This window comes from Eleutherodactylus coqui, chromosome 9, assembly GCF_035609145.1.
Source record: "Eleutherodactylus coqui strain aEleCoq1 chromosome 9, aEleCoq1.hap1, whole genome shotgun sequence".
Lineage (NCBI taxonomy): Eukaryota > Metazoa > Chordata > Amphibia > Anura > Eleutherodactylidae > Eleutherodactylus > Eleutherodactylus coqui.
The window spans coordinates 107,798,073-107,942,251 of record NC_089845.1 but is presented as its reverse complement, the minus strand read 5'-3'; the positions used below and the strand labels follow the sequence as shown (position 1 = coordinate 107,942,251).

The 144,179-nt window shown below is 44.3% G+C and overlaps 1 protein-coding gene across 1 annotated transcript; it reads right to left on the bottom strand.

Annotated features, from left to right (window-relative positions):
* Window positions 1–27,740: 27,740 nt before the first annotated feature.
* On the bottom strand, window positions 27,741–126,923 carry CA8 (carbonic anhydrase 8). Its single transcript, XM_066578293.1, has 8 exons — window positions 126,688–126,923; window positions 110,843–111,034; window positions 78,266–78,390; window positions 50,673–50,768; window positions 48,409–48,471; window positions 46,894–46,942; window positions 44,728–44,840; window positions 27,741–28,831 (listed from the first exon to the last, which is right to left on the bottom strand). The coding sequence occupies exons 1-8, from the start codon at window positions 126,761–126,763 to the stop codon at window positions 28,697–28,699; spliced, it is 849 nt and encodes a 282-aa protein (XP_066434390.1). The 5' UTR covers window positions 126,764–126,923; the 3' UTR covers window positions 27,741–28,696.
* Between the last annotated feature and the right edge of the window lie 17,256 nt (window positions 126,924–144,179).

The following is a 144,179-nucleotide window of genomic DNA, read 5'->3' as shown; positions in this document are numbered from 1 at the left end:
CTGACGGTCTTCATGCCCATAGGAAGCAACATGGCAGTAGTCATGCAATTTATCCATGTGATCACTTCCTCAGCTGTCCTCAAAATCGTGTGGACGGCTTCCATTGCAGTCAATTGAAGCCGTCCGTCTCATGATACTTCCGCTGTGAGCACAATGGAAGTACCATGAGAATCTGCGCCACCGCTCCTGGGTGCCAGCGCATCATACTCGCGGCAGATCCGAAGAGGTGAGTATAGGGTCTATGGGGGGCGCCGGGTCTGTTTCCGCTGATATATTTCGCAGGCGGAAATTCACCCGGCCGTGGCAATGAGTCCTTAATTAAGCACTTTACAACTTTTGCATTTGGACATTGTATGGTTTTTGTATTGAATTTAGAGACATGCAGCAGATTATCTTTACAAGTTATTATTACAAACCTTATAAAGTGAGCGCATGGGGTTCTCCCTCAACATAAAGAAAACAAAGGTAATGACTAGAGATGAGCGAACGCGTTCGTCCGAGCTTGATATTCGTGCGAATATTAGGGTGTTCGGGATGTTCGTTATTCGTAACGAACACCATGCGGTGTTCTGGTTACTTTCACTTCCTTCCCTGAGACGTTAGCGCGCTTTTCTGGCCAATTGAAAGACAGGGAAGGCATTACAACTTCCCCCTGCAACGTTTAAGCCCTATACCACCCCCCTGCTGTGAGTGGCTGGCGAGATCAGGTGTTCGCCTAATATAAAAGTCGGCCCCTCCCGCGGCTCGCCTCAGATGCGGTGTGAGTTAGATGAGGGACAGTGCTGTTTATACCGGAGCTGCTGTAGGGAAAGAATTGGTAGTTAGTGTAGGCTTCAAGACCCCCCAAAGGTCCTTATTAGGGCCACTGATAGCTGTGTGTTGGCTGCTGTTAGCAGTGGCATTTTTTTTTCTCAAAATCGGCTCTGCAGAGCGTTGCACCTGGCATTAGGGACAGAAGTGCTGCATAGGCAGGGAGAGTGTTAGGAGTGAGTGTAGCCTTCAAGAACCTCAACGGTCCTTTCTAGGGCCATATTTATCCGTGTGCAGTACTGTTCAGGCTGCTGTTAGCTGTGCTGCATTTTTTTTGGGCTTCTCAAAATCGCCTCTGCAGAGCATTCCACCCTCCATTGATACTGCAGGGAAAGAATTGTATAGGCAGGGCCACAACACAGTTATTATTCATAGAATATACGCAGTGCTGCCTTTTGGTGGAAAAACAAGTGGAAACAAATCTATTTGTCCAGCCTCTGTCCGTCCTTACGGGCGGTGGACACGTGTGAGCTGCGTGAAAAACATTGCTAAATCATACGCACCCAGCTACGCTTTACTGCTGGCTTCGCCATTTGCTTTCCTTAATTGGGAAAAAAAATACCTGCTCTGCCAGAGTTATAATAACTCTGCTACCCTCACGTTCTGTGACACATAAGCAGGGACACAGCACAGTTATTAAACTTCTCATGTTCATTGAATATACGCAGTGCTGCCTTTTGGTGGGAAAAAACTGAAAACAAATCTATTTGTCCAGCCTCTGTCCGTCCTAAGGGCTGTGGACACGTGTGAGCTGCGTGAAAAACATTGCTAAATCATACGCACCCAGCTACGCTTTACTGCTGGCTTCGCCATTTGCTTTCCTTAATTGGGAAAAAAATACCTGCTCTGCCAGAGTTATAATAACTCTGCTACCCTCACGTTCTGTGACACATAAGCAGGGACACAGCACAGTTATTAAACTTCTCATGTTCATTGAATATACGCAGTGCTGCCTTTTGGTGGAAAAAAACTGAAAACAAATCTATTTGTCCAGCCTCTGTCCGTCCTAACGCCTGTGGACACGTGTGAGCTGCGTGAAAAACATTGCTAAATCATACGCACCCAGCTACGCTTTACTGCTGGCTTCGCCATTTGCTTTCCTTAATTGGGAAAAAAATACCTGCTCTGCCAGAGTTATAATAACTCTGCTACCCTCACGTTCTGTGACACATAAGCAGGGACACAGCACAGTTATTAAACTTCTCATGTTCATTGAATATACGCAGTGCTGCCTTTTGGTGGAAAAAAACTGAAAACAAATCTATTTGTCCAGCCTCTGTCCGTCCTAACGCCTGTGGACACGTGTGAGCTGCGGGAAAAACATTGCTAAATCATACGCACCCAGCTACGCTTTACTGCTGGCTTCGCCATTTGCTTTCCTTAATTGGGAAAAAAAATACCTGCTCTGCCAGAGTTATAATAACTCTGCTACCCTCACGTTCTGTGACACATTAGCAGGGACACAGCACAGTTATTAAACTTAGATTATTCATTCACTAGAGGCAGTGGGGCCTTTCGTTTTCCAAAAAGGGAAAAAATTATATTTGGCCTGCAGTCTTGCGCCAATTTATTTCCTGCCTGTGAAATCAAATCACTGGTAATACAGCATGCTGAGGGGTAGGGGTAGGCCTAGAGGACGTGGACGCGGCCGAGGACGCGGAGGGCCAAGTCAGGGTGTGGGCACAGGCCGAGCTCCTGATCCCGGTGTGTCGCAGCCGACTGCTGCGCGATTAGGAGAGAGGCACGTTTCTGGCGTCCCCACATTCATCGCCCAATTAATGGGTCCACGCGGGAGATGGTTATTAGAAAATGAGCAGTGTGAGCAGGTCCTGTCCTGGATGGCAGAAAGTGCTTCGAGCAACCTATCGTCAACACGCAGTTCTGCGCCGTCCACTGCTGCAAATCCGAATCCTCTGTCTGCTGCTCCTCCTTCCTCCCAGCCTCCTCACTCCACTACAATGACACCTGCTCAGGAGCGGGAACACTCCCAGGAACTGTTCTCGGGCCCCTGCTCAGATTGGGCAGCAGCGGTTCCTCTCCCACCAGAGGAGTTTATAGTCACTGATGCCCAACCATTCGAAAGTTCCCGGGGTCCGGGGGATGAGGCTGGGGACTTCCGCCAACTGTCTCAAGAACTTTCTGTGGGTGAGGAGGACGATGACGATCAGACACAGTTGTCTTGCAGTGAGGTAGTAGTAAGGGCAGTAAGTCCGAGGGAGCAGCGCACAGAGGATTCGGAGGAAGAGCAGCAGGACGATGAGGTGACTGACCCCACCTGGTGTGCAACGCTTACTCAGGAGGACAGGTCTTCAGAGGGGGAGTCAAGGGCATCAGCAGGGCAGGTTGCAAGAGGCAGTGCGGTGGCCAGGGGTAGAGGCAGGGCCAGACCGAATAATCCACCAAGTGTTTCCCAAAGCGCCCCCTCGCGCCATGCCACCCTGCAGAGGCCGAGGTGATCTAAGGTCTGGCAGTTTTTCACAGAGACGCCTGACGACCGACGAACAGTGGTGTGCAACCTTTGTTGCGCAAAGCACAGCCGGGGAGCCAACACCAACAGCCTCACCACCACCACCATGCGCAGGCATATGATGGCCAAGCACCCCACAAGGTGGGACGAAGGCCGTTCAGCGCCTCCGGTTTGCACCCCTGCCTCTCCCCCTGTGCCCCAACCTGCCACTGAGATGCAACCCCCCTCTCAGGACACAGGCACGACCGTCTCATGGCCTGCACCCACACCCTCACCTCCGCTGTCCTCGGCCCCATCCACCAATGTCTCGCACCGCACAGTCCAGCCGTCGCTAGCGCAACTGCTGGAGCGCAAGCGCAAGTACGCCGCCACGCACCCGCACGCTCAAACGTTAACCGTCCGCATCGCAAAATTCATCAGCCTGGAGATGCTGCCGTATAGGGTTGTGGAAACGGAGTCCTTCAAAAGTATCATGGAGGCGGCGGCCCCGCGCTACTCAGTTCCCAGTCGCCACTACTTTTCCCGATGTGCCGTCCCAGCCCTGCACGACCACGTCTCCCGCAACATTGTACGCGCCCTCACCAACGCGGTTACTGCCACGGTCCACTTAACTACGGACACGTGGACAAGCACAGGCGGGCAGGGCCACTACATCTCCCTGACGGCACATTGGGTGAATTTAGTGGAGGCTGGGACAGAGTCAGAGCCTGGGACCGCTCACGTCCTACCCACCCCCAGAATTGCGGGCCCCAGCTCGGTGCTGGTATCTGCGGAGGTGTATGCTTCCTCCACTAAAGCACCCTCCTCCTCCTCCTCCTCCTCCTCCTCCTCTGTCTCGCAATCAAGATGTGTTAGCAGCAGCATGTCGCCAGCAGTCGGTGTCGCGCGGTGTGGCAGCACAGCGGTGGGCAAGCGTCAGCAGGCCGTGCTGAAACTACTCAGCTTAGGCGATAAGAGGCACACGGCCCACGAACTGCTGCAGGGTCTGACAGAGCAGACCGACCGCTGGCTTGCGCCGCTGAGCCTCCAACCGGGCATGGTCGTGTGTGACAACGGCCGTAACCTGGTGGCGGCTCTGCAGCTCGGCAGCCTCACGCACGTGCCATGCCTGGCCCACGTCTTTAATTTGGTGGTTCAGCGCTTTCTGAAAAGCTACCCACGCTTGTCAGACCTGCTCGTAAAGGCGCGCCGGCTCTGCGCACATTTCCGCAAGTCCCACACGGACGCTGCCACCCTGCGCACCCTGCAACATCACTTTAAGCTGCCAGTGCACCGACTGCTGTGCGACGTGCCCACACGGTGGAACTCTACGCTCCACATGTTGGCCAGGCTCTATGAACAACGGAGAGCTATAGTCGAATACCAACTCCAACATGGGCGGCGCAGTGGGAGTCAGCCTCCTCAATTCCTTTCAGAAGAGTGGGCCTGGTTGGCAGACATCTGCCATGTCCTTGGTAATTTTGAGGAGTCTACCCAGGTGGTGAGCGGCGATGCTACAATCATTAGCGTCACCATTCCTCTGCTATGCATCTTGAGAAATTCCCTGCAAACCATAAAGGCAGCTGCTTTGCGCTCGGAAACGGGGGCGGGGGAAGACAGTATGCCGCTGGATAGTCAGGGCACCCTCCTGTCTATTTCTCAGCGCGTACAGGAGGAGGAGGAGGAGCATGAGGAGGATGAGGAGGAGGGGGAAGAGACAGCTTGGGCCGCTGCTGACGGTACACCGGCTGATTGCCTGTCATCCTTTCAGCGTGTATGGCCTGAGGAGGAGGAGGAGGAGGAGGAGGAGGAGGATCCTGAAAGTGATCTTCCTAGTGAGGACAGCCATGTGTTGCGTACAGGTACCCTGGCACACATGGCTGACTTCATGTTAGGATACCTTTCTCGTGACCCTCGCGTTGCACGCATTCTGGCCACGACGGATTACTGGGTGTACACACTGCTCGATCCACGGTATAAGGAGAACCTGCCCACTCTGATTCCCGAAGAGGAAAGGGGTTCGAGAGTGTTGCTATACCACAGGACCCTTGCGGACAAGCTGATGGTAAAATTCCCAGCCGACAGCGCTAGTGGCAGAAGGCGCAGTACCGAGGGCAAGGTAGCAGGGGATGTGCGTAGATCGAGCAGCATGTACATCCCAGGCAGTGCAACAGTCTTTAAGGGCCTGGCCAGCTTTATGGCTCCCCACCAAGACTGTGTCACCGCTCCCCAGTCACGGCTGAGTCGGCGGGAGCACTGTAAAAGGATGGTGAGGGAGTACGTAGCGGATCGCACGACCATCCTTGGTGACGCCTCTGCCCCCTACAACTACTGGGTGTCGAAGCTGGACACGTGGCCTGAACTAGCCCTGTATGCCCTGGAGGTGCTTGCTTGTCCTGCGGCTAGCGTCTTGTCGGAAAGGGTGTTTAGTGCGGCTGGGGGAATCATCACAGATAAGCGTAGCCGCTTGTCAACCGACAGTGCCGACAGGCTAACACTCATCAAGATGAACAAAGGCTGGATTTCCCCAGACTTCTGTTCTCCACCAGCGGACAGCAGCGATACGTAAGCAATACGTAGGCTGCACCCGCGGATGGAAGCTACGTTCTCTCTCACCATCCAAAACGGGGACATTTCTGCTTCATCAATCTGTGTCTAATATTCCTCCTCCTCCTCCTGCTCCTCCTCCTGAAACCTCACGTAATCACGCTGAACGGGCAATTTTTCTTAGGGCCACAAGGCTCAGTCAAATAATTTTTCTGAACAATTTTTATAAGTTTCAATGCGCTTAAAAGCATTGGAACTTTAACTTGAACCAATTTTTCGTTACACTGGGCTGCCTCCAGGCCTAGTTACCACTTAAGCCACATTAACCAAAGCGATTAATGGGTTTCACCTGCCCTCTTGGCTGGCCATGGCCAATTTTTTGGATGTACATTAGTACTGTTGATACAGCAATTTTTGTGGGCCCTCGCCTACAGTGTAATCAAATGAATTTTTAGCCCACCTGCATTACAGCTGACGTTACCTCAGCTGTGTTGGGCAATGCAATGGGATATTTTTATGTACCGCCGGTGGGTTCCAGGGAGCCACCCATGCTGTAGGTGCACACGGAGTTTTTAATACATCTGTACACTTCTAAAGAACCCCAGTCTGACTGGGGCATGCAGTGTGGGCCGAAGCCCACCTGTATTACGCACGACATTACTACCTCAGCTGTGTTGGGCAATGCAATGGGATATTTCTGTGTACCGCCGCTGGCTTCCTGGCACCCACCCAGGCAGTGGGTCCACAGGGAGTTTAACCTACATGTGTCCACTTGTAAAGAACCCCAGTCTGACTGGGGCATGCAGTGTGGGCCGAAGCCCACCTGTATTACGCACGACATTACTACCTCAGCTGTGTTGGGCAATGCAATGGGATATTTTTATGTACCGCCGGTGGGTTCCAGGGAGCCACCCATGCTGTAGGTGCACACGGAGTTTTTAATACATCTGTACACTTCTAAAGAACCCCAGTCTGACTGGGGCATGCAGTGTGGGCCGAAGCCCACCTGTATTACGCACGACATTACTACCTCAGCTGTGTTGGGCAATGCAATGGGATATTTCTGTGTACCGCCGCTGGCTTCCTGGCACCCACCCAGGCAGTGGGTCCACAGGGAATTATAAATGCATCTGTTTCCACTTATAAAGAAACCCAGTCTGACTGGGGCATGCAGTGTGGGCCGAAACCCACCTGCATTAACCCTTTCCAGTCCACTGTGTGACCTGTGAAGACATTAGGGTTTTAAGGCTGTACAGCTCCGTTGTTGGTAGACGTCCGTCGGGGTTCTCTTACTGTATATTGCCAGCCTCTCTGCTGTCGGAGCCTATCCTACGTGTCAGCTCATGCAGTACTGGCTTTAGCCAGCATATAGCGCCGTTGTATAACGGCAGAAAAAGAGTAAGCCCCCTAGGAAAACCATATACAAATTGGATTGGAAAGGGTTAAGCACAACATTACTACCTCAGCTGTGTTGGGCAATGCAATGGGATATTTCTATGTACCGCCGGTGGCTTCCTGGCACCCACCCATGCTGTAGGTGCACACGGAGTTTTTACTACATCTGTACACTTCTAAAGAACCCCAGTCTGACTGGGGCATGCAGTGTGGGCCGAAGCCCACCTGCATTAAGCACGACATTACTACCTCAGCTGTGTTGGGCAATGCAATGGGATATTTCTGTGTACCGCCGGTGGGTTCCAGGGAGCCACCCATGCTGTGGGTCGACAGGGACTTCACAATAGGGAGTTGTACCTGCCTGTGTCTATGAATTAAAAAGCCCGGTCTGACTGGGGCATGCAGACACCTTGACAGAATGAATAGTGTGTGGCACATAGGTTCCCCATTGCTATGCCCACGTGTGCAGCTCCTGATGGCGGTGGCACAGGATTCTATTTCTCATTGCTTCTGTACAGCATTGTGGGCTATCGCTCCGCCACTTTTAAAGAGGGTCGCTGCCTAGCCGTGCCAACCTCTGCAGTGTGTGCCTGCGGTCCCTCGTCATGGCAGACGCACTTCTAAATAGACATGAGCGTGGTGTGGCATGAGGGCAGCTGAAGGCTGCCCAGGGACACTTTGGTGTGCGCTGTGGGGGGGAGGGGGGGCGGTTGGTCAGCATGTAACCCAGGAGAAGTGTCAGTGGAGTGTCATGCAGGCAGTGATTGTGCTTTGTTGGAGGTAGTGTGGTGCTTAGCAAAGGTATGCCATGCTAATGAGGGCTTTTCAGAAGTAAAAGTTGTTGGGAGGGGGGGGGGCCCACTCTTGCCGGTATTGTGGCTTAATAGTGGGACCTGTGAACTTGAGATGCAGCCCAACATGTAGCCCCTCGCCTGCCCTATCCGTCACTGTGTCATTCCCATCACTTTCCTGAATTGCCCAGATTTTCACACATGAAAACCTTAGCGAGCATCGGCGAAATACAAAAATGTTCTGGTCGCCCATTGACTTCAATGGGGTTCGTTGTTCGAAACGAACCCTCGAGCATCACGGGAAGTTCGTTACGAATAACGAACACCCGAACATTTTGGTGTTCGCTCATCTCTAGTAATGACATAAAAATCGACAATGAGGAAATTGAAGCAGTTAAAGATTTCCTCTTCCTCAGATCCAAGATTGACAGCAATAGAGAATCAGGACCAGAAATCAAAAGAATAATTGCACTTGGCCACAGTGCAATGCAAGGAATGACAAGGGTGTAGAAGAGTAAAGATATTAGCAATTGATGCTTTCATACTATGGTGCTGGAGAAAAATGCTGCGTATACCGTGGTCGGCAATGACCACCAACAAAGAACAGGCTGGTTGGGCGCAATCAAGGTGGATACCAACATGCACATGGAAAAACTGAAAAAAGCAGTCAAGGATAGGAAAGCATGCAGAAGGATAATCCATAAAGTGCCAGAAAGCCAGCCTTGACTAAACAGATAATTATCATTACAAGCCTTGTTTTCTATATGCCATGAATCTGTTAATTTATGGAACACAAGCTGTAGGCTTGTTATAAACCAATCTTTTGCCTGTTGATAGACTTACAAGGAAGTTTACTTGTAGCAAGTGAATCTAATAAGGACTGTGTTTTTTGAAATAGCGGTTCATGCAATTTCCTAACTAGCATTGAACAGACCAAAATAGTGTAACCCTGTTTTGGGTCAGACACAGTTTAAATTAAACTTTGTTACATTTGTATGCAATATATTATAAAAGAGTTGACATTTGTGTCTAATGAAGTCATATTACAAAGAACTATATTACCATTGCTGTATTTAGAAAATATAAACCTAAGGATACTTTTATGCAGACACCAACAACTGTTATCTTTGTTGCTATAATAGTAAGAAGAATGTTAACAGATTAATGGATTCTGTCTGTACAAGGGTTCAATATAACAGGAAAAGATAAACTCCTGCACAGCGTGAATTTCCTCTTGGGACTAAAAAATTGTATTTAAGAAATCTAAATGTTTAAATAAAGATAACATTTTTATTATGCTCTATGTTTTCTTTTTAAGGTCAGCAAACATAAGGGTTCAAAAAGATCAGTGGACCATTATATCTCAGATTAAAGGCCATATTAGGGCCATGTTGCTATTTATGCGCATGAGGCCTCGAAAGTGTTGCACTGAAAAATATAGTTAACTAAAATATAACAATCATGTGAACCAAATCAATGTATAAACCTGAGGCTTCGTTCATCAAAGGAACTTCCCATACACTGAAGTACTCATAGACTTCATTGGTCAAATGTGTAACAAAAGAGGGTCCATCTGTAATATGGTTGCTCCATTAGGGATTTGTATACTTTTGCCTCAACTGAATTTCATCATTTCTTCTAACCTACAAAGTGTAGAAGAGAGGGCAGAGGACTGATGTAACGCATGACGTGAGGATCAGAATACACAGGGTTTGTTTGCAGTCTGTAGGGATGGACATACAGTGGGGAAAAAGTATTTAGTCAGATACCAATTGTACAAGTTCTCCCACTTAAAAAGATGAGAGAGGCCTGTAATTGACATCATAGGTGGACCTCAACTATGAGAGACAACATGAGAAAAAACATTCAGAAAATCGCATTGTCTGATTTTTAACGAATTTGTTTGCAAATTATGGTGGAAAATATTTGATCAATAACAAAATTTCATCTTAATACTTTGTTATATATCCTTTATTGGCAATGACAGAGGTCAAACGTTTTCTGTAAGTCCTCACAAGGTTGGCACACACTTTGGGGCTGTCGCTGGGCAACACGGACTTTCAACTCCCTCCAAAGGTTTTCTATAGAGTTGAGATCTGGAGACAGGCTAGGCCACTCCAGGACCTTGAAATGCTTCTTACGAAGCCACTCCTTCGTTGCCCTGGTGGTGTGCTTGGGATCGTTGTCATGCTGAAAGACCCAGCAATTAGAGATGAGCGAACGTACTCGTCCGAGCTTGATGCTCGGGCGAATATTAGGGTGTTCGGGATGCTCGTTACTCTTAACGAGCACCACGCGGTGTTCGGGTTACTTTCACTTTCATCTCTGAGACGTTAGCGCGCTTTTCTGGCCAATTGAAAGACAGGGAAGGCATTACAACTTCCCCCTGTGACGTTCAAGCCCTATACCACCCCCCTGCTGTGAGTGGCTGGCGAGATCAGATGTCACCCGAGTATAAAAATCGGCCCCTCCCGCGGCTCGCCTCAGATGCGTTGTGAGTTAGCTGAGGGAAAGTGCTGTTGTGTTGGAGCTGCTGTAGGGAGAGTGTTAGGAGTGAGTGTAGGCTTCAAGAACCCCAACGGTCCTTCTTAGGGCCACATCTATCCGTGTGCAGTAGTGTGGAGGCTGCTGTTAGGAGTGTTGCACATTTTTTTTTTTTTTTTCAAAATCGGCTGTGCAGAGCATTGCGCCCTGCAGTAATACTACAGGGACAGAAGTGGTGGTTAGGCAGGGAGAGTGTTAGGAGTGAGTGTAGGCTTCAAGAACCCCAACGGTCCTTCTTAGGGCCACATTTAACCGTGTGCAGTACTGTGCAGGCTGCTGTTAGCAGTGTTGCTTTTTTTTTTTTTTCAAAATTGGCTGTGCAGAGCATTGCGCCCTGCAGTAATACTACAGGGACAGAATTGTGTAGGCAGGGCCAGAAGACATATATTATTGATTGAATATAGTCAGTGGGCCTTTTCTTTAAAAAAAAAGGGAAACATTCTATTTGGCCTGCCTCCGACAGTCCTCAGCGTTCTGGGTACGTGTGTGGTGGGTGGAGAACGTAAAGAAATCATATGCAGCCAGCTACGTTTAACAGCAGGCTTGCGCCAATTTATTTCCTGCCTGGGAAAAATCACCGCTCTGCTGCACTTTATATAACACTGCAGTTCTGTGGAACACATTTCTTATCTGATTGAATATAGTCAGTGGGCCTTTTCTTTAAAAAAAAAGGGAAACATTCTATTTGGCCTGCCTCAGACAGTCCTCAGCGTTCTGGGTACGTGTGTGGTGGGTGGAGAACGTAAAGAAATCATACGCAGCCAGCTACGTTTAACAGCAGGCTTGCGCCAATTTATTTCCTGCCTGGGAAAAATCACCGCTCTGCTGCACTTCATTTAACACTGCAGTTCTGTGGAACACATTTCTTATCTGATTGAATATAGTCAGTGGGCCTTCCCTTTAAAAAAAAAAGGGAAACATTCTATTTGGCCTGCCTCTGACAGTCCTCAGCGTTCTGGGTACGTGTGTGGTGGGTGGAGAACGTAAAGAAATCATACGCAGCCAGCTACGTTTAACAGCAGGCTTGCGCCAATTTATTTCCTGCCTGGGAAAAATCACCGCTCTGCTGCACTTCATTTAACACTGCAGTTCTGTGGAACACATTTCTTATCTGATTGAATATAGTCAGTGGGCCTTTTCTTTAAAAAAAAAAGGGAAACATTCTATTTGGCCTGCCTCTGACAGTCCTCAGCGTTCTGGGTACGTGTGTGGTGGGTGGAGAACGTAAAGAAATCATACGCAGCCAGCTACGTTTAACAGCAGGCTTGCGCCAATTTATTTCCTGCCTGGGAAATCAAATCACTGGTAATACAGCATGCTGAGGGGTAGGGGTAGGCCTAGAGGACGTGGACGCGGCCGAGGACGCGGAGGGCCAAGTGAGGGTGTGGGCACAGGCCGAACTCCTGATCCAGGTGTATCGCAGCCGACTGCTGCGCGATTACGAGAGAGGCACGTTTCTGGCGTCCCCACATTCATCGCACAATTAATGGGTCCACGCGGGAGACCTTTATTAGAAAATGAGCAGTGTGAGCAGGTCCTGTCGTGGATGGCAGAAAGTGCTTCGAGCAACCTATCGTCCACCCACAGTTCTGCGCCGTCCACTGCTGCAAATCCGAATCCTCTGTCTGCTGCTCCTCCTTCCTCCCAGCCTCCTCACTCCACTACAATGACACATGCTCAGGAGCGGGAAGACTCCCAGGAACTGTTCTCGGGCCCCTGCTCAGATTGGGCAGCGGTGGTTCCTCTCCCACCAGAGGAGTTTATCGTCACTGATGCCCAACCATTGGAAAGTTCCCGGGGTCCGAGGGATGAGGCTGGGGACTTCCGGCAACTGTCTCAAGACCTTTCAGTGGATGAGGAGGACGATGACGATGAGACACAGTTGTCTATCACTGAGGTAGTAGTAAGGGCAGTAAGTCCGAGGGAGGAGCACACAGAGGATTCTGAGGAAGAGCAGCAGGACGATGAGGTGACTGACCCCACCTGGTTTGCAACGCCTACTCAGGACAGGTCTTCAGAGGGAGAGGCAAGGGCAGCAGCAGGGCAGGTTGCAAGAGGCAGTGCGGTGGCCAGGGGTAGAGGCAGGGCCAGACCGAATAATCCACCAACTGTTTCCCAAAGCGCACCCTCGCGCCATGCCACCCTGCAGAGGCCAAGGTGCTCTAAGGTCTGGTAGTTTTTCACAGAGACGCCTGACGACCGACGAACAGTGGTGTGCAACCTTTGCCGCGCCAGGATCAGCCGGGGAGCCACCACCAACAGCCTCACCACCACCAACATGCGCAGACATATGATGGCCAAGCACCCCACAAGGTGGGACGAAGGCCGTTCACCGCCTCCGGTTTGCACCGCTGCCTCTCCCCCTGTGCCCCAACCTGCCACTGAGATCCAACCCCGCTCTGAGGACACAGGCACTACCGTCTCCTGGCCTGCACCCACACCCTCACCTCCGCTGTCCTCGGCCCAATCCACCAATTTCTCCCGCCACGCACCCGCACGCTCAAGCGTTAACCGTCCACATAGCCAAATTTATCAGCCTTGAGATGCTGCCGTATAGGGTTGTGGAAACGGAGTCCTTCAAAAGTATGATGGCGGTGGCGGCCCCGCGCTACTCAGTTCCCAGTCGCCACTACTTTTCCCGATGTGCCGTCCCAGCCCTGCACGACCACGTCTCCCGCAACATTGTACGCGCCCTCACCAACGCGGTTACTGCCAAGGTCCACTTAACAACGGACACGTGGACAAGCACAGGCGGGCAGGGCCACTACATCTCCCTGACGGCACATTGGGTGAATTTAGTGGAGGCTGGGACAGAGTCAGAGCCTGGGACCGCTCACGTACTACCCACCCCCAGAATTGCGGGCCCCAGCTCGGTTGTGGTATCTGCGGCGGTGTATGCTTCCTCCACTAAAGCACCTTCCTCCTCCTCCTCCTCCAATGCAACCTCTGTCTCGCAATCAAGATGTGTCAGCAGCAGCAGCGCGTCGCCAGCAGTCAGTGTCGCGCGTCGTGGCAGCACAGCGGTGGGCAAGCGTCAGCAGGCCGTGCTGAAACTACTCAGCTTAGGAGATAAGAGGCACACGGCCCACGAACTGCTGCAGGGTCTGACAGAGCAGGCCGACCGCTGGCTTGCGCCGCTGAGCCTCCAACCGGGCATGGTCGTGTGTGTCAACGGCCGTAACCTGGTGGTGGCTCTGCAGCTCGGCAGCCTCACGCACGTGCCATGCCTGGCCCACGTCCTTAATTTGGTGGTTCAGCGCTTTCTGAAAAGCTACCCACGCTTGTCAGACCTGCTCGTAAAGGTGCGCCGACTCTGCGCACATTTCCGCAAGTCCCACACGGACGCTGCCACCCTGCGGACCCTGCAACATCGGTTTAATCTGCCAGTGCACCGACTGCTGTGCGACGTGCCCACACAGTGGAACTCTACGCTCCACATGTTGGCCAGGCTCTATGAGCAGCGTAGAGCTATAGTGGAATACCAACTCCAACATGGGCGGCGCAGTGGGAGTCAGCCTCCTCAATTATTTTCAGAAGAGTGGGCCTGGTTGGCAGACATCTGCCAGGTCCTTCGAAACTTTGAGCAGTCTACCCAGGTGGTGAGCGGCGATGCTGCAATCATTAGCGTCACCATTCCTCTGCTATGCATCTTGAGAAGTTCCCTGCAAAGCATAAAGGCAGACGCTTTGCGCTCGGAAACAGAGCCGGGGGAAGACAGTATGTCGCTGGATAGTCAGAGCACCCTCCTGTCTATATCTCAGCGCGTTCAGGAGAAGGAGGAGGAGCATGAGGAGGATGAGGAGGAGGGGGAAGAGACAGCTTGGCCCACTGCTGACGGTACCTATGCTGCTTGCCTGTCATCCTTTCAGCGTGTATGGCCTGAGGAGGATGAGGAGGAGGAGGAGGAGGAGGAGGAGGAGGATCCTGAAAGTGATCTTCCTAGTGAAGACAGCCATGTGTTGCGTAAAGGTACCCTGGCACACATGGCTGACTTCATGATAGGATGCCTTTCTCGTGACCCTTGCGTTACACGCATTCTGGCCACTACGGATTACTGGGTGTACACACTGCTCGACCCACGGTATAAGGAGAACCTTTCCACTCTCATTCCCGAAGAGGAAAGGGGTTCGAGAGTGTTGCTATACCACAGGACCCTGGCGGACAAGCTGATGGTAAAATTCCCATCCGACAGCGCTAGTGGCAGAAGGCGCAGTTCCGAGGGCCAGGTAGCAGGGGAGGTGCGGAGATCGAGCAGCATGTACAGCACAGGCAGTGCAACAGTCTTTAAGGCCCTGGACAGCTTTATGGCTCCCCAGCAAGACTGTGTCACCGCTCCCCAGTCAAGGTTGAGTCGGCGGGAGCACTGTTAAAGGATGGTGAGGGAGTACGTAGCCGATCGCACGACCGTCCTCCCTGACGCCTCTGCTACCTACAACTACTGGGTGTCGAAGCTGGACACGTGGCCTGAACTCGCGCTGTATGCCCTGGAGGTGCTTGCTTGTCCTGCGGCTAGCGTCTTGTCAGAGAGGGTGTTTAGTGCGGCTGGGGGAATCATCACAGATAAGCGTACCCGCCTGTCAACCGACAGTGCCGACAGGCTTACACTCATAAAGATGAACAAAGCCTGGATTTCCCCAGACTTTTCTTCTCCACCAGCGGACAGCAGCGATACCTAAACAATACGTAGGCTGCACCCGCGGATGGAAGCATCGTTCTCTCTCACCATCCAAAACGGGGACATTTCTGCTTCATCAATCTGTGTATAATATTCCTCCTCCTCCTCCTGCTCCTCCTCCTGAAACTTCACGTAATCACGCCGAACGGGCAATTTTTCTTAGGGCCACAAGGCTCACTCATATAATTTTTCTAAACAATTTTTATACGTTTTAATGCTCTTAAAAGCGTTGAAACTTTAACTTGAACCAATTTTTCGTTAAACTGGGCTGCCTCCAGGCCTATTTACCACTTAAGCCACATTAACCAAAGCGATTAATGGGTTTCACCTGCCATCTTGGTTGGGCATGGCCAATTTTTTCTGAGGTACATTACTACTGTTGGTACACCAATTTTTTTGGGCCCTCACCTACAGTGTAATCATAGTAATTTCTATGTTCTTCGCCTGCACTCATGGTACAGAGAGGGGTGTGGGGTTGGCCTACACTTTAGCTACATAAATGTAACTGGGGCCTTGTCTATACTGCAGCTATTGAAATGTGAAAGAGACTGTTATCTCCCTAAACTGCTGCAATGGGAATGTTACTGGGGCCTGTCTTGAGTGCTACTATTACTGAAATGGAACTAAGACTGCGCTCCCCCTATACTGCTGCTAGTGATATGTTAGTGGGGCCTGTCCCTAATGCTACCGCTGAAATGTTAATAATTGTGGGCTCTGCCTATACCGCTGCTAATGGTATGTCACTGGGGTGTGGAAACAGAGGCTTCACAAAGACATGATGGCGGCGAGGCCATTTCCCACCAACGCTGTTACTGTTAAGCTGCATATAACCACGGACACGTGTAGAGGACACATAGTGCCTCCAAAACATCCCCCTCCTCCTCCAACAATGAAAACATTCTTGGCAAATACCTTTGCATTGGTCCGTCTGGTGGCAGTCCAAGAATTTCACCTTTAACGACACAACAAGAGAGCACCACCACAATCCCCCCGCCACGGCCCACTGAATCCTGGCCACATTCCAAAAACCAACTACATAAAACCGCGCTACCAGGTCCGCAGTCACCACCACATTACCACCAACGAGGTTACTGTTAAGGTACATATTACCAGTCAGACTGGGGCATGCAGTGTGGGCCGAAGCCCACCTGTATTAAGCACGACATTACTACCTCAGCTGTGTTGGGCAATGCAATGGGATATTTTTATGTACCGCCGGTGGGTTCCAGGGAGCCACCCATGCTGTGGGTCCACAGGGAATTATAAATGCATCTGTTTCCACTTCTAAAGAACCCCAGTCTGACTGGGGCATGCAGTGTGGGCCGAAGCCCACCTGCATTAAGCACGACATTACTACCTCAGCTGTGTTGGGCAATGCAATGGGATATTTTTATGTACCGCCGGTGGGTTCCAGGGAGCCACCCATGCTGTGGGTCCACAGGGAATTATAAAAGCATCTGTTTCCACTTCTAAAGAACCCCAGTCTGACTGGGGCATGCAGTGTGGGCCGAAGTCCACCTGTATTAAGCACGACATTACTACCTCAGCTGTGTTGGGCAATGCAATGGGATATTTTTATGTACCGCCGGTGGGTTCCAGGGAGCCACCCATGCTGTGGGTCCACAGGGAATTATAAATGCATCTGTATCCACTTCTAAAGAACCCCAGTCTGACTGGGGCATGCAGTGTGGGCCGAAGCCCACCTGCATTAAGCACGACATTACTACCTCAGCTGTGTTGGGCAATGCAATGGGATATTTTTATGTACCGCCGGTGGCTTCCTGGCACCCACCCATGCTGTGGGTCCACAGGGAATTATAAATGCATCTGTTTCCACTTCTAAAGAACCCCAGTCTGACTGGGGCATGCAGTGTGGGCCGAAGCCCACCTGCATTAAGCACGACATTACTACCTCAGCTGTGTTGGGCAATGCAATGGGATATTTTTATGTACCGCCGGTGGGTTCCAGGGAGCCACCCATGCTGTGGGTCCACAGGGAATTATAAATGCATCTGTTTCCACTTCTAAAGAACCCCAGTCTGACTGGGGCATGCAGTGTGGGCCGAAGCCCACCTGCATTAAGCACGACATTACTACCTCAGCTGTGTTGGGCAATGCAATGGGATATTTTTATGTACCGCCGGTGGGTTCCAGGGAGCCACCCATGCTGTGGGTCCACAGGGAATTATAAATGCATCTGTTTCCACTTCTAAAGAACCCCAGTCAGACTGGGGCATGCAGTGCGGGCCGAAGCCCACCTGCATTAAGCACGACATTACTACCTCAGCTGTGTTGGGCAATGCAATGGGATATTTTTATGTACCGCCGGTGGCTTCCTGGCACCCACCCATGCTGTGGGTCCACAGGGAATTATAAATGCATCTGTTTCCACTTCTAAAGAACCCCAGTCAGACTGGGGCATGCAGTGTGGGCCGAAGTCCACCTGCATTAAGCACGACATTACTACCTCAGCTGTGTTGGGCAATGCAATGGGATATTTTTATGTACCGCCGGTGGCTTCCTGGCAGCCACCCATGCTGTGGGTCCACAGGGAATTATAAATGCATCTGTTTCCACTTCTAAAGAACCCCAGTCTGACTGGGGCATGCAGTGTGGGCCGAAGCCCACCTGCATTAAGCACGACATTACTACCTCAGCTGTGTTGGGCAATGCAATGGGATATTTTTATGTACCGCCGGTGGGTTCCAGGGAGCCACCCATGCTGTCGGTCCACAGGGACTTCACAATAGGGAGTTGTACCTGCCTGTGTCTATGAATTAAAAACCGCGGTCTGACTGGGGCATGCAGACACCTTGACAGAATGAATAGTGTGTGGCACATAGGTTCCCCATTGCTATGCCCACGTGTGCAGCTCCTGATGGCGGTGGCACAGGATTATATTTCTCATTGCTTCTGTACAGCATTGTGGGCTATCGCCCTGCCCCTTTTAAAGAGGGTCGCTGCCTAGCCGTGCCAACCCTCTGCAGTGTGTGCCTGCGGTTCCTCCTCATGGCAGACGCACTTATAAATAGACATGAGGGTGGTGTGGCATGAGGGCAGCTGAAGGCTGCGCAGGGACACTTTGGTGTGCGCTGTGGACACTGGGTCGTGCGGGGGGGGGTTGGGCAGCATGTAACCCAGGAGAAGTGGCAGCGGAGTGTCATGCAGGCAGTGATTGTGCTTTGTTGGAGGTAGTGTGGTGCTTAGCTAAGGTATGCATTGCTAATGAGGGCTTTTCAGAAGTAAAAGTTGTTGGGAGGGGGGGGCCCACTCTTGCCAGTATTGTGGCTTAATAGTGGGACCTGTGAACTTGAGATGCAGCCCAACATGTAGCCCCTCGCCTGCCCTATCCGTTGCTGTGTCGTTCCCATCACTTTCTTGAATTGCCCAGATTTTCACACATGAAAACCTTAGCGAGCATCGGCGAAATACAAAAATGCTCGGGTCGCCCATTGACTTCAATGGGGTTCGTTATTCGAAACGAACCCCCGAGCATCGCGATAATTTCGTCCCGAGTAACGAGCACCCGAGCATTTTGGTGCTCGCTCATCTCTACCAGCAATGTTTCATCTTCATTGCCCTTGCTGATGGAAGGAGGTTTGCATTCAAAATCTCACGATACATGGCCCCAATTGGTACAATTGGTATCTGACCAAATACTTTTTTTCCCCATTGTACATAGATTTGTATACAAGTTGTAGACACAAAACAGAATATTTTTTTCTGACAATATTTATTATTACTTATTATTAAATATTATTAATTAGTAAAGATGAGCGAACACCAAAATGTTCGGGTTCGCGTTATTCGAAACGAACTTCCCGCGATGTTCGGGTGTTCGTTTCGAATAACGAACCCCATTGAAGTCAATGGGCGACCGGAACATTTTTGTATTTCGCCGATGCTCGCTAAGGTTTTCATGTGTGAAAATCTTGGCAATTCAAGAAAATGATGGGAACGACACAGCAACGGATAGGGACGATGTTAGCCCATTGAATTCAGTGGAGCCGTCAATACAGCCGACTCCACTGAATGCAATGGGCTGCCGGCGATCGCGGGATGAATTGTCGGAAAGGGGTTAAATATATAAGCCCTTCCCTGCAATTCATCCAGAAATGTGTAAAAATAAAAAATATATATATACTCACCTGGTGCCCGCAGACGGAGTTCAGCGCGGCAGGCTGCAGTTCTCCTGAACTGCTCTGAACAGCTGTGAGTAGTATTCAGCAGCCGGGGATTTAAAATCCCCGCCTGCTGAATAAGATGCCTCTGAATGGTCACAGCCTGACCAATCAGAGGCCAGCCCTCACTCACACCCATTCATGAATTCAGCCTGCCGCGCTGAACTCCGTCTGCGGGCACCAGGTGAGTATATATATATTTTTTATTTTTACACATTTCTGGATGAATTGCAGGGAAGGGCTTATATATTTAACCCCTTTCCGACAATTCATCCCGCGATCGCCGGCAGCCCATTGCATTCAGTGGAGTCGGCTGTATTGCCGGTTCCATTGAATTCAATGGGCAAACATCGTTCTTCTCTGTCACAGCTGTTACAGCTGTGGCAGAGAAGAACGATTTGTCTTCTATATGTTCTCAATGGGGTTGGCGCTGCTGCCGCCGGCCCCATTGAGCGCATATAGAAAAGATTTCTCAGGGAAGAAAGTTAAAGTAACCCGAACATCCGAACATCGTGTGGTGTTCGTTACGAATAACGAACATCCCGAACACCCTAATATTCGCCCGAGCATCAAGCTCGGACGAGTACGTTCGCTCATCTCTATTAATTAGTCATAATGAGTAAAGTGGTCTTTTTGAGGAGCAAAAACAAAAGTATCACTGGTCATACTCTCTTTTTTGTAATGTAAACATCTAAATAGATTTCATTTTTGTGCTGAGTTTCTAAATCCCAGACAGTTTTACTATTCAGCATCTCACGGTATTTTCCTGTAGTGTCTGGAAAAATACAAAGCACAACCTAGAAATTTTTATTCTTTGTACAGTATGTTCTTAGATGTGAAGTAAACATTGTGTATTAGGGGTATATTGGAGGGTTATATTGTTAAATATTGTTATATTTAAAAGCACATACAGTCTGCTTATGGGATTCAGTCTTCATTGCTTTGCACAGGTGATTAATTAGGGAGGGGTTACCCAATCAAGGTGTGATAAATTGCATTTGTGGAATTTCCTGTTGCTCTGGTAATGGGAGACTCAATTATTAGGTGAACAGAATGGGCAATCTGCTACAAGGAGTGGAATCATCACACAGTATGGCACTTGAGTTCGACACATCGTGGATTGAGTTGACAGATTACTGGGAGGGGTTGGTGAGGATCCAGTGGTCAAGGTGCACATTGGCACCAATGATAAAGTTAGAAATAGGTGATGGGTCCGTAAGAACGATTTTAGGGAACTAGGATCCGAAAATATAACCACTGATAGGCTGGGACCTTCAGATGACCCATACTCTCCGTTATAAATTTCTTCTCAGATAAATACAGTATCAAGCCTGAGTGCTGCAATGTCTGATTGGTGTATACTGGACACAGCATGAAGGACAAATGGCTGGTGGAATCTAGTAATTGACATCTCTTTGTCACTTGATAACTTTGTTAACATCACAACAAAGGGTTTCCTTGCTGGTCCCAGAAAGAGCACATGACCTCAAAGCCCCCCTCTAGTGCAGGTGTGAAGGGAGGGAGAATAGTGCTGAGCTCTTCTTGGCAGATAATACACTTCCATCTGGTAGGTCAACTCAACTTTCCCCAGACAAGAAAGGTGGTAAATTGATACAGACAGATTGGTGACAATTTACATTACATCACAGTCAGCTTTGAGTTTGACAGATAAACCCACCAATTTATATCAATTGGCACAAAAAGAAAATTTTATTGATGTATAGCGGTTGCAACATCTTACTGAGAAAAATTACCCCTTTTTCACACATGCACAAGACCTACACTCACATAGACTTGTTATTCACTGAAAATCTGTTGCTTCAACATGTAGTTACTTCTAAAACTGGTATAACTACTTGGTCCAATCACGTGCCAGTCTCTCTGATTATTTCTGAAGTTTATAATCATCCCCTACAATTCATTAGAAACTGAAAAACTACTTTTTACATTCTTCTAAATACTTGACCAAAACATCTTCATTACTCCTTGATTTTTTCATAACAACTGCTAGCCTGAAATACAGCCATCCACATTATGGTGTGTTCATGAAGTTTATATTAAATACACTGCTGCAAATATTTCATCATGTGTCAAAAGTCCGTAAGTGACGTAACTAGTTTTAGCCTTTAACCTCTTAATGACGCGGCCCTTTTTTTTTTTTTTGATTTTCTTTTTTCTCTCCCCTCTTTAAAAAATCGTAACTCCTAGAGATGAGCAAGCACCCAAATGCTCGGGTCCGCGTTATTCGAGTCGAGCTTTTTGTAAAATTCGAGAGCTCTACTACGAACCCCATTGACTACAATGGGAGACTCGAGCATCTTGTATGTGGGACGCCGAATGCCGAGCTTTTTTTTCTTGGTTCGTGTTCTCGTTCTCTCTCTCTCTCTCTCTCTCATCAAACGCGGCAGAGTATGTTCGCTCAACTCTAGTAACTTCTTTATTTATCCATAAATGTAGCTGTATGAGGGCTTGTATTTTTCGGGACGAGTTGTATTTTTCCATGGTGCTATTTAATGTACCATATAATGTACTAAAAAAGTTTTAAAAAATTCTAAGTGGAGTAGAATGAAAAAAATTTTTACTGCTCTTATTTTTACTTTTTTTTTTAGTTCCCACAGGGAACAACAACTTGTGATGCCTTGATTGCTCCTGTAGTATGATCTAATGCCTTTGCATTACATCATACAGCAATCGAGCAGGAAGTCTTTCAAGCCACCCCACAGGGATGGCTTGATAGGCATTTTGCCAAGACAGTTCTGGGGCCTTTCAGAAGGCCACCAGCTGCCATGACACCCACATGGCTCCCTGCAGGGAGCCATATGGGAACCCCAAACTTTGTTTGGGAGATTTAAATGCCACTGTCAGAATTGACAGCAGCATTTAAAGGGTTAATAGCTCCACTCAACTGTGCGGCTAAGTGGAACTGTTGCCAGCAGGTGTCAGTTGTAATAAACAGCACTGTATGAAGGGAGGTCACCCCACGAACTCCCTTCATACATATCCTAACCCCACAGGACGTAAACATACGCCCTATAGTGGGAAGGAGTTGAAACCAGTAAATCCTTTGCGCGTTTGTGTTCCAGCGGTCATCATTTTTTTAATCAATGTAGTTGTATGACACCTTGTATTTTGAAGGACGAGTTCTAGTTTTCATAAGAACTAATTTCAGATACATGTACTGTGTTGAATAACATTTTTTTTATTTTTTTTGCTGGGGCAATATAAAAGAAAAGCTATTTCACCATTGGTTTTTGGGATTTATGTTTACAGCATTTACCATGTGGTATAAATATTATGTAAACTCTATTCTATGGGTCATTACAGTTATGAAAACACCACATTTATAAAGGTTTTATTATGTTTTACTACTGTTGCATAATATAAACACTATTTTTTCACAAAAATACTTTTTTTACATCGCCACATTTCAAGACCAGAGCATTTTTATCAACAGAGCTTTATGAGGGCTTTTTTTTGTGGGACGACTTGTAGTTTCATTATTGTTAGGTTGTGCTCCTGGGACTTATAGTTCTATGGGTTTATGGGAGCACACTTCCATAGGTGTGGGATGTTTGAGTTGGCTGGGTGTGGAGTTCTTCAGCCAGCCAATCACCACCAGTCTGCTGCATATAAATTCCAGTCTCTCTAGCTAGGGGGTGCTGGTTTCCTCAGTTCCCTCGCAGTACCCTTGTGTTTGCATCCATGCAGGTTTGTGTAGGTGTGAACGGCGACATGTTCTGTGTGTCTGTACAGGCGGCCAGACATGATTTGTGAACAATTCTGTTCAGTGTGTATTGGTGAGAACAGCGACATTTGTGTGTCTGTGCAGCTGACCGAACTTGAGATGAACAGTGCTCTGCCCTTATGCAAAAATTACTAGGCAGGGCTTCTAGATCTCTCTCAGCGCTTTAAAGTTATAGGTAGGAGCTAGAACTCTCTGTAAGCTAGGGAGTTTGGATAATTGACTCACACTTAGCAAGTGACTAGGACTCTTGGGAAGAGGGGTTGAACCTTGAAGTGTGCGGATACCTCTTCCGATAGAGAGTCTGGGTGGAACTACTAATTAGTGAGTCTTGTTCAATATGAGATGCAACACTCAGTCGAACTATGGTTAATCATAACTGTTCTGACGAAGAGTGTCTGCATATGAGGTGCGTGAAATTAGTCCAGTAGCATCCAAATTGAGACTAACCAATAATAAAAGCTAGCACCCATATGCTTGACAACATTGCCTGAACAACCTTTGATTGCCTACGAAATGAATTTAGCACTCAGACACAACATCAGTGAAACTGGGTCTCAGCATATGTTTGAGGGGAAGTGTCAATCCTCCCCTTCTCCTTATGTAGGTCAATAGCTTCCTGATGAACTACTAAGTAGGGAAATGCGTCGAACCACAGAGCAAAAATTAGTACATCACATAGACAAAAAACTACTACCAAAAACTAGTACATCGTACTACATGGTACATCAAACCATAGACCAAAAACTAGTACTAGTACATCATAAAGTAAAACAATTTAACCTATATCTTTAGAATGGGAAACTAGTGTTAGCACATATATGATAATGTGCTAAGTCACTTATTGAAGGCTATTATAGGAATCTCCCATTAACAGTCTTGGGGCATCAGACCACCTCTGTTACTCATATTGACAAATAGGATAGTCTAATTGTAGACTCTGACCCCTAAAATAGAACCTTTATATAGGTGTCTTAAATGTTGTCTGTGTCTTAGTTGAGTATATGTGTGTCCATCTGGGCGGCCTGCGCCTGTTCTCCTTTGCATATGGGAGCAAGGTGCACACGAGCTAAGTTTGTGCCCTGCTTTTAATAATTAGAAGTTTATTAATTTTACTATATGTCTATGCAGTGAAGGGTGTTCCGTGTGGTATGCATTCCATTTTGTGTTGGTGTGAACTGTGTCCTGTTCTGCTTGGATCGTTTTCCATCTAGGGCAAGTCAGGTCCATAGGTTCGAACATGGGGCCATCCCTATTGGGACGATCGCCCCGCTTGCAGGCAGAATTCATGAAGTAAGTTGTCTTGTGAGAGTAGGGACCCACAAGACAACAATGACCCTTGTTGCGGGCTCATGGTCTTAAGTATATTGGCCAAACTGTACTGCCACATGTTAGCACTAATGTCACTTTATAGGCACAAAAGAAAACAACTACTAATGCAGACTTGTTTATTGTTTATTCATCATATGAAAAGATTCATATTGGAAAAGATTCTATTGTTATTAGAATGGTGTATGAGGTACATCAAATAGACAATGAGAGTTGTATATGATACTTGGTAACAAATAAGAACTATGTCATTGAATTTATTGTCATAATACCAACAGTAGTATATGGAATATACTTGTATACCAAATCCATTAAGTGCTTTAAAAAAAAGTTTAAAAAAGTATATTGGCCAAAATATGAACAAAAACCTCGTATGTACTATAGCGATTCAATCTGTCTATGCATGCAGGTGGACAGGTGAAGTAAATAGTCTTGTTCAGTGTGTATTGGAGAATAGCAACATGTTCTGTATGTCTGTGCAGGTGGCCACACATGTGAGATGCCAGTCCTGTTCCGTGTTGTATGCTTGGGTGGTGTTTTGGATGTTTGGTGCGTGTTGGTTTATGCCCGACCATGAGTCCTGTCCAAGTTCACGTAAGAACTAGACGTAACAGGATGCACCATGTCAAGCGGCAGGAGACGTGAAAATTATGATTGGCATTAGTTTTTATTGGCATTATTTTAGGTATATTCAGAACATTGATTATTTTTAATTTCTTTTTGGGGGGAAACAAGGCTAACTGAAATATTTGCTATTTTGGCATTTTCCTTTTTTAAATGGAATTTACTGTGCTTAATAGATAATGTACTATTATATAGTATGGGTTGTAATGGATGTGGCAATACATATATGTGTGGAGAACATGAAGATATGTCACCACTTCCCTGGGCGTCTGCTTGTCCACTCTCCCTCTCTGTTTGACATACTGACCAAAAAGTGACATCTGTAAATTCAACATTCTCGACCAGGCTTCAAAGGGCTATAGCTCCGGTTCAGTAACCAACATGCTTTTGGTGTCATTTTAAAGCTAGAAAACACTGAAATAACCGGGGCTACAGCCATTTGAATTAGAACAAGTTCTATTTGTCCAAAATGGAAATGTCCTTTTCTTGCAGATCAAAGAAAGTTCATACTAAACTGTAGGGGTGTGCTGAAACTAGGTGTGCCATACTATAGTTGGAGAATAAAAAAACCCAAAAAACACAATTATGATTTTGGACACATCCAATTTAGTCATTTAGATTACCCAAATTATTACCATATAAGCATCCAACATAAATGTAGAAGAAATGTCACACTTAGAAACCATATAAATAGCATTTATTTATGAGAAATGTCTAAACAGAGAAGTCAGTTTTTATTTTAAGAAATATACTATAAATGGAAACATTCTATGTAGTAGTTTGGGGAAATTAATCAAAAGTTACACTAACAAATAAACACAAACACACTGGTAAGACACTATATCATAAATATATTAAACAAAAAGAAACGCTCAGATATGTGAAAACATTAACATAAACTGTCCAGTATGAATAATTAACCCCTTAGTGACCACCAATACGCCTTTTTAGGCTATCACTAATGGGCTTTAAACCTGCACATACATTTTTTTAAGGTGATGGCTTAGCTGACTACTAATAGTCAGGCTCCTGCTCTAACAGCCAGGAGTGCAGATATCTCAGATCCTGGTAGTTTAACCCCTTACATGCCACAGTAAATATCAACTGCAGCATGTAAACAAATGAAAGGGGGAGGGGGCTCTTTTTGTCATCCATCAGTACCCCACAGTGCAATTGCAAAGTTCTCATGGCAGCCAGAAGCCTGAAAAAGACCTCCATGTCTGCCATGTAACTTAGCCTATTAGGCCACGCCTCCCGTAGGGCCTAATAACTGTTGTTGTGGGCCTAGTAGAATGCACTACATAAGTAATGCAGTATACTATCCTAGTGATCGAACGATTATGCATTCAAGTCCCCTTGAGGGACTAAAATAGTGTCAGAATGTTTCAATAAAATTTAATTTAAAGGAAAAAAATCCAATTAAAAATACACATTTTTTCCCCACAAGAACCCTTTTTAAACAGATGAAATACAAAAAAAGGCAACTTTAAAACCAAGACAAATAGGTATTACCACATTTGTAATAACCCAAACAATGAACATTTTTTGTTATTTTTCTCACATGATGAACGCTGTAAAAAGTAATGTCAGAATTGGTATTTTTCTTTTTTTCGCCTCCTAAAAAAAATAAAAAATCAATCCAAAAGTCTTATGAATCTTAAAATAGTAGCATTAAATACTACAACTAGAGATGAGCGAGCCTACTAGGTAAGGCAGTTACTTGAGCGAGCATCTCTCTTCTCGAGTAACTGCTTTGTGATCCGAGCAGGCTCAGGTGGGCTGCGGAGGTGAGCAGGGGGGGGGGGGGGATCTCTCTCTCTCTCCCCCCGGCTCCGCTCCGCCCTCTGCCCTGCACAGCTCACCTGAGCCTGCTCGGATCACTAAGCAGTTACTCGAGAAGAGCGATGCTCGCTCAAGTAACTGCCTTACCGAGTAGGCTTGCTCATCTCTAACTACAACTCTTCCCACAAAAAACAAGATCTCATATAGCTCCGTTGCCTAAAAAATAAAAATATTTTGGGTCTTAGGATGCGATGATGCAGATTCAATAGTTTTTCTTTAAAAACACATTTTATTATGCTAAGTAGTAAAAAATAAAGAAAATCTATATAAACTTGTTATCACAGTAACTTGCACTGATTCGAATAAGGCAGTTATGTTATTTTTACAGAATAGTAAACACTGTAAAAAGAAAACCTGAAAACAGTGGTGGAATTCCTGGACATTTTTATTATCTGACCTCAATCCGCCCTCCAAAAAATGTAATAAAAAAGTTATACATTACATTGTATGTACCCCCGAGTGATGTCATTAAAATGTACAACTCACCCCCACCCACCCACCCCCAAAAACCCTCATATGACTATCTCAACGAGTTATGGCTCTTACAATGCGACAATGAAAATCACTCGGTCCTTAAGGCACAAAATAGGCTGGTCACTAAGGGGTTAAAAACGTACCCAAGATAAAAAAAGACATAATTAGTTATAGCAGAAATTAAGAAATATCTGTATTCACAACTAGTCTGCAGGTTTTGCCAAAATACTGTACGGTATGCTGCCCATGCATCATGGGAGGTCATATATCACAGGTCATAGACATGTTTTCATTTTTTCCAGTTCAAACATTGTAATAATCATGTCAAGAATTACAAATGTTGCATTGTTTATGGCCATCTTGTTTTATTTCTTTGGAGAGACCATGGTATACTATGGATATACCAAAAAAATATCATAAAACAAATTTCTTTGATTAATTGAACTGCTTTTTACAAAAGTCTTCAAGGATTTTTTTAGATTTATGCAGCCCCTTTCCATGAATACAGTTAGGGCACATGGATATCACAGTGAAGAGAGCCAACCTACAGGAATAGCTCTCGTTTTGGTGAATTTCTGGTTCGGTTTAAGCTAATTCAGACAGAACCAATCTTTTTGGAAAAGTTCAGCGAACCAGCTGAACTGAACTTTTCAAAAGTTCGCTCATCACTACAGGTTACCAAGAAAGGGGTGGAGAATCGGTCCAGGGATTATGGGAAGTAAAATGGAAATACCAGGCCCTTCTTTCCTGGGGGTCAAAACCCAGCACAGTCATTCAGGGCGCATTGAGCCCCCTTGCTTCTATCTTTGCTACTACTTTTACCGATGTACCATATCCCCTAGTACTATGCATAATTACACCATTTTCCTGTTGATTTATATTCTGTAATATTCTGACAGACTACACCTTTTAAATTTATATAAAATAGGATATGGAACAACAGAAAATGAAGAATCCTGGCCTTATACATTCAATTCGAATACAACATTTCTCTTTCTCCACTACTGAGTTTAATCTATACAGAGTTGAACATTAGCCTGAATATATTACTGTTACTCAGTATTTGTTACAGTTACTAGTTCTAGAATATGAAATTATAAGAATCATCTGTTTTGCTTTGTTCAATGATCTTCAACCTGTGGAAAATACAACTCCTAGCATGCTCTACCAGTCTGGGGCTGAAAAATGTATTTTCCCAACAGCTTGAAAGTCACAGGTTAGAGACCACTGGTTGTCGAAATCTTAATTAACATCAATGTTGATGAGCCCACTTGTAAATAAATAATCCAGCATTGTTTACTGAAAGGCCGCTCGTATAATCCTGTCACTAAGAGGTTGGGTTGGTCTAAAGTTATCCGCCAATATTCCATCACTTTCATCCTCAAGATCTACTCCTTTTATATGCATCCTCAGTCGCCTGAATTCTTCAATCTGCAAAGGAAACAAACCATATCTTAAATTAACTATAGAAATAATTACCAATAGTCTAATAGTTTCCTGAAAGCTCATAATAGAAAATTATTCGGAGGACTTACCATCCTATACTATGCTGAAAATACTACATACAATCCATGTTAGTAAAAAAAAATAATAGGTTATTTGTGCACTAACCACCAGAAAAGTGATTAACAAACCCAATGCCATTGGTAGAACATATAATAACAGATACTACCATAAGCTCATCGAAGAATACTCTATTTCTCCAAGGGGCCACTCTGACCCAGATCTCTGACAAATGTGTGATGTTAATCTGTAACATGTTCCATAAAATGAGGTCAAGATGTTGGATGCACATTTCATGCATGCCCAACATGATTCAGTAGTCTAATTATTTTTTTATTTGTAATATCTATTTCTTTCTACCTCACTAGCAGTAGGTACCTGTCCATTGTGTATAAGACTTTTTTGTTAAAAAGGTTTCTTTGAAAATAAACTGAACAAAGGGTGCCTTAATGTTAAAACCACTGACAATCAGCTGAAATCTGTGGGGGAAACTAGAAGTAAGTTTTCAATTTCCCTTCAGCGCCTCCATAGGGGAAATGAAGAATTACACAGTTCCCCTTGAAATCTCTGGGTGTTGGGTTCAGAATAAGAGATGCTCTCTGTAGCCCTTTTGTTAGCTTTGACTAATAAATGAAGATCGTGAATTGATGACCCAAATTTGTCAGAATTCCTTTAAGCAGTAATTGATTATAGGTTTTCTGAACAGATAAATACAACAATACTACTAGTGAATGACCGGCTAAAGTATGTTTATCTACATATACAGTACAATTTGTGTTTTGAGCCCTTCTATCAAATACAATATTACCAAAACACCATAATGAAGTTCTAAGATTAAAACTATAACACATCTTATGATATTTTTTAAGTCCTAATTGTCATTCTGCAACATCTAAGTGGCCATAGTGATACCTTACTGTTTATTTGCAGTAGTAAAGACAGCATTCTCTTACCATAGGTTGTTTTCCTCTACATTTTTAGATAAATTCTTTGAAGAGTTCAGTAACGTGTTATCTCTGCAGTTTTGTCAAGTTTGACATTTTAGCATCAAACATGGTAACATTTCCCTGTGATCTAAGGGAATAAATAATGTCTACAGACAGTTTGCTCCAGGTTCAATTTATAATGGAAAAACAACTTTACCAATTACAGTATGCAACCAACATTTATCAAATCGCATACAAATGCAGCATCCTCTGTAGCTTAGGGCCACTCTAGAAGAACCATATGTCTCGTTAACTGTGATAGGAGTATTTATTTCTTCATTATAGAAATCTTGGTTGTCATTCCGTACAGACATGATATTCTTTTAATAATTGTGACTGTGGAGTTGGTGATACTTGCCATACAGAGTCAAAGTTATGCAACCCAGTCCTATTGCATACATTGCTTTACACATTGAAGGCTCGGTGTGTTCTCCTTTTTTGAATTGGAAAAAACGCTTTTTTGATAGTTTCTAGGTGTTGGTATATAAATAGAAATACAATTTACACTTCCTGTTTGTCAACAACATGTAATGCACCTAAATAACCGGTAGAGAAACGAGTGCATAAAACCCAATTATAGAAAAATAGAAATAATTGCTTTACTGAATCCACAGTAGAATCACATAAAATGATAAAAACAGAGATAAAATCCTGCAGAAAGAATGGCAAACAGCATCTCAAATATATCAAATAAACCAGTGAGTCATGTATTAAAATACCCCCCAGCGCAGTAGATACTTGTGCTGAGGGCTCAGTCAGGCATGCATTTTTTCATGCATGTATAGGTGCATGAAAAAAAACGCAGAACGCATGTAAAAAAAAAAAAAGTGACCAAAGCTTCAGACGTGTTTTTTTATTCGCACTTGTTGTGCGGTCACACGATTGTAAAATGTGAAAACATTTAGTGTGTGCCCATTGAAAGCAATGGGAGAGGATCGCTATCCCCTGCTGTAGCTGTGACAGCTGCAGGAGTGGATTTCTTGGATGTCACACCCCTTTCGGCTGTGATTGGTCAAAGCGCTCAGCCAATCAGAGTCAGCGCTTCCTGGAGGTGTTTTTTTTAAATTCCCCAGCCAGAAGAAAAAGAAGAAGACGAGTGCCAGGGACTCGGGAAAAACACGTGCCAGAGCCAGACAGTGCTTATAAGTCATGTACTTTTCTTTTTTTTCCCTGCTGTTAGGGCTTATTTAAGGGATTTGACAGTAGGATTTCCAAAAAAGGCGCAATTGCATTTTTCTCCCATTTCACGCCACTTTCAAATGTTTTAAAGATTTTCAGTACATAATACAGTATATTAAACGGTACCATTGAAAAGAACAACTTGTCCCACAAAAAATAAGTCCTCAGACATATATGTCAATGGAAAAACAATAAAAGTTATATTTTTTAAAGTGGGGTAGAAAAAACAAAAAATGGCTTGAAGGGGTTAAGAAACTGTAATATGATTTTTCAGTGAAGATGAAAAGCTACGTTCTTTCTGGAGAGACATTTTATCCTTGCTATTAAAAAATAACTAATATTTAGTAATAATCAAGCTGAAAATAATTATGTGTAAGTGCAAAAAGCTAAATTACAAAGTTAATGCAAAAAATGCTAACAGGCTTCGGCCTTATTCACACGACCGTATATTCATCACCTTTTAGTGGCGTAAAAAAATATATAAAAATCTCGACCATGTGAAGCATTGGATTCCAATGTATTCATTCACATGAACAACTTTTAGGCACATAAAAAAATAGCACATTGGTGACTGTTTTTGATTTTATACGCTGCATCAAAAAATAGGTCTTTCCCTATCTTTTACCAAGATACACAAGAAGCTCCCATAGACTTCTATAAAAGTGGAAAAAAAGAGTGGGAGTTTACCTGCATCCAACGCTGGGAAAAGAGGACAGCTGGCTCTATTTAAGCATTAGCAGTCATTCCGAGGATTTCTGCCGATCGAGAGATTTCCGCACTGCAGCGTAGTTCTTTGCCAATACGCAGCAGCCACTCGTGTGAATGGCAGAAACTATGTGGCTAAAGATCAGGAATCGATTGCGTCCGTTACGTCCGCTCGACACACTAAAGCGCCATGCCTCGGTGCCGACGCAGCATTGTGTACATCTAAAAGCACAAACACTCACAGTGTTTGTAAGGACCAATTGCACCTCTCCAGGCAAGATGGAAGGACCCCTGTCCCTTACTAATTAGGGAAATTGGGGAACCCCTGCCTTAAAGCGGGGTAATCGTCCGGATGAGATCGGCCCCACTGTCTTCATCTGGGACCTAGCTATCCCTGATTAGGAGCCTGGAGAAGATGCACTAAACACACGTAGGACAAGCCACTGTTCACACACACTGAACAGAACAGGACTGCACGTAGAGCACATGTCTGGCCACCTGCACAGACATACCACACACGTCACTGTTCATGCCAACATACCAGGTTACACATACCACACAGAACAGGACTGCACGTAGAGCACATGTCTGGCCACCTGCACAGACATACCACACACGTCACTGTTCATGCCAACATACCAGGTTACACATACCACACAGAACAGGACTGCACGTAGAGCACATGTCTGGCCACCTGCACAGACATAACATACGCCGCTGTTTCTCACCAACATACAACAAATAGTGCATACAACAGGATCCCCACCCAGAGCTCACATGCATACAAATGGTAAACCATAGCCAGTCCAAATGTCCTCACACCAGGGGCTTAGAGAGTCAGCCAGTATGCTGACATAGTGAACAGTGTCAGCCATCACCCAACTGACACATACATAGTATATCAGATGTTGGGAGGCCCCACCTGCCCTGGGGTAGGGAGAAACCTGCGGGCTGCATGCACCTGTGTGGTCACCGTACCACATACTACACAATGCACGCACTCCAGAACGCAAGGAGGGGAGGGACAGCAGGTGCCCAAACCATCTTCAGGGAAGGAGAGAGGGGCACTATGGATAAGCATGCACCACACCAGCTTTGAGTGGGATTCACACAGAGTAGAACAATAAAGCACTAAAATGACCAGCAATCTCTCACAAGAGTTTGCTGGTATTTATCTGCTGCAGATCAGGGGGATTGGCTGGTGGAGAATACACCACCCAACCAGCTCAATTAACCCCTACCTGTAAAGGAGGGGAACAAGGAAACCTGTAAAACTATAGGGCCGAGAAACACAACCTTAACAGCGACAGTTGTTCCTTCAACTATACACGCCATAAAATCGCATGAACGTTAAAACACATAGAGTCGTGTGAAATAGGCCTTAACAATACTTAATCTATATAATAAGTAAAGGAAGAAAAGAAGTCTAGATTAGTGTACCCCCCCCCCCCCCCCCCCCCCCGTTGCACATTTTAGCTTGGCTAGTCTTTATCTGGGGGCTCAACGTCAAGGTGTACACTGGGGTTGTTTTAATACAAGACTACAAGACCCCTTTAATAATTTCAGATATTTTAGGATGCTGTCCATTTTGATTTCTGCAGGATTTCATTTCTGTTGTGTTTTTTATGATTCTATTGTATATTCTATAAATTAAAATTAAAATTTTCAATATTTTGTCATTTTCATCTTTTTTTAATTGGTTATTTATAGTGTTTGTGCAGCCTTTTTTGTTACATAGTTGACCTTTATGAATTGATTTCTGTCTAGCTATTAATATAGCCATAGATGTAATGTACATAGTTGGTTCATTGAATATTAGCTGTAATACTGTATATGCATGATTTGCCACTAATTCTCTAACTTCCCAGTGTCGTACAAAATTTGAAAATTGGCATGACCTTAGTTTAGGTCCAAAATAGGAAAATTAAAGGGGTTGCAATTTGATTATTCAATTCTAAGTGCAAAAATAAGTTAAGTGACCCCCTATGTAATGTAACTAATAACACACATCTGTACCACATAAACGTGAACGTTTCCATGAGCACACAAGCACCACGCTCAGCACGGACACAGGGTGACATTCACGACTACTGCCGTTGACAATACTATGCACTGTAGAACAGTGCGCACCACAACAGGAGTACATAAACCAGTATGTATAGTCTGTGCAACACAAAAGTACAACGCTCGGCACGGCGTCAAACAACATACACACTGCGGGAAATAAACGCATGCCATGCTAAGCTGAACAGTAGCACCACTCTAGGGAGATAGAAGCCTGGCCCTAACCTAGCACGGATGTGAAAGGTCCTTGCCTAGAAGCGGAGTAATTGCCTCTATAGAGGCGGCTCCACGGTCTTCTTCTTGGGCCCTGAATGTCGCTAAAGAGGCCCCTGGAGAGATGAACCAAACAGCAAAGCAATATAGAAAATGAGGACAGAAATAAAACTAAAAAGGAAACCGCAACAACTTATCTGGTAGTAGCAATACAGCTAACACAGAGGAGCTCCACTCTACATTACTCCTCAATGGAGCTGAATAAACAGCATTAGGCAAGGGAGGGGTGTGAATATAAAGCTACTCCTCACCTGACGACTGACAAAGTAATTAGAGAACCACAACTTCTACCTACTTCTCAGGCCACACTAATCCAGCATGCATCCATGCAGCAAAGAGAGACAGCCTAACAAGGCAACAGGTCTTGGCCTGTGCTGAGGCCACCAAAGCACGACGCTGAAGCGACCAACAAAGCTGTGACACTATTCTTTATGTTCTAAATAGGAAAAGAAAAGGGGTCGCAACATCAATATTTAATTCTATGGGTGAAAAACTGTGTGAAAATCCATGATACATGAGATAGTTCTTTTCTCAGAAACCATAAAGTCCAGGAAAATGATTTGTATACTGAGGAGAATCTACCTCGTTTCTTTGTATACTGAGGAGACTCTAATGCTCCTCTATGTGTATATACACTGAGGAGAATCTAACTGACCTCTGTGTGCATATACTAAAGGGCTGTAAAGTACATAAGGAAGCTGTCATGGACTGCAGGGATGGAGCATGCCTTTGAGGCTAAGAAGGGGCTGCAATATCCAGACTGGGGGTAAATTTGAATAAAAAGGGGCATTTACTTTAATCCTAAAGGTCCATTTACACAGGACAAATGATGGGCAAACGATGCCCGACTCTCGTCCCTGAGGTTCATCGCTCCCATGCTCCTGCACAGGAGCTAGTAGAGCTGTCTCACTCGCGGAGCGGCCATCTGGGGGGCTGGGCAGTACAGGAGATTTCTCTCCTCCCCCACCCCTCTCCATTGCGATAACACAGCGGCTGTTCACTACTCTACAGCCGATGTTTAAACTGAATGATGAGCGATGAGCTCATCGTCCATCGTTTATGCTTCATCGCTCATCATTCAGTTTAAACATCAGACGCTCAGTAGTGAACGACCGCTGTGTTATCTCAATGGAGAGGGGCGGGGGAGCGAGAGGAGAGAAATCTCCTGCACTGCCCAGCCCCCCCTGCTGGCTGCTCCATAAACGACCCAGCACCAGTAGCTCCCAGTGTGACAGCACGGGAGCGCGGACACACAGGGATGAGTGTCAGGCATCGTTTGTCCAACATTCGTCCCATGTAAATGGACCTTAAAAAGTGAGGAGGGGTGGCACATTTGCAGATGGACATCAGTACATGCAGTCTGAGGAAAATCTAACAATCCTCTATGTGTATACATATTTTTTTCCTTGGTTGCTCTGAAGAAACACGACTTCATAAAATTTTCCGGGCAAACAGGTAAACACCTTTACCAAATCAACTCGAGCAAAGCTGGGTATATCAGCTATTACTACAAATAAGTGAAAAATGTAGATTATATTTCTTGTAAAATATATGCAATGCAAATATATACTGTTACATTGACATATGTGAAAAATACAAGTAAATGTGTATCCTTGAATACCTTATTCAATAAGATCAATTTCCTTGCTCTAGATGGCAAATTAATTGAATGCGTTACTACACGTGTGTTGTGCTCATCCATGGGTGGTAAACAGTTAACTGATAAGATTCAACTTCTGAGGCTTTTTGCATTTCTATTTGTTATTAAATACAATGTGATTACAATCGAGGTATGGATTGTTTGACATTGGTTTTAAAATAGTTTTATTGTCACTATTCAGCTACTGTATGAGTAAGAGGCACAATCGACTCAAAAAGCATCAGAAGTTAGGTGTTGTGCCAACTTTTAAAGATGTGAAATAAATTTCTAGATTTTGTGCCTGTGGAGTGCTGGGCTTCACATTCATCTATGTGGTGTTAAAGATAATAACCAAGACCTGTCTTAGTTTTCCTTTACGATGCTGCCTGTATAGTAACCTAATATTTAGAATAAGTAGAGAAACAGAAGGCCAGCATATGGGCCTGTAGTTAGAAATTTCAACACATATTTGAGTTTTATCAAGCAAAAGATATTAAACCGCAAAGATAGAAAGCACATACTCTTCATGCCCCCTATTATAAGGTGGCCTCAATGGGAGACTTTGTCTACAAGACTTGCTAATCAGGAATAACATTACAACTTTCTGCTATTTTGCATTTTAGATTTATTGTCCCTGAACTAGGTCCAGGAAGGGAATCAATGAAGTCATTGTTTTTAATAGTTATGTAATATGCTGCCCGTGTTTAATCTCAATATACCATGTACATTCTTCTTCTGACAATCTTGTTTTGTTTTTTTTATTTCAAATCCCATTTATTCAAACTTTTGGGGTAGCAATGACAAAATCCTACTTGTTATACAACAGTTCTGTATCTAGTATACAGAGATGAGAGGAATATCATGGACATATAAGATCTAGAACATAATTTGATCCTCTGTATATATCAATGGTAGTTTTTATGGATTTCTAATTTTAGTTGATAAAGTGTAAATCAAAATGGTAAGAACATCATCAGATTATATTGCCATAGTGAAATATACTGCACATAGTAAAATATGTCCTAATTTGTACTTTTGACTATCTCTATCTCTAAGTGCTCGTTCGCACGAGTGCTGTTTTCATGCACTATAGCCACGAGATGGCCTGAACGGGCTACTTTAAGCAACTTGAAGGTGCCCGTTCACATGATCCGAGGTGCGTGCTGCGTGCTTTCAAACCTATGGAAAGCACGCAGCAAAGATAGGACAGTTCTAGAGATGAGCGTGTATACTCGCTAAGGCACATTACTCGGGCGAGTAGTGCCTTAGCCGAGTATCTCCCCGCTCGTCTCTAAAGATTCAGGGGCCGGCGGCGGTGACAGGTGAGTTGCGGCGGGGAGCAGGGGGGAGCGTGGGGGAGAGAGGGAGGGAGAGATCTCTCCTCCGTTCCTCCCCACTCTCCCCCGCCGCTCCCCACCCCTCAGCGGCCCCCAAATCTTTAGAGACGAGCGGGGAGATACTCGGCTAAGGCACTACTCGCTCTAGTAATGTGCCTTAGCGAGTATACTCGCTCATCTCTAGATAGTTCCTATCTTTGCGCATACTATGGAACCGATATGCAAGTTTGCACACGTACGTCCTATCTTTTACAGATGTGAGCATATTGCACTTCTAGAATTCCTTTGTGTGAACGCTTCTACAGGAAACCATTGGTTCCATATAGATGCAATCTTTTCACGCGTCGCTAATGCGCGAGGAACGCACTCATTAGAACGAATCCTAAGGCTGGGTTCACATGGGGTGGATTTGCTGCTTTTTTCTGTGCTGACTTTCTGTCCTTTTTCCATGTGTATTTTAATATTATTCTATTTAATAAAATGTAAAATTCTTTTCATTGAGGTTTTAGCATAGTGATCTCTTTTTTTGGTCTAATGCGTGTTTTAAACGCATTTTCTACATGGAATTTTCACAACAGAAATGAGCATGTGAAATAAGCTGCAGATTTTGTGTTTTGCATTGAGGCCCAGTCTCTACAAACGCTGCGGAAGCGCTGTCAAAATTGATATACTGCGGATCATAAATCCGTACTGCAACAGCATTTCCGCACAGCGTATATGCGTAGATTTTGTGCAATGTGGGAACCACATTTCGTGAAACCACATTAACCCCTTAGTGACCCAGCCTGTTTGTGACTTATTAACTAAGACAAATTTTGGAAATCTGATGTGTCACTTTAACATAGAATAACTCTGTTAAGGTTTTGCATATCCAAGTGATTCTGACATTGTTTTTTCGCCACATATTGTACTTCATTTAGGTGGTAAAAAGAGACTGATAGAATTTGTGTATATTTATTTAAAGCGCAAAATTTTGGAACATTGTGAAAAAAATTATCATTTTTTTCACATTTTCAATTGCAATATCTTAAATATGTGCAAACATACTGTACGAAGTTTTGATAAGATATATATTTCCACCTGCTTACTTTATTCTGGACGCACCTTTGAAAAACTTTAGGAGATGTATAAATTTAACATTAATAATCAACATTTTGAGAAACACTTTGTTTTCCTACACCAAGCCAAGATTGCAAAGGCTCATAGGTGTCAGAGTGATAGATACCCCCACAAATGTCCCTATTTTAAAAACTACACCCCTTAATATATTTACTGAGGGGGGTCATGAGTATTTTGACACCAGCATTTTTTTCAGGAGTTAATGAAATGTAGAGAAAATTTAAATTTTCATATTTTTGCAAATATGTTATTTTGAAGTCAATTTTTATTTCTATAGTGCACATAAGAATGAGCATTTACACCCCAAAATGGATCCCCCTGTTTGTCCTGTGTTCAGAAACATACCCATTGTGGCCCTAATATTATGTCTCTATGCACAAAATCAAAGGAGCAAGCAGCCGGTGGCTTCCAGAACAGAAATTTTGCTTGAAGGTGTATTAGGCCCCATTGCCCAATTGTAAAGCCCTTGAGCGACCAAAACGTTGGAGAACCCCCATAAATGACCCCCTTTTGAAAAATAGACCCCTTAACGAATTCATTTAGATGTGTACTGTGTATTTCGACCCCACAGTTTTTGAATGAATTTAAGCAAAGCAGAAGGAAAAAATTATGATTTTCCTTTTTTTTTTTTGCAATTGCGTCAAAATAAAAGGTTTTTTTTGTACAGCATACACATGAATGAAGACTTTCACCCCAAAATGGATACCCTTGTTTGTACCGTGTTCAGAAACATACCTATTGTAACTCCAATTTACTTATAGGACACATGGCTAGGCCTATTATGGAGGGAACACCCATTGGATTTCAGGGCACAACTGAATAAATTCCAGGCCCCATTGCACACTTGGATCCCAGCTGTGAGCCCAGCCGTAGTGCTGCATACAGCCGCGTAATGTACTGTACATAACTGCGTACTCCCACAGACAGTCATGCGCAGTATACCTTTTTTTGTTTGTTTTTACCGCGTTGTCAGTTAGCGATGACACGGGTATCCACAGCCCATACACAATGTTGTTGCATATGAGCTGCAGGTATATCCACGACCATAGAGTCGAATGGGCTCCATGTGGTGGATATCCGCGGTTAAGTAGAACATGCTGTGTTCTGTTTTCTGTGAGTGGATTACGCAATTCTGGCCTGCTAATGTGATTGGAATTGTGTAGTCGAACGCATTTGATTAATCCACGTATTACCAAATAAAACGCTTGCAGAATCCGCAATTCCAGTTTGCTTTTGTGAGACCAGCCTAACGTACATCGCTACCTTTTTACCACGTGACCAGGAACCACTCAACGAGGTCCCTGATCACTGCTCCAGGCTCTCGGCTGCTCAGAAGTAAAGAGATTTTAAATTTCCCTGGCCCTCCCCGGCTCCTGCGCATGTGTCTGGTATTTTGCCGGCGGTTGCATGCGCAGAAGCCGGGGAAGGTCTGTGTAGGAGGATCGCACTGGTGTTCAAATGCAGAGGCCTCCGGTAAGAAGTTTCATCTCCTCTCACCGATCGCATCAGTGAGGGGAGATTCAACTTCAACTTCTTTTTAACTTTTACATGATTGCTATTATTGATTGGATAACGGTGATCACATGGCCAAGAACCACATACCATGGTGTGCCGTGACATCTTCAGGCTCTCAACCACCTTTGGTAGCCAGGAGCAGGGAGATTTTAAATTTCCCAAGCAATCCTCGACTTTTGCGCATGCATCTGCCATGTTGCAGATGGGCGCATGCGCAGAAGCCAGGGTAAGGTGCCTGGATAAAGATCCCATCAGGGGACAAATCCATGGACCTTAGGTATGTAATTTCATCTCCCCTCATGGATATGATCCATAAGCGGAGATGAAACGTTAACTTTTTTTTTTTTTTACACTTTTTAACTTTACATGATCTCCGTTATCCAATGGATAAGGCAATCATATGACCGGGAACCGCATACAGCAGTCCCTGGTGACATCTCCCTGCACTCGGCTATCTTTGACAGACCGGTACAGGGAGATTTTAAATTTGCCAGGCTTTCAGAGCTTCTGCAGAAGCGTACCATATCGGCGCATGTGCAGAAGCATGCGGCAGGTCCAGATCGTCGCGGGACATCATGGAGGATAGAGGTGAGTAGTTTCAGTTCCCCTCATGGATCTGATCAGTAAGGGGAGCTGAAACTTGAACTTTAACTTTTTTTTTTAAAGTCACCAGCCAGCAGATTACAAATTTCATAGGCTCCCTGGCCTTCTGCGCATGACGTAATACGTCTGGCATGCGTGCACAGAAGGCAGCCACAGGTCCTTCCTGGACCAGATTACCGCAAGATGTCGTGGAGGACAGGGGTGAGTACTCTCAGCTTCCCTCGTGGATCCAATCTGTAAGGGGAGCTGAAACTTTAACTTTTTTTTACTTTCTATTTACTTTTATGCGATTGGCATTATCCATTGGATAATTCTGATCATGTGACCGGGGATTGAATATCCTGGACCCCCATGACAGCTCTAGGTAGTCGGCTACCTCCAGCAGCTGACAGCATGGAGCTGTCATGGTCTCATCCCACGTGGCTTTAATCCCCAGAGCAAGCATGTTTTTACAGCCCTCGGGATTAAAGCCCATTAAAGCAGGATGTAAAAACACTATGGGGTGGTCACTAAGGGGTTAAACTTGGCTTACACTGTAAATGCTGCAGATTTTCCGTGCAGCGGGTCCGTGCAGAAGAAAAGCGGCAAGTCCGCCCTGTTAGAACCCATCCTAAGTGTGGCTTCACACGAGCATGTTTTTGTGCGTACATAGGTGCATACATAAATGTGCACCCATGTACGTGCAAAAACACACGTGAATGCAGGTCTGTGCATTGTTTTCAATGGAGCCGTGGCTGCTGCCAGTGGCTCCATTGAAAACAATGGTCTGCCGGCACCCCTGCATTGTTTTTCAGGGAAGGGCTTTACATATAAGCCCTTCGCTGAAAAACAAAAATTTTAGTGTAAAAAGAATAAAATAAATAAACTTACCCTCCGCCGCTGCCGTGTCCCCCGCAGGGATGAAGAACCCATCTGCCGCGTGCGGCAGATGTTTCCTTCATCCCCGCTAGTAAAAAGAATTCCCTGCTGCTACATCTGCCACATCTGTGAATCATGTGTGACAGCTGCGATAGAGAATTGAAGAATTCCTCTGCTGCATCTGTCACAGATGTGGCAGATGTAGCAGCAGGGAATTCTTTTTACTAGCGGGGATAAAGGTAACATCTGCCACATGCGGCAGATGTGCTCTTCATCCCCGCGGGGGACACTGCAGCAGCGGAGGGTAAGTTTATTTTTTTACATTAAACTTTTGTTTTTCAGGGAAGGGCTTATATGTAAAGCCCTTCCCTGAAAAACAATGCAGAGGTGCCAGCAAACCATTGTTTTCAATGAAGCCGCCGGCAGCAGCCGCGGCTTCATTGAAAACAATGCGTGCATTTCCTATGGTGCACGCATGTCCTATCTTTGCAGGCACACGCCTGTAAAGCACGGGCATGTGCACACACCATAGGGAATGCATTGGGGCTAATAGACACATGTTTTTGTGTGTGCGTATGCAATCCCTAGACTTATGAAAAGAAGCAATTTAAAAAAAAAAACTTTTCAGATGCTTTTCTCTATAAATCTTCTCAATAAAACTTCAAAAATGGCTGTAAACATGCCAAAATACACAAAAATATACTATTTACACTATATACTATATAGCACTACCAAAATAACACTTTAAACAGTTGTTAGTGATTTTTACATAAAAGACCAAACAAAGACCAGTACTGGTGTATTATGTCTCCACCAGAATAATGGGTGGAGACTTGGTTTGCCAGCCCTGAGTTGAAGGCTCTTCTTCTCCTCCTCTGGAGAAGGAAAAGGAGGAGAAAGAAGAAAGGAGAAGCAGCATGGTGGTTATTAGTGTTGCTTTTCAACACTGGAGTCCAAAGTTCGAATCTGACTAAGGGCGCCCACCCACTGGCGATTTTTTTCCCTGCGAAATTCGCAGCATTTTTTTCTCTGCAGGGGTCTATGGGACTTGTAATGTTAAAATCGCGATCGCGCAAAATCGCGATTTCGCGGTAAATTGCGATTTTGCGCGATCGCGATTTTAACATTACAAGTCCCATAGACCACTGCAGAGAAAAAAATGCTGCGAATTTCGCAGGGAAAAAAATCGCCAGTGGGTGGGCGCCCTAAGGATGACATCTGCCTGTGGTTTGTATACTCTCTTTAGGTTTCTTCTTGTTATTCCCTTTTTCCAGTTCATAGTAGAGTAAAGAAGCATGGTAGGTTAGTGCTTAGCACTGTGCCTTGAAGTGCTGGAGTCCTAGATTTTAATCTGACCAAAGACAACATCTCCTTGGAGTTTGTATGCTCTGTTTGTGTTTTTTTCTTCTTTTTATTCTCCTCCTCCTCCAGTGATGGATGAAGTATGGTGGTTCAGTGGTTAGCAGCATTGTTTTGCAGTGGAGTCCTAGGTTCAAATCTGATTAAGGACAATACTTGCATGGAGTTTTTCAACTCAATGCAGATGTTGTCCTTGGACAAATTTGAACTATGGATCCAGGCACTGCGAGGCAACAGTGCTGACCACTAAGTGACACTCAATGAAGAATTACCACCATCCTCACCCTCTTAGACAGTGTTCCATACATGATTTAGGGGTTTTTATGCTTCGGCCAAAACAAAACACCTGAGGTTTGGGTTCTTAATAAACTTTAAGTAAACTTTAACTCATATTCAATGTTCTACAGGTTCAGTTCACTCATCTCTAGTGAATACATGTGGTAAATAAACTGAAGAAGCTATTTACAAAGAAGTCTGCTTGCTGTTGCCTTTTTTACACTTCGGACAATGGATATGGTCGAATCCGATCTTGGATGCTGTGCTGTATACAGCTCTTTACTTTGCACATGTATTATATGGACACTGACCTCTGGGGGTATAAGCAGTGTGGCAACAGTGATCAGTTTACTGTATGGCCAGAGAATCCTTGAAACAAAAGGCATTGTCCAAATTGGACACCTTTAATTACCATGTTTCAAATCATGACTAGCCCAGAAGGAACCACTATATCAGCCATAGAAGGGCTAATAAGACCAATAGGCACCATATTTAATATACAACATTCAGTTTAAATCAACACATATGCAAAATTCAGTAGATGCAACAAATGGTGCTGATCTATAGGGCATCTAATAGAAGAAATAAATGTATTTATTCTCTATTTCTTATACTGCGTTACCATATATTCTCATTACTCACATCAGTCTCTGTCCCAAATGGCTGAAATTATAATTTCTTATCTCATCTACAATGGAGTTAATTTGCCTACCAGTATGTTTTGGTGCGTGGGAGGAAACCAGGTAAAACACCAGTAGAAATATAAACTCCATGTAGAAATTCTATTGCATTGGATTCAAAGTTAGTGCTGGAAGGCAATAGTGCTGCTAACCACTGAACCACTGTGCTATGTATACCTAAAGGCCCATTTACAAACGATGCCCGACACTCGTCCCTGCACACACTCGCTCCTATGCTGTTACACAGGAGCAAGTATCGCTGGCTCTGACAGAGTGGCCAGCAGGAGGCCAGGGCAGCTGGAGGAGATTTCACTCCTTGCTCTACCCTGCCCCCCTCCATTTACTTTACAAATCAGCTGTTCAGTACTGAATGGCTGCTATTTACACTGAACGATCATTGTTCAGCTCATTGTCAATCGTTTATGCAACATAAATGATGGACGATGAGCTGAACGATCAGGATTCAGTGTAAATAACAGCCGTTCAGTACTGAATGGCCGCTATTTTAAATGAATGGAGAGGGGCGGAGGAGTGCGAGGAGAGAAATCTCTTCCAGCCGCCCTGCTGTGAGCCAATGATACTCGCTCCTGTGCAGCAGCATGGGAGTGAGTATGTGCGGTGACGAGAGTCAGGCATCATTTACCCGACATTTGTACTGTGTAAATGGGGCTCAACAGATGTTCTTAATCAAAAGGATCGTCTCCTGGCCACACAAACCCTTGAAGTTGCAACCATCAATTCTGGCCTGGTTCTGACATTGGGTCATGAAGTATGCTCTCTCTTTATGCCTGTCATGTCATCAAGGGGGCTGGCTGTTTGGGTCACTTTAATAACAGAACTAACCCTCTTCTTGGCTGCAGCCAATGCAGAAACACAGAAGGAGTCACCTTAGTTATTACAATGAGCCAAACAGTGAGGGTCTTTTCACGTGAGGGGCGAAGAGAGAGGGAGGCCATACGACATAGCCCATATCAGAATCCGTCCAAAAGTCAAGGTTCTGAAACCGCAGGTCCATGTAAGTACTTAGACTCTGGATTTTAAAGATCAGAAATGTTCCAAATCTAAAACATATTCAAGAATAAGGGACATGTAGAAGGGTGAAAATAGTTTTTAAAGAACATGAGCTTATGGGTAAAAAAAAAAATCACTCCACCTAAACATGTAAGTTTTATTTAGAATAATGTGAAATTCTGTAGCCATATTTGAAGATGTAAAAAGGAAAAATACTCACTTGAGTTTGAGACACTGTTAAAGGATATCGAAACAAAATCCATGTAACGCCTTCACTACATGGTGGCATTGTGAGGGAGCCTTCATACACCCAGTAATCACGGAGCAAGGGATCTGGTTTAAAAATAAAAGGTAAACTAGTAAAAACTATTGTACACCAAAAGTAAGATAATACATTTTTGATTATTTCTCTAGCTACATTTATGTCAGATGTAAAAGAAGATAAAGGAATAGCCATAGCTTACTACAGCATTAATATAGTGTGCATACACTATTTACATAGGCCCTTTTGACTAAGTCTTTGCTCTATCCATAGCGACTGCAGCTGACGGGTTTATCCTAATTGCTGGACAGCTATAAGACTTCCAATTCTACCGGCAGCAACTCCATCCATTGCAACTTCCTGCATTGGTTTCACCAACATTACCGAGAAAATCAATTAAGCCCTATTTATACTTGCGTATTTTGGTCAGTTTTTTGCTTGTGTATTTGAAAAGCAAAACTAGAAATTGGTCAAATACGCGGTAGACATACATTTTCCATTAAACCTTCACACCATTAAGTCCTGAGGCCAGGAGGATACTAAGAGCTGAACCGTAGTCATGGAAAAAAGGGGTCCAAGAAGTGAAATTTCTGATACATTCTAACTTTCTTTGGTATGCAAATGTGGGATATTACAATGTCTCTGCAGCACCACCTATTGGAAAACTGCTTCCCTATAAGTCAATGTCTGGCCTTCCAATAGGCCTTGTAACATGACTAGGGATGCAAGTCAAAACCAAAGTCCTCTTCTGAAGGAAAAGGTAACCACATACAGGCAAGCTGCTTCAGGATTTTTGACCCTTTTCAATGTACAATAGGTTTCTGGCTGGCTGGGTGTCAGGGGCCTGTGACTCGTGTAACTGAAATCAAATTCAATATCTAAGTGGACATCATTAGCAAGTCCTTTATATGCAAGCTGACAACATCTGTCAGGTCTGTAAACCTTGTAGATAGGTTCATCTTTCAGCCAGAACTTAAACAAATCTGTCATTTTAGAACAACTGCTTTCTTCTCCAGAGTTGGTCTCAGAAAGGGGGAATCACTGGATGACCTGGGAACCCAGAGCTTGTCTCTCTGAACCCCAACTTAGTGCCAGTATAATATGGGTATTTGTAGACTGTATCATTGTATTATTTGGACATTACACTGAATGCACAGAACACCACATTGATAGCCATGACATTTTGTCCACTACTCATGCCCAAAATGTGGTAAACTTGTACAAAGAAACGTAAATTTCGGACGCCTCTGCCCTGTGCCGGTCACTGCACTGCCTGCTCGTTAAATACAGAATTCAATTTAAACTCACTACCTTCATCCATATAGCCCTCCACAGCGCAGCGCCACCCTACATTGCCTCCCTCATCTCAATCCATCACTCAGGCCAGGCTCTCCGCTCTGCGAAAAAAACCCAGACTGAGCGCCCCTTTAATTCGAACCTCTCATTCCCGCCTCCAAGACTTCTCCAGACCAGCACCAGTCCTCTGGAACGCACTACCAAAGGCTATCCGCGCAATCCAGAACTCACAAAACTTCAGGCGTGCCCTAAAAACGTACCTCTTCAGGGTGGCATATCACATCCCCTAAACCAAACCCCTCTGTACTCCGCCTGATAACATGCTCCCTGACCTACTGACTGCAATCCCTGCTAGCTACCATCAACTGCCCTTGCAGTCATACCGATTCAGCCGGCACACTGCTGAACGTCTGACCATTGTTTATGTGTATACCAATCCTCACTCTTCACCTCGCCATAGTGTGCACATCTCCAGCCATTTTACCTTCTGTATCACCCCATTACTTGTAGTATGTAAGCTCGTTGGAGCAGGACCCTCACCCCTATTGTTTCCATCAATTGATTACTATGTAACCGTGGTTCTGTAATGTTTGTACTTTTGTCTTTCTGTATCCCCCCTGTCTATGTAAGCGCTGCGGAATATGTTGGCGCTATACAAATAAAAGATTATGATTCTTATTACATTTGCACTCATTTGTAGTAAGGACAAACTGCATTTGCTAAAGATGGTATAGAAATATTTAATATTGTCACATGATTTTACTATTTAAAAAAGAAATTGAACTCAGAGCTTTTCAAATAATGTCTCAGTTCATAGTTCAGGCTTACCCGGTAATAATGTGTTGGGATTAAAACATGGTATTGTTTTCGATTTTCCCTGTAAATGAAATGAAATGAAACAAAGTTTGAAATTGAACAAAAGTTGTGGACATTGAGCAATCACCATTACATTCCGCAGTCCTTGGACTGAAGGACGTTTTCATAATCTACTAATTATACTGTTTGTAGTCTTCTTTATCTATTAAACTTGAAAGATAGCAAGGACAAATTATTCATCTGCTTTATTACACGGGTAGAGAATGAAAATGTCTGTAATTTTTTTTTCCATCAAATTTCTTGTACTTCTGTAAAAAAAATTCTTACCATTAAATGCTATATATTTCATAAAATAGTTAACCCCTTAAGTACACCGCTCTTTCTTTTTCATTTTCGGTTTCTCCTCCCCACTTTTGAAAAATCATAACTCCTTTATTTATCCATCCACCCAGCTGCCTGATGGCTTGTTCTTTGCATTATGAGTTGTATTTTCAATTAGACTATTTACTGTGCCATATTATATACAGATAAACTTTTTAAAAAGTGGAGTGAAGTGGAAAAAAAAAAGTTACATTCCACCATCTTTAAGCAAGTTTTGTTTCTATGGTATACACAATACAAGAAAAATGATTAACTTAATTCTATGGATGAGTAAGATTACTACGATACCACACACATAGTTGTTTTTTTTTTTTAATGAATGAATGAATAGCTAAGCGCTGGCTGTAATTGGCTGAGCGCTCGGCCAATCAGCACAGCCCTTTCAGAAAGTGAGGATTTTTAAATGCCCGCCTGCTGAAAGTGCTGGACAGCAGTGCAGGGGAGCCAGTCGGAGGACGCGTTTGAGCGGCAGAGAGGTGAATATATTTGTTTTTTGGTTTTTTATCCAGCTAATGATGATTTTCAGGGAAGGGCTTATATTTCAAGCCCTTTCCCAAAAATCATACTACGGGGGCTGCCACGAACCACTGCTTTCAATGGGGTTGGCAGCAGCGCCGACCCAATTGAAAGCAATGGGATAGCATGCTGCACTTCTGCCACAGCTGTCACAGCTGTGACAGCTGTGGCGGAAGTCCGCGGTATTCTCCCTATGTTTTCAATGGGGCTAGCGCTGCTGCCGCTGGCCCCATTCAAAACACTGGTGATATTCCAGCGTTTTTCTTGCGCTGCGAGCAAGTTTTTTCACTTGCTCTCACAGCGTAAGAGAGAATAAAACGCCAGTGGGTGTCCACCCTCAGAGGAACTGGTAATGCAACCAGGATGTCTGCCTTCTTAACCTTTTACTACTGGGATACTAAAACAAGCATTTTATGTTGTATTTAGATAGAAGAGAGATGAAAATATGTGATATGTAGCCTGTCAGAAAGTTTATATAAGTAAATGGTTTCAAGACAAGGTCAACTACTGTATGTTGTCAAGGAAGACAATGGTATAATTCTAGCACACATGATGAATACATGTTAAACTGTATCTCTTCTGTCTTGTTTGGATGAGACATATTTTCGAGCTTGTCAAACAAAGACTTACTTTATACTGGATATCCTCAAGAATGTCTGTTATGGCATTCAGGCCTATGTGCTCTTTTCCTATCTAAAACACAAAGACACAAAAGAGAAACAATGATTAAAACAGCTGTTATGCAACATAGATATGTCATCAGCATTAATAGCAAAAGATTAGCGTTTTAGGGCTTTTTTCCTTGATATTTTTTAATACTTCATTATGCCAGTCTGTATGGATACATTCATTCTATTAACACTTTAAGTGCCACATCACCTGAAAGTGGATGACAGGTATGTTTCCACAGGCGCCCTGTTACCCATAAAAGGGTGACAGTTTCCTTTACTCTAATTGGAAATATTTATTAGGTATATATATAATATATCAGATAAAATCCATAAAATATCTTCTTTTTAGTGCACTTGATATATATTTAAAACATAATCATTAAAAATAAAATTTATTTTGAACGATAATCTTTGAAGGAATCTATGCATAGTTGTGGCTTGGATGGGCATGTAGGACAAAACATTAGGCTTTTTTTTAATTAAGAGTTCTGTACTTTCTTTAGGTTCATCAATTTCTAAATCCAAGTCCCTTTCTTCTGAATTGGATGAATCTGATATAATTCGATTTTCCTTCTTTTTATTTTCATTTCACTTTCACTACTAATTCTTTCAAAGACTTGTGTCTCACTTTCACTTGCATTACTTAGGATTACACTTTGCTTTTTTTTTAACAATCTGCTTTTGAAAAATATCTATGTCAATAGCTTGTACTAAAATTTAGATAATAAGCATACGGGGGCAGGCTGGCATGGGCCCCCCGGATCGGGCCAGTAGATGTTTAGGGCCGCCTGACTTGTGTTGCGGTTGTTGCTGCTTTTTACTGCTGTCATTTCCCTTTGTGATGACTGCAATGATAAAGTAATTGCAAGCATCACACAGGGGCCATGACAGACACAGAGGTGGAAGGCATGGAAAGAAGGGGGTTAGATCTTCAGTGGTAATCCACAACACGAATAGATACAGTATGCTGCAAATTTACAACACATATCAATTTCTGTGCAGACTACACACATTTTTTCTGCAGATTGTGGATGACATTTGTTAAAATCTCATCTGCTTTGCTACCACTGTGAACGGGGTGGGGGTACAAAATGCCTTGGGGATTGTTCACAAGATCTATTATATTGAATGGAGTCTGTTGGGCACTCTTTGTCTGCAGCATATGCGGATTCCACTGAGCTTAATTGCCGGACTGTATTATGTGATGACAGGTTAACAGGGTTTGCTGAGTAACATTTATTTTTAAATTATGCTGGCCATATCTAAAAATATATATATTGTGAATGGCCTACATTTTTTTTTAAAGAAATGTACTAAAAAAACCTCTAAGAGCCCTTTTATATGGGCCGACCTGGTGAACGCAGATGCCCAACGGGTCTTCCCAGCGATAATTGTTCACGTGCTTTTACACAGGAACAAGCATCACTCAGTGAATGGAGGTGGAGCAGGCCAGGGATCGTTCTAGCCACCTGCTTCCATTCACAATAAACAGGCAGTCGTTTATAATTGAATGACTGCCTGATTACACAGGCCGATCCATCGTTCAGTATTCTGTATGGACAAACAGAACGATGAAGGAGAAGTGAGGCCCTGTTGGAGTCTCCACCAATGTATACGGACAGGAGAACTATGCTGCTGCAGGAGCTAGATGCCTTGCTCCTTAAGCTACTAATTGGTACTAATGCCAATTAGTAGCTTATTAAAGTGTGTGAGCCACTGGGAGCTATATTTAGAGAACAGCGGGTGGTCTGTTCTCTGAATACATTCCCTTTGTTCTGCTGAGGGGCTGACAGCTAAGACAATGTTATCAGCGCTCCCCGCAGAGAACACAGCATGAAGTCCTTGTTATCAGCTCTTCTGACGAACGATGGATTTTATGCCGAACATACAATCATCGTTTGGCAAACAAGTAAAAGATGGGCACATTTACATACATTTTATCGCTCAAAAGGTGTCTTTTAAGTGAATTTTGAGCAATAATTGTTGTATGTAAAAGGGCCTTTACTCTGTTGTTTACTCAGAAATCCTGGCAGGTTGACTTTAAAAAGATGATCCAATCCAAATGACTTGTGCATGTTCTTGTAAAATTTGGAGGGTAGAAAGTTTGCAGTTCAGTGTCAATGACAAATAAGTTGTTAGTAAAAAAAGGCAACACAATACAAAGGACAAAAAAGTCTGTACTAATTCAATTTAAATAGCTAAAAGGAAAGAAAACATGATTACCTGTACAAATAAGGAAATTATAGCAATCCCATGTACTTGCCCTAAGGCTTCCTTTATATTCCGGTATAAGGTAGAGTTCCAATGGATAAGGTGAAGCTGAGGATAAACAGAAAATATTTAGTGCATCTCGGTGCTGTCATGTTAGAACTAAAGTCATATTTTTACAAAGAAAGTTTGGTGATCACTGAAGGTGCAGATGCAGCAAATGTTAACTTAACATTTAAAGTGTTATAATAACTACAATGTACTACAATGTTGTAAATCAAGGTATCATGATATGCCGGTCATGTTAAGAATTGCTGCATTTGTAAGTTGTAAATGCTTAAGGATATTTGCACACTGAAGAATCCAAAGCGGATTTTTCCACATGGATTCTGCCTTTAAAAACCTTGGTAGAAATCTGAGGCTAAGCTGCAAATGTCTGCTGTGTATTTTGCCGCAGATCCACATGTGGATTTAGCCAGGCAAGTGTGCAATTTCTGATGCAATTTTGCACATATACATTTGAAGTGATATTTCACTTCTTCATGTGGATCTGTGTAAAATCACATTGGAAAGTCTACATACAAGTTTCGCCCATTCGCAATGTGCTAAATCTATGTGCAGATCTATGGCAAAATATGCAACAGATATTCATTGCAGAAATTCATGGCTTGGCTGCAGTTTTTAGAATCGGAAACTGCATGGAAAAATCTCAGGTGGATTTCACTGTGTGAACATACCCTAATGCAGTTTTCAAGGATTCTTAAAAAAGGACCTGATTTTTTTTATGAAACAGCCCCTGTTGTGGTTGTTCTGGGATTGCTGCCTTGCTGATAGTCTGGTTCTGGTGGATGTGTTTCTACATCTTCTGGCTCAGTGGGTGTGGTATTAGGTGTGGCATGCTTAGTCCCACCTGTGGGTAATTACTAGGGCTATTCAGCCCGGCCTGATACTGAGCTGAACTGCTGTTGATTTTCAGTCTTTGTCTTGCTGGGCTAGTAGTTACAGCTTGTACTGGATTGCTCAGTTACCTGCTGCATCTCAAGCTAAGTACTGCACTTGTTTTCATTTCTAGTTTTGGTTTCCTTGTGTTATTTCCCTTTCCCACATCAGGTCAACTAGGGGCTGAGGCACTTGGTCAGGGCCATCCTTATCAGGATGATCGTCCTGCTTTCAGGCAGGGCCCTTCCATGTGTTTGGTTATATAGGGACAGTGTTTCCTATATTTTGGTTCTATTCTTGTTTTGTCATTTGTTGATTTGCATTTGTGGGAGATCTGCGGGTGACAGATCCAGTGTGTCCTGGTTAGACGTAAAGGCCCCACTCTTTTTCACAGACTGTGTATGGTATTACATTTTGGTATTTCCAAAAGCATACAAAAGTATGACAAAGTATTTGAAAAAATGTGTTGCAAAATATAAGTGTATAGACTAAATCTGACACCAAAAAGGTATGTTTTTTGCCTTTCATCATTATTTAATAATTAATATTAAGTCATTAACTAGTCATTCCATGTAAAATAATATACCCTAAAACACACACTGTAATAGCTTATGTTTGTATAGTCGTACTACCATCACATTACAAATTATGTCAGATATACATTTTTGTATCATAAACAACAATGTAATGCTTTACACTACTGTCTACACAACATAAAATGTATCCTTGACATATCACACAAATTAGCAGTATTAGGCTTTGGTTTAAATCAATCAAAAAATGATATTTTCCTATTAGCCATGTACACTCTATGCATCCTATGTAATTAAGCTAATGAACATGATAACTTTCTGTCACTCATAGGGTTAAAGGGGTTGTCCCGCGCCGAAACGGGTTTTTTTTTTTTTCAACCCCCCCCCCGTTCGGCGCGAGACAACCCCGATGCAGGGAAGTAAAGGAAGTTTACCGGAGCGCTTACCTTAATCCCCGCGCTCCGGTGACTTCAATACTTACCGCTGAAGATGGCCGCCGGGATCCTCTGTCTTCGTGGACCGCAGCTCTTCTGTGCGGTCCACTGCCGATTCCAGCCTCCTGATTGGCTGGAATCGGCACGTGACGGGGCGGAGCTACACGGAGCCGCTCTCTGGCACGAGCGGCTCCATAGAAGATTACAGAAGACCCGGACTGCGCAAGCGCGGCTAATTTGGCCATCGGAGGCCGAAAATTAGTCGGGCTCCATGGGAACGAGGACGCTAGCAACGGAGCAGGTAAGTATAAAACTTTTTATAACTTCTGTATGGCTCATAATTAATGCACAATGTATATTACAAAGTGCATTATTATGGCCATACAGAAGTGTATAGACCCACTTGCTGCCTCGGGACAACCCCTTTAAGTTTTTTCCCTTACAGGCTGTCAGCAGAAAAATATATAATTGTGCACTGTAATTATGATGATGTCTTTAATGCTTTGGGTATGCATCCTGTGTGGATATTAGGCCACATGTACGAATGCACTGTAAGATATTATATAACATGCCCCTGGCCATGCAATACGGAGATTGCTTACAGCACCTAGTGGCTATAGTTAAAATGAAAGAGGTAGAATAGCATTTGCCACTAAGGCACACCCACCTAGGGATGAAGTATGAGGAGGACTGAGACTGCAGAAGAATTGGGCATGCTGTAATGTCAGGGGAGTAAACCTGGAAATTGCAACTGGTAAGAAACCAGGTCCTGTGAAAAGCGATAGAGCAGATGAGCCATACGTAAAAGGTCTCCTGCGAGTGCTTATGAACCACTGCCCAGAGAATGATTGGGTGATCTACAAAGGACTTCTTGTAAGTGTGACCTGAGCTGTACTGCCCAAGCAGTTTGCCACCCTGAGAATGCCCATGGGTTTACTGAAAGAGTGTGTACTATAGGGAGTGTACTGAGGCCTGCTGGTGTGAGACAAGCTGTACAGACGATCAAAGAAAGCTAGTCCTGCTATGTGGAGAATCTTCTGACATACCTTTAAGGTCGCTTTCACACAGCCAAGAAAACTGTGCAAAATTTGTGTCTTGCAAGACGCACAAATTTTGCATAAATATGAGCCCTATTCTTTCGAATGGGGTTATATACACAAGCGATTTTTAATTTTTTTTTTCTTTTTCACCTTTCTTTTTTTTCCGCATCGTGGGAAAAAAATTGTGGCATGTCCTATCTTGGGGCGTTCCCTTGGACTGCCTCACCTATTGTTTTCAAGGCATGTGAGGTGCATGAAAGTGTGACGCAAGGTTTCCCATTGAAAATGGAAAACAATGGGAAACACTTGCCAGAGGATTGCTATTTCCTGACATGATGGTAGGCATTTTTGACACAAACTCCTCGCATCCAAGGGTACATCACACATTCCCGAGCGTGATATTGGGACGAGTTTCACAGCTTGATATCACGCTCGCCTGTGTGAAATTAGCCTAATGGAGAGACTGTACATTGAGGTAAAAGCACACCAAACTGAACTGTAGTAGAGACTTGTTATCATTGCTATTGGTAACCACTGGATGGAGTAGTGTTTTATAGACTGTGCTGTTGCATACTTACATGTTATTGCCTTTGTAAACATGTGCTGCAACGTGCGACAAGCGGGTAGAGGCCTGCACTCCCTGAGTGGTTTCTAAGAGGTTGCTGAGGAGCTGTATCATGCTGGTGATGAGTGCAGTGTCATCTGTGTAATCTTGCGCACAGGGGAAGGTATACAACAGGATCTGGACGACTAATGGAATTATGTAAACGTGATAGCAGTGCCTAATTTAAATGTTCTTCGTAGCGAAATAAGACTAACACGTATGCAACTAAACTGCAGGCACACCATTTACTTTTGGAAAGTGGCAGTCTTCTGGAATATTAAAACTGTAAAACTTGCATATACACAGTTTAATACCTGATACATGGATGAACAAGCCCTTAGGAGGCAGCACCTGAGATAAGGGGGAGCTATAGAGAGACACTGACGATGACTGACAAAATAAAACCACAATTTGCCATTCCTGACACATGAGCCAAAGTTCCCCAGTACTCACTCAATTAGTCCTATGAAGAGTCTCTGCTGTCTAAAGCTTGTGTCGGCTGTTTGATAGAAATCAGAGCTAGAAGGTTGGCGTAAACGGACTTCAGGTTTTGAAAAAAACAGCAGACTTTTCTCTCAGCATAGTGGGAGATTGATTAACTACACACAGAATTTCTGAAGATGTCATTAAACGTCTCCAGTTACAGGGCAGAGGAGAAGCCCATGGCTTCACATGGCTGCAAAACAATTCTCCTCCTCCTATCTCTGTCTCTTCACTCTCTGACTGAACTCCCTTCTGCCTCGTCACACTGTTATATTTTTTTTAACTGCGCCATAGAGAGAAAGACAGGAAGTCCCCCCCCCCTCCTTCCACTCAGGGATCTTATTTCAGATTGGCTGCAATTAGTTCTGCCCCTCGACCAGTCATGTGACTTGGGTCGCGTGCTCCATGACATCATCCCAGGTCTTTTGTCCAGGTCCTTAATCCATTATTTTACAGTGAAATTACTAAGTTACATTACTATTCAGCTCCCTATCCTGACTCCATATTCTTATTAAACAAAACCCAGCATAACTACCCTTTGTTAAATGAACTGGTAGTTTGGACAGTTGCTCTTGACTTGCAGGTAAAGTACTTTTATTCTGTAATATCACATTTCCAGGTCACTACAGCGAAACTATCAAGTATTCTTCATCTGTAAAGAAGTATAACCACCAAGCTCTTTGCTTCCGTAAGATCTATAACCATTAAGCCCATTGCCTTCATTTAGAGACCGTAACCACCACACCCAGTGCCACATAGTGAGGAAACTACCTTTTTTTATTAACCCTGCTATTTCTGTGGCATTGTCTGTGCCATCTTTAAGTGGAGTCCGTGTCACACACACTGGCCTTAAACCTGGAAAGACTAACAACCTTGCATATAGTTGCATAACTTGAAAACATTTTGACTGTAATGACACAATCTGTTTTTTATTGGGTTTTGATGCAATATTTGCAAGAGTGAATAGAAAAAAGCTGATACTTCACGTTTTAGTATCCACTTCTGTTTAGCTAAAAAAAAATTACATGTGTGAATCTGACCTTTTTATAAAATACTGATTATCACTGAACTAAGCAGTTTCGGATAAAACTCTTGGCTACCTTTAGTAGCCAGCAGCAAGGAGATTTTAAATTTTCTTCTGCGCTTTCTTCAGCTTCTGCGCTTGCGTCCGCCAAGAATCCCTTCAGGGGACATCATCGCAGGCCTTAGATAAGTGATTTCACTTCCCCTCATGGTTTGGATCCATGACGGGAGGTGAAACTTTAGCTTTTTTTTACTTTTACATCATCGCCGTTATCCACGTGACCAATAACCACATACTGCGGCCCCCCGTGAGGTCTACAGGCTCTCAGCTACATTTAGTAGCCAGATGGGGTGAGATTTTAAATTTCCCTTAGCAATCTGCAGCTTCTGCACATGCTTCCACCATGTTGGCGATGGACATGTGTGCAGAAGCCAGGGTAAGGTCCGCGGATAAATCCGGGGGCCTTAAGTACCTAATTTCATCTCCCCTCATGAATATGATCCATGAGGGTAGATTAAACCAACCTTTTTTTTTCTTTTTTTTTGCACTTTTTAAAACTTTTTTTTTACTTTTACATGATTACTGTTACCCATTGGATAGCAGCGATCATGTGACCCGGAACCCCATACAGCGGCTCCTGGTGATAGCTCAGTGCTCTTGGCTAATCATACTAGCCGGGAGCAGGGAGTTTTTAAATTTCCCGCCCTATGCGCATGCGTGTGACGTAATGACGTCTGACATGCATGCACAGACGCCGGCATCAGGTCCTGCAGGACCAGAACTTCAGGGGACATCACGGAGGGTGGGGGTGAGTATTCTCAGGTCCCCTTACGGATCCAATCCATAAGGGGAGCTGAAACTTTAACTTTTTTTTTACTGTCTATTGACTTTAATGCGATCGCCAGTATCCAGTGGATACCGACGAACGTGTGACCAGGAGGGTGTCCCACCACCCAGGATGACAGCTCCAGAATCTCGGCTACCTCCAGTAACCAGAAGCATGGAGCTGTCACGTCCACAGTCTGCAGGGTTTTAAGCCCTAGAAGAAGCATGTTTTTACATCCTCGGAGGTTAAAGCCCAGCAAGTCAGGACGTAAAAACACTATTGGGTGGTCACTAAGGGGTTAAGGGGACGATTGATGACAAATAAACATTCGCTTGAAAATTTCCAAATATCAAGGACTACTTTCTTGATAAAAAGATATTTGTGAATGGCACAGGACACATTTCTAACACTAGGACAAGTGATATTCTTTGTTTTAAAATATCCCAAAGTTAAAGTTAAAAAAATCCCTTGGAACAGAACCACTGAACCAGAATATGCATATTTGTTTTTCAGCAGCCAATTTTTTTCTATTTTCTCAGTAATCTCTTTCATGGGGAGGAATACATCACATTATATGAATCACAAAAACAAACAATCATTTAGTTATGTATTCAGGATTTTTAATGCATCCTACACATTGTGAAATTAGTATAGCATCCGGGCACATGACAGCAAACTCTTCATCTAGATTCACTTCTTGATTTATCTTTTGCCAGTTAAAACACAAGTATTCTCACCTAAGCCAAGATTTTCCTTTCAGTGTTTGTTTTGCAGGCATAAATGTTACGCTTGTCACAAAGATGGCCTTGCTAAATAATGTAATATAATACTATGTGGTATATTACATATCAGATGTGGGAAGAGAGGATTGCATTTTGATCAAATACGCAGAGCTTTAATGATTTAGAAGAAAAGTGAAGGTTTACTGTGATGATCATGATTGGTGTGGGTCCATGAGGCAAGCAGTCACATGGGGTACTGGTATCTTCCCAAGAAACGAAGTCTCTTACAGATGCTCTTTTCTCTCTTTGTAACTAAAGTTCCTTTTAAATGTGCAGACAATCTGCCTTTGCTAATGACCATTGATGAACAATGAGCATGTTGGTCAGCGCTTGTTCCCTCCATAAACATGGATAGATTATATGCTGCATGTGTGTGACCCATCGTTAACAGTCATTCTTCCTCATACAATTGCCAAAGGCTGGATTAACAATAGTGAAAATGGAGCACCGACTCCAGGCCCCACATTCCCCTATGTTCAGGGGAGCCCCCAACTGCCTGTTCTTCTTCATGAAGAATTGTTTCTCACTGGTTTGACAGATCTGGTTGGAAGCAGTTAGGCCCAATGGTGTTTTAAAAAGAAACTCAAAAAATGCTGGTATATGTTAGATCCACTGTTAAAGACTAACTTCCCTTTCCCTGATTCTGACAGACGTGGGCATCATCCTGCTCCTCTTGTAACCTGAGCTTATACTTCCCTTCTTCCAGCACTTCTATAATTAATTGCTCCAGGGTTCCCAGCTCAGCTGCAGGGCCATTGCCAATCACCGCCCTATATAGCTGACCTTTCTTTCAGTGCTTCAGTGTTGCTGTGAGTTCTGCTCTCTAACTTCCTGCTTAGTCCCTGTTTCTGCAGTTTCTGTTAGCATCCAGTGTCCTGCGCTTTGTTGTTTACCCATTCTTGCATCCTCTTGCCTGTAGCCTTTAACTGTTCCTCTGTGTTATCCTTGTAAGCCTGTTTCTCCCTCTGTTTCTTTACTCCTCCCAGTCCTGTTTTGTCTTTTGTTGTATAGGTGTCCTGTCCTGTCGGTGTCAGCTAATGCCTAGAGAAAGACTGTGGGTTCATCCTTATCAGGACGTTAGGCCTGCTTATAGGCAGGGTCTTCCTTTTCCTTCACACTAGCTCAGGGCAAGGTATCTTCCCTAGTTCTCTTTCCCGGACTGGGTTTCAGCCATCTGGTATCTTACCTCTGTACACCAGAGGGACAGCTGTCAGCCTTGCTGGACTGGGCCATCGCCTACTTTGTAGGTTGACACAGTGGATCCACGTCCACAGACCTTACAGTATACTCCCCTTCCTGTAAAGCGTTCCCATGCTGCTCCTGACTTATGGTCTTCCTTTCTTCCAGGTGCAGCATGGTCACGTGATGCGCGCCATTACTGGCACTAGCCTATCCACCAGGGATAGGCTATTGCTGGGCATGTGACTGCAGAAACATATAAGTTTTAGATCATTTAAAAAGGTTGTCTTTGTAAGAGTGGCTCCTGTTCTGGCAAACCAGACACGTCCATGCTTTACATTCATTCAAATAGCCGGCATCTAATGCTAGGTTTCCACAGCAGCGACTGTTGCACAAATGTGTAGATGACTGATCACTGGGGAGAGAACAGCTGCATTCACAGTGATCTGATGCTTTTTTTGTAGAAGGAACTGTCTTCTTGAGACATGTCCATGAAGTTTCAGATCTGAAATTTTTAGGAAATCAGATGTGGAGTTGGGTATCATGTGCCTGTACTTTTGGATCTAGAAGAGAGGTAAATGCTTTAAGGGGAACTAGTCACCAGGTTCATGATGTCCAAACTACAGACAAAGTGAAGTTAGGGCAGACACCCACATTGCAAGCATGTGTATTTAATTCTGAAACACTGCAAAGTGGGGAATATTCTGTCCTGTATGAGACAGAGAATTCACTGCGAGTGGGGCTTGAAGTTCTATAGCAGCCTCTCCCACCTAGATTACAGAGACTGACAGGTCTCTCCCTATACACAAACAGGGAAAGACATGTCAATCAAGATAATCAAGTGAGGGAGAGGTCAACTGGGACTCCAGGTTCCATTCTGAGCAGATTTCCAGAGTATGTTTTTTGAGAAACTCTGTAATATTTCACAATAAAACACACATACTTGCAATATGGTTGTCTGTTCCAAGTTCATGTTGCCTATTGTTTGGGCAGCATGACCTGGGTGAAAGGTTCCATTTAGAGTGATTTCACACGGGACAGAATATTCCACTGGACTCTGTGAATCCACATGTTAGACATGCAAATTTTGGTGCAGAGTTTTCCACACTGCAGAATAGCCAGTAGATTGCAAAAAGGTTAGATTCCTTTAGCAATAATGGAAATCAGCATGACCTGGATAGGACACGAGATAGGAGTTTAGATATACTGCATATTTTATTTTATCAGTAAAATGTACAATTGTAATAGCGTTTAGGTCTCATGCAAAAAGTATGTGTAGGACTGGAAAAAATGAACATAGAATTATTCATAGCTAAGAACTGTATTCAGACTTGCCACTGTTGTTACATAGACAAGTTAGCAAGCTCTGAAAGTCCAAAGAAGAAGTTACATAGTTTATTTTACGGAAACAAGTGTGGACTCACTGGACCAACCAACTGGTTTGGCTTTGGGCTACTCCCGGTGTGGCTAGCAGCGGACACCTGGTAGTCCGATGGAAAATCTAGCCCTTTGCTAGTAAGGGAGACGAGGTTATCCCTGCCTATAAGTGGGGTAGGCGTCCTGATAAGAACAGCCCCACTGTCTTCCTCTCAGGCCTGACTATCCCTAATGGGACACAAGAGAGAAGTGCAGGACTGACAGCAGACACACATATAAAGATATGATTATGGCTAGGAGCTCTATTCTGGGTGACTGAGACAGGATCACACCAGGATAACATGCAAAGTCAGGGAGCAGCAAATATACAAAATACAGGTAAGACACAAATGTCAGACAGAAGGCAATGCTAAAGACAGAGCCAAACTCAAAAACAGGGAAGAAGCAAGGGCAGGATAAACAGAAGTACAGAGACAAACTGTCAGGACAGTGTCCGGGATATGGGGGTCCCTGAGATATCCCGCAACCCCTGTCCCTGCCTACTTGCCCCCCTGGGCTAACCCCCAGGGCGACAACTGGGCGACGGTCCCTACCCTCACTAGGGAAGCGGGACACGGGAGACAAACAGACACTGAGACAAACAACGGTAGAATGGTCAGACAATCCGGGTAGGCAACAAGAGGGTACGCAGTACAGAGGGGTCAGGCAAAAACGTAGTCAAGTCCAAAAGCAGGTGTCAGAAAAGCCGAGGTCACAAGAGCAGTCAGGATAAACGCGGGTGCAGCTGGAGAACCAAACTAACACTGGCAACGCCTGACAGGAAAACACACATATTTAAATGCTGTCAGTGCTCCCGCCCCAGAAGCTGATTGGGGCGGGGAGCCTGACAGCAGCAGGGCTAATCAGGGAGGTGCTGGGGGCACGCCCCCAGTCTTGCAGCACAGACCGTTACTAGGGAAGCCAGCCTGGTAGTCAAGTGACTAGAAGCACCAGCTGCCTCCCTAGCAACCCGGCGGCGACCAGTCTTACAGCGGCCCGGGGAGATCACCAGAACCGGGGCTCCCCTACGCCGCACTCCTGTAGCCCGGGTGGCAGGACCGGTGGTGCGGGCACGGCGGCCCCGAGAGTTACAGGTTCTGACAGTACCCCCCCTTCTACGGGGGGACACCGGACCCCCATGGCCCGGTGCGGGCTTAAGCGGGAAAGCCCTGTGGAATGACTGGACTAGGCGTGGCGCATGAACGTCCCTGGCAGGGACCCACGTCCTATCCTCAGGGCCAAATCCTCTCCAGTGGACCAGGTACTGCAGCCCACCTCTAACCCGTCGGGCATCCACAAGCCTTTCTACTTCATACTCCAGTTCCCCCTGTACCAGAGAGGGAGGAGGCGGGTTCTGGGTGGGGAGAACTGGAGTCACATACTTCTTAAGCAAGTTCTTGTGAAAAACCTTGTGGACCTTCCAGGGGTCAGGAAGTGCCAACTTATATGACACCGGGTTGATAACCTGAGAAACCGTAAATGGGCCAATGAACCGGGGAGCAAGTTTCAGGGAGGGAACCTTAAGTCTCAGATTCTTGGATGATAATAAAACCTGCTCCCCGACCACAAAAGGTGCAGAGATAGTACGTCTTTTATTTGCGTATTTACGCAGTTTCTCTTGGGAACCCTGAAGGTTCTTACGAACCTGGGCCCAAACTGTGCACAGTTCTTCAGCGGATATGTCAGCGGCCGGATTGTTCGAGACAAAAGGAGTGGAAAGCGAGAACCGGGGATGAAACCCATAGTTACAAAAAAAAGGTGATAGTTGGGTCGACGAGTTACCATGGTTGTTAATAGCAAATTCGGCGAGAGGTAAGTAGTTGGCCCACTGATACTGGTTATCAGAGACAAACAGTCGCAGATACTGGATAAGTTCTTGATTCATCCGTTCCGTTTGTCCGTTACTCTCGGGATGGAAAGCGGAGGAAAAGGACAAATTAACGTTTAGATTTTTACAGAAGGCTCGCCAGAAGCGAGCGACGAACTGAACCCCTCTATCTGACACAATATCCTCGGGGATCCCATGTAACCGAACAATCTCCTTGATGAACATCTCAGACAAAAGTTTGGCGTTAGGCAACTTGCCAAGCGGAACAAAATGAGACATTTTAGAGAAACGGTCAACTATTACCCAAATGACCGTATTCCCCAGCGAGGATGGCAGATCAGTAATAAAATCCATGGACAAATGGGACCATGGCCTGGACGGAATGGGCAAGGGCAGAAGAGGCCCCTCAGGACGTCTCCTGAGATTCTTCCCCCTTGCGCAAACCGGGCACGCGGACACAAATACCCGTACATCCTTGGCCATGTGCGGCCACCAATAGAGTCTGGCCGCTAACTCCAGAGTACCCCTGATGCCGGGGTGTCCAGCTAGGACTGAAGCATGTGTCTCCTCTAACACTTTCAATCTCAGTGACAACGGGACAAATAATTTACCTTCCGGAAGGGCTTCAGGAGCAGATTGTTGAGCGGCGTGAATGAGAGGTGAAAGGTCGGAGGAGACAGCAGCGAGGACCACCCCAGGGGAGAGAATGTTCTCAGGCTCCGGCTCGGAAGGTTCCGGAGAACCAAAACTCCTAGACAGGGCATCAGCCTTGACATTCTTAGAACCGGGTCTATAGGTAACAATAAAATTGAACCGAGAGAAAAACAAGGCCCAGCGGGCTTGCCGAGCATTTAACCTCTTAGCGGAATCTAGATAGGTGAGGTTTTTATGGTCTGTGAGTACCGTGATCTGGTGATGGGCTCCTTCCAAAAAATGCCTCCACTCTTCGAAAGCCCACTTAATCGCCAGCAATTCCCGGTTGCCTATATCATAGTTCCGTTCGGTGGAAGAAAACTTCCTAGAAAAATAGGCACACGGTCTAAGGTTGGTGAGAGTGGAGGGACCTTGGGACAGTACCGCTCCCACACCAAACTCAGAGGCATCTACCTCCACCACAAAAGGGCTGGACAGATCCGGTTGTACTAGGACAGGTGCAGAAGAGAACGCCGCCTTTAGGGTATCGAAGGCCCTCAGAGCCTCAGAAGACCAGGTCCTCACATCTGCCCCCTTTCTGGTGAGGTCCGTTAGAGGTTTAGCCACCACGGAGAAGTCTTTAATGAATTTGCGATAGTAGTTGGCGAAGCCGAGGAAGCGTTGAAGGGCTTTCAACGACCCTGGCTGGGCCCACTCCGTGATGGCCTTCACCTTTTCAGGATCCATCTGGAAGTCGCATGGCGTGATGATATACCCCAAAAATGATATCTTTTGTACCCCGAAAACACATTTCTCGAGTTTAGCAAACAGCTTGTTATGTCTGAGTCGAGCTAGCACAGTCTGAACGTGAGTATGGTGACTCGGCAAGTCGGAGGAAAAAATCAAAATGTCGTCTAGATATACAACCACGAACACCCCCATGATATCCTGAAACACTGAGTTCATGTACCCCTGAAAAATGGCGGGGGCGTTACACAATCCAAAAGGCATAACTAGGTATTCAAAATGCCCGAGGGGCGTATTGAAGGCGGTTTTCCACTCATCCCCTTCCCGAATGCGGATGAGGTTGTATGCTCCCCTGAGATCAAGTTTGGAAAACCATCGGGCACCAGCGACCTGGTTGAGGAGGTCAGGAATGAGTGGAAGAGCATACTGGTTTCGGACTGTGATTTTATTTAGCTCTCTATAGTCAATACAGGGCCGGAGACCCCCATCCTTCTTCTCAACGAAGAAAAACCCGGCACCCACCGGGGATTCTGAGGGCCGGATGTGCCCCTTGGCCAGACTGTCGTGGATGTAGTCCCTCATGGATTCTCTCTCTGGGACCGTAACGTTATAAATGCGGCCCTTAGGAAGTTTGGCCCCAGGAATCAAGTCTATTTTACAGTCCCATTCCCTATGAGGGGGCAGAGCTTCAGATAATTGTTTGGAGAACACGTCAGAAAACTCGGAGAGGTATTCTGGTAGGGGGCTCCCCTCGCAGGTGGAGATTCCCACCTTCACCGCACAAAGGTGGTTGACACAGCGGGGACCCCACCTTACCAGTTCCAACGTGTCCCAATTTACTACCGGGTTGTGCTCCCGGAGCCAGGGGAGGCCTAGGACGACGTCCACAGACAAATCTCTCATCACTAGAAAGGTGCAGGTTTCCACGTGTAAGGCTCCTATCGTAAACCTTACTTCAGGGGTAACCAGATTAACCACCCCTGCTTGCAATGGAGTGGAGTCCACTCCTGAAACCAGAATCGGAGTCTCTAAACGTAACAAAACTCCGGACAGTTGAGCAACGAAATTAAAGTTAACGAAATTAGCCGCAGCCCCAGAATCAACAAAGGCTTGCCCCGTACGGTGGAAAGCATGAAATTCTAGGGTGCAAGGCACTAACATCTTGGACAACACAGGGAGTACCTTGGCTCCTAGACAGTCCCCCCGACAACTGCCTAGGAGCGGGAGTTCTTCCTGCCGTGGCTTCTTAGCGCAGGTAGCAATGCGGTGACCCGGCTCCCCACAGTAGAAGCAGAGGTTCTTCTTCAGGCGGTGTTCCCGTCGTTGCTTGGGGGTCATGGCTCCCAGCTCCATGGCCTCGGTGGTGGGAGGGTGAAAGGTCGGGTCAGTCGAAGAAGTAGACGTGGGGAGTGGGGTGGTCCGAGCGGCGTGTCTGGCCCTCAAACGTCGGTCGGCTCGAATAGCCAGCGACATGGCTTGCTCCAGAGTTCTAGGCTCTGGGTGGGCCACAAGTAGGTCCTTGAGACCCTCAGACAGGCCGGTCAAAAATAAGTCTTTTAGGGCGGCATCGTTCCACCGGGATTCCGTACAATGTTGACGAAATTGGGAACAGTAGTCCTCCGCCATCTTACAACCCTGGCGCAGGGCCAGAAGTTTGGAGACTGCGTAGCCCGCCCGGTCGGGTTCGTCATAAATTTGACCCAGGGCGGAAAAAAAGGCGTCAAGGGATAGTCGGGCTGGAGAGCCAGCTGGTAGCGAGAAAGCCCAATTTTGGGGCTCTCCCCTCAGGCGGGTAATTACGATTCCCACTTTCTGGTATTCAGTACCAGAGGAGTGGGGGCGGAGATCAAAGTAGAGCTTGCAGCTCTCCCTAAATGCAAAAAACTGATCTCTCTCTCCGGAGAAGCAATCCGGAAGCGTGGCTCGAGGTTCTGACATTGTTCCTGGAGCGGACGGGGGCTGCATGGGGCCTGCAGCTGCCACTTGCTCCCGTGGCTGCAAGCGGGCGGTTAGGTCCTGGGCAAGGGTCGTAAGGACCTGGACCTGGTTCGCTACAGCCGCCACGGCCTCCATCGAGGGGCTCAAAGTCGCCGGGCGGATGCAAGGGTCTGACCTTCGTTCGGCCAGTGTTACTGTCAGGACAGTGTCCGGGATATGGGGGTCCCTGAGATATCCCGCAACCCCTGTCCCTGCCTACTTGCCCCCCTGGGCTAACCCCCAGGGCGACAACTGGGCGACGGTCCCTACCCTCACTAGGGAAGCGGGACACGGGAGACAAACAGACACTGAGACAAACAACGGTAGAATGGTCAGACAATCCGGGTAGGCAACAAGAGGGTACGCAGTACAGAGGGGTCAGGCAAAAACGTAGTCAAGTCCAAAAGCAGGTGTCAGAAAAGCCGAGGTCACAAGAGCAGTCAGGATAAACGCGGGTGCAGCTGGAGAACCAAACTAACACTGGCAACGCCTGACAGGAAAACACACATATTTAAATGCTGTCAGTGCTCCCGCCCCAGAAGCTGATTGGGGCGGGGAGCCTGACAGCAGCAGGGCTAATCAGGGAGGTGCTGGGGGCACGCCCCCAGTCTTGCAGCACAGACCGTTACTAGGGAAGCCAGCCTGGTAGTCAAGTGACTAGAAGCACCAGCTGCCTCCCTAGCAACCCGGCGGCGACCAGTCTTACAGCGGCCCGGGGAGATCACCAGAACCGGGGCTCCCCTACGCCGCACTCCTGTAGCCCGGGTGGCAGGACCGGTGGTGCGGGCACGGCGGCCCCGAGAGTTACAGGTTCTGACACAAACAGGCTGAAGTCAGACGCAGATGACCTAGGAGTCCTGTGTGTCAGAAACCAACACACACCAATACTGAGGCAAGGAGGAAGTGCATCAGCCCAGCTTAAATAGCAGATAAATGCTTATTAACCCTGCAGCTGTGCTGAGAGCAAGGGAACAAATCAACTCCTTCAGTGCTGGAAGAAAACAGGCATCTAGAGTCCATACACGCAGGAGGAGCAGAGCGATGCTCACGACTGCCCAGGAACTTAAGAAGGCGGCAGACACGGATAGCAGACATGACAGTTTCATAGTTAAGGAGTTAAAAAAACATCTAAATTCATCAAGTTAAGCCTTTTAGACCATTTGTAGACTAGTGTATTTTAGCCCATTATTTGATCCATGTTTTCGGGACTGTAATATGGAAGTAATGTAAATCTATGTATTCATTCACATGACCATATTTTTCACAGCGTTTTTTTTTTTTTGTGCATTTTTGCTTCCATATTGCTATTCTTTTCAGATTAGTTGTATTACAATGCACTCGTCTAAAAGCGGCTTTATACTGACAGACCCCAGTAGATTAACAGGGAGGCACAAACAACTTTGAATAGTACTACATCAAGACCTTTCAAGCATGTCTAAGCAATTGGTGACAAAGCCCCTCTTTGTGTACATTCTCGTTTTGACTCCTGCCTGACCTACTGTGACTTCTGTACTCTCTGACCTTGGCTCTGATTGCTAGACTATGCTATTGCTTGCTGCCTAAATCTTCCTATTGCTTTGCTATATTTTTGGATAAACACCTGTTCACACCAGCCAGTACTTTGTTCCAGTGTAGCGTCAGCAGCCACACAACCGGGACTGTGTGAGTAACAGCTTAGGAATCAGCAAAAGACTTGTTGCTACCATAGTGCATGTTCTTACATTTTACATACGCATTTGCACACCTCCCATAGACTTCTATTGCGCCCTTGGTATGTAAATACACAGGAAAAGTAGAGCGGGTCCTATTTTTTTGCACGAGCGAGAAATGCGCACAAACCCATTGAAATCAATGGTTCTATTCTCTGTGTATTGCGTGCACAAATACGTCCATCTGCAGGAGCCCTGAAGTAGAGATTCAGTGCTTTTCCACAGTCAGATCCTAATAGCGCCACCATGATCCTAACTTCCAAACTTCAATTAATAAGAACAGGAAAGACATAAAGCATTAAACGTCTTCCCTTTCTTGCCCCATGCAGGTCTCAAGTGACATGCAACACATCCCATTTGCAATTCAGGATGGGTTTTTACCAGCATTACAAAATAGTGGGCATTTTAATTGACATTATTGCTTTTCCCCATAAACAAAATGGGAATTTCTTGCTAAATTCTGATATTTTTTATTTATTTTTTCCCTGCAGAACACCTTTAAAAAGGCCTCCTGCACACAGACAGAAATTCCGCGGCAGGATTTCCTGCAGAATTTCCGCCCGTGCCCGATGCCATAGGATTGCATTAGATAATGTGATCCTATACAGACAGCCGCGATTTGACTGCATGAAAACCCGTGTGGTGAACAAATCGTGGCATGTCCTATTTCTGTGCGAGCCTCACGTCACCGTGATGCGCTGGCTCTGCACTGCGCATGTGCCGGTTATGTGCCAGGAGGCACATCGCAGTGCAAAGAGAGAAGACACCAGACGGTTGAGCAGAACGTCAATACTGGGACATGGGTCGCATCCCGCTGCTAGAATTCGACCTTGATGTTTGCAGGCAGCCTTATGCAGAGATTTTTTGGCTTTGTTTTTTCATTGATGCATTCCAAAAGCTATAACTTTTTTATTTCTTTGTCTATGTAGCTCCATAGAGGCCTTTCTTTTGCAAGATGAATTGTTTTTTTCAATAAAACCATTTTGGAATGTATATAACTTCTTGATTAAATATTATTAAAATCCCACCAATTCTGATGTACTTTTTTTACGTTTTAGATTTTTCACCATTTACTATGCCTAATAAAATATATCTTATCTTTATTCTGCGAGTTGGTATGATTATGGCAATACCACTTTTATATTGTTTTTTATGTTTTGCTACTTTTGCAGAATAAGAACACTGTAAGGGCAACGTCAGACGAGAGTTTTTTGCGTGCACCTGTGTGCACAAAAAAAAGCACGTCTAAGGCCTCATGTCCATGGGGAAAATGTCTTCATGTAGAATCCGTAGCGGGTCCCTCCTGCCCCACAGACATGAGGCCTAAAAATCAGAATAAACTCACCTGCTCCGGACGATGCGGATCTTCCTTCCTTCACGGCCGGATCTTCTTTCTTCGGCCCGGCATGCACTGGGCACATCCGCTGGGCCGAGGAAAGAAGATCCGGCCGTGAAGGAAGGAAGATCTGCATCATCCGGAGCAGGTGAGTTTAATTCTGGTACGGGTCTCTCGTGGATCCGGACGGCTTCCATAGGCTTCAATAGAAGCCTGCGGGAGACCCGCACGAAAATGGAGCATGTCCATGTGACATGAAGCCTAATAGAACCATTGGTTTCCTATGCTGTTTTCACATGTCCGAAAAATACTCGCACCTGCAAAAGATAGGACATGCGTGCACTGGGAAGGTCCATGTGCACATAAAGATTTCTTGCGGGGTGTCCCCTCATCAGTAAACACTGTGACAGCACTGTATCATTGTTCAGTGATGATTGGACTTTTCGCGAGGACGAAAGAATCCCCTGCCACAGCTGTCACAGCTGTGGCAGAGGATCGCAATGTTATCCAATTGCTTTCAATGGGGCCAGCAGTGCAGCCACCGCATTGAAAGCAATGGTATGCAGGCAACCCCCGCAGTGATTTTCGGGGAAGGTCTCAAAATATAAGCCCTTCCCTGAAAATCATCCCAAGTTGCTGTAAAATAATTAAATATATATATATATATATATATATATATATATATATATATATATATATATATACACATCAGCTTCTGCCGCTGTCAGGGCTCCTGCGCGTTTTCTTACTGTCTCCCCAGGGACTGCTCTGAAGCATTTTCTGCTTTCCCCGCCTCCATAAAGTGCTGGGTCTGAATGGCTGAGCCCTCAGCCAATCACAGGCAGCGCTCAGCCATTCATTGGATGACAGCTGAGTGCTGCCTGTGATTGATCTGTTATATGACCTGTTATATGAATCACATTTTTGTTTTAAACACATTTTTAAGAATTTTTAGTGATTTTATTTTTCATCACAATCTATATTTTTTAAAAATCCTGCATTTTTCACACTGACCATAGAGCTTAATAATAGTTTGTAACTTCCTGATCTTTAGAGAAAGCTTTGCAGCTGTCACCATACTAACCTCACCGGCAGGATTACACTAAAAGGTAGCATCTACATATAGATAAAGGTGTGTTCAGATGGAATGATTATAGAAAAAAACAAACGCTGGATCATTCAAATCTGAATGATAATTGTTCAGTGTAAACGCAGCCAACAATAAAACTGAGAACGATAATTCTTTTGCCTATTGTTCATTTCATGCTAGCATGAAAATCGTTGGCTTGTTCACTAATCGTTCCGTTTAAATACCGATCGTTCAGCCATTTTAATTCACTGGTACAGTGAATGTGAAGGGCTGAACGATTTAGCAAGCAGATAATTTATTTGCCTGTATAAACAGGCTGCACGAATGAATGAGCGAACTCTGAAATCATTCGCTCTTTGGCTCGGGTACAAGTTTCTTTGCTCAGGATCCACCATTCATAATAGATGATTAGCTGTGACTATCTACTCCTCCTTCCTGCAAAATAACTTCTGCACAGGTCACAGGACATGCCTAGAATAGTCTCCTATACAAGTCAGGGAGTCTCCTATACGAGTCCCCTCCTGTCTATTGTGTGAATGGCCCATGAGGCCCCTGTAAAGCTTATCTCTAATTCCTCTACATGCTGCTCAAACAAGACGGCCATCCCTATAGCCTTGGATAAACAGCAGGATAAAAACTTTCTATAATTGGAAAACGATTAGAAAAATGTAATGTTTCTCTATCTGGTTTTAATTCATAAAATTGTGATAGTACCTTTGAAAAAAAATAATTATAATTATGTCTGAGAGACAACTTTAAAAACTTTTCCATTGGTTGAGATTATGAGGGCTTGTTTTTTGTGATGTGAGTGGTGGTTTTTATTAGTACCCTGAAAACATGGCCTGTTGGCGGTCCCTGAGGACTGGAGTTGGGGAACACTGTTTTAGCCGACACCTGCTGCTGATGGCTTAGAGTCAGCGCCTCAATGCTATGTATATGTACAGTGGTATATACAAACTATCTACCTGCTGTGCTGTACATGTACGCACAGAACTGGAAGGGGTTAAAGTATTTCCTATGTAAGCAAATCCAAGTTATAGCTATTTGATGTAGTAATCTTTTATATCCGGAAACAATTTAGAAAAGTAACACATTGGGGAAAACAATTTTATGAAGCTGTAATGTACAATAAGAAGATGTTGTGGTTTTCCTGAAAGACATCGCTTGAGACTGTCTCATTGACATCGATTTCTCCAGTTTGGCACGTTCAGCAACATCAGTTTTTATTTTTTAGAGTTATCTACAATTATTAATTAAAAATACATATCAGAACTTACCATGCCCTGTAAATATTGTAATGCATTTCATTAACCCTTTAATGACCAGGGATCATTGATGCGCCTTTGTTCAGGTCACATTATGCAGTTCCGGCATTCACACTTTGAAAAAAAACATAATTTTTAAATTTTTTTGGCAATAGGGCTGTGTGAGGGCTTGTTTTTTGTAGGGTGAGCTGTAGTTTTTATTGGTTCCATTCTGGGGTTCATGCATTTTTTTTTTCAGACTTTGCCATACAGGATTAATTGTGATAGTTTTCAATTAATTGGACCTCTGCAGATACAACAAAACATAATTTTTACATTTTTTTAATGCAACAACTAGGGAAAGGAGAGTTTTTTTAAACTTTGGATATTTTTTGAATTTTTGGAAAAAGTATTTTAGTTATTTTTACTTCTTTTTTTAGTCCCCATAGGAAAGTTGAACTTGCAATCGTTTGATAGCTTATACAGTAGAATGCAATACTGTGGTATTTCATTATACTATATTATTGGCTACCTAATATAGACAGAGCACAATCACATTTTAATAGGCAAACAATTATGGCAATGGCAGGACAGTTCTGGACTTTTAACTGCCACTTTTAAGAGTTAACAGCCGCAATCGGCGTTATCTCCGGCTGTTGCAGGCAAGTGATGGCTATCAAAGACAGTAGATACTGGGCGTATATGGTTTGGGCTCACCTCTCGAGCTCATTACACACAAAGTATATGTTGTGAACGTCTCTAAGTTTTAACTGCATGGGGTATGTGCAGTTAGGACATATATAGCCAAATATGTGTCAGGAAGGGGTTAACATTATCTGCAGCATTTCAAGGTAGAGCAGTATAGAGTGCCTAATGTCTATACTGCTCACAAGAACATTCAGACAGAATGTAGCCTCCATCTTTTAGGATCCCATATATTATATGGGACTTCCCTGTGTGCTCCTTGGTTTGGTACTCTCTAAGACTTTGTGAACTTTATCCTCAGCAAGAAGAACAAACATTTAGAAGTCTATGTTCTGTGTCAGAAATGACACACAAAACTTGAAAGCCTCTTATATGAATTATAACTTTTAGGCCTCATGCCCACGGCCATGTCGAACTCCGCCAGGGCAATATCGCAGCAGAGTCCGTCACAGTGCCCCCCCTCCCCCCAAAGATCCCATACTCACCTGTCCGGATCCGCTGACAAGCCGGCGCACATGCGCAGTACAGCGCGTAACACGCCGACAGTAGCCTGGGACGCATAATCACACGATACTTCTGTGCTGGCCGGCTTCCATTGACTACAATGAAAGCCGGACTCGTGTATTCTCGCGGCAATTAGAGCATGCCGCAGTTTCTTTCATGCAGCAGTAGAATTCCGCAGTGTGAACATTGAGCTATTAGGTTCAATAGAACCTAATAGCTGCAGCATAATGCAGGATTTCTCGAGGCAGAAATCCGGCCGTGCGCATTATCACTTATAATAAAGCGCTGGGTAAAATTGAAAGCTATTGTAAAGGCTTTGATATATTTGTGTACATTTAGTGGTAATTTTAGCAACAAGTGCCAGGCAGCTGCTGCCAAGGCAAATACAATTATTGAATGGATCAAAGGAGGCATAGATGCTCATGACCAAATTACAGTTTTGTCTCTATACAAATTGCTTGCCAGACAGCACATGAATTATTGCATACAGTTTAGGCACACCAGTTTGTAAAAAAAAAGGCACAGCTAAAATGGAGCAGATTAAGAGGAGAGGGATCAAAGTAATTAGGGTGTGGCCCTTTTATTCCCCATTTCATTTTTTCCTCCACACAGTCACATCCACATGGCACTAGAGCACTACGGGAGCAGGGACTCAGGGCAGCATTCACACCAAAACCCAGAAAGCACTCACTTTACTATGCAGAAACAGATTTCACCACTCCAGGTGCAATAGATGGAAAAAGCCTGTCCCTTACTAATCAGGGAGATGGGAGGGCCTCTGCCTGAAAGCGGGGTAGTCATCCTGGTAAGGACGGCCTTCATGGTCTTCACCTAGGACCTGACTTACCCTGAAGGGTAACTTGGAAAGATGTACTAACACTGCAAAAGACTAACAAAAGCAAAAGAGAAAATAACCAATACTTAGCTGAATATGGTAAACTCATCCAGGATTGAAATTATAACCTAGCGCAACAATTCCTCTATATGAACTGAAACAGCAAGAGAGATAGGGAGGGATAGGAATATAAAGGCCTCCACACTTGATGATCGGTAGCACAGAAGGAGCCACATGCCAAACCCTCTCTCACAGGAATGACTCCCAGATAGCATACTAGTCTGCAGTATTCAAGTAAAGCAGCCCCTGTACTACGTGTGTTAACCCGTGTCCTGCATAGTGGCAGGGTGACAGGTCTGTTCTTGCATCATGGCTACTATGCCACAATGCTGTCATGACTGACAAGCCGCGACACTCACTTTCAAAAAATTATAAATTTTTTATCTATCCATCAATGCAGCCATCAGAGGGCTTGTTTTTTGCAGGGCAAGTTGAATTTTTCAATGGTCATATTTAACCCCTTAAGGCACATTTAGACGGGACGAATGTCGGGCAAACAATGCCTGACACTCGTCCCCGCGTACACTCGCTTTCATGCTATTGCAGGGGAGCTAGTATTGCTAGCTCACTCACAGAGCAGCCAGCAGGGGGACGAGGAGGCTGTAGGAGATTTTCCACAAAAAACAATGGACAACAAGCTGAACCATGATCGTTCAGTGTAAATAGCAGCCGTTCAGTATTGAACAGTCATTATGTTAACCCTTTCCAATCCATTTATTTTTTCTCATCCATTCTCCCCAGCTGCAAATAAATTGGAGCTGGGGAGAATGGATGAGAAAAAATACATTATCCCTTCCCCCTCCAGAACTGACAGAGTTCAGGAGGGTGCAGGTGCTCACTGCACCGTGGGGGGAATGCGGAAGTGATACTTCCGCATTCTCCCTTCTGCCTCCTGGCTCGGTGTTCATGTGACCGCTGGGCGTCAGGTAACACCGGCGGTCACATGATCGCCGGCCGGAATCTCTCTGCATTACATAGCGCTAATTGAGCGCTATGTAATGTGTGAAGGAGAAGGCAGAAAGGGTTAAAAACCCTTTCTACCTTCTCCTCGGGGGTCCTTGATGAGGATCAGTGCAGGAGTGCATCTGCACCTGATGTGTCTGATGCTCGGGTGCAGATGCACTCCTGCAGTGCAGTGTCGGCCTGTCCTGACATCGGAGCTGTGGAGGGAAATGATGATGTCGGGGCAGGCCCGACATTGGATTGGAAAGGGTTAAGTCAATGGAGAGGGGCGGGATAGAGCGAGGAGAGAAACTCCTGCAGCCGCCCTGCCCCCCTGCTGGCAGCTCTGTGGGCGAGCCAGCGATACTAGCTCCCTTACAACAGAATGGGAGCGAGGACACACAGGGAGGAGTGTCAGGCATCGTTTGCCCAACATTGGTTCCATCTAAATGGGCTTTTAGTGACGGAGCTTTTTTGTTTATTTCTATTTTCATTTTTTCCTGCCCCCCTTTAAAAAAATCGTAACTCCTTTATTTATCCATCAACATAGCTGTATGAGGGCTTGTTTTTTGCAGGGCGAGTTGCATTTTTCAATGTTAATATTTAATGTGGCATATAATGTACTGAAAAACTTTTTAAAAATTCTAAGTAGAGAGAAATGGGACAAAAAATGAAATTCCACCATCTTTTGGTGCATCTAGTTTTTACGGCACACAAACTGCAACAGTAATGACATAACTTTGCTCTATGATTTCTACCATACCAAACTTATGAATTTTGTTTTGCTGTACTATTTGTATTTTTTTCAAAGATATTTAATTTTTAAAAATTATTTTCTGCCGCCATCCTCTGTACACAATAGCTTTTTTATTTTTCCATCTACCTAGGTCTGTGTGGGCTCATTTTTTGTTGGATGTCCTGTAGTTTGTGTTGGTACTAGAGATGAGCGAGCATACTCGCTAAGGCTAACTACTCAAGCGAGTAGTGCCTTAGTCGAGTATCTGCCCGCTCATCTCTAAATATTCGGCTGCCGGCGCGGGTGACAGGTGAGTTGCGGGAGTGAGCATGGGGAGCGGAGGGGAGAGAGGGAGAAAGGGATCTCCCCTCCGTTCCTCCCCGCTCTCTCCCACCGCTCCCCGCCCGCTGCCGGCAGCCGAATCTATAGAGACAAGCGGTCAGATACTCGACTAAGGCACTACTCGCTCGAGTAGTTAGCCTTAGTGAGTATACTTGCTCATCTCTAGTTGGTACCATTTTGGAATACATATGACTTTTTGATAGCTTTTTATTGCATTTTTTTTAGAGACAGGTTGACCAAAGAAGTGCATTTCCGATGCTCTTTATTTTTTTTTTTCAGACAACGTTCACTGTGCATGGTAAATAATACATTATTTTTATAAATTAGACATTTACGGATGCAGGGATACCAAATATGTATTTTGGTTTTATGATTTAAAATCTTTTATTATAAATATGGCAAAAGGGGAGGAGTAAAATTTTTATTAGTAAGTAAAACTTTATTGATCTTGTGTTTCACTTTTTTTTTGTCCCCCAAGGGGACTACAACTTGCCATGCTTTTATCGCTCCTGCAGTAGGATGTGATGCCATAGCATTAGATCATACTGCGATCTGACAAGCAGTCTATCAAGCCACCCCTCGGAGATGGCTTGATAGGCATTCTTCCATGACAGCCCTGGGGCCTTTCAGAAGGCTCCTGGCTGCCATGACACCCACACGGCTCCCTGTGATCTCATCGCGGGGGGCTGTATGGGACACCTGAACATCGTTAAATGCTGAAATTGACAGCAGCATTTAAAGGGGTTGTCCCGCGGCAGCAAGTGGGTCTATACACTTCTGTATGGCCATAATAATGCACTTTGTAATGTACATTGTGCATTAATTATGAGCCATACAGAAGTTATAAAAAGTTTTTCACTTACCTGCTCCGCTGCTGGCGTCCTCGTCTCCATGGTTGCCGTCTAATTTTCGCCGTCTAAAATGGTCAAATGGCCAAATTAGACGCGCTTGCGCAGTCCGGGTCTTCTTGTCTTCTCAATGGGGCTCCGTGTAGCTCCGTGTAGCTCCGCCCCGTCACGTGCCGATTCCAGCCAATCAGGAGGCTGGAATCGGCAATGGACCGCACAGAAGAGCTGCGGTCCACGGAGGTAGAGGATCCCGGCGGCCATCTTCAACCGGTAAGTATAGAAGTCACCGGAGCGCGGGGATTCAGGTAAGCGCTGTGCATTTTTTTTTTTCAGTCCCTGCATCGGGGTTGTCTCGCGCCGAACGGGGGGGGGGGGTTGAAAAAAAAAAAAACCCGTTTCGGCGCGGGACAACCCCTTTAAAGAGTTAAAAGTCCAGGTGAGCTGCGCTGCTCATCGCAGCTGTTGCCACCGGGTGTCAGCTGTAAGACACAGCCAACACCTGGGATGTATGCAAGGACGTCGCCCTGTGATCACCCTTCATACACTTCCTGCATCTGCAGGATGTAAAAACACTATAGGGCCATCACTAAGGGGATAATATACCATATAATGTGCTAAAACTTAAAAAAAATTCTAAGTGGAGTGCAATGGAAAAAAAATGAAATTCCACTGTCTTCTAGTGGGTGTTGTTTTTAGGCTGTACACACTGCTGTTAAAATGACATGGTAACTTGTTTTCTTAGGTCAGTACAATTACAATGATACCAAACGTATAATTTTTTTCTGGACTACTTTAAAAAAATAAAATAAAATAACACTGAGAAAAAAATTACTTTCTGCATGCATGGCCTTATAAGTCTCTTCACTCACCTCCTAGGTCTCTCCACACCCCTTCCGGGTGCTCTCTTTGGGGAGAGACGATGCTTCTCCCGACCCACTCACTTACTAGTTTTCTCCATACACCTTCTGGGTGCTCTCCTTAATGAGAAACAACACCCCTCATGACCCACAATTTTTTTTATTGTGCATTCTTATCTGCTCTGCACTTCCTGGTTCTTATTTTGATATGGTCCCCATAGAAACTTGCATTGAAAGCGCATCATGCCTGTATTAAATTTGCATGCAAATCACATAGCATGTAATTGCGATGCCTTTTTTTATCATTCCCATAGAAAAAAATGGCCAATTCTTGAGGAAGAATTGAACAAAAACGGACATGCATTGATTTTTCTAACTCAGACTATCATTCTCATTAGAAAAAAATCGCTTGTGTGAATTAACCTATTCAAATAAATGGGTTCTTTTCCTGTGAGTGTTCTATTAATCTCAGAATCAGGCAGAACTTTTATGGGAAAAATCGCCCATGTGAATACATTCTTAGGGCTCAGTCACACGGGCGCTGATGCGCCCATTTTCCTGCACGATAAGACGGCCGCACTGCAGGTGCGGACGACTCTCTGCACCGCCGGAAGAAAGAACACATGACTGGCTCCATTGCCGGTCATGTGTTCTTTCTTCCGGCGGTGCGGAGAGTCGTCTGCACCTGCAGTGCGGCCGTCTTCTTCGTACAGTAACACGGGCACATCGGCGCCCATGTGACTGAGCTCTTATGGTAGTATAGAGATCTATAGGGACAGCATAATGATACTTTTATAGCTAGTCCTGTTACCAAGACTACTACATATAGGTGAAAGAAGGTTTCCGTACCAACACAGAAAAGGATACTTTCCTGAGAGTACAGTAAGACTATGGAAGTCTCTATAGCAAAATGTAGTCGTCATTAGTTTATTGAAAAAGTTCAGAATTGCTTTCTAACATATGTTATAATGGTCCTTTTTTTTTACATGGGTTGATATTGAGCTGGAGCAGTCTTCCGAATGCTCATTCGCCCAACAATTGGGCCATGTTAAGGAACCAATGATCAGCTGACGAGCAACTAAGTCCTCATTGGTTGACTGATCATCTGATTTATCCAAGCATAAGTATGTTCAATGATTGGAGGTACATTTCCTTGTATGAATAGGGAAATGCACAGTCAGCCTATAAGGACGAATGATTATTACTAGAGATGAGCGAGCACCCAAATGCTCGAGTCCACGTTATTGGAGTTGAGCTTTTCATAAAATTCGAGAGCTCTACTCAAGTAATGAACTCCATTGTCTACAATGGGACACTCGAGCATTTTTGTATGTGGGACGCCGAGTGTGAGCTTTTTTTTTTTTTCCTAGCTTCGTCTCTCTATCTCTCTCTCTCTCCCCTGCCTGCCAGACAAAAAATTTGCCAATGACGCGTGCTGCGTCGCGGCAGGGAGGGGCCAAAACAGGCATGTCACAGCGGGGAGGAGCCAAAAACTGAGGCGGGGTCGAACATGGCTTGATGCTCTTTCGAGTACCGAGCACCATCGAGTACGCTAAGACTCGAACGAGCATCAAGCTCGGCAGAGGATGTTCGCTCAACTCTAATTATTACGGATCATTAGTCCCCATAAACTGATTCTCAGCCTTTGTAAAAAATTAAATGAGTGCTGGTTGACATGCATGTCAATGGGCACTCATTACATTGAGCTGAGAGTTTGGCTCATGTAAAAAGACCATAAAGTAAAGTAGATTAGATGTCTAAACTAGATTACTCAGATAAATCATTGATCCGATGATTGTTTGATTCCAAATGTATTTGCCTTCCTCCAGATTAACAAACAGGGTAATCGGAATAATAGATTGTTCCTACTAGGCTACATAGTTCTGTCACATATTATTTGTATACATAATTATCACAATAACTATAGTAACATAATTAGTTCAATGTAATCTTACCTCCATTGGGAAAGCTTTGAAGTTGACTGTATGCTCTGAACCTCTCTGGTTTTCTCTGCCCCAATGAAATCTTACTTCATGTAACTCATATTCATGGCTACGAGGCAGGGGACCTCCCGTTAAAACTAAGAGATAGAAAGTATTTGAATGATACTTTTAGAATTCAAACTTTGAAAAGGTTAATAGTGTGGATTGAAAAGGATAAAACTTTCCAACAGTTAAAAAAGTTTGAAAACAAAAAAAATATTGATGGCTTAGTGGATTTGCATGGGATTTATGCTGAAGTCATCATTAAGAAACTACTGATGTAACAACAAAAATACTAAAACAAATGGAAGAAAATGTTAGTTGACTGTTACTAACTTCTTCATATAACTATGAGGGATGCAGATAAGTCTTTGGCTTTTCCTATTTCATCTACTTTTGGGCTGATAATAAAATTGATTTCATACTTGTAGCCTGATTATTTATTTTCAGATTGAAGTGAACATGGTCTCCAAACACGGAGGCAAGCTTTCCAAAGGAATCTTGTCTCCTCATGACAACGCCACCCCTCACAAGGTTGATACGCACCAAAAATTGGCAGATTTTGAATTTGGTTGAGTAGGTTGAAAAACTCAACCTACTCACCTGATCTGCCAATTTCTGGTTTCCTTTCAATGCCTTATTAAAATTTGCCTCGACGTTTGGAGACCATGTTTTTCCAGATCTGTAAACAAAATAAAAATCAGGTTATAACTATGAAATTTAGGTCAGACGCATCAATACAATAAACTTTGATGCGATCAAGTATTACTGATCTCAAAGTAGGGGTAATAGGAAAAGCCAAACACCCCTTTTGCATTAAGCCTCATGTCCACGGCACGCACGGATTTCTGCAGTGGAAGACCTGCGTGTCCGTGCGGAAATTATTTTTAAATGCTTGCCGGTGATCACGGATTCAATATTTTTCCCCACGCAAATGCACTGTGGATGCTCCATGTAGAAAAAATTTGCAAGGCCAAAGTGCCTGCCTTCCCCCACCTGCCTGCTTGGTCTCCAAGCAACCAGAGAGGTATCTGCCTACAAATCCACAATGCATTGCGCATCACACACTTCCATAGAGATCTCTGGAGCCCATGCGTGGTAAAATGGAGCATTCTGCAAATTATTTTCCATGCGTTGCATCCGCAAATCAAATCCGCAGGTGTTAATTTAAGTGCAGACGCCCCATGCTTCCCTATGGGTGGCTTGAACTTCGGAATTCCGCAATTCAAATCCGCCCATAGACATTGAGCCTTAGGGTGAAGCCACACATAGTCTTTATTGTGCTGCCATTGTGTATTTAACCCTTTCTAATCCATTTATTTTTTCTCACCCATTCTTCCCAGCTCCAAATAAATTGGAGCTGGGGAGAATGGGTGAGAAAAAATACATTTTCCCTGCACCCTCCTGATCTGACAGAGTTCAGGAGGGTGCAGGGAGGGACCTGCTTACCTGTCCAGCGTTTTCCGCATTCTCCCTTCTGCCTCCCGACTCGGCGATCATGTGACCGCTGGGGTCAGGTGGCACCTAGCGGTCACATGATCGCCGGGCTGGGAGACAGAAGGAGAATGCGGAAGACGCCGGACAGGTAAGCTGGCCCCCCCATGGTGCAGGCACCCGGCTCGGCATTCATGTGACCGCCGGGGGTCAGGTAACACCGGCGGTCACATGATCGCCGTCCAGAATCTGTATGCATTACATAGCGCTAATTGAGCGCTATGTAATGTGTAAAGGAGAAGACAGAAAGGGTTAAAAACCCTTTCTGCCTTCTCCTCGGGCGTTCTTGATGAGGACCAGTGCAGGAGTGTATCTGCACCCGATGTGTCTGACGATCAGGTGCAGATGCACTCCTGCACTGCAGTGTCGGGCCTGCCCCAACATCGGAGCTGTGGAGGGAAATTATGATGTCGGGGCAGGCCCGACATTGGATTGGAAAGGGTTAAGACTACAAATCACAACATGCTTGTCCGTGGGTTTTGGTTGCACAGTTTTTAATAGGTGAAATGAACAAAGTTTTATTGCACAGGGGCCTAACCCTTAATGGAGTTGTCCAGGTTTAAACTATTAATGACATTCCCTCAGGATAGGCCATCAATAGTAGATCAGCAGAGGATGGCTGCTCGGGACCTTTGTTGTTCAGCTGTTCACCACCCTTGTGTGCTCATGAACAGATCCTATGTTGCAGGAAGCAAATAGCTAGTACACACTGTAGTGGCTTGGATTGGTATTACCTTTGCAAATCTGCTATTGATAACCTATCTGTTATGTGTGTGCAGAGCACAAGTATAGCGTCCCTCACAGACATCATCAGCACATCAGGCTAAGACATAATTATTGTCTAAGTTGACCAATATAGACATAGATTATATCCCCAAAACGTGGGGAACACAAAATAGAACAAATAATAGTAACATCAATACAGGGATAGGAACACTATCTTTAGGCAACTTTGGTGTGGCAGACCCTGCCTAAAAGCAGAGTGATCACCCAAATAGGGGCAACCCCACATCAAGAACCTAGGGGGCATAATCTCTCCCTAGATGGAGGATAGGCAAGATGTTTAATTTAGATGGAAGGAACAATATACTTCAAACAGTACTTGGTAGAAGTGAATAAGTTCCACACAGTATAAATAACCACAGGTACCTAACTGACAGGCATTCACTGCCTAACCAAACACCTGAGGCAGGACAATAACCGGCGCCCATGTAGAGGCAGACCTGAAATAAATACAATTCCTTTATGGCTGATTGGCCAGCTAGAGAAAACATTTCCCTGACAGCCAATCAGTGTATACACCACAGGAGATGTTATAGCAGGGTTGTGAAGAAGGACAATGAGAGATTTCTGACAGACAACACCTCAGAGGTTTTCTACAGTGACGGGAAGAAGGAACTCATCAGTGTACAGTGGCAGGACGCATTGCACCAAAAGTGCGATCACGTGGGCCAGGGCTGACTACGTGACATCACCCCGGCTCCATTCCTGATTGCAGCCAGCATTCCAAAATACTACCATGAGGATAATTAACAATATTATTTCATAATGATAATTATATAATTTTCCTTTATATTGAACAGTATTTTACAGTAAGATCAGAACACTACAAATCAGGATGGACTGAAGACCCTGATAAGATCTTTCAATTTCAAATTAAATAAGGAAATGAATGCAAAACCCATAAATGCACTTCAAGCAGTAGACTAGGTGTATATTAATATATGGCATTATTTACCTAGACATATATAAATGGTTATTAGAGATGAGCGAGCACGCTCAGATAAGGCAGTTACTCGAGCGAGCATCGCTCTTCTCGAGTAACTGCATTCTTGTTCGAGCAGGCTCGGGGGGGCGGCGGGGGTGAGCGGGGGGGGGGAGTGAGAGCTCTCTCCCCCCCGCCGCAACCCACCCCCACCCCGAGCCTGCTCAGACGAGAATGCAGTTACTCGAGAAAAGCGATGCTCGCTCGAGTAACTGCCTTATCCGAGTGTGCTCGCTCATCTCTAAATTGGTTATCCTTTTTTATGCAATTAATTGTTGTATCAAATCTTCTAAAAAGTTTTCCAACCATCTGCCACTCTTTCATCATAGTATTTATTATACATCTGCCTGCTCCAAATGTAATCATGGGTACTACTATATATATAAAAAGATAATTTAAAAAGGCATATGCATGGTAAATACCTTTAACAGGGATAACTAATCAAATACGTGTATTTGAAGTTATTTTCAAACATTTTGACATTTTTTCTATCCCTTTAAGTACTGTACTGTACACATAAAAGTTAAAATTAAGCTTAAAACATAAAGTTCTTTGATGCCATTTCAAAAGCAGCATAAGCAAATGGAAGTTTACATACTTTATGTAAAACTTTTGCATTGCAGCATTTTATATTATTTTATGATCAACTCTAATTATAGTGTTCAGATAAGAACTCTATTGAAATATTGCCTGCAGCTAGGTTAGATGAACTAAACTTCCATAACTCATTTCCTAAATCTGAGAAAAAAAATTATATATTCTGTAAAATTGTACAAAACAAGAGAAACTAATATCCAAAGCAAGGGCTCAGGCTCATTGCAGTGATGTGTTCACAGACCCTGTATGATGATGCAGAGAGTCCTTATGGGTCCATATTACAGACCTATAGGCGCTCTAGGAGAAACGGGGAGAATATCTTAATAATATGGCATGAGTTATGGCATGCCATCATTTTTGGAATTTTTTTTTTACCAACATCTGTATGCTGCCACTAGATGAACAGTACTCTGATCTCTTATGATTGTGGCTCAGCCACTGTTGGACACTCTAGATGGAGCTCTAGATTTAAAGGGGTTGTCCCGCGCCGAAACGGTTTTTTTTTTTTTCAATAGCCCCCCCGTTCGGCGCGAGACAAACCCGATGCAGGGGTTAAAAAAAAAAACGGACAGTGCTTACCTGAATCCCCGCGCTCCGGTGACTTCTTACTTACCTTGTGAAGATGGCCGCCGGGATCTTCTCCCTCGGTGGACCGCAGGTCTTCTGTGCGGTCCATTGCCGATTCCAGCCTCCTGATTGGCTGGAATCGGCACGTGACGGGGCGGAGCTACGAAGAGCCGCTCTCCGGCACGAGCGGCCCCATTCAGAAAAGAAGAAGACCGGACTGTGCAAGCGCGTCTAATCGGGCGATTAGACGCTGAAAATTAGACGGCACCATGGAGACGAGGACGCTAGCAACGGAACAGGTAAGTGAATAACTTCTGTTTGGCTCATATTTAATGCACAATGTACATTACAAAGTGCATTAATATGGCCATACAGAAGTGTATAACCCCACTTGCTTTCGCGGGACAACCCCTTTAATAGACAGACTGCTGTCAGGGTTGGCCACAAGAAGGAGCTCCAACACAAACAGAAATTATTGCTAATGGAAGTGAATGGAGCTATTTGAGAACATTTGAGAGCTATAAGAAAAGGGATCAGATTCGCAGTGGAACGCCATGTGACACAGTGCTGAAGGAACAGCAACCAACTTAAGACTGTGATACAGCACAGAATTGTATGTGAGAGGAGGACACACTGCGAGATCAGCAATTACAGTGGTGGAGACTGTCCCTAGGGCCAGTTTCACAGGCAGTTTCCCCATGTTTGAGAGCAGCCAGGAGTGAGACTACCAGAGACTGAAACGGCCCTGATAACCTGGGGCTGAAGCAGAAAACGGCACATGCATGAGAGCCCTGATAACCTGGGACTTGAAGCAGATGATGGCACCATGCCTGAGAGCTTTGATGACTCGGGGGCCGAAGCAAATAACCATGCATACCTAGATTTGTGATTGTACTCTCTGGGACAATGTTAAATCCCAGACCAGGGTGGGAGAATATGGACTTTAAAGGACTGTGTTATGCCAGAGTACAAGGGGATATTTGACGTCTTGTGTTAGTGCTTAGTGCAAGGCCTTGCATGGTTGGTTGTTTAAGCACTTTAAGATTACATGTTCAAGATGTTAGTGATGTGCATAATGTTAGGAAGATATACTTTGGTGTGTCTATAACATTTGTAATGGCACAGCAAGGCACCAGAAAGATGGCAGCAGTTCTCAGGTAAATTTGTGAGACCTCAATCTAAATGGCACCTATGACATCTTGCATCCTGTGTGCCATGGATGTGGCTCCTATAGAGTGAGAGGTTGGGGCTGTGGATGTATTCATAGTGACTCGTGTTTCGCAAGAGAGATCCTTGTGGTGGTGACATCTATGACATCTGGCGTTCTGTGAGGAAAGGATGCAGCTTCTATGGAGTGGAAGAGGCCAGTCTGAAGATAGCATAACAGGTGTCGGGCATAATTGGAAATGGCCCTTGAGACAAGTATCTTGCTGTTGCCAGTAGAGGGGATGTACAGGTAATATATATTCCAGTGTCAGATGCCAAATGATGCTGAACATGGTAATATGACTAAGCTATGATTGCAGAAGAAGATATTTCATAGTAATTACAAGAGTAATTGCACTATGAATGCTGTAAAAACAAAACATTCACAAAAATAATGCAATTGTTTTTTTGGCATTTCACCCCACTTAAAAATGTTTAAAAGTCTTTTTTGTTACATGGTATGGAACATCAAATGGAATCCTTAAAAAATATATCTCATCCCACAAAAAAAGCCCTCAAACAGCTATGTTGGAAAAAAAAGTTATGGCTCTTGGAAGGCAGGAATGAAAAAAAAAGATGAAAAAACCAAAAATCTTTTGGCCTTGAAAAGCTGAATGTGAGAAAACTAAGTTAAAATTAAATGAATCCAGTTCATATTCAATGATTTCAAACTTGGAGCATAATTTAAAAAGTTATTCATATTCTATATTGATACAGCAATGCAAAATGCCTTCTAATTAGTCACTGTAAAGAATTAATGGGACATTTTTGAACATGTTTATTCTTCCTAAAGCAATTCTGTCTTATTTACATACAATATGACTTGTATAAAGGGGAAGTTGCCCACACAGGGGAGAAGGAAACATTAAAGAGTAAATCACTAAAAAGTCAGTGTCTGGGGATATGAACAAGAGTCAGGAAGCCATCATTTAAAGTGGCACGCCTGCTGTAATAATATTCTTCTGTATAGACTTCCTTTCTCAGTGTCAGACTATAGCTTCTTAATACACAAATGCATTAGGCAGTGGCAGTATCAGGTTTCTACATTGTCTACATATCGCACTAAAAAGAAGGAGTTGCTAGCAAGCTGCTATAGTCTGTCTCACAAATGCAGCTGACAGTGGTGGCATTGGGTGGCATTGGGTGTACGACTCCACTGTGTGTGGTTGGGGATTGGTCACCTGTCCTCTCCTTGCCTCTCCTCCGGTCAACAGAGATGGTCACGGGATCAGCACCATTGTCATTTCTCACAAGTGGCCAATCCCCAACCACAAACAGTGGAGTGATGCACTCAATGCCGCTGCTATCGGCTACATTCTCTTTGTGAAACAGACTATAGTAAGCTTCTATTTTGACAGTCAGTGACATCTATAGCGTTATAATAATTTAGAATAATACAATTTCTGTAACACGAGAGATTATTCTGCTCTGTGTCATCTATTCATCTCCCAAATGGTTTCTCATCTTTTATTGTATGAATCTTTTGTGATTTTATGTATACTGTATGAAAACTAGTATTTGCTTGATTGTGTTAGTAGTTTAGTTAAGGCCTGTGCAAACGTTACTGTAAGGCAGTGTTGAAGTGAAACTAAACTTCAAAAAACGTAGTCATAATAGCATGTCATAAGTACTGATCAGTGGGGCGCTAAGACCCCCTCCAATCTCTAAAACAAAGAGGCAAAAGCACTCAGCTGATAACTGTGCCCATTCAGTTAATTCTGCTCAGAGCAGCATACGGGATGCATAGAAAGTCTATGGAGTCTGGACACCGCTCGCTGATAACAGCCATATGAACACTGTGCTCAGGTAAGTGTCTCTGACAGTTCATTTTAGCAATCACTGGGGCTCTCAATGTATATACGATCATGCCATAAGTCATGGGACAGCAACTAATATCATGTAGGACCCCCTTTATCCTAGCAAAGTGCAGCAATATGACATGTCATTGATTCCACAAGTAGACGTAAGATATCTGGAGGGATGTTGAGCCATGCCATCTGGATAGCCATCCACAGGTATGAGGTATTTGTAGTTGTGAAATCTCACATGCGAATGAACAGTTTCACCACATTTCATAAATGCTTGATTGGACTGATGTCAGGCAAATATGTAGGCCACACCATTCATAGGAACTATCCAGAATGCTCCTTGAACCAGTTCTTGGCAACGTGGGCACAATTACTTATTCTGCTGGAATATCCCATCATTGTGTGGTTACATGAAGCCCATGAAGGGCTCCAAATGATCACAAAAGCACTGCAACATAGCAGTCAATGATGTTTTTAGGTAGACCAGTGGACCCAGCTAGTGCCATGAGAACACACCCCACACCAGTATGAAACCACCACCAGCTTTCACAATCCCTTGTTGACAACTGGAGTCCATGGCTTTAAGGAGTCTGCACCACACAAGAACCCTACCATCAGCCCGAAACAATTGGTACTGCATTTCATCGGACCATGCATAAGTTACCAGTCCTCTAGGATCCAGTTAGCAAACTCACAAGCCCACTATGTCCAGTGTTGTGGTGTTAAAAGAGAGACTTTGGTAGCTCTTCTGCTCCCATATCCCATGTAAGCTAAAGAATACTGCACTGATCTGTGGGATATGAGTGTGGGGCCTCCTGCATTGAATGTGGATGTGATTTTTGTCAAAATCGTTAGTCTGTTTGTTCAGACAATTCCGGTAAGGGACATCACTGGTCACAATCATTAAGCATATGTGGTGGCTATTGATTTCTCCACTATGGGTGATAATGCCCTCTATAACGTATTTCCAGAACACGTGTCACACTGTGGATCAATAAATGTTAAATGCCACTTCGGAAATTGAATGTCCCATCCATCTGACACCCACTATCATGCCTCATTGGAACTCTGATAATTCCTCTCACTTTGCCATGAGCATGCTGGCCAGTGTTTAACCTCATTCACAAGATCACAACTCAGTTTATACAGGTGTGGGCATTCCCAAGCCGTTACCCAAGGTAACACCACTTCAAAATCAATTTACATACTCCTATCCCATGTATATGTATGTGCAGCTTAAGCCCCTTTTGATGCATCTCATGACCCTATTTGCCTCGGCAGCCATTGCCTGACACTGATTCATACAGTTGAGTTTACTATACACAAATATTCCCAAATTCTCATCCATGTCGGCATTATACCATTTATATGTCACCCCAAGTGAATAACCTTACATTTATCTACATTTAGCTTTATTTGCTACTTGTCTACCCAAGCCTTCTAGATTCCCATCTTTCTCTGTAAATACAATATGTTACATAATATAACTGAAAGTAACTGAACGAATAATGATACAAAGTGTAACAATGAGAGTGTAAAATGAAACACCAGCAAAGATTAGTCTTTTTTTTCTCTTTCTTGAATGTCCTTTCTTATCTAGTGCATGTGAAATTCAAAACTATAGTTATGATGATCTAAATGGTAAAACAGCCTTGATCTTGCAAGATAAAGGTTAGTGAAGGCTGTAGAAAAGTGACTAAATAAGATATAAATGTCTCAGTATGACAGTTATGTCCTATGTCCCTGACCCTTTGTTACTGGGCAGCAAAGCTAGCCATTCTATTGCAGTACATAACCGACCGCATCAAGGTCAACGACAACAAATACCCAACAGTCTGTAAGATTTTATTTCTGCTTGTCTGAGCTATTCAACTATTAAAATATAGAGAGGACAACACAAAATATAGGCTAATTGTAAAACACACAGTAGTAAAATAGTCGTTTGGGTCTCTAAAGTAAGGTGAGTACAAGGACACCGCGACCCACGGTAATAAACCTTCACTTTCATACCACTGTATAACAAAGGTTTGTGTGTCATAGAATCTTATTATTTCTTAGCACACAGAGCAGCTTTGGGAAATGTATCTGATGCATTTGATTTTCTCACAGAGCTGAAGTGTCAAGATTGCATTCTCAGTCATATAATTTCTCAAGTCTTCTGTGCAAGGTTAACACTAAAAACAAGAATGTAATCTTAGGGTAAATTAGATTTTAGGAAAGGCAAGCATAATATATTAAGACTTTTATTTTAATACATTCCTCCAATGCCATATAAAATAGAAATGCATTTGAATACAATATTAATGGGGAACTAAAACCAGAAGCTCCTTTTTAAAGCAATACAATTACTAAAAAAAACAACATAAAATCAGTATTTAAGAAACACAAACCTGGATTGTAAAAGTGACGAAAAGGAAAAAATAAAAGTACATAAAAATGAGCCAAGGACATAGAAAACAAAAACATTAGTTTAAATGGGATTTCGCATCAGGTCAGCTCCTATGTATGATTAGGGCATATGGATGTCATAGAGGGGGGTCCACAACTTAGGACCTCCAACTATGATCCAGAGTGGAGATCTGCTATCAAACAGCAGCTTTTTCTCTCTCTAGCAGAGCTTGCCTGTTAATAGCCACCTATAAAACTTTCCTGCAGCTTCTCCAAGATCAACTGTTTGCAGGGGGCTCATGAGATGCGTCCCATATAGAAGGGGTTGTTTGTGCTGAGACAACACCTTTAAGTACATAGTGTTTAGAAAGCTTAATGAGTATCCTTGGAAAAGATGATTTTTGTTGTTTTGCTATAATTATAAATATTAGATGATAGACTGATTTGCGGTCTTGGAGATACAAGTGAGAGGAGGTAAAAGAATTATGGCAATACTAGGTTCTAAGGGGGTAAATGTTATGCTCACACTTAGGGTAAAAGAGAGCTCATTTGTTTCAAAGACTATTTTATTGTTGTTGTTTTGTATATATAATGTATGCCGTATTTTTCATTCTTTCATTTTCTCATCACCTACAAGAGCTATAGCTTTTTTTATTCATTGGCATAGCTTGTCACAGAGCAAGTTATATTTTAATGGCACCATTCAATCTACCATATAAAGTGTTGAGAAACTTGTGAAAAGTGCACTGTTTTATCTGTTTTGTTTTCATGGTGTTCACAGTGTAGTAGAAATAACAGGTTAATGTTATGTTAGGTGTCAGTATGATTACAAACTGTTTTCATATTCTGACACCCACAACTTATTTTTAAAGGGGTTGTCCCGCGCCGAAACGTTTTTTGTTTTTTTTCAATAGCCCCCCCGTTCGGCGCAAGACAAACCCGATGCATGTGTTGAAAAAAAAAAACGGATAGTACTTACCCGAATCCCCGCGCTCCGGTGACTTCTTACTTACCTTGCGAAGATGGCCGCCGGGATCTTCACCCTCGGTGGACCGCAGGTCTTCTGTGCGGTCCATTGCCGATTCCAGCCTCCTGATTGGCTAAAATCGGCACATGTGACGGGGCGAAGTTACGAGGAGCAGCTCTCCGGCACGAGCGGCCCCATTCAACACGAAGACCGGACTGCGCAAGCGCGTCTAATCGGGCAATTAGACGCTGAAAATTAGACGGCACCATGGAGACGGGGACGCTAGCAACGGAACAGGTAAGTGAATAACTTCTGTTTGGCTCATAATTAATGCACAATGTACATTACAAAGTGCATTAATATGGCCATACAGAAGTGTATACCCCAACTTTGTTTCGCGGGACAACCCCTTTAAGTTTTCTGTCGATAGAGATGTGTGGCTGTGAGGTTTTTTTTTTTGCAGGGCTAGCTGTAACTTTTATTGGTATCATTTTAGGACATACATGACTTTTTGGGGAAGGTGAGGTGACCAAAAACAATTCTTGGAATGTATTTTTTTTTCCCTTGGTATTCACCAATTATTTTTCTTTTTTTTATTGTCCAGATTTTTTTCAACACATTACATAGTAAATTAAATGGGGCTACTAAAAAGTACAGCTTGTCCAACAAAAATTAACCCTCATACTGCTACACCGATGGAAAAATATATAGATGTATGGAAGAGTATCATGGAATAGTTCCCTATGTTTTCTGAAGTGATTGACTGAGCCATTGGGGATTTTATATCAAGGTGATTGGCTATACAGTTGTCACTCTCCTTCACCCATGTGAGTTTCATCCACTTTCTCCATATTTAATAAATCTATAGTATATCCTTAGTACTTGTCTTTCACATTTTTCCACATTCTATGACATATGAGCACTGCAGCTCCATTCATTTTTGTGGGACTGCCAGAGATAGCTGAACACTTGTACGCCACCATCTCTTGCAGTCCCACTGAAATGTGGTTAGTGGAGAAGTTCCATTCGTTGGTCAACTCCTTTAGTTGAATTCATTGATTCATTGGGAGTACAATTGGAAGAGGGAATAATAGCTCAACAGTACCACCTATTGGCAGGCAGCATTCCTGCATGTCAGTGTCAGACCTTTTATCAAGCTTTGTAACAATGACTGGGAATTGTGAGCATAACCCAGAATCTTCTCCAGAAGGAGAAGATAACTATGCACAGACAGCTGTTTCGGGATAATTGCCCCTCATCAGTATGCAGCCTGTTTCTGACTTGGCTTGTGAGAGTCCTATAGATGTGGGTCAGGAAAGATATCATTTCTCCATTGGGAGAGCACCTAGAAGTTGTGAGGGGACTTATTATTAAAAGGCTTTACATTGACTTACAGGAATGCTGTCTTCCAAGAGGTGGCACTGCAGAGGTATTGTTCTATCTTCCCACTTGCATATTTCTTGAAAGAGCATGGATGGCCTTATAAGTCTACTCACACATTCTAGATACTCTCACCTTCATTGGGTGTAGAAGCAGAGCAGTCTAGCCAATTAATGCAAGTATTGCAAATTGATCAAATATGTTAATAAAAACCCTGCTTATCTCCCCTTTTGTATCTTCTTATGAAAACACATAGTAAGAATAAACTAAAAGGAACAAGGAGAACAAGAGCGTGAGCCTACACTTTGGTTTCTATGCTGCACATTAGGGTGGACCAAAAAGCTCAACTGTCAATTACAAAGTAAGACGCACTCTATTTTTTTTCCTTTTAAGAACCTTTATTTGGGGCAGAGTTTGAGGTTCTTATTTCTACGACAAGGTTGTGCTCAAAAACCATGAATTTTCAGACTTTTTTACTAATGACGAAGAAGAAAAACAACTGTTGCTTCAAGGTGTGGAAGAAAATCGCAAGGCTGTCCCAGCACAGATTACCAAGAAGTCTGCTGTCCAGCCCTTAATCACTGACTGACAAGTATTTGTTGTCATTGTTTTTTTTTTGCCTTCCTCTGGACCAACAAGGGGGGGGGGGGGGTTGAAACAAGCTGAATTAGATAATTAGATGGACATTGTCTTCATTCAGCCTAGCATACTATGTTACTATGTTGTGTTGTAATTTTGACTACTTTCATATATTTGGAGGTATTTTTGTAGGAACAGCACAAATGTGAAGCTTGTCAGGACAAATGCCATTGTATGTCATTACATTGTCATACATTTAAAGTATGGTGGTTGTTTTGCAAAAGCAAATTATTAATAGTAATGCTGTAGCTTGTGCAACTGGAAATCGTGTGCTTAAGCGCCATTTCTCATAACATACATCGGTTTTGAGCACTATCTTGCAGTTCGAATTTAAAGCTAAACTTTGTCCTAACATTACTATGAGCAGATGAAACACATTGGGAAGGTGTCTTGCTGTATAGCTGCCACTGTATTTTTTGCCATATCTCTATGGGCCACCCTACTGCACATAGTTTTATGAAACAGCAACATGCATACAGCAACCAAGATTGGAAGGGATAGAAAACTAAGACACCCTATTCTAATATTCTTGGTAGAAGTCGCAGCAGTTGGACCCCCCCATCTCTCATATTTATCATCTATCCTGTAGGTAAATAAAAGTTGGCAGTTAAAATACAGTACCCTTTTACAAGTTTCTTTGCTATATGATTTAGTATGTGGTTCTTACTCTACTGACTGTTCTGTACTTCAATAGGGTGACGCTTACCATATATTAAAAACCTTTGCAAATGCATTGTGACCTTTAAAAAACTGTAAATTCCAATAAATTCCTGGTACTTTTCATTAGACATATCTGTGAATGTTATAAGTAGCTATTTTTGTGAGTCTGCTCTTAGTTTGGGTTTAGATTTCCTTTAAACCTCACTGCCATGTTTGACTTTGAAGTCCTGCCAAGAGTGAATTCAATTTTAGTATTGTGCTAATCCTTGGCAGGACAAAACTTTAGGGGCATAGTTTTATACTCTGAAACTGCAGGATAAAACAAAACAAGTACAGATGACCATGCAGATAGACTACTGTCTCGCAGATTCCTATTCCTATTTTAATCCATCCTTTCAATATAAACATTGCATCAGGATCTGTGAAGAGTCTGCTCTGATAACTTCTGACCTTTAACTATGAACATTTAAGAACTGTAAAATGTATCATGAGACTACAATATGGAAGCAAAGTTAAATGACTGAATCAGACGCTAGCGTTTCTTATCCTCTTAGAACGTGTATGGATATTAAATGTTGCATTAACCCTTTCCAATCCACTGTCTGACGTCTAAAGACATTCTGATTGAAGGCTGTACAGCTCCGATGTCAGAAGATGTCTGGCAGGGTAGTTTTACTGTAGATTACTGGCCGCTCTGATGTCGGGGGCGTCTCTAGCATGTCCCATACCGCAGTACTGGCTCTAGCCAGCAGATGGCGCCATTGTATAATGGCATAAAGAGAAAGCCCCTTAGGAAACCCCGAATCCAAAATTGGATTGCAAAGGGTTAAGTGAAGTGTACGCAGTCAGTTCCCCTCTCCATCATCCTCTATGAAATAATGCTAAGGAAAAGAATAAAATACTGACTTGGTAACCGCTTTTTTTTAACCCTTTCCAGTCTACTGTCTGACCTCTGAAGACATTATGATTTAAGGCTGTACAGCTCCAATGTTGGAAGACATCCGTCGGGGTTCTCTAACTGTATATTGCCAGCCTCTCTGCTGTCGGAGCCTATCCAACCTGTCACCTCAGGCAGTACTGGCTTTAGTCAGCAGATAGCGCCGTTGTATAATGGCAGAAAAAAAGAGTAAACCTCCTAGGAAAACCAGGATACACATTGGATTGGAAAGGGTTAAAGTAATAAAATAATGAAAAACATTATTCGGTACCCTATAATTCTTCCATCTGGTATTATGCCGTCATTTTTTTTTTACCTTTAAAAAGTGTTACTAATGACAAAATAATTGAATGAACAAGGCTTCATGCACACAGCTTTCTTGTGGTGCCATGCAATGCCTTACTGTCTAGTTGTATCTGTCACGACTTGCCAGCTGTGTCATATCAGCACTGAGGTTCTACCACTGCTCATGTAATCTACATACCAGCGCATGCTCAATTTCATTTTGGTGTTAGCTGCCAATATAAGCACTTTTCTGCTGGCGTGTGGATGAATTAGTCAGCTGAGAGGTGTGTGTCCTAGCCAGCCAATGAATGCCTGTCTGTACACATTTATTCTGCTTCCTCCTCATTGAGGACGCCGGTTATACTTCTAGTCTGAAGGTATTTATTTTCAAGTTGTGGCTCAAGTTGTTATAACATCTATTTCCTGACTTACTACTTTCGCTGCATTGGAATTTCCCCTGGTTCATTAGGCACTTGTTTAACATCTATACCTCATGTATTGTTTATTGTAGCAAAGTAATCCTTGTTTCCAAGTAGAAAGTCACGGTTGCCCCAGGTTCCTGACATGGTCCCATTTTCACCTGCACCGGGGCTCTATGAGATTTCTTTTGTTCAGCGCTATCCTCATCAGGGCAAATGCTCTGCTTTTGGGTAGGGTATCATTGTACTAGTAAGGTAGGGTCAGAGTTCCTGTTTCTTGAATTCTCGATTTCATTATACAACTTTGTGTTTGCTGTGTTAGTATATTGTCTCAATATCTGGCCTTCCAGGACAACTAATTATGCCCGATCCAGATTAGATGTTTTGCCCTCGGTTGGGACCTAACAGTAGCAACAATAATGCAGCACCTGTGGAAGACTATGGTGTCCTACTTTACCTCTCTATGCCTCCAGTTTACATAATTTAATTTTATAGATCTTACAAAATGTGTCAAGCTCCATCAAATACCAGATGGACACCTTTTATGATAGAACATAGTTACGTACTTAGTTATGTACTATAATACAGAGCTACAGGGACACTGATGTAAGGCGCTTAATTCTATGAATGATCTAGATAAGAAATTCTGCAGATTCCTTGTTTGTCACCTGTCCAAAAAGTTAGATGGAAGGATAGAGATTTGTGTTACATCTTAGAAGTGAATATGTCAGCATAAGATCACTGGACATGGATACTGTATTCCAACACTCTTAGCACATCTAAGTATAAATTTAAGGGTTATCTTATCTGGGCAACCTTCTTCCTCCCCATCAATGAGCTGATTGGTGCAGGCCTTGCTGCTGCAAAGTTCAATGATCAGTTGAGATTGCCAAAGGGAAGACGTTGGCTTCCAAATATTTTCTATGCAATGGCGATCATGTAAGGGCCCATTCTGCATTGGAGGTTCTGTTCTAAGCGTCCGATGCAGATCTGGTCGTACTATTTTGTCTAGTAAAATGTCAGTTGGAAAGCTGAAAGCTGGACAAACCACATTATAGTTAATGGGGTCCATTAATCACCATTTGGCTACAGGATATGTCAGATTTAGTGGTTCCAGTATTTTCATTGCTTAGGTCCAAGGATGTGTGAATGGGACCTAATATATGGTTGTACTGAGTCCTCCAGAACAGGAGCTGCTCTAGGTAACAAACAGGAGTCCCAAGTGTAGGCATCTTTCCGGTACAATTGCCACGATTATGAAATTTTGGCATTTTTTAGCTAATTAAGCTCGGAGGAGCTATAACTATGATATAGCAGCATGGCACACAATCTTTCATTTATGGTGTAACTTTAATGCAGTAGAGTTCCTGTTTAACTGGAATTTTCTATAAGGCCTTAGTCAGACGGGCGTTTTTTCGCACGATTTGCGCATGCGCATGCGTCCGGCGATTTTTTAAAAACCATTGCTTTGCAATGGTATCGGACACATGAGCGCTTTTTATGCGCTCGTCCGATAAATTATAGAACAGAAATCGCAGATCGCACCTATCTGCGATCTGCGATTCCTGTTCTCTTCTCTATATGCGCTCAATGGGGCCGGCGGCAGCAGCGCCGACCCCATTGAGAACATATAGAAGACAAATCCTTCTTCTCTGCCACAGCTGTAACAGCTGTGGCAGAGAAGAACGATGTTTGCCCATTGAATTCAATGGAGCCGGCAATGCTGCCGGCATGCGCGGGATGAATTGTCAGGAAGGGCTTAAATATATAAGCCCTTCCCTGCAATTCATCCAGAAAAGTGTTAAAATAAAAAATATATATATACTCACCTGCTCCCGGCAGCCGGAGTTCCGTGCGGCCGGCCTGCAGTGGGTGTGAAGGGGGTGTGAGGCAGACCTGCCCCCTGATTGGCTCAGCCGGGCACCGGTCACGCGATTTGCGGATGCGCATCCGTCATGCGATCCGCAAATCGCGCGAAAAAACGCCCATCTGACTAAGGCCTAATAGTGAATTTTGAAAACACATGTATGTAATTCTTATGGCTGAACACTGAGAAGCATAAGCGTAGTAAACATGTGATGTTTTTTTCAATACTAAATATATTGGAATGACATTGAATTTTCAGAATATCACTTTTATTCACCAAAGAAATCCATGCAAAGTTTGGTGAGACTCATTGAGAAGTCTGTCTAGCCAAAAACAGCTACTAATGGGTTTTTTTTAAATCTTATTTCTAAAGACTTAAACAAGGGAAAGAACATTTCTGAACTTCAGCTGGCATACAACTTTCTTCTCAGCATCACAACAAAGGAGTGTTTAGTACCGACTGGTTGTTGCTATGAATACTAAGCATTCTATTCATCCAGCTGATAACATTAGACGCTGCAACAGCTTCAGATATTATTTTCTCACGTTTGCCTGTTAAAAGGATTTAAGTAAAGAACTAAACAATACTTTCAAAAAGTGTCACTAATCGAGGTTTGTAGAATATATTAACTAATGTTTCAACGTTAACACTGGTAAATTCCTTGATCAACAATAATCATGTATGTGTTAGTGAAAAACAATGACAAAAATCACTTTAATATGGCCTAGTAGACTAGAATATTTATACTGCTAATACAGAATTGGCGGGAGAGCACTGAAATGGTCTGCATAAGAGATGAGCGAGCTTCTGGGTTACATGCTGGCATTGCTGTTCAACCCGCCGCACGACCCTGCGTCCACAGCGCATTCAAAATTTTCACTGCACAGTGTTCAGCTGCCCTCATGCCACACGCTCACTTCATAGCCACACCACCCTCATGTCGATTTATAAGTGCGTCTGCAATGAGGAGGAGCCGGAGACACACACTGCAGAGGGTTAGCACGGCTAGGCAGCGACCCTCTTTGAAAGTGTGGGCGATAGCGCACAATGTTGATGAGAATTGATGATAAATTATCGTAGATCATCATTCCAATCCCGTGCCACCTCCATCACAAAATTGTCAGGAGCTGCAAACGTGGGCATAATTGGAACTCAGGTGCCAGCACTTCTACACATCTCCACAATGCAGCAGCGCATACTAACACCAGAGATTGGTTTGAAGCAGGAGGTGTCGCAAAAGTAGCCACCACAGGTATGCATTGACCATGTGAAAGTCTCATTAAATCAGTTACGCTTCCTGTGAATTCTTCAATCAAGTAACTCGGATAACTGTAGTTACCCTGATCCCCAGACCCCAAGCAGGAGATGGAGGTGGCATAATAAAGCCGAGAAACCATGACCGAGGTAGGACCCGCAATACTCTATTTGGGAAGCACATGAGCAGGTCCTGGGTCAGGCTCGGTTACAGCCTCCACCTTGTGTGACCGAAGATGCCGCGAGTTACATAGCAATGGGAAATCCACAATTCATTCTGTGTAGGTGTCAGATAGCTGAACAATGCAATGGGAAAGCCTTTGTGCACCCACAGCATAGGCGAGCCCATGAAACTCAAAGATAGTATTAAACATGAAGAAAAGAGAGTGCCCAAACATGGCAGAGTTTCACCCAGCCCACACTTCTGCCCTAGTCATTCACTGTATTTGAGTCAGATAGGAAAGCCGTCTGCACCCTAGCCAAGTCAGTCAGTGTATTTCTGCCAGACAGGTAAACCAACGCAATAGGAAGTCTTTGTGCACCCACAGGATAGGCGAGCCCATGAAATTCAAAGACAGTATTACACATAAAGAAATCAGAGTCCCCAAACATGTCAGTTTCACCCCGCCCAGGACCTCGGCCCACACTTCTGCCCTAGTCATTCAGTATATTTGTGCCAAATAGGTAAAACACCGCTACAGGAAAGCCGTCTGCACCCTAGCCAAGTCAGTCAGTGTATTTCTGCCAGACAGGTAAACCAACGCAATGGGAAGTCTTTATGCACCCACAGCAAAACGCGAGCCCATGAAACTCAAAGACGGTATTACACATAAAGAAATCAGAGGCAGTTTCACCCCACCAAGTACCTCGGCCTCAGCTCACACCCTAAGTAATTGTGGGCATAAAGCGGACTCGGATGCTAGTACAGCTGTGAACATCTCAATAAATCAGTAACAGTTGCTTTCATCGCTCCAAAGACTGGATGAACCACAAAAAAGTTCCACAGGCCAAACCTGGCGCTGTTGATTCTTCCCCCCCCCCCCCTCCAGGACCTTGGCCTCTGCCCACACCCTCAGTAATCGTGGGCCTCAAGCGGACTCGGATGCTAGTGCAGCTGTGAACGTCTCATTAATGCAGTAACGCTCCTTTTGTTTGGCCCAAACCAGTGTCTCAGATAACTGTGGTAACACGAGAGAAAATACATGTTACCTAGCACTGATCCCCAGACCCAAAGCAGGAAGAAGAGGTGGCATAATAAGGCCGAGAAACCATGACCGAGGTAGGACCCGCAATACTCTGTGTGGGAAGTACGTGAGCAGGCCCTGGATCAGGCTCGGTCCCAGCCTCCACCTTGTGTGACCCAAGGTGCCATGAGTTAAATAGCTATGGGAAATCCATGTGTCCCCACACACTTCATTCTGTGTATGTGTCAGGCAGCTGAACACCGCTATGGGAAACCCTTGTGCACCCACAGTATAGGCGGACCACTGAAACTTTTCTGTTGCAAGAGTATAGGCGAATCCCTCAAACCTTTCAGTAGCAAGAGTATAGGCGGACCCCTGTAACCTTTCAGTAGCAAGAGTATAGGCGAACCCCTGTAACATTTTCTGTAGCAATAGTATAGGCGAACACCTCAAATCTTTCAGTAGCGAGTGTATAGGTGAAGCCCTAAAAAAACATTTCTGTGGCTAGAGTATAGGTGGACCCAAGTAACATTTCTGTAGCAAGAGTATAGGCGAACCCCTGTAACATTTATGTAGCAAGAGTATAGGGAGACCCCAGTATCATTTCTGTAGCAAGAGTATAGGTGAACCCCTCAAATCGTTCAGTAGCGAGTGTATAGGCGAAGCCCTAAAAAAAACATTTCTGTGGCTAGAGTATATGCGGATCCCTGTAACATTTCTGTAGCAAGAGTATAGGCGAACCCCTGTAACATTTATGTAGCAAGAGTATAGGAGGACCCCTGCAACATTTCTGTAGCAAGAGTGTAGGCGAACCCCTGAAACATTGGTGTACCAAGAGTATAGGCGAACACCTGAAAAAATTTGGTTACCAAGAGTGTAGGCGAAGGTGGGAAAAATTAGTTAGATAACAGTATAGGTGAGGGCCAGAAAAATTGGTGTACCAAGAATACAAGTGTACCCCTGAAAAATTGCTCAACCGCGAGGGCAGGTGAAACCCATAAACATTTTTTAAAGATACAGCTCGCTGTTGCTTAATTTGTAACAGAGCCTGGAGGCAGCCCTCTGAAAAAATTGGTTTCAGTTAAAGTATAAAAACTTTTGAAACTTTTAAAGATTGTAAAAAACTTTTAACCCCTTTGTGGCTAAACCTGTTTGCGCCTTAGTGACGGAGCCAAATTTGGAAATCTGACATGCGTCATTCAACATAGCATGACTCCGTAAAGATTTTGCATATCCAAGTGATTCTGACATTGTTTTTTCGCCACGTGTTGTACTTCATGTAGGTTGTAAAAATAGACCAATATGATTTGTGTATATTTATTAAAAGTACTAATATTGGAAAAATTTTGAGAAAATTGTAATTTTTCACATTTTCAACTGTAATATCTCAAATATGTGCAAACATACTGTACAAATTTTGATAGGATATATATTTCCATCTGTTTACTTTATTCTGAATGCACATTTGAAAAACTTTTGTGTTTTTTTTAACCATTTAGATGATGTCCAGATTTAACATTACTTTTCAGCATTTTGAGAAACACTGTTTTCTTACACCAAGCCAAGTTTGTAAAGGCTCACGAGTGTCAGAATGATAGATACCCCCCCAAATGACCCCATTTTAAAAACGACACCCCTTAATGTATCCACTGAGGGGTGTCATGAGTATTTTGACCCCACATTTGTTTTTCAGAAATTAATTCAATTTAGAGGAGAAAAAATAAAATTTCATATTTTTGCAAATATGTCATTTTAAAGACATATATTTTTTTCTAGAGTGCACATGAAAATGAGGATTGACACCCCAAAATGGATACCCCTGTTTCTGCCGTGTTCAGAAATATACCCATTGTGGTCCTAATCTTATGTCTGGATGCACAACGGGGCCCAAAACAAAAGGAGTAGTCAATGTCTTTCAGAACATAAATTTTGCTTTTCTAGGCCCCATAGCACACTTGTAGAGCTCTTGAGCGTCCAAAACCATAGAGCGTCCAAATGCCCATTTTGACCCCACAGTTTTTGAATGAATTCAAGCAAGGCAAAAGAAAAAAATTGTGATTTTCGTTTTTTTGGCAATTCTGTCATTTTAAAAACAGCTTTTTTTCTACAGCACACATATGAATGAAGATTTGCACCCCAAAATGGATACCCCTGTTGGTCCTGTGTTCAGAGACATACCTATTGTGGCCCTAATCTTATGTCTGGATGCACAACGGGGCCCAAAATGTAAGGAGTAGTCGGTGGCTTTCAGAACAGAAATTTAGCATGAAGGTGATTTAGGCCCAATTGCCCACTCGTAGAGCCCTTGAGCAGCCAAAACGACAGAGAACCCCAACAAATGATCCCATTTTGAAAACTAGACCCCTTAACGAATTCATCTAGGGGTGTACTGTGTATTTTTACCCTACAATTTTTGAATAAATCTAAGCAAAGCAGTAGGAAAAAATTATAATTTAAATTTTTTTTTTGGCAGTTGTATCAATTTAAAAACAGTTTTTTTTGTACAGTACACAAATGAATGAAGACTTTTACCCAAAAATAGATACCCCTGTTTGTCCCATGTTCAGAAACATACCCTTTATGGCCCCAATCTACTTAAAGGACACATGGCTAGGCCTATAATGGAAGGAGCACCCATTGGATTTCAGGGTACAACGGAATAAATTCCAGGCCCCATTGCACAATTGTAGAGCCATTGAGCCGCCAAAAAGATTTAAAAAAAACATAAATGACACCATTTTGAAAACTAGACCCCTTAACGAATTCATCTAGGGGTGTACTGCATATTTTGACCCCACAGTATTTGAATGAATCTAAGCAAAGCAGAAAGAAAAAATTACGATTTTAATTTTTTTGGCAATTTTGTCAATTTAAAAACAGTTTTTTTGTACAGCGTACATAGGAATGAAGACTTTCACCACAAAATGGATACCCCCATTTGTCCCGTGTTCAGAAACATACCCATTGTGGCCCTAATCTACTTACAGGACACATGGAAAGGCCTATAATGCAGGGAACATCTGTTGGATTGCAGGGCACAACTGAATAAATTCCAGGCCCCATTGCCCACTTGTATGGAATAAAAATTGACACGTTAAAAAAATTCCTACCCCCCCCCCCTCCTCCCTGTGCCCTTTTCGGCGTTCCCCAAATCTTAGATGAAAGTAATAATGTGAACTGTGTGGTATTTCAGAATACAGGGGTAATTACGGAGGCTGGTTGGGATGGGTACATGGGGCAATCAACCCTCGTCTCATGCTTTTTGGGCGTATTTCTTGACCTCTGCGGCAGGTATGGGGTGTAAAAAGTGGCGCTCTGTGAGTCTCCGTAATCTTACTGTCTCACACAGAAGGCGCTCAACAAGCTGCTCCTGGAACTGCATGAAGGCGGGCGTTCCCAGGGCTTCTTGTAAATTACGTATTACAGGTAGCGATCTGAATAACTCACGGCCGTATGTGGAATCTGCTTGCGGAGGCCTGCAGAGGATCCCAGCTGTAAGTGCTGCTGTGACCCTGCGTATGGCCGCGTAATGTACTGCACATAACTGCCTACTCACACAGGCGGTCATGCGCAGTACACTTTTTTTTGGTTTGTATTTCCCGCACCGTCGCTTAGGGATGACGCGACTACCCGCAGCCCATACACAATGTAGTTGCGTATGGGCTGCGAGTATATTCGCGACCATGGAGCACAATGGGCTCTATGTTGCCGATATCCGCAGTAAAATAGAACCTGCTGCGTTCTTTTCTGTGAGTGGATTACGCAATTCTGACCCACTAATGTGAGCGGAATTGTGTAATCCAATGCAATTGATCTGCGTTTCAGACGCATGCGGAAACCGTAATTCCTATCCGGTCATGTGAGACCGGCCTAAGGTAGATCGCTACCTTTTTATCACGTGACCGGCAACCGCTCAACGAGGTCACTGCTTCAGGCTCTCGGCCCGCTATCCATTGGATAGAGGCAATCGCGGGCCTGGGCCGCGGTCCCCGGGTACATCTCCTGGTTCCCGGCTACCTTCAGGAGCCAGGAGATTTTGAATTTACAGTGGCTCCCAGCCTTCTGCGCAAGGAGATTTTGAATTTCCTGGGCTCCCTGACTCCTGCACATGTGTCCGGCATTTTGCCGGCAATCGCATGTGCAGAATCTGGGAAGTTTCACGGAGGACAATCGTGTCAGGGTGCAAATACGGAGGCCTCCGGTAAAAAGTTTCATCTCCTCTCACTGATCGCATCGGTGAGGGAAGATGAAGCTTCACCTTTTTTTTTTACTTTTACGTGATCACCATTATACATTGGATAATGGTCAACACGTGATCAGGAACCGCTAACCGCGGCCCCCCGTGATATCTCCAGGCTCTCGGCTAAGTTTTGTAGCCAGGAGCAGGGAGATTTTTAATTACCCTGCCAATCCATAGCTCTTGCACATGCGTCTGCCATTTTGGCAACAGGCGCGTGCGCAGAAGCTGAGGTTAGGCCCACGGATAAATCCGGGGGCCTTAGGTATGTCATTTCATCCTCCCTCACGGATATGATCTGTGGGGGGAGATGAAACATAAGCTTTTTTAACTTTTTTTTTTTACACTCTTTTTTCCTTTAAATGATCACTGTTATCCATTGGATAACAGTGATCATTTACTCGTGTACCTCTCTCTGCTCCTGGCTACACATGGTAGCCAGGAGCAGAGGGATTTTGAATTTCCCAGGGCTCGAGCCCCTCTGTGCCCTATGTCAATCGTCGGGCGCGCATGTGCAGAGGGGGACTTCGGGTCCCGGAAGACCAGGACATGCAGAGGACCCGAGGTGAGTATTTATTTTCACCTCCCCTCATGGATCAGATCCATGAGGGGAGGTGAAACTTGCCCTATTTTTTACTTTTTTTTTAACTTTTTCGCGATCACGGGCCCGGTCCCCATTCCGAGGGACATCTCCTGGTTCCTGGCTACCTTCAGGAGGCGGGAACCAGGAGATTTTGAATTTGCCGTGGCTCCCAGCCTTCTGCGCATGCGGTGATGCCATCGGTCCAGCGCGAAAGCGCAGAATAGCGTCACCGGGTCCTGGAGGACCCTTTCACCTCGGCAGACTTTGGGGTAAGCGGGTAAGTACTTTCAGCTGCTCTGATGGATCCGATCCATCAGGGCAGCTGAATATATAACTTTATTTACTTTTTTTGCACTTTAATGTGATCGGCGCTATCCGTTGGATAGCGCCGATCTCATTACTGGGGAGGACTGCCCGCAGCCGAGGATGACAGCTCCATGCTGTTGGCTACCTGCGGGCACTAACAGCATGGAGCTGTCACGTTCTCAGCTAAGAGGGCTTTAATCCAAAAAGGATGCATGTTTTTACGTCCTCTAGGATTAAAGCCCACTTAGTGACGGCCCCATTCCCATTGTCAACATTGTTGACATGCTGTTTTAGGAGGAGGAGTAGGAGGAGGATGAGTAATATTATCCGAGAGTGATTGACGAAGCTAATTCCCCCTTTTTTGTGGTGATAGAGGATGCATTTTTCTCCTGTTGCAGCAAAAAGAATCATTAGGTTCCGTTGTTTTCCGCTGGTGGGGAAGAGAAGTCTGGGGAAATCCATCCTTTTTTCCTCTTTATGAGTGTAAGCATGTCGGCACTGGCAGTTGACAGGCGAGTACACTTATCCGTGATGATTTCCCCAGCTGCACTAAACACCCTCTCTGACAAGATGCTAGCCGCAGGGCAGGCCAGCACCTCCAGGGCGTACAGCGCAAGTTCGTGCCAAGATGTTTAGCTTTGACACCCAATAGTTGTATGGAGCAGAGGCATCACGGAGGACGGTGGTACGATCAGCTACGTACTCCCTCACCATCTTTTTACAGTGCTCCCTCCAACTCAGCCTTGACTGGGGAGTGATGACACAGTCTTGCTGGGGAGCCATAAAGCTGGCAAAGGCCTTGGAGAGTGTTCCCCTGCCTGCGCTGGACATGCTGCCTGATCCCCGCGCATCCCCTACTACTAGGCCCTCAGAACTGCGTCTTCTGCCACTAGCGCTGTCAGATGGGAACTTTAGCATCACTTTTTCCACCAGGGCCCTGTGGTATTGCATCACTCTCGTACCCCTTTCCTCTTCGGGAATGAGAGTGGAAAGGATCTCCTTATGCCGTGGGTCGAGAAGAGTGTACAGCCAGTAACCCGTGTTGGCCAGAATGTGTCTAACGCGAGGGTCACGGGAAAGGCAGCCTAACATGAAGTCAACCATGTGTGCCAGGGTCCCAGTGCGCAACACATCGCTGTCCTCACTAGGAGGATGACTTTCAGGATCCTCCTCCTCTTCAGCCCATACACACTGAACAGATGAGAGGCAAGCAGCATGGGTATCCTCTGCAGTGTGCCCAGCAGTCTCTTCCCCCTCCTCCTCCTCCTCCTTCTTCTTCTTCAAAACATGCTGAGATATAGACATGAGGGTGGTCTGGCTATCAAGCAACATACTGTTATTCCCCGTCTCCTGTTCCAGCCGCAAAGCGTCGGCCTTTACACTTAGCAGCGAAATTCTCAGCAGGCAAAGCAGCGGGATGCTAACACTAATGATGGCCGCATCGCCGCTCACCATTTGGGTAGACTCCTCAAAGTTTCCGAGGACCTGGCAGATGTCTGCCATCCATGCCCACTTCTCAGTAAAGAATTGCAGAGGCTGACTATCACTTCGCCGCCCATGTTGCAGCTGGTATTCCACTATTGCTCTACGCTGCTCGTGCAGCCTGGCCAACATGTGCAGCGTAGAATTCCAGAGTGTGGGCACGTAGCACAGCAGTCGGTCCTCTGGCAGCTGAAACCGATGTTGCAGGGTCCTCAGGGTGGCCGCGTCCGTGGTGGACTTGCGGAAATGTGCGCAGACGCGGCGCACCTTGCCAAGCAGATCAGACAAGTGGGGGTAGATTTTCAGAAAACGCTGAACCACCAAATTGAAGCCGTGGGCCAGGCATGGCACATGTGTGAGGCTGCTGAGCTGCAGAGCCACCACCAGGTTACGGCCGTTGACACACACGACCATGCCCACTTGGAGGCTCAGTGGCGAAAGCCAGAGGTCTGTCTGCTCTGTCAGACCCTGCAACAGCTCAGGGGTCGTGTGCCTCTTGTCACCTAAACTGATTAGTTTTAGCATGGCTTGCTGACGCTTGCCCACCACTGTGCTGTCGCGCGATACCGACTGCTGGAGACGTGCTCACACTTCTTAATTGAGAGGTAGAGGTGGTGGAGGAGGAGGAGTGGGAGGGTTTGGAGGAGGTGGCATAAAACGTTGCATATACCAGCACCGAGGTAGGACCCGCTATTCTGGGTGTGGGTAGGATATGAGCGGTCCCAGGCTCTGACTTGGTTCCAGCCTCCACCAAGTTCACCAAATGTCAGGGAGATATAGTGTCCCTGCCCGCCAGTACTTGTCCACGTGTCGGTGGTTAAGTGGACCTTCCCAGTAACCGCGTTGGTGAGGGCACGATTTATGTTGCGGGATGTGCTGATGTAGGGTCGGGGACGGCACTCTGGGAAAAATAGTGGCGACTGGGGACCGAGTAGTGTGGGACCGCCGCCGCCATCATGTTTTTGAAAGCCTCCATTTCCACAAGCCTGTATGGCAGCATCTCCAGGCTGATTAATTTGGCAATGTGCACATTTAAAGCTTGCGCATGTGGGTGGGTGGCAGCATATTTCCGCCTTCGCTCCAATGCTTGTGTTAGCGACAGCTGATCGCTATGCTGAGAGACATTTCTGGATGGAGTGTAGGACCGTGGAGGTGAGGGTGTGGGGGCAGGCCGGGAGGCGCTCCTGCCTGCATCCTGGGAGGGGGATTGGATCTGTGTGGCAGGTTGTGGCACTGGGGAAGAGGCAGTAGTGTGACCCGGACGCGGTGAATGGCCTTTGTCCCACCTTGTGGGGTGCTTGGCCATTATATGCCTGCGCATGCTGGTGGTGGTGAGGCTGGTAGTGGTGGCTCCCCGGCTGATCTTGGTGCAACACAGTTTGCACACCACTGTTCGATGGTCGTCCGCGCTCTCACTAAAAAACATCCACACCTTTGAGCACCTAGCCCTCTGCACAGAGTCTTGCCGCGAGGGGGTGCTTTGGGAAACAGTTGGGGGATTCTTCGCTCTGGCTCTGCCTCTACCCCTGGTCCCTCCACTGCCTCTTCCAACTTGTCCTGCTGCTGCACTTGCCTCCCCCTCTGAAGCCCTGTCCTCAGTAGGCTTAGCAAACCAGGTGGGGTCAGACACCTTATCGTCCAGCAGCTCTTCCTCTGAATTCTCTGTGCGCTCCTCCCTCGGACTTACTGCCCTTACTACTACCTCACTGACAGAGAACTGTGTCTCATCATCCTCATCCACAAAAAGCTCTTAAGACAGTTGCAGGAAGTCCCCAGCCTCATCACCCGGACCCCGGGAACTTTCCAAAGGTTGGGCATCGGTCACGACAAACTCCTCAGGTGAGAAAGGAACCATTTTTTCCCACTCAGGGCAGGGACCCGAGAACAGTTCCTGGGAGTCTGCCTACTCAGAACATGTCATTTTCATGGAGTGAGGAGGCTGGGAGGAAGGGGGAGCAGCCAGAGGATTCAGAGTTGCACTCCCTAGGCTGGGAGTAGGGGACTGCGTAGAAGACTGGGTGGCTTGTGCCCACACCCTCACTTGGACACTCGCGTCCACATCCTCGGCCCTTACCCCTACTCCTCATCATGGTGGATTAAAATTAACCAGCTGTCTTGCGCTGATACTTAGGGGTAATTCACCACTCCCAGAGACTTGTAGATGAGAGAGGTTGTATGGAGTGGGAGAAGACTCAAAAGCCAGTGGATAGTGCTGGTAACTGCGGCTATCTCAACCCCCCCAAGGAAAGGGTATTGTGAGATGTTCTGCACTGCGGCAGAGCTGAAATAGTTTGCAGTGGCCCAGGAAATATTAGAGTACTAATTAGCGGTGAGACCTCTGCTTAATGCACTGCAGACATAGAACGGTATATCTGAAATAGTTTGAAGTGGCCCAGGAAATATTACAGTACTGTTTAGCGGTGAGACCTGTCTAATGCACTGCAGACTGAGAACGGTATAACTGAAATACTTTGCAGTAGCCTAGGAAATATTAGAGTGCTGTTTCACAGCGAGACCTCGGTGTAATGCACTGCGGGCTGAGAACGCTATAACTGAAAGGCTGGGAACAGGCCTAGATGCGTAATAAAAAAGTTGGTGCACTACTGCTCCCAGCCAGCCACAATTATAATGCACTGGGTGGGAAGTAGCCCTAAGAAGGACCGTTGGGGTTCTTGTAGAGAGGATCAGGACTGTAAAACTTTCCCCTTTATAAGCAGCACTGTCCCTAAACTCTGCGTAATGCACTGCAGACTGAGAACGCTATAGCTGAAATGGCCTGCACAGCCCGAGATGCTTAAAAAAAAATGGTGCACTACTGCTCCCAGCCAGCCACAACTGTAATGCACACGATGAGGAGTAGCCCTAAGAAGGACCGTTGGGGTTCTTGAAGACAGGATCCTACTCTAACACTTTCCCTATATCAGCAGCAGCACTTTCCCTAACCTCTGCCAGCATGTGTCTGAGGTGAGCCGCGGGCAGGACCATTTTAAGTACTCGGTGGTCACTGCTGTTGGCGGGCACATGGTTGGCATATCACAGCAGGAAGTGCTAATGCCTTCCCTGCATGTTTATTGGCTAGAAAATGGCACTAAATATGCGGGAAAGGGAAATGCAATTGACTCGAGTACCGCGTGGTGTTCATCTCGAGTAACGAGCATCACAAATACCCTAATGCTCGAACGAGCATCAAGTTCGGACGAGTGGGCTCGCTCATCTCTAGTCTGCATCAGTATTCCTCAACTCCCTTCCTAAAGTACCCCCATCAGGTTAGGATTTGAGAATGAGATATCAAGAGAACTTCTGCGGCAATTTCTGAGGCACTGACAATAATTACATTACATGTGTAATGCGCAGAAAATCCTGAAAATATGACCTGTTGGGAAACTTGAGGACTAGAGTTGAGAAACACTAGTCTAAATGAAGGTAACCTTTTATTTTGAATATGGTGTCGGAGCTGAAGGCAGCATGTTATAAAGCAGGAGGTGCTGAGCAGATTGATATATAATTGTGTGGAAAAACACTCAGCATAAGGGCTAATGCGCACGACCGGATCTCCGCCACCGCAGCTATTAGGTTCTATTGAACCTAATAGCTCAGTGTTCATGCTGCAGAATTCAAGCATAAAATAACCCGCGGCATTTCCTACTTGCCGTAGAAATACGCGCGGCCGGCTTCCATTGTAGCCAATGGAAGCCGTCTGTCACGCTAAACTTCCGCTGTAGCACAGCAGAAATATAGCGTAAATATGCTTCCCCGCCCATTGCTGGTGTGTTACATGACACTGCCGATCGCATCACATGACACTGCCGGTGCATCATGTGCTGGCTGTTGCGCTGGCCGTCGTGTCATGCAGGATTCGCACAGCGGATCTGGAGGTGAGTATGGAGTCTTGGGGGGGGGGGGGGGCGCCATGACAGACTCTGCTGCGGTATTCCGCTTGGGCATGAGCCCTTACTTGTATTAGGTTGATGGAAATCTTTGTTTTCCCTATGCTTTAAGGGCAAAGGCATAACTCGAAGCTTCGGGGCCCCGATGAAAAATCTGTAATGGGCCCCCAACTATAATGCTTTCTTCATAGTACTGGGCTCCCTATATGGATAAGAGAGGCCTTATGGGCCCCCTAAGATACCTGGGCTCGGGTACAACCGCATCCTCTGCATGCCATTACACAGAGTTCAAAGCAGTGCTTCCACTCCAAACCTGGTGCATCCTGCCTGGACGTTGCCTGGATAACCCCTTTAAGAGTCCAATGAGCGGTACTATTCAGTGAGTGATGGCCTTCCTTCCTTATAAAGAGAAAGCTATTATTCCCTGAGAAGCCAACACACTCTACTACTAAGTAAAGAAAAAGCAGGGATATAAATGATGAAATTCCAAGTTATACTAAATCATTTCCAACAAAACTATATATCAATGTTCTCATCCCCTCCTGCTCTATAAGATGCTGTCCACAGATCTTACTGCATGTACAATGTGGCAGATTCCCTTTAAGAGAACTTTATTAGGACTTAAACATTTAAGTCTGGGACCCCTATATATTCACACAATGAACACGCCATGGCCATCCTGCAAACGCTTTAGTCCCATTCATTGTTTTAGGGGCACAGCGGATAGTCCGTGCAGGTGGCTGTGTCTGGTAATGCAACTCAACGCATTTAGTTAATGGGTTAAACTCTAGAATCAGTCACAGCCACCTCATACAGATACACTGCAATGCTGATCAGCGGGGGTCCTTAAGGTCAGATTCTCAATGATCAAACATTGGTGACTTATCTAAATGACAGGCCATGTTAGAGTGCTAGATACTCTGCGATAACAGGAATTAAAAGGGTTATCCAGTGGATAACCCTTTTAATTACTGTTATCGCAGAGTACTATGCAAAACATTATGAAATCATTAGATAATTTATAAGCATTAACAATAACAAAAAACTAACTGCGTAGCTGCCATAGCATTTAAAATCTAATATTGGCTGAGCAAGTAGTTATGTGGACATACTTTTACACTATTTATAAACTACTTATACTTATCACTTCCAAAGGTTATCAGCTGGAAGCTTTTCAGCTCTGGGTAGCCATAGCAAAAGGAGAACAAGCACCTTGTTTTACAGAAATCATTCATCTTCCGTTTTCTCAGAGAAGCACTGATTGGCAAAAAAGCTTCTAATTCATAAAACTACGAGGTGACAAACAGTAGTGGATTAGAAACCACATAAAATAATGCCCAAATTGGTCTTGCTCCTTCCATAGCAAATCAACCCAAACTGATCTAGTTCAGGTTCGATCACTGCTCCATGTACACCTGTTAGATTCATCGGATCCAAATGTGAGGGTATGTACATAACAGATGGGTCATTTTTCATCCTCCCCTTTATATATTTTCTTGTGTATCCACCCATGTGTTTATTTTATATGTTTCTGTGTGTTTGTGCGTATGTTCTTGTGCATGTCAAAAGTATGTGTGTTTTTGGTACACAGATAAGCATGGGTATATAGTCAACTTTCTCTTTGCAATGAAAGTCAATGTTCAAACAGCCCCTTTAGGGCAAATGTCTGGCTGGCCATTAAAGGGGTTGTCCCGCGCCGAAACGGGTTTTTTTTTTTTTTCAATAGCCCCCCCGTTCGGCGCGAGACAAACCCGATGCAGGGATAAAAAAACAAAAACGGGTAGTACTTACCCGAATCCCCGCGCTCCGGTGACTTCTTACTTACCTTGTGAAGATGGCCGCCGGGATCTTCACCCTCGGTGGACCGCAGGTCTTCTGTGCGGTCCATTGCCGATTCCAGCCTCCTGATTGGCTGGAATCGGCACACGTGACGGGGCGGAGCTAAGAGGAGCCGCTCTCTGGCACGAGCGGCCCCATTCAGAAGACAGAAAACAGGACTGCGCAAGGGCGTCTAATCGGGCGATTAGACGCTGAAGATTAGACGGCACCATGGAGACGGGGACGCCAGCAACGGAACAGGTAAGTGAATAACTTCTGTATGGCTCATAATTAATGCACAATGTACATTACAAAGTGCATTAATATGGCCATACAGAAGTGTATACCCCCACTTGCTTTCGCGGGACAACCCCTTTAATTCTGCCGGCAGAATCAGCCTGCCTGCTAGGAGTGCCAGACTTACGGTAACTAACTGATTGCTCCTGAAGATCCAGTCCTCTATATATCTATATTAGAATTTATTTTAACATATAGAAACACATCTGTAATACAGATCCATGTTATGGACGCGTTCCATATGACATTCCAACCATATGTCATCACTATTTTCACTATTTGCCTCCGTATATTTTTTTCTCATGGTCAAATACTGCTCACTATTTGCCCAAAAATAGTAATACGGATGTAAAAATGCATTTTCAAAAAATGGTCATACAAAATATGCCATGTGAGTACATACATAGATTTACCTTAGCCCCATATCATGGTCCCCAAAACATAAACCTGCTAAGGAGCTAGAATACACTCATCTGAAAGCAGCCTTAGCCTCTATAACTTTAAAATGGCCTTTGAGTCATACCTGATTTTGACTTTAGGAGAATCTGAACTACATGGCCATCATTAATAACTTCACAGTCTCGACAGACAACATAGTTTGGAGATAGCTTAACTTCTAGCAATGAAGGGTCATATAGGGCTTCTCTTGAATTTATGTTGATTGGAGATTGGTATTGTCCATTCGCTTCTGGGTAAAGTAGACCCCACTCCACACCTACAAGAAGATATACAGTTAGATGAATCACTCTTAAGGGGCTTCCATAATGCTTAATGTAGTTGCTGGAACATTTACAATAGTTTGTTTTTTTTTAGGAAAATTAACACAATCCTTGGCCTGTTCAAGGCATCTAAATGCAGATAAAGCATGGGTACGTGGCTTATGTGATTTATCACACATTCATCCCATACCACCAATGTTGAGCAGATTTGGAAATTAATATTAAAGATTGAGTGACTTTTAAAATATTTTTATAGGTCTTCAATTCATTTTTTTAAATGTTGTTTTACTGTATATACTCGAGTATAAGCCTAGTTTTTCAGCACATTTTTTAATGCTGAAAATGCCCCCCTCAGCTTATACTCGAGTGAGGTAAAAAAAAAAACAACAACAAAAAACCCGCAATACTCACCTCCCAATCTGCGTCTGTGTCCCCGGCGTGATGGTCTTCCCGGCGGTGTGGCAAGCTGCTTGAGAATTCTCCCCACAGGCATCTCCCTGCTCAGCTTTGAATTCCCTTGCCATCAGCGTTGTGTAGGTAAGCGCTGTGATTGGATCGAGCGCCAGCCAATCACAGCCAGTGCTCGATCATTCACAGCCATTCAGTGGATAACATCACTGAATGGCTGTGATTGGTTTATTGAATGCCGGCTGTGATTAGCTGGTGCTCGATCCAATCACAGCGCTTACTTACACAGCGCTGACGGCGGGGGAATTCAAAGCCGAGTAGGGATATGACAGTGGGGAGAAGTCTCCAGCAGCTCGCCGCACAACCGGGGAGACTATTGCGCCGGAGACACAGGCGCTGACTGGGAGGTGAGTATTGCATTTTTTCTTTACCTAGTATATACTTGAGTATAGCTAGTCTTATACTCGCATCAATAAGTTTTACCAGTTTTTTTGTGGTAAAACTTATTGACTCGGCTTATACTCAGGTCGGCTAATACTTAAGTATATACGGTATTTATAAAAGGTAGACATTATGAATATTGCTGCAAGTCGAAAAATAACAACACGGTAAAAAGAATGCAAGACAGGTGAATACAATAATAAAAAATAGAAAAAAAGATCGTGGAGACACAAATTTTTCAATACTGATAGATTATACAACAAAATAGAGCAGTGCAAAATTACTATGTGACTGATTATACATAGTTGTTAAATATTTTAGTATCATGAAATAACTATTATACGAAGAGTTTAGCCCGATCTCCCAATTATGGTGGAATTGAAACATCTTTTTGAGTAGTGGCTGGGAACTTTTCATAAAGATCATTTTCATTCACAGCATTTATAATTTTCAGACAAATGGGGTAAATTGAAGTGTATGCAAAATTACACTATTTTTAATCCTGTAGCAATTAATGTATGCATAATCACTCTTCAGTGAATGAAATGAAAATTAGTCATGTCAATCGAGAGTAAGGCTTAATTGTACAGTACAGCCATGTACATACGTCTTCTCCGATTTCAGGAATTAAAATGGCCCTAGGATTACTTGCAGACAATATTATTTTATTTATCATTAATCTATCCACATCTTTGCCTGTAACTATGAAAATAATCTATTCAAGAGGTTATACCAGGAACACAATGTATTCCCTATCCACAGAATTGGGAATAACTTCCTGTTTGAATGGTGTCTGAATACCCCACTGATCTCTGAAATGTCCCATGCCCACCTTTGCCTGTCACTGCGGGGTTGCTTTTCCCTCTGAGAATAAATGGAGCACTGGCCACTCGGCTATCTCTGCAATGCCGTTGAAAGTGAATGAAGTGAATCAGTGTGCTTGCATGACTAGCACTCCATTCAATCTCCTTCTCACTGTGGGAGGTGCAGTGAGGAGGACGGAGGACACGGGACTCTTGTTCTCAGGATTGGCGAGGATCTCAGCAGTGAGACCCCACCGATCAGCAAATTATCCTGTATTCTTTGAATAGGGGATAACTTGTGATCCTGATCCCTTTAAGCTGACTTATCCCTCTTTCGATTTGCTGACAGTTAATTATAATTAGAGATGAGCGAGCGTACTCGGATAAGCACTACTCGCTCGAGTAATTGGCTTTATCCGAGTATCGCTGTGCTCGGGGCTAAAGATTCGGGTGCCGCTGCGGCTGACAGGTGAGTCGCAGCGGGGAGCAGGGGAGAGCGGGCGGGAGAGAAGGAAAGAAAGATCTTACCTCCGTTCCTCCCCGCTCTCCCCTGCAGCTCCCCGCTCCGTGCCGGCACCCGAATCTTTAGCCCCGAGCACAGCGATACTCGGATAAAGCCAATTACTCAAGCGAGTAGTGCTTATCCGAGTACGCTCGCTCATCTCTAATTATAATACTTTGATTAACAAAATTAGGGGAGAGGAATTTTCAGAAATCTAATTTCTAAATTTGGGGATCTCCTAGTTAGGCAAAATAGCATCAGTTAAGATTATGATTAGTGTTGCTTGTCTTGACTGGCCGGGTGGTAAAATCTCCCCGTTTTTCGCCAAATTGAATCAGGTATGTTCAACTTGATTTTTGGCAAAATTTGATGGATAATTGAATTTCCCATAATACACACTACAGAGGTCAGCTTATAGCCAATTAGCAGTTAGGGTGCCTTGATGACATCAAATATGTCCTCCAACTTTGCATATGTGCAGCAGTTTAATTGGACACCTGCATCACATGACCCAGCCATATATTACATAGGCACAGTGTAACCAGCAGCCATTTTACAGCTGAGCAAAGGACATACGCTGCATCATATTTTTATGCCTTTATAAAAAGTAGTCTGTTGTTAGAGACAGGTATTCTACAGAGGGTATAGTCCTGCTGGGTGTGAAAGCTTGTATACTAGCAGAGAACTTTAATGGGGTTCTGTTGGGGGACCAGAGAAAGAAGCTAGATCATGTTTATATGCCTATACAAAATGTGGTCTATATTTTGGGATATTTTTGCTGCTGTCACCGTATAGTAGTAAAGCAAACAGACAAACTATGCTACATTGCACTTCACTATTTGCAGCCTCAGACATCGTTCAAAGTCGCCAGTCTGGCCACTGCAAATTATTTTCACACCTAGCAGTAGGGTTTGGGGAATTCAATTACGCTGTGCCCATGCAATTTGGGGGGCTGTGGCTGCATTAGGGACCTTCTGGAGGGCAAAACAGTGAACCCGATTTTTACTCCCGTTGACTTTAATGGAACATGAAATCGACTGTCCTGATGATTTTTGTGAATTGTCCAGGTCTAAATTGTCACATAGATTATTCTACTGATTGCTTATCACTAATTAAGACAATACCACAAACTTCATACCTATTTCACAGTTTTCCAAATCTATGCTCTATGAAAATTTTGAAAGATTTACATTCCATATATATATAAAAAGAATGAGCAAAAGGTTTAAATGAATAAAACACAAGTCATACTAAATCTTTCCCCATAAAACTATATTTTAATCTGCTGAGCTCCTCCTGCTCTATAACATCATGCCTGTGATTTGGATAGAAACTTTGAGCTAACAGACTCCCTTTTAACAGTTCAGAGTTCTAGGACACATAACTAACAGCAGACTGGAGATAAGCAACTGTCTACAGGGCGGCCCAAAAATGTGTATACAATTCAACATAAATATCTGCATAAAAGCTTTTTTATTAGATTTATATAGACATCAAAGGATAGCTGTAAGTCATGTTTGACTTCTGCAATCACATGAGGTGCTCAAAGTGGTCACCATTAATATACCCAGACATTTTGTTGAACTACTGCATGAGGAACATTGGTTCTAGTGTCAACAGGGATTGTCAAGTCTGCTTTCGCCATTTTCTTTAGATGCCCAGCTAGAAACGGTTGGAAGAATCTTAATGTCAAGGTAAGGCCTAAAATATAGCATTAGGGCAAGAGAAAGAAAGGCCAGAAGATGTGTTATGATGTTGTGCATGGAGCGCAAGTATAGGGTAACAAAAATACTGGTACAATGGCGCCACTTTCCAGAGACGAAATTGGATGGCAAAAAGGAATTTGATCTAACTCCTCTTTATTTATATAAAAACAGTCAATTAAACACATTTCAGAGCCCCAGCACCATCTTTAGGCTGGGTTCACATGGGGCGGATTCCCTCCGGAAATCCCACGGTTTGGCCGCAGCAAAAACCGCAAGATTTTCGCCGGGAGAACCGCCGCGGAAATACCCGCGGTGGCTTTGAAGCAGCCCGGCCTCTCGCTCTTCCGCTGCAGCCGGCGCTCCCATAGAGGAGAGCGCGGCCGCGGCGGAAATAAAAAAAAATAGACATGCTGCATATTCTGAAACCGCTGCTGCGGCGGTTCCAGCCTGACTTACTGCAGCGTATTGGCCGTCCCGTGTGGACGAGATTTCTGTGAAATCTCGTCCACATAGCTGGCTAATCCCGAGATTAGCGGCCGCAGGCGGATTTGCTGCGGCGACATTCCGCGCGGAATTTCCGCAGCAAATCCGACCTGTGTGAACCCAGCCTAAGTTGTTCTTGGATAGATACAATAAACAAATGGGTAAAATAGTAGACAAAAAAAGAAAGATTAGACAAACGGGGAGGGTGGGACAACAAATCAAAAAAGAGGAGATAAATGAAACAAAAAAGAAAACAATAAAGAAGCAATGAGCAAGAAGTTACCAATTATTCACATATTGGATATGTTGATAGTGTGTATAAAGCCTCTCTCACACAGGCATTTTTGTACAGCCTTTAGCGATGCTTTTTCAGCGCAATGCTAAACGTTGTACAACGCTTCTATTTATTTCAATAGGGCTGCTCATACAAGCGATGCATTTTCTATCTTTGGCCGTTTTCAGCTCTGCGTTGGCCATTAAAATAAATAGGCAGCGGTTTCAGTGCTGCCAAAAACATGGCACAACTTGGTACCACGTTTTTGGCAGCACTAAACACCCTAGCTCCACTACTTAAGAAAAAAAATCAATACTCACTCGCCCGCCTCCAGCAAGAGATTGCTCTGATTGGCTGAGGCGCTTGGCCAATCACAGCATTCATTGAATGGCTCAGTCAATCAGAGCAATCTCCTGCTGGAGGTGTGGTCTTCAACTCACGTTACCAGCAAAAGATGGTGACCAATCACAGCCATTCAATGAAACACACGAAATGAATAACTGTGATTGGTCACAGCGATCAGCCAATCAGTTCTTCCAGGAGGTGGGGATTTTTCAATTCCCGGCCAGAAGAAATGAAGAACAGTGTCGGGGACCCGGTGAGAACACATGCCGGAGCCGGACAGCTCTTCTAGGTGATGTTTTTTTTTTTCCTAGAGCTAGGGCTTATTTTTGGGATAGGGCTTATATCTCAAGCCCCCCCACCCACCCTGAAACTCCCTGCAGCCACCAGCCCCATTGACAACAAGGTGAAACTCCTGGATGTGAGTGTCTATTCATGCAATAAAAAAAAATCACTTGTCTGACTGGCAGCCACATGGTGGCGTTAGCCATCATGTGACTACTGACTTCTTTAGAGGCAAGATAATACTACATATTGCCCTCATAATTCAATTTGGATATTAAAAAAGGGTATAGATAACTTTTGAAGTGTGAATAAATTTTTAAGGACACACTACCTTTCCAAGGGCAATATCAGTAACATTTGGAAAGTGGCCATATATAAATATGAATATAAAAAATAAAATAAACTGAACTTAAAAAAAGTATTTGCAAGTTTACTTATGTGAAATGTGTTAAAAGCTTAATTTTAATATAATGAACTCCTGTTTACATGTTTAGGTTACAGAGAAGTCTCTTCCCTCTCCTAATATGTTCCCTCCCCTTTTTTCACTGACTTACTACTCTTCTCTGAACACACTGCATTCATTCTCCTCCTCCTTCTTGCCTATTTTTGCCTCTCCCCTTTCAGTTTTGGACCATCCTGCCCCTCAGATTGCTCTTCCCCCCACCTCTCCACTCCACGCCCTAATATACTACTCCTTCATTTCCCCACTTTACAAAATGGGTAGATAGATACATTTGGCACCATATCTGTCAATATATCTAATGGTGGATCTATTTTGACTCTTCTCTTGTATTTAAACTTTTCATTATTTGTGTTATACGTTGCCAGTATTTGTAGATGTGTTAACACAAGTTGTGTCTATCTTTCGTGACTTAAATAGTTTATAAATAAAGGAAATCACCCAATTTATAAAATTTTTAGATTCTGTGCGTTGGGAGGAAAACTCACAAAGTATGGCATGCACTAACATACTTTTCAACTTAATGTCCAGACTATAAAAATGTTTTTGGTTTAATGCATCAAAATAGCTAAAATATATGAAACCAGCAGAAAGTAGCTTTAAAAAACCAAAATTTAAATGACAGATTAAAGAGAAAAATGCATAGTTCAATGATTTTTACTATCTGTCTGTCCTGGATGATAGTACAGTAAGTCAACATAAGATCGCCGAGTCTAGACAGAGCAGTCACTATGATAAATTTAAATGAACACATTTTTCATGTTGTGAGGTGTCATTTTTCATCAGTAGACAATATTTGAGTTGCTGTGTTTGACTGTTTAACTTCTATTTTGGCAAGACGTCAACATATTTCACTACTAAAGCTATAAAGCTGATGTCTGCAATAGAGTAATCTCATTCATACCAATGAGTATAACGAGTTCAATGGTTCTGGGTCATGTTCTATAAGACTGTCTAGTTTTGACTATCCTGTTACATATGCCCATTGGTGTATTGGAGGTAGATCTTCAAACAAATTATTAATCTCTGGCCTATTCTCTTTTGAAAATGATAGATCTTTCGTCTGATTACCGGACAAAAATTTCAATCATACTGACGTCTTTCCAGACGATGACTGTCATTTGAAATGACCATTTGTTGTTAAATAATACCCAATGAACAACTGTGTGTCAAGGGACTAGGGTCGGGGGCCTGGAAGTCCCTGAAAACTACCCGTAACCCCTGTCCCTACCTACTTGCCCCCTTGGGCTAGGCCCCAGGGCGACAACAGGGCGACAGTCCCTAGGCTCACTAGGTAAGAAGGGCTGGGAGTCAGACTACACACAAACACAGAGACAGGTCAGGCAATCTGGGTCACCAACTGGAGAAAACGCAGTACAAGGGGTCAGGCGAAGACTAAGTCAGGGTTCAAGCAAATGGGTAACAACAAAGCATCAGATCAGGGAAACGCTGGTGTAATGGAAGACCAAACCTACACTGGCGCTTGCAAAAAGGAAACTGATGATTTAAATGCTGTCAGAACTCCCGCCCCAGCTGCTGATTGGGGCGGGGAGCCTGACATCAACAGGAGCCAATCCTAGGACGCTGGGAGAAACAGCCCCCAGCACCTGCTAAAAACAGGCAGAGGCCCAGACATCCAGCAGAGAGTCCAGAGCCGAGATCCACACATAGAGCAGCAAGTGCAGAGCAACAACCCAGACAACAAGCAGCAAGTGCAGATCAAACGCACCAGGGTGTCATGGTAACGGGGATGCAGCGCAGGGTGGTAATCCCCCGCGTCCCCAGAACACGGCTAACTAGGCGCATGCTCCCTGCGCACAAAAGCGCACGCCTGGAGCTGGCGCATTGGATCACGGCGGCCAGGGAAGGTCACTAGAACCAGGGCTCCCCTGCTTTATGTAACAGATTCCAACTAATTCAGCAATGAGACATCTGTGCATCACTGTAATATAAATACTGTGAATAAAACTGATAATACTTTTGCAAGAGTGAAGTGAAATCTTAACCTTCTTCACAACCGCATGCTGTATATTTATGTGAGATGGTCCGGAAGGTTGTATAGAGCAGGCTTGGAAGCCAAGCCCGCTCCATAACTGGTGGCTATCAGCTGTTTTTCATGGCTGACAGTCGTAGACAACCGCTGTGATTGAAGCTAGCTCTGATCGTGGCAGATAACCATTTAGATACCAAAGTCAGAAAGAACTGACTACATGTATAAAGTGTCAGCCAGAGGGATGCCCTCTTCAATGCCTGATCCCACCCCCGGGACCCAATTGTGGGGTGCCGATGAACTAGCATGGCACCCCAGAGCCTCATAACTATCTTCACCATCTGCATAGGGCCCACTGTTCATCTGTACAGATGCATCATGACTTTACTTGGTGAAGGAGCTAAGGCGTATCAACTTGGTGGAGCTTCAAATGACTATAGATTAGGAGGCTTATAGACAGACTCTAAATATCAGTCATCTTTGAGATACATATAAATAACTGAAAGCTTAGTTAATGTCCATAGAGGAGGTTGCCTACTTTAGACACCCACAAAATATACTTTGAAGCACTTCATAAAAATAGGTTCCATTGTTTTATTTTGTTTTAAATTTCAATCATTTAAAATATTTTAAATATTAAAAGTAGAAGTTAGAACATATGGTCAAATGAGCAATAAAACAAATGTTAACGTACAACAATGGTGTCTCTTTCTTGGGTCTTTTTCAGAAATATACCATACTTACATAAATTAGAGGATATCAATCAACTGAACGAGACAATTATTTATAAAAATGAGGAGAACAAGACCTTTAGAGACAGTAAGAAGACAACCTATGATACGGAAGAGTAGAAAGGGAAAGAAAAAGAGATTGGACTGAACAAGTGCACCATCATCTACAACAGTGTTTCTCAACTCCAGTTCTCACGACTAGACATGAGCGAGCATACTCGATAAGGCAAACTACTCGAGCCAGTAGTGCCTTATTCGAGTACCTGCCCGCTCGTCTCTATAGATTCGGGTGCCGGCAGGGGGCGGGGAGCGGCGGGGGAGAGTGGAGAGGAGCGGATGGGAGATCTCTCTCTTCCTCTTTCCCCCCCCCCCCCGCGCTCACCGCCGCAACTCACCTGTCACCCGCGCCGGCAGCCGAATCTTTAGAGACGAGCGGGCAGGTACTCGAATAAGGCACTACTCGCTCGAGTAGTTTGCCTTATCGAGTATGCTCGCTCATCTCTACTCACGACCCCTAACAGGTCATGCTTTCAGGATATCCTATAGAGAGAACACCTGTGGCAATGTCTGAGGCACTGACAATAATTACATCACCTGTGTAACACTGAGGACATCCTTAAAACATGACCTGTGTGGGGGGACGTGAGGACTGGAGTTGAAAAACCCTGATCTACCATATAATATTGTCAGCATGTATCAGTGGTCCTTTTGAATCCAATATAAATCCCAAGAGGACTACATTTTTCAAATGCTTCAACTTTCTTCTGCAAAAGAGCAGTCAGCCACTCTATTCTGTGAACATCCCTTACCTTTAAGTGTAATTACAAGTTAGACGGAGGAGACAACTTTTTCAAATTTTTTGCAATCAAACATCTGGCTGTGGTTATAAAATGTGCTAGCAGCCTGGCTGACGTCATCCCACTTCTGAAGAGATATATGTTTAGAAGAAATAAGGTAGGGGACATCGGCAGATTAATAGTATTTGAGTTATTAGGGGTCTTACTTCAATCTAGAACAGTCCAATCAAAGGACAGGTTCAGAAGAAATGCGTTAGTACCGCCCTACAATCAATCTCCAGCAGACGTCCAGGACAGAGGCATTAAGTGTATATATGCTATGGCTTGCCATATGATACCAGAATAATAAAGAGTTTCTACTGACTATCTTTATAAATTATACAAATGGATGACTTCAACACTTGCTTTCACATATTACTCCAGACGTCTGAGGAGATAGGATAGCCCAGGGAAGAGTCCCATCGGTCCACACAGGGATGATGCGGAGGTTGGCCAGAGAATAGATTATTTAAAATGTTATAAATCCCTCATTTTATATTTAACACTCCCTAATTAAATAGTATGAGTGCCAACATGCCAATATACAATATGAACTGACGTACGAGTATAATAGTTTACTTGTATATCTGCTTACAGTATAATGTGGTCATTAGTCCATAATGTATTGAGCTTGGGCAGAAATACACACCAGGACATGAATATTGATTAGTGAGATTACAGATAAATCGCTGTGTCCAAACAAACCTTCATAAGGAAAAAGATGCAGATTCCGGGGACAAATTGATTTCTATGTAACCTTTGTTTATTGCAAAGAAGGCGGCACATTGATAGTAGCTACCGAGTTGTCAGTGAATACTGTGCACATCATGGAATAGTAAATAATTAACAGGGCCCCTGATACCATGGTGAATAACATGAGAACAAAAATCATTGGCATGGCTTATGTTTGTGATAGTCTTATCTGTTAAGTGTTACAGTGTGGGCCAACATATTGTTCTATTTATTTTCACTCCCTGAAATCAGGAGTCAAGTGTGAAGATATCATTCCATACAGAACAAGTATGTTCAGCGGAGCTCCTGCGAAATGTTCAGTATATTCCCAAGCATATAACAAGTATATAAATACCATTATTGTAGTATTATAGGCTTTATGGAGATTTCTATTTTTTATTATTAGCCCATTCATTTATAACATGTATCAACTGATTGTAATATTGATGGTCAGACTCAATTGTAAAGGTTACATGGCATTATGGGTGATATCTCTTTTTGTTAGCACTAGTTTTTATAAATAGCTTATATTGTGTAATGATGGTCTTCTGATGATGTTAAGATATCTAATGACCTTGTCATTGACCGTGTGCACTGGCGTAACTATAGGGGATGCGGTTGCACCCGGGCCCAGGAGTCTTAGGGGGCCCATAAGGCCTCTCTTCTCCATATAGGGAGCCCTGTGCTATGAATAAAGCATTATAGTTGGGGGCCCCGTTACAGGTTTTGCATTGGGGCTCAGGAGCTTCAAGTTACGCCTCTGCTCTAAGGGGTTAAGAGAAGTTGCGGGGCCCTGCAGGGATTTTCGGGAAAGGGCTTTAAATATAAGCCCTTCCCTGAAAATCATCCCTAGAATGTGTTAAAAATAAAAACAATTATACTTACCTCTCCTCAGCTGCCGGGGCTCAGGCGCATGTAGACTGTCTTCTCCCTGCACTGCTTTGAAGGTCTTTCAGCAGCAGGCATTTAAAAACCCCTGCCTGCTGAAAGGGCTGTATCTGATTGGCTGAGCGCTTAGCCAATTACAGGCAGCTCTAAGCCATTCATTGAATGATAGCTGAGTGCTGCCTGTGATTGGTCACAGCACTCAGCCAATCACAGGCAGCACCTGGCCATTCATTGAATTCAGTGAATGGCCAAGCATTGCCTGTGATTGGCTGAGTGCTGTAACCAATCACAGGCAGCTCTCAGCTATCTTTACCGCACGTATTTACTATGGAGTTTGAACGGCTGGTGAAAGACCTCATTCATGTGCAAATGTGATCCATGCCAGCAAACATAGTTATGCATATGAACATCTGAAACCGCCCTCATGCTGTGGATTTCCAGCATGGATTTCACTTCTTCAAATTAGGTGATATCTTCAATGTAATCTACATGCTTGCACGCATTTTTGCGCATGTTAAGTCTGTTCCCACTAAACACTGAGATTAGAACCCATTGATTTAAATGGGTTCATTCACATAAGCACATTTTCTGCATCCATTTTGTGCGTGTACAAAAAATAGGACCTGTTCTACTTTCCTGCATTTTGCGCAGAAAAGGCCCCACAGAAGTCTATGGGAGGTTCACAAATACGTAAGATAAAGTGTGAAACACTGTGCAAAATGCAGGAAAAGACAACATCTGGACCCCGCTAGACTTTAATAGCCAATGAATTTCACGAAAAGGGCAGTGTGAACTGGCCCTGTGCGCGCAAATATTATAGCAACTAGATTGATCCGATGTTGGCTACGCGAACATAAAATGTTTGGGAAAATGGCTGTAAATGTTTTAAGAACTGTCGAACCGAGGATTCAGCTTGAACTGTTCACTGTCCATGGCTTGGTCTTCCACGTGTTGGGGACATGGCAACAGTCCAACTGGTAAGGACATGATATGAACATTTGACTCTCCCTGGCTGAAGCACAACCGCACTGCTAGACCTAACATAGGAACTTTGACCTTGCCTGACAGGTCACTCAATGTATCAAACCCACATTTTATGATTGTACTGCGGTGGTGAGGATGTCACAAATGTAATGACACCAAAATCATCCACCAAAGGTCATGCAAAGGGGTCAAAGTGGGGTGCAAGAAAAAACCTTTAGGCTTATTTATATTAGATATGCACTGACACGCGTGCAACAGGCTGATTGCCTGGCTCTTCAAACATCGTTCATGTACAAATACGCTGCGCTTCGGCGAGTGTATTTGCGAAAACTCTTACCTGAAGGAACCCTTCCATGCAGATTTCGACAAGGATCCACACCAAAATCCGCAGTGGATTTTCCAATGTGGAAAAGTCCAGTGTGTGTGAACATTCCCTTAAGGTGACACACAGGAAACTACACAATATTAGTCTCAGCTACACAACATCCGTGGATTTAATGTTATGGCAGGTTACATTATTTAAAGTTACCCCAAAGTGACTGTCACTTTAAACTGATATTAGGCACAAAGCTACATGGAAAATGCTTCAAGCAGTTGAGTGGAATTAGCAATAGTATAATATCTTGTGGTTTCAACATCAATTCTAAGACTTTCATCTCATAAAGGAGTTCTGGAGCCGTTAAAATGTGTGATTGCTTTTTAATTAGCCATTGAAAATCCTATGAATGTCACGTGACTTTTTGTTTCCTTAAGATTTACCTGTTTTTAATTCTAAACAATAAACTGTTATTAAAAGTGAAAGTGGTGCAACAGGTTTTTAACTCATTCAATCCTAAAGTAGTTAACCAGGCAAAGCAAATATTTTGAATCTATTAAATACTCAAGTACAAAAGTTGCAGTGTGCGGCTGGGATCACACATCCTGGTTGCGGTGTTGTGCTTTTGACATCCACAAGTTTTTTTTAGCTCCCACAGGGATCAGATCCAGCAGTAAAAGTTTATATTGCTCTTCCTGTTGGATACTATCTCAACTGCGCAAAAAAAAAATCTAGGAGCAAATAGCAAATGCCTCCCGATCACCACCACAACGGCCGGGGTATACACCACAGGTGAGGATTCAGCTCCCAGTGCTTTTCGCACTGATTCCAGGTGAGGGACCTTTAACACGGGTGGAATGATTCCGCCAGCACACAGCAGGATTTGCCGCTGCGGAACTCCGCATCAAAATTGGGAAGACTAACTGCAGGTTTTAATGCGCAATTGTAGGTTGATTTAAGCCGTCTGGATTTTACTGTGGGATTTGCCACAATCTGCAGTGCGAAATGTGGAAAATTCTGCCCGAGGGAAAGGTCCCTAAAGGGGCTGGATATGGTGGTGGGATTCTTATATGTATTTAGCTATACATATAGTACACTTTTTTTACAGATTTTTGTATAGATTAATGTGTGTACCGTTAAACTTTCTCTGTCGCTCTGTTCACGTCATTTTTGGCTATGGAGTCTTTGGAGGTCAAAAAGTAAACCCTCACATATGCCTCCCATGTGTCCATGGGCCGCCATGCACCCGTCACATGCTAAAAGAGTATCCCTTTTGGCACATTCAGTCCCTTGATAAAGCCAGTGCGAAATGCGTGTTGGGGTGTAGCCATTATTGTGTATTTTTACTTGTGTCCCATAATATGTCGCTGTAAGGTAGTCTCCCTGTATCAGCTCGCTAGACGTTTACTTGCACGTTATTAGTTCATCCCTGATCTAGTCCCCCATGATCATGTTTGATTCATTATACCTGTGTGGAGGTTTGTGTGAGTTTATGTGCTATCCTTCATGTATTTTATGAGTTTCATAATAAAGTATACATATTTTTCATCTTGTGGTTTTTCATGCATGCCAATTGATATTTTGTGGACTCTAGTATATTTATAGGCTGTATTTGCATATTCAGTGCCAGTATCCGTTGGCATACAATTCTTTAACTACTCCTTTAGTTTACTTCTCTTTTCAATGCAGAGTGACTTAATAAAAAATATATATAGCACGGGTGCATTTTTTTTGTAATAATGGAAGTCAAACTATGCCACGGTATACCTATAGAGTGACGTCTTTTGGAGACTTCTACTGGAGGCATACACCAGGGAATACTCACACAACATATACCTCCAAGGTATCCGAAAAACAAATGGCACCAATGGGATATGACAGTTTTTAGATTATTACATCAGATTGGGCAGGAAAACTTTATATACCTAGTCTCCGTTGGATGATGTTTTGGTTTTGGCAAGAAGGGGGCTGGAGAGATACCCCAAGTATGCAAAGAAGTCACCTGTCATGGCAAGGTTATTTGGATGCAGAGCCAGGGCAGCAAACTGTATCTTTTGCCCAGGGGTAGTTAATATTTTGTAGAAGCTTCAATGGCCTGTTCAGCATCATATCACTTAACACATTATGCATTACAATTATTCATTAATTTAAGTGTATAGATCACATTAAAGTTGGCCAAAGTCATAATTTAGCCAGGGCGACTCTGATTTATACATCAGCGATAATCTTTCCATCTGTTGTGCAATTGGGTCCTTAGGTATGTCTTCACATGAGCGGAATATTAATGCAATCCACACCTAAAAATACAAAAAATTCCACAGCAAAATCCGCATGCAGGTTATGGAGTATAAATCCACAGTAGCTGATTAAGCTGCATCCATAAGTACGGATTGCGGAAATATTCCACTTGTGTGAAAGTACTCTAAGGCAGGGTTCCCCAACTCCAGTCCTCAGGGACCCCCAACAGGTCATGTTTTCAGGATTTCCTCAGTGTTGCACAGGTGATGTAATTATTGTCAGTGCCTCAGACATTGCCACAGGTGTTCTCACCATAGGATATCCTGAAAACATGACCTGTTGGTGGTCCCTGAGGACTGGAGTTGGGGACCTCTGCTCTGAGAGACCTTTTACACAAGAAGGAATTGTCTGCAGGAGACAGCGCCGATGCGGATTTTGTCAATTAGTGCAGTTGCTGTTGCGTTTTTAAACTGCAGAATGTGTTCTGCAGAATGTCTTGTGAAATTTCTTGCATTTTTTAACGAAAACTTTAATTGCGGAATCACATCTCCTATATATTGGAAATCCACAGGGAGAATTCCGCAAGCCGTCCTTAATTCCACAGCAGAAAGCTTGCGGAATTTAATCTTGAAGAAAAGACGCACGGATTTTTCAATAGGTGCAGAATTCAAGCCTCATAGGAATAACATTGTGATGCAGAAATGTCAGCGTGAACTAATTCTGTCCTACATGAAAGATCATAAGGATATATTCACATGTGATTTCATCTGAATGAAGTCTAAACAGATACTGCAGAAACAACCCCATTCAGATGTATGGAATAGATCGTTTAGTTTAGTTTAGAAACTTCGGCAACAAATCTGACACTTTGTGAACATACTCTATACCAGTGGGTATGCGGTCCATTAGTCTGAAAGCTGACGATCAATATTATTTTCACTAGTAATTATACTTTCAGCGTAATGTGTAACATAATCAAGAAAGAATTCTGCATGTTGGGCAATGCAAGAAATAATCACTTTGAATTATCCTATTCCGAAACAACTTACATTTCTAAACGTAGTAAAACATCCCTGCCTATAAGATGTTGTTAGATGAGTGTTCCCATAGTGAGTACAGTAAATAGCGGATCGTCTTTCTGATTGATGAGAATTCCCTAAGTCTTGAAGAGTCCCTTCTGCACAGGAAAAGTTTGGAAATCATACATAATACAATAAAAGGAGAACTCACCTTCCACATAGCCCCACTCCTGCTCCTCTCTGTCCTCCTGCAGTTCAGAGTCGTCTATGTAGTGTCTGTCAGCCATCTCTGTCCTCTAGTGTCCTCAGCAGAACAAGACTTCAGTGTTGAGTGATACATAAGCAGATCATACTCATGTCCTCTCTTCTCGCAGCCACTGAGCACTGTCACTTCAGCCTGTGCAGCAGAGGGGAGGAGGAGGCGAGTCTCCAATCACTGCAATTATGTGATGCGTTCAGGGCGAAGACTTCTACCAGGCAGTTTTAGGTAATTGCCTGGAGGTGTCTTAGATGTGGGTGGTGCCAGCTCAGGAGTTTGCTGGAGAAACACAAGATAATCTGCAGAAGTGAGGAAGGGGGGGGGGGGGGGGGGTACTTTAATTGCACAAAAGCTGTCATTCTCTAAGGAGCAGATTTGTCACTCCAGCTAGACTGGTAGCAAGAAATGTGTGGAGAGGCTGGAACGTTGCTGAAGTTAGTATACAGGTGTTGGTAGCTATAAGGATCGCACTAAGGGCGGCTTCACACGCAGCAGTTATTAATACAGTTTTTTGAGTCAAAGCCAAACTGAAAAACTTTAAAAAAAAATGTAAGCAGAGTGAAATAGAAAAAAATCCACAGTTGCCCCATTATTTTTGGGGTTTCGTTTTTACGGTGTTCATGATTCAGCAAAAATTACATACTAAGTTTATTCTGCGGGTCAGTACAAATATGGAGATACCAAATTTACACAATTTAAAAAAAAAAATGCTTTCTGTCGCCACATTCTGAGGCTAAAAACCTTTTTTCATTGTTTCATGGATAGGGTTGCATGAGGGCTTGTACTTTGTGGAGAAACTTGGTATCATTTTGGGGTACATACAGGTACAACCTTTTTATTATATTGTATTCAATTTTTTTAAGAGGGGCTGTAAAAAAAAGCCATCAGTTCTGGCATTTCTTCATGATATTCACCATATAGGATAAGTGATTAGACATTTTAACAGTTGAAACTTTTACAGATGCAGCGATACCAATTCTGATTATATTATTTATTTATATGTGAAATTATTATTTTTTTTTTATTTAACTTATTTTTACAGTTTTTTTAGTCCATATATGGGACTTGAATAGTTTGGCTTCTACAATATACTCCAATAATTCTGTATTGCAGTATATTTTAATTTTAGCAACAGTCTATTAAATGAAGTCTGACACCAGTTTTTGGGCTACCAGCTGGAAACACAGGTAGATCCCCATTGATATGAAGAGTATATTGGTACCTTTATTATTTTCCAGTGTGAATCCACTCACCTGATATAGCCTGGTCTCTGGGCTGTGCACAATTTGCAAACCATGGTAGAACTATCCGATGGTCGTTCCCATTGAGCCTGTGGCCCAGCTATATCTCTGCCCATTGCTTAGGAAATAGCTCTCATTGAGTACTTTGTGACGTTTCCAGATCCTCCCTCTGAAGACATCATATATTCCAGCGTCACTATACCTGCGTTGCACTGAGCGAGCAGGCACATGCGCTGTGACTTTTTCACAGCGGAACTGAGGATGGTGCCTTTGCTAGGTTCGAGGCTGCCATGTGAACCCACTAGCACTCCACAATTGTGCTGTGGGGGGCTGATGGGGTGCCAGAGGGTGGCCTCCCTAGCTGGCTGCTTAGATGCACTGTCAACATTGACAGCTGAATCGAAACAGTTAATGGCAATGATCAGAGCTAGCTGGCACCCACTGGATATAAAGTGGGTTCGGCTCCCAAGCCTGTTCTATACATCACCAGTACTCTCCACCGTACACTTATGGAGGGTAATTGTCATGGGATTAATCCATCATCAATGGGATTTGGTACATACCAGATTACCAAATACTCTCAAGTATCAGATAATCATATAAAATCAGCTTCAAAACTTTTTTCGATCATTATAATTTTCTAATAGGTTCTCACTGATCAATCTTCTGCTTTTGGTCTGGCAGATGTGTGTTAGAAACCAGATTAGCAGATTTTCTGAATTATCAAATGCCAGACTAATAGAGTTTTACTGTAAATATCAATATGAATATAAAGCAATAAAACACCTTTGACAATGAAAAACCGAGATACAAAAAAGAAATTGTAGATCTAAAAACATACTCCATATATCTTGTTTCATGCATCACTTGATTGTGTAGCCACTAACTCTGCAAGGTGTAAATTTGCAGTTGAGATGGGTGAATAATTAAACATGCAGATCGTTGGTAATCCTCAGAAGACGGCTGCACAACCCGTTCTACACGATCCATAAATAGATGAGTCACGTGGTGCCCATATTAGTTCCACAATGCTAAGAACCTACTATGAAGCTAATATTGAACAATGGAGCATGAAAAAATATACAGCAACTGGTTTTTCATGTTCCATTGTGTTCAGCAGAGCAAAACAGAAAAGCCTGGTGCACGGTGCAACCTTCCAATAAAAATCCTTTTCATTGATCCATATTGGTCAATGTCTTTATTGCTGATGTTTTTATTAAATAAACACGAAAATCTCCTGCACGGCAGTGCACCACTTGACCGACCCCTGACAAATACTGTGGTCTACCCATGACAATCGGCACACACAGCCCTCTTTTTACATTCCGGTGCCCGTATGTTCTAGCTTCCATTCTCTGGTCTGCCTCATTAATGTGGTCCCTGTTCCCTGTATCCTAGTTATACTGATGAAGAGGTAACTTGCTTCAAAATGTGTTTCTTGCTGCCTTTTCATTAAATAAAGAGATTGACCAATACAGATCAGTCAGAAGGATTTTATTGGAAGGTTGGGTCGTGCACTAAGTATTTCTGATTTTTTTCTGTTGGACACACTAGCCTTCGCACCCAACCAGGTGATCATCCACTTGGTTGGCAGCACCTCGTTTGAACTTCATCCCCAATTTTAAGCCTAGGTTCTATTTGAACCCCATCAACTTAGAATCACTCCGCCCACTTTTTCCTATATATGGTTTTCATGTTCAAGTGACATTTTTTTGAGAAGAATCCATCTATATTGATGTCCTGACCAATAATTTTTTTGTATGAAACATACAATCCCCATTTCTCCCATGCATTACTCTTTCTGACCCTGACACAGTAAGGCCTCCTTCCCACGAACGGATTTCCGCCGCGTAATTCGCGGCGAAAATCCGCTGCGTTGCCCGCAGCTATTAGGTTCTATTGAACCTAATAGCACAATGCTCACGATGCGTAATTCCACCGCGGAATTACGCACCGCGATTTCTCCCGTCCTCACCCGCAGCATGCTCTATTTTCTGCGGGTGAGGACGGGCTGTACGCACTGATGGCTTCCATTGCAGTCAATGGAAGCCGTCCATTCACGCTATCTCCCGCTGTAACCAGCGGGAGATAGCGTGAAAAAACGCTTTCCCGCCCACCGCCGAGCGTCATATGACGCCAAATGACGCGGTCCGGCCGCGTCACGTGACACGGCCGGCCGTGCACGTGACACGGCTGGTGACGCGAGGGCGGTGGGCGGTGACGGGCGGTGACGCGCGGCGGTGGGCGGGGAAGCGATTTCACGCTATCTCCCGCAGGTAAGTATAGGGGCTCTGGGGGGCGCCGTGACGGGCTTCACAGCGGAATATTACGATGCGGAGCCCGTCACGCTCGTGGGAAGGAGGCCTAAGAAGACTGGAAACTGATATGGACTATCAAATGCCACCCACCTATTACTGCATGCTTGAACTGTGAATAGTTGACCACTGTTATGTCTTGCACTATTGATGATGTCTTTGCTGTCCTTTTCGTTCTTTGTTTATAGGCTGTCAATGCAGAAATATATATAGTACACTGTGATAATGATGATGATGTTTGTATACCTTACCTTTAAAGTCAAACATTCTGGATGGGTACTTGATCACACATAGAAAAAACACTTACACTTTGTCACACAGCCCAGTGACTTGGTCATATTATATAAGGAAGTGGCTTACAGCATCTCATGGGAGTAGAGTGAGATGAAGGAGTGTAGCTATTAAGGAACAGGTTGCCACAGCAGGTGTTGAATTCTCCTTCAGTGGAAGTCTTCAAACAGAGCCTGGACAGACATCTGTCTGGGATGATTTCGTGAAACCTGCATTGAGCAGGGGGCTATACCCAATGACCTTGGAGGTCCCTTTCAATTCTACCATTCTATGATTCTATGCATACCACCCTAGGGACAATTAGTGCATAAAAAGTGGTGCACCACCCTACTAAATAGTCTACAGCAGAGGTGTAACTTGAAGCTTCTGAGCACCAATGCAAAATCTGTAACAGAGCCCAAAACTGTAAATGCTTTATTCATAGTATTCGGTTCCCTTTATGGAGATGAGAGGCCTTATGGGCCCCCTACGGTTCCTGGGCTTGGGTGCAGCCACATCCTCTGCATCCCCTATAGTTACGCCCCTGGCTATAGCAAGCTAGAAGACGAAGATTCTAAAACTGTATGAAAATTGGACATGCTGTACTGCACGAGGAACTGCTATGAAATTGAAGATGGGCAGCAGCCATCTACACTACATGACTACAGGAGAGGAAGCAGGATGAAGCAAAGTGACAGCTGGAGTACAAGAGAAACCTGGAGAGAGAGGCGGTGCACACAGAGGATCAGAGCAGTGAAATGGACCATATGGCAGCCAAGAGAAGCGTGAAGAAGACTTTTAAGTAGAAGTCCATCACCAGAAAGACCCTGATAGTAGTTCCTACCACTGAAAGCCTTGACAGTCCTATTTTGCCTCCCAATTGATGACCAATTAAAAAAAGAGTCCCTGACAGCTCCACCCTCTCTCCAACTTATTGACCAGCCAAAGGATCGAAAGCTTCCCCCTTCCTTTGTCAAACTAGCAATAAGTAATGGCCACAGTAGTATCCACACTCTCTGCTAAGCCTCTATCATTCAAGACTTAATGGACGCTACAAAGAATATTTGTATGGTGTCACTTTGGAAGACTAAGCCTTAGTTGGCCCTTGCGCACATTAGGGGACGCAAAGAGGAAATGACTTCTGCTAGTACTGCCATTAGATAGAAAGGTACTAATTCCTAATCAGAATTGCTGTCCATTTGAAAAACTGTAAGGCGAATGACAATAAGAGGATATATATCTATGTATACCCAAGAGCCGTGGATAAAAAGAGAAGCTTACATGTAATTCTGTGTAAAACTCTTCTCTCTACTAAAGATCTTGCATGTCATAAGTGTCAAGTGTTTATTCTAATTTCTGCTGAGAGGGAAGCCTGTTTTAATTAATATAACACCTGCATTATTGGAGACAGTAACCCTAACTACGCTTCTGTCTAAATGACATCTGTCTGTGGAATACAACCCACATTACTAAAAGAATGCATCCTTAATTGAACACTATGCTTCTATTAATAAACACATCTTTTGTTAGTGGAATATAATCTACATTAATGAAGAAGGCAAACTTATTTACCACTATTGTGTTACTAGGTTATCTATTCTGTCTAAAACTTATACTGTTGTGGAAAAAAAGGTTTGGTTACTCCTATTTAAGACTGATGTACATAGATGACAGGTGTGTATTATATTCATTGCTAAGCAGAGAAAGTTTATTTGTCTGAAGTTTGTTGGTAGAGGAATATATGTGTATGCATTTTCTTGACTATTGGTATAGTTGTCATTAATACGAAGAGAAAGTAAATTTTTAGATTAGTTTACTGTAACCCTAAGCTTATTGTGAATGGACATTTTTGGCATTATTTTTTGTATTTACTGGTATGGCATCTTTTGAGTGATTTTTAAGTCAAGGGTTCTCTTTTCAGATAGGTAGATTAGTGTGAAAAAAACACTGACATGCGGCACTGAGTCAAGGATTAAACCTGACTTTTTCTTATTAGACTTTATTATTAGTAAAAGAGCAGCAAAATGACACGTTTTGAGGACAAAACTCAAATCTGCTGGGTAGTTCAATGTTTAGTAAAAAAAACAAATAAAGCAATTGAATGGTGCATAAAAGGTTTGGCAGACAGTCAATAATAAAGAAACAGGTAAAGGAAAAGAAAATCTTTACAGCATTGAAATGACCATATAGAAGTAGTTCATAGTCATTTCTACAGGTATGTAACAGTGAAGAGAAAATATATATAAAACTAAGTCCAGGTTCTTCAGTTAAATTGTGAAAAATTTTAATTACAAAATTTAAATACAGGTGATGACTAAAAAAGTATAATAATAAAATATGTCTTAAATATAAATTGATGCTTAGAATAATCAAATACAATCCTAAAATATATTATCAACAGTCCAACCAAAAGTGGTCAAATAAAGTGAAGCCATACAAACGTTACATTGATGATGTTATTCTTATATGGGAAGGTTCATCAGAAGAGTCTGAATCCGTCACAACATAGATGAATCAAAATAACTATAATCTTTTCTTCTCAGGAAAAAGTTCTGCTTCCACTATTGATTATTTAGATTTTGCCCTCAGCCATGAAACCAATAAAATTATTACCGAAACCTCCTTTAAGCTAGTAGACAGTAATAATCTCCTGGACTATAGAAATGCAGCAACTGAGGCGCTGGGCACAACACTGAGAGGATGGCAGCGGTAGAGATGGCACTTGTCATGGTGGCTCTACTAACTCCTCCCCTGAGGGATGCGTGTGACCCTTTGCCAAGGCCCTGACGGGCCTCTTCAGGCAAACGCTAGAGGTGCGGATTACCTGTATAGGAAGTTGTCACAGGTGACATCACCATTCCTTACTCCGCGGTGAAATGCAAATGGGAGAAATAAAGTCCAGACACACACGGGTAAATTGTAGAATACACAGTTGCTGGGAACAGGCAACAACCAGAACATTACTTGAAGTTTTCCAACAGGGGAATTTATAGGCAACTTGTTGGTAAATTACACGTCAGTGCAGGAAACAATTGAGGTCAGGGAGGAGACCACAGGATGAAACCAGGCCCACAGTCCAAGTTATCTGTGCAGCACGCTCCTGGAAAACAGCACACTCCGGAGGAAGGAAAAAGAGACACTCCACTGCACACTCACACCTTTTCTTCCAGACATTGCACGGCAGACTTCACTTCCTTACGTCTTAGTGAGATTAGGTCTTGGGCAAAAACCTCCAATACCTCTCTTCCATTCTTCACCACATGAGGGTTGAAGATAACCCCATGTGACTGGCACTCACTCTCTGACTGACTAGAATGGAACTCTCTTTACTTTCACCTTGCACTCACATATATCTTGCACGCTCGCGTCACAATGCAAATTGTTACATTTTTCAGACATATCCCAGACATTCACAGACATTAGCCTCTTGCATGCTGCAGCTGTGCAATACACATAACTAATGACAACGCAGTTTGCATAGAGCATCCACACTAAAGACATGACATGTGAGACAAATACAAGACAGTTATGGAGCCAGATACATAGATACATAGACATCACTTCCTCTGAAAAAGGAATACAACACTGATGCAATACTAAAGAACAGAAAAAGGCGACCTGCAGCAAAAACAAAAGACAAGTGGAATGACCATCATTTTCTCTGAGAAAAAAACTCTGTGATGGGTGGTAGCTTAAGTCAATACCCCCCTATCCGGGACTAGAGAATGAGGTGAAAAAGCACACTCCCCCTATTGGGACAGATAGGATGGTAGACAGACACTGGCACAAAGACGCGCGGTAGGGAACAAGATCTCCATTCAAACACAGTGAACATTCACGCCATTCACGCAGTCACATTCAACACAACACAAATTGTTACATTTTCCAGACATATCCCAGACATTCACAGACATTAACCTCTTGCATGCTGCAGCTGTGCAATACACATAACTAATGGCAAGGCAGTTTGCACAGAGCATCCACACTAAAGGCATGGCATGTGAGACAAATACAAGACAGTAATGGAGGGGCCAGATACGTAGACTTCAGACCACTACAGAAACAGCAACCAGAAGAAATGGAAAAACACATCTCCTATGCTCAAGTCAGTTGCCTTAAGGTACCTTAACACAGGGCGATTATTGCCCGAATAATTGCTGGAAACAAAACCACCAACAGGGCACCCAGCAAGAAATCGCTCAACAGTTGCTTGTCACTTCATTTCAGCTTTACAAAATGAAGCAACCAGCGAGTGACTTTGCACTCAGGAGTTGTTTGATCGTTGAAAGGCTGCCCCATTGCAGTGAATGGAAGTGGGTGACCTGAAGAGATCTTCATGCATACCTTGCCTCCATTAACTGAATGACTATTACTTTTTATGCACCCTCCACTTGCTTTTTTTGTCTTTGTTTTTACTAAATAGTTTACCACCCAGCACATCTGGGGAAGAGGCTTTGTCCTCGCAACGCATGTTGCTTTTTAAAATAGTAATAAAAAGAGAAGTCAGTTTTAAATCCTTGACTCAGTGCATCTTCTTATGCACCACATCCCATTGTCTTTACACACTCTTGTACCTATTCATCACCACGTTCATATCTTATTGTTATGGATTTCTTCTGGGCTGGCATCATCTTACTCCCTGTGGCATTTTCAATCACTTATGTAAATTCCGTAAAAGCACTAAATTACTGTGTTTCACCCAAAAAAATTCCTTCCTGAGTTATTTCACCTCATTTTTGCACTCTTTTCAAATACGCAAGTCTCTAAAATAAACTAACCTATTTTGAGAAATTTGTACTTTTGTGAATTTAAAGCTTGGTGTTGATTTAGGAAAAAACTGTACTTATGTACTCAAAGTTCTAAAAGACCTTTTCTGCTTTGACTTCATGTAATAGAAAAAAATATCATTCAATATATGGCTCGCCATCATTATTCCATTATTTGTCAGATTTTAGGGTTGTGGGAGCGCTGACAAATACACTTAGGTTTAATAGAGACAAATTATATAAATGACATAGTTTGTTACTACTATTCCCTGTGGTTTACTAAACCTGCAGATAAGGAATATATTTTCTGCATTTCTCCATCATAGTCCTTTCTGCTTCCTTGTACTCTAAAGGTGCATTTAGACTGAAAGATGATCGCTCAAACATCTCTCAAACGGCAGTTTGAGTGACAGTTTTGAGCGATCATCTTTTCATAACTCTAAGTAGCTAATTAGCTACTTAAGAGTTAATTCAGGCGGAGCGGGACACTGTCGTGATAACTCGGAGAACAAAGCAGTGTGTCCCGCTGAGCTGATAGCTCCCAGAAACAGCAGGAGTGCTGACAGTTCCTTTGTTCTCTGAGCTTTTTAGCTGGTATCCCGCTGGGAAGTCCCAGCGGGATACTAGCTGAAAGAATGCTATCAGTGCCGCCCACTAAGAAAATCATTATGTAGCACTGATAAGAGTCATCAGCGATTTCTAGCTTGCCAGAAATCAACAATGAATGAATAACGCACGAACAGTGCACAAGGGCAGCGCGTTTAGACGCAACGATTATTGCTCAAAAGATGGCTTTTGAGCGAATTTTGAGCGATAATCGTTGCGTCTAAATGGGCCTTTACACAGCGGTTGACACACCTGTGAGAGTAAGAGACTGTGCACGGAGCTAAAACCTCATCAGAGTAAAAGCAATGGACTGCATAAGGGTGGTTTCACAGCTGCGCAGGGGACTCCACTTTCTTGCTCTATTTGGAGAGCAGAAGAGTGGAATCCCGGTGGCTGAACAGCTCCGTCTCTGGATGGAACCGAACAGTGCCAGATGGACCCCATTGACTATAATAGGGGCAAAACACTTTCTGCCCAGCTGCCTGACTTTTGGAACAGAAAAAAAGTGCAGAATAAAGCACTATTTCATGCATATTTGACAGCACCTCCAGCCGGAGGTTCCAATGTAGATGTAAAACCACCCTAAGGCCTGTTTCACACAGGCTACAAAATCGTACAAGATGTTTTGTAGCCTGAAAGAAGCCATTGGAAACCATGAGCTTCATATGCGTGCGTTTTGTAGCTATATTGTAGCCCGTGTGAAACAGGCCTTATAGAGACTTGTTGCTGCAGTTTCTGGTAACTTCCAGTTGGTGTGAAGTGTAAAGAGACTGTGTTGCTACAAGTCACCAAGCTGTGTGCCTCTGTAAAGACGTGAGATTACCAAGTTGTGTGCCTCTGTAAAGACGTGAAACTACTAAGGGTTGTTCACATCACATTTTAGCAATCTGTCAAGCATATATATTTTAATACGAAAAGAAAACATAATAAAACATATTGTTTGACATGCCCATAAAATATAATTGGTCAAACGTAGCTCAAAGGTACATACTTTTGACTGCACTTAAACTCTCTTACATTTGCACTAAAGATGAGCGAACACCAAAATGCTCGGGTGTTCGTTATTCGAAACGAACTTCCCGCGATGTTCGAGGGTTCGTTTCGAATAACGAACCCCATTGAAGTCAATGGGCGACCGGAGCATTTTTGTATTTCACCGATGCTCGCTAAGGTTTTCATGTGTGAAAATCTGGGCAATTCAAGAAAGTGATGGGAACGACACAGCAACGGATAGGGCAGGCGAGGGGCTAAATGTTGGGCTGCATCTCAAGTTCACAGGTCCCACTATTAAGCCACAATACCGGCAAGAGTGGGCCCCCCCCCCCTCCCAACAACTTTTACTTCTGAAAAGCCCTCATTAGCAATGCATACCTTAGCTAAGCACCACACTACCTCCAACAAAGCACAATCACTGCCTGCATGACACTCCGCTGCCACTTCTCCTGGGTTACATGCTGACCAACCCCCCCGCACGACCCAGTGTCCACAGCGCACACCAAGTTGTCCCTGCGCAGCCTTCAGCTGCCCTCATGCCATGCCACACTCATGTCTATTTATAAGTGCGTCTGCCATGAGGAGGAACCGCAGGCACACACTGCAGAGGGTTGGCACGGCTAGGCAGCGACCCTCTTTAAAAGGGGCGGGGCGATAGCCCACAATGCTGTACAGAAGCAATGAGAAATATAATCCTGTGCCACCGCCATCAGGAGCTGCACACGTGGGCATAGCAATGGGGAACCTATGTGCCACACACTATTCATTCTGTCAAGGTGTCTGCATGCCCCAGTCAGACCGGGCTTTTTAATTCATAGACACAGGCAGGTACAACCCCCTATTGTGAAGTCCCTGTGGACCGACAGCATGGGTGGCTCCCTGGAACCCACCGGCGGTACATAAAAATATCCCATTGCAGTGCCCAGCACAGCTGAGGTAGTAATGTCATGCTTAATGCAGGTGGGCTTCGGCCCACACTGCATGCCCCAGTCAGACTGGGGTTCTTTACAAGTGGAAACAGATGCATTTACAACTCCCTGTGGACCCACAGCATGGGTGGGTGCCAGGAAGCCACCGGCGGTACATAAAAATATCCCATTGCATTGCCCAACACAGCTGAGGTAGTAATATCGTGCTTAATGCAGGTGGGCTTCGGCCCACACTGCATGCCCCAGTCTGACTGGGGTTCTTTTGATGTGCTTTCAGATGCATTTATAATTCTCTGTGGACCCACAGCATGGGTGGGTGCCAGGAAGCCACCGGCGGTACATAAAAATATCCCATTGCATTGCCCAACACAGCTGAGGTAGTAATATCGTGCTTAATGCAGGTGGGCTTCGGCCCACACTGCATGCCCCAGTCTGACTGGGGTTCTTTAGATGTGCTTTCAGATGCATTTATAATTCTCTGTGGACCCACAGCATGGGTGGGTGCCAGGAAGCCACCGGCAGGACATAAAAATATCCCATTGCATTGCCCAACACAGCTGAGGTAGTAATGTCGTGCTTAATGCAGGTGGGCTTCGGCCCACACTGCATGCCCCAGTCAGACTGGGGTTCTTTACAAGTGGATACATGTAGGTTACACTCCGTGTGCACCTACAGCATGGGTGGCTCCCTGGAACCCAACGGCGATACACAAAAATATCCCATTGCATTGCCCAACACAGCGGATGTAACGTCAGCTGTAATGCAGGTGGGCTAAAAATTCATTTGATTACACTGTAGGCGAGGGCCCACAAAAATTGCTGTATCAACAGTACTAATGTACATCCAAAAAATTGGCCATGGCCAGCCAAGAGGGCAGGTGAAACCCATTAATCGCTTTGGTTAATGTGGCTTAAGTGGTAACTAGGCCTGGAGGCAGCCCAGTTTAACGAAAAATTGGTTCAAGTTAAAGTTCCAATGCTTTTAAGCGCATTGAAACTTTTAAAAATTGTTCAGAAAAATTATTTGAGTGAGCCTTGTGGCCCTAAGAAAAATTGCCCGTTCAGCATGATTACGTGAGGTTTCAGGAGGAGGAGCAGGAGGAGGAGGAGGAATATTAGACACAGATTGATGAAGCAGAAATGTCCCCGTTTTGGATGGTGAGAGAGAACGTAGCTTCCATCCGCGGGTGCAGCCTACGTATTGCTTACGTATCCTTGCTGTCCGCTGGTGGAGAAGAGAAGTCTGGGGAAATCCAGGCTTTGTTCATCTTGATGAGTGTTAGCCTGTCGGCACTGTCGGTTGACAAGCGGGTACGCTTATCTGTGATGATTCCCCCAGCCGCACTAAACACCCTCTCCGACAAGACGCTAGCCGCAGGACAAGCAAGCACCTCCAGGGCATACAGCGCTAGTTCAGGCCACGTGTCCAGCTTCGACACCCAGTAGTTGTAGGGGGCAGAGGCGTCACGGAGGACGGTCGTGCGATCGGCTACGTACTCCCTCACCATCCTTTTACAGTGCTCCCGCCGACTCAGCCTTGACTGGGGAGCGGTGACACAGTCTTGGTGGGGAGCCATAAAGCTGTCCAGGCCCTTAAAGACTGTTGCACTGCCTGGGATGTACATGCTGCTCGATCTCCGCACCTTCCCTGCTACCTTGCCCTCGGTACTGCGCCTTCTGCCACTAGCGCTGTCGGCTGGGAATTTTACCATCAGCTTGTCCGCAAGGGTCCTGTGGTATAGCAAAACTCTAGAACCCCTTTCCTCTTCGGGAATGAGAGTGGGCAGGTTCTCCTTATAGCGTGGGTCGAGCAGTGTGTACACCCAGTAATCCGTTGTGGCCAGAATGCGTGCAACGCGAGGGTCACGAGAAAGGCATCCTAACATGAAGTCAGCCATGTGTGCCAGGGTATCTGTACGCAACACATGGCTGTCTTCACTAGGAAGATCACTTGCAGGATCCTCCTCCTCCTCCTCCTCCTCCTCCTCCTCCTCAGGCCATACACGCTGAAAGGATGACAGGCAATCAGCCGGTGTACCGTCAGCAGCGGGCCAAGCTGTCTCTTCCCCCTCCTCCTCATCCTCCTCATGCTCCTCCTCCTCCTCCTGTACGCGCTGAGAAATAGACAGGAGGGTGCCCTGACTATCCAGCGGCATACTGTCTTCCCCCGCCCCCGTTTCCGAGCGCAAAGCAGCTGCCTTTATGCTTTGCAGGGAATTTCTCAAGATGCATAGCAGAGGAATGGTGACGCTAATGATTGCAGCATCGCCGCTCACCACCTGGGTAGACTCCTCAAAATTACCAAGGACATGGCAGATGTCTGCCAACCAGGCCCACTCTTCTGAAAAGAATTGAGGAGGCTGACTCCCACTGCGCCGCCCATGTTGGAGTTGGTATTCGACTATAGCTCTACGCTGTTCATAGAGCCTGGCCAACATGTGGAGCGTAGAGTTCCACCGTGTGGGCACGTCGCACAGCAGTCGGTGCACTGGCAGCTTAAAGCGATGTTGCAGGGTGCGCAGGGTGGCAGCGTCCGTGTGGGACTTGCGGAAATGTGCGCAGAGCCGGCGCGCCTTTACGAGCAGGTCTGACAAGCGTGGGTAGCTTTTCAGAAAGCGCTGAACCACCAAATTAAAGACGTGGGCCAGGCATGGCACGTGCGTGAGGCTGCCGAGCTGCAGAGCCGCCACCAGGTTACGGCCGTTGTCACACACGACCATGCCCGGTTGGAGGCTCAGCGGCGCAAGCCAGTGGTCGGTCTGCTGTGTCAGACCCTGCAGCAGTTCGTGGGCCGTGTGCCTCTTATCTCCTAAGCTGAGTAGTTTCAGCACGGCCTGCTGACGCTTGCCCACCGCTGTGCTGCCACACCGCGCGACACCGACTGCTGGCGACATGCTGCTGCTAACACATCTTGATTGCGAGACAGAGGTTGCGGAGGAGGAGGAGGAGGGTGCTTTAGTGGAGGAAGCATACACCTCCGCAGATACCACCACCGAGCTGTGGCCCGCAATTCTGGGGGTGGGTAGGACGTGAGCGGTCCCAGGCTCTGACTCTGTCCCAGCCTCCACTAAATTCACCCAATGTGCCGTCAGGGAGATGTAGTGGCCCTGGCCGCCTGTGCTTGTCCACGTGTCCGTAGTTAAGTGGACCTTGCCACTAACCGCATTGGTGAGGGCGCGTACAATGTTGCGGGAGACGTGGTCGTGCAGGGCTGGGACGGCACATCGGGAAAAGTAGTGGCGACTGGGAACTGAGTAGCGCGGGGCCGCCGCCGCCTCCATGATACTTTTGAAGGACTCCGTTTCCACAACCCTATACGGCAGCATCTCAAGGCTGATGAATTTTGCTATGCGGACGGTTAACGTTTGAGCGTGCGGGTGCGTGGCAGCGTACTTGCGCTTGCGCTCCAACAGTTGCGCAAGCGACGGCTGGACGGTGCGCTGAACTACACTGGTGGATGGGGCCGAGGACAGCGGAGGTGAGGGTGTGGGTGCAGGCCACGAGGCGGTAGTGCCCGTGTCCTGAGAGGGGGGTTGGATCTCAGTGGCAGGTTGGGGCACAGGGGGAGAGGCAGGGGTGCAAACCGGAGGCGGTGAACGGCCTTCGTCCCACCTTGTGGGGTGCTTGGCCATCATATGTCTGCGCATGCTGGTGGTGGTGAGGCTGTTGGTGTTGGCTCCCCGGCTGAGCTTTGCGCGACAAAGGTTGCACACCACTGTTCGTCGGTCGTCAGGCGTCTCTGTGAAAAACTGCCAGACCTTAGAGCACCTCGGCCTCTGCAGGGTGGCATGGCGCGAGGGGGCGCTTTGGGAAACAGTTGGTGGATTGTTCAGTCTGGCCCTGCCTCTACCCCTGGCCACCGCACTGCCTCTTGCAACCTGCCCTGCTGCTGCCCGTGCCTCCCCCTCTGAAGACCTGTCCTGTGTAGGCGTTGCACACCAGGTGGGGTCAGTCACCTCATCGTCCTGCTGCTCTTCCTCCGAATCCTCTGTGCGCTGCTCCCTCGGACTTACTGCCCTTACTACTACCTCACTGCAAGACAACTGTGTCTCATCGTCATCGTCCTCCTCACCCACAGAAAGTTCTTGAGACAGTTGGCGGAAGTCCCCAGCCTCTTCCCCCGGACCCCGGGAACTTTCGAATGGTTGGGCATCAGTGACGATAAACTCCTCTGGTGGGAGAGGAACCACTGCTGCCCAATCTGAGCAGGGGCCCGAGAACAGTTCCTGGGAGTGTTCCCGCTCCTGAGCATGTGTCATTGTAGTGGAGTGAGGAGGCTGGGAGGAAGGAGGAGCAGCAGACAGAGGATTCGGATTTGCAGCAGTGGACGGCGCAGAACTGTGGCTGGACGATAGGTTGCTCGAAGCACTTTCTGCCATCCAGGACAGGACCTGCTCACACTGCTCATTTTCTAATAACCGTCTCCCGCGTGGACCCATGAATTGTGCGATGACTGTCGGGACGTCAGAAACGTGCCTGTCTACTAATCGCGCAGCAGACGGCTGCGATACACCTAGAACAGGAGTTCGGCCTGTGCCCACATCCTGACTTGGCCCTCCACGTCCTCGGCCGCGTCCACATCCTCTAGGCCTACCCCTACCCCTCAGCATGCTGTATTACCAGTGATTTGATTTCACAGGCAGGAAATAAATTGGCGCAAGACTGCAGGCCAAATATAATTTTTTCCCTTTTTTGAAAACGAAACGCCCCACTGCCTCTAGTGAATGAATAATCTAAGTTTTATAACTGTGCTGTGGCCCTGCTAATGTGTCACAGAACTTGAGGGTAGCAGAGTTATTAACTCTGGCAGAGCAGGTATTTTTTTCCCAATTAAGGAAAGCAAATGGCGAAGCCAGCAGTAAACCGTAGCTGGGTGCGTCTGATTTTTTAACGTTGTACACGCAGCTCACACGTGTCCACAGCCCTTAGGACGGACAGAGGCAGGACAAATAGATTTCTTTTCCCTTTTTTTACACCAAAAGGACCCACTGCGTATATTCAATGAATAATAACTGTGTTGTGGCCCTGCCTACACAATTCTTTCCCTGTAGTATCAATGGAGGGTGCAATGCTCTGCAGAGGCGATTTTGAGAAGAAAAAAAAATGCAGCACTGCTAACAGCAGCCTGGACAGTACTGCACACGGTTAAATATGGCCCTAGAAAGGACCGTTGAGGTTCTTGAAGGCTACACTCACTCCTAACACTCTCCCTGCCTATCCAACACTTCTGTCCCTAATGCCGGGTACAACGCTCTGCAGAGGCGATTTTGAGAAAAAAAAAAAAGTCACTGCTAACAGCAGCCAACACACAGGTATTACTGGCCCTAATAAGGACCTTTGGGGTTCTTGAAGCCTACACTAACTGCTATTTCTCTCCCTACAGCAGCTCCGGTACCAGCAGCACTGTCCCTCATCTAACTCACAAGGCATCTGAGGCGAGCCGCGGGAGGGGCCGACTTTTATATTCGGGTGACATCTGATCTCCCCAGCCACTCACTGCAGGGGGGTGGTATAGGGCTTGAACGTCACAGGGGGAAGTTGTAATGCCTTCCCTGTCTTTCAATTGGCCAGAAAAGCGCGCTAACGTCTCAGGGAAGGAAGTGAAAGTAACCCGAATACCGCATGGTGTTCGTTACGAATAACGAACATCCCGAACACCCGAATATTCGCACGAATATCAAGCTCGGACGAATACGTTCGCTCATCTCTAATTTGCACACATTTTATTCGGATCTCCTGGCTATCTGCATAAAACTGTGATTACACATCATGAAGCTACTTCCTTGATCTGGTGAAAATTCCTGACAATGCGAGTGTTAAGCCCCATTTAGACACAACGATCATCGCCCAGACTTCGTTATAATGATCAAAAATGAGCGATGGTTTTGCATTTTACAGACTGATGTTTTAAACTAATAAAAATAGTTGAAAAATGGACATAGTGGCCGGCATTTCAGTCGTTAGATTATTGTTGTGTAGCTTTTGCATTAACCCTTTCCAATCCAATTTGCATTCTGGTTTTCCTAGGGGGCTTACTCTTTCTGCCATTATACAATGGCGCTATCTGCTGGCTAAAGCCAGTACTGCATGAGGTGACACATTGGATAGGCTCAGACAGCAGAGAGGCTGGCAATATACAGTAAGAGAACCCCGACGGATGTCTTCCAACATTGGAGCTGTACAGCCTTAAATCATAATGTCTTCAGACGTCAAACAGTGGATTGGAAAGGGTTAAACGATAATTGAGCGATAGTTTGTTTAAAAGGTGTGTGCATTTAGTGGAGGGAAAAAAAGAGCTTCTTTTAATTGGCTCGTGAAAATCCTG

What these genes read in the sequence shown, in the direction of transcription:
- CA8 (XM_066578293.1), bottom strand. Translation starts at nt 126,763, where the DNA reads ATGGCTGACAGACACTACATAGACGACTCTGAACTGCAGGAGGACAGA. An exon ending in TCTCCTAAAGTCAAAATCAG is followed by an intron (nt 78,391 to 110,842) that starts GTATGACTCAAA and finishes TCTATCTCTTAG; the next exon opens with TTTTAACGGGAGGTCCCCTG. An exon ending in TAACAGTGTCTCAAACTCAA is followed by an intron (nt 28,832 to 44,727) that starts GTGAGTATTTTT and finishes TTTCCTTTGCAG; the next exon opens with ATTGAAGAATTCAGGCGACT.